At 39.7% G+C, this 126,042-nt stretch overlaps 4 protein-coding genes and 1 long non-coding RNA gene across 5 annotated transcripts in view; 2 read left to right on the top strand and 3 right to left on the bottom strand.

Moving 5' to 3' along the window:
- Positions 1-5,476: 5,476 nt before the first annotated feature.
- Positions 5,477-23,720, top strand: LOC125969358 (uncharacterized). The gene is made up of 3 exons (XR_007481528.2): positions 5,477-5,737; positions 22,930-22,981; positions 23,096-23,720. It is a non-coding gene; the product is annotated as an uncharacterized lncRNA (long non-coding RNA).
- Positions 23,721-36,915: 13,195 nt separating this feature from the next.
- Positions 36,916-98,058, top strand: xylt1 (xylosyltransferase I). Its single transcript, XM_049721276.2, has 11 exons — positions 36,916-37,491; positions 68,790-69,306; positions 73,504-73,676; positions 74,675-74,877; positions 78,183-78,263; positions 79,632-79,848; positions 80,181-80,357; positions 85,266-85,531; positions 89,285-89,483; positions 93,678-94,011; positions 95,827-98,058. The coding sequence occupies exons 1-11, from the start codon at positions 36,922-36,924 to the stop codon at positions 96,147-96,149; spliced, it is 3,060 nt and encodes a 1,019-aa protein (XP_049577233.1). The 5' UTR covers positions 36,916-36,921; the 3' UTR covers positions 96,150-98,058.
- Positions 98,059-112,469: 14,411 nt separating this feature from the next.
- Positions 112,470-115,414, bottom strand: rps15a (ribosomal protein S15a). Its single transcript, XM_049721287.2, has 5 exons — positions 115,277-115,414; positions 114,372-114,509; positions 114,182-114,261; positions 113,973-114,058; positions 112,470-112,600 (listed from the first exon to the last, which is right to left on the bottom strand). The coding sequence occupies exons 2-5, from the start codon at positions 114,502-114,504 to the stop codon at positions 112,507-112,509; spliced, it is 393 nt and encodes a 130-aa protein (XP_049577244.1). The 5' UTR covers positions 114,505-114,509; positions 115,277-115,414; the 3' UTR covers positions 112,470-112,506.
- A 432-nt stretch (positions 115,415-115,846) lies between these two features.
- notum2 (notum pectinacetylesterase 2) lies at positions 115,847-120,807 on the bottom strand. The gene is made up of 12 exons (XM_049721269.2): positions 120,366-120,807; positions 119,957-120,283; positions 119,765-119,817; positions 119,303-119,398; positions 119,142-119,202; positions 118,966-119,072; positions 118,780-118,882; positions 118,169-118,357; positions 117,939-118,039; positions 117,113-117,260; positions 116,975-117,022; positions 115,847-116,811 (listed from the first exon to the last, which is right to left on the bottom strand). The coding sequence occupies exons 2-12, from the start codon at positions 120,265-120,267 to the stop codon at positions 116,508-116,510; spliced, it is 1,521 nt and encodes a 506-aa protein (XP_049577226.1). The 5' UTR covers positions 120,268-120,283; positions 120,366-120,807; the 3' UTR covers positions 115,847-116,507.
- Positions 120,808-125,985: 5,178 nt separating this feature from the next.
- coq7 (coenzyme Q7 homolog, ubiquinone (yeast)) overlaps positions 125,986-126,042 on the bottom strand; it is a 3,844-nt gene continuing 3,787 nt past the window's right edge. The window contains exon 6 of the mRNA XM_049720815.1: positions 125,986-126,042. This exon is cut by the window's right edge and continues 56 nt beyond it. Within this exon, the coding sequence (XP_049576772.1) occupies positions 126,021-126,042 (22 nt within the window). The 3' untranslated portion in view covers positions 125,986-126,020.

Genomic DNA, 126,042 nt, shown 5'->3' with positions numbered 1-126,042 from the left:
AAGGCTATAAAAATACTTTGCGGTGTTACTGTACTTTCATGTGAACGAAATGTGTAAATATGACAAACAAATTATGTGCACTTCATGCTTCAAGGGCTTTCTTTCTTTTTGCTGCGTCTCCACTGCATAGTTTAAAAGTCACAGCCAAGCGTGGGATGAATAATAAGTATGAATATGGTGGACAAGTCTGGAGGACACCAATAGAGAAGATGGCCTCAAAAAAATAAGTCTTAATATTGCAAGGTTAGCTGCCAAAGGAAGTCTATGTAAAGCATATACACACACACAGTCACAGATTTATCAGGTTCATGGATTAATCGGCAAAATAATTGTCAGTCGCAGCCTTAGATGTGTGTAGGTGTGTAGCGCAAGGGTATATAAAATGTAAGGAAACAGACGAGCTTTATTCAGCTATTAATTGCCATCTATACATTTTTGCAAATCTTTAGCAGTCTTCTAATAGTCCATCTATATTTAATACAAGTGTTACAGTTTACTAAAAGCTTTTTGACAGCAGCATGGACGTGGGCTGAGATAGGAATAGAATCAATGACGGCACATCAAGGACATCACTTCCATTAGATCATCTTTAATACAAATAACGTGGCAATGTGTTTTAGGCGCGTGTATCTTTGAATATGTTTTGGTAAAAATGTTCCGGATGAAACCACTTACTGAATTTTTTGGGGATTGCTTTAACAACATGGTTCACTCCACTATTAAGTTGTGTGTGTGAAGGTTCACAGATTGTTTTACAGGAGCTCACTGGTCTTGAGGGTTTTCAAAGAGGTCCCTAGCAAAATGTGGATTACTTTAATCTTTTAAAACCAGATAATGAGTTCAATTAGTCGTCCCATTAGAGAATTCAGTGGTAGAAAAAAAAAATTTTTTTTTATATCCTCCCAAACTCTCTAAATTGTAATTAGCCTATGTATTGTCAGACTTTGCGCTTTCTGTGCATGCTCTAAATTAACCACATCAGAAATGATGACCAAATACTTTTGTTTATGAATCCAGCTATTGCACACGTCGAAACGGTATCGTAAGCTCAAACTAACTAAATGAGAGGAGTGATGGCTTGTCCATTCATGATAGATGCTTTTCTTTTGGCCAATATCACGTCATGTTTTGAGGATGTTACCTCAATGATGACTTGCGGTGTGTGTGTGTTTCAAGTTATATCTTAATACCCTTGTATGATATTGTTTTTCATCATGGATCAATATAAAGCTTTTGCATTATTGCAACGCCGATATTCGCGTCACTCCACACTCTCTTGATGACCACTAAAAAAAACAAAGCTTGTCATATTTGAGCACAGGGAAGCAGCAGTGCATATTGTGCGGCAAATTCTGACCAGCAAATTATGATGAGAAGGCCAGAAAGGGGTTAAAGGATGAAATATTCATGAAGGACGATGACAAAGATGGGTAGCGGTAAGGCCGATGTGTAACATTATCTACTGGCAGCTTTTGTGGGCACTCCAATCTAAGTGTGTGCAGACATGACCCAGGCAGACTCTCACTGCTCATTTATATCAGTACAAGAAGTGTGTCATGTCACCCCTTTGTGAAATCGAATGCCCAACTACTGTATGCCATATGTGATTATAGCTGAGGTGGCTGTGCCCTATCAAATGGAATGAAAGTGAATCTAATAGGGTGGCTTAATGGAACACGTATTCCGATTCTTCAGTAAGGAACATTCGGTACCCACGTAAAACATAATAGGTAGCGGTCAGGAGGTGTATAACTGCCTCATGTTCTAGCTACACTTTGCAACCAAATACAGCTCGAGCATTTGGCTGGCAGACGTCATGGTTACCGGCTGGTCACATGTTTTTGGCTGCACAACAGACTTAACAACAAAATTTAGTGCAAATGTAACATAGCAATATTTTACAGTCACCCCAGGGCTCTTCAGGCTGATTCAAAGCAGTACCATTTTTATAGCATAATAATTCACAGTCATACTGTTGCACTCTTAAAAAGAAAAACTATTGATGTTACACTTTTCCAAAGATACTATATTTAGGCTGCAATGGTATTGAATATTTGTTTCGTTTTATGTCTACGTCATTTGCTTTGTTGGAAAATATTTCAGTTATTGAAAATTTTATTGCTCGCACCTTTATGTTTCGTTTTTTCGAGTAGATGGCATGGAGGTTGTGCTACTTTGTTGAATAGGATGCATAATTCCGAATATGAAACTTCCCATAACAAAAATACACATCAAATTGTATAAAATAAATATTTCAATACTAACATATTTACATGGTCAGAAAGCAGATGGGACAAATGAAACTCAAGTTTCAGTATAAGGCTCTTTTATTTTTCCAAACCAATCAGCCAAGAAAGGTACTAATTGTCAAGACAAAATTAAAATAGACTATTTTATTATTTTTTTTAAACAAAAAGAAGTGTTGCGACGTACTTAATTGATTCGGGCCATAAATATGAATTTCAGCGAGTACCCCAAGATAAATGTTAACACCATCTCAAAGTTCTTGTTTTTGCCTCAATAGTTTTCTCCTTTTTCCAGGAGAGTCACTGATCTCCGCTCCGACTCCCTGCCCCAATTTATCCACCATTCTCCCTCCCCCCACACCACAAAGACTCAACAAGGATACACTAGCTATATCTCCTCAATCCATCTTTCTCAAACCTTAAACTTTGCTATTCTTGTAATACACAGAAGACTAATAGCTGACTTGGTTGATTTGGGGAGCTGACATACTATATCCCAACTCACCATTCAGCAAGTTATCTGCAATCTATGACCCTTTTGACCTAAAAGATTTTGGGTTTTACATCATGGTGATGAAAATGCTGACAGGCTCTAGGACTCACTTTCTACATATCCGTCTTATCTTATAGCCCTTTTCACTATGCTCGCTGTTCAGTGCTCACCTCAGCTCTTAGTTCCGATACACTGGTGCCGGAGTGTACACTATCATCTGTATGGTCAATGGACCTTGACAAAAATGGGAGGAGGAGTGAGATGTGGTGAGTAGACTAAAACAGAACCATGTCAGGGAAAATCTATTTGGAGAAGTCTTCCAGGAAAGTTATTACCATCCGGGACCAACAAGTTACCTTCTTGAGAAAAGTCTTCCAAATAGAACACAATTAAGATGAGCTTTGAAATCATCTTTTGAATAGCTCTTGCTTATTCGAATAAAGGCTAAGGTAAGTAAGTTTGGGCCCTATTATCCCATTCATGCCTAAGGGACAATTTGCATAGCCCCAAAAAGTGCATAGCAGCGTGCCTTTTGACTTAAGCACCCGGGGAAGATATGTTCCTTAATTAATGCTGTAAAATCCTGTGTATAACACGCATTGGTGTATTACATGCCCCCAGCCCAAAATCACCCATAAAAATTTCTCTCTTAAATTTAGGCACTGTCTTTTTTAACTTAGGGACTGTATGTCTTTGTACATCATGTATTAGAAATGGTATATTTTATGTTCCGCAGAACTTGGTTGCTGCAATTTGAGGCAATCAAATATGTCACAGTATTGTTAAAATCAGCAGTCAGCAAGCCTCTAAAATCACATTTATGCTGCATTTTGTTGGAACATAACAGCAGGTGATGTTGCAGATTTCCCTCCTTTCCCCTGACTTGAACTTGTGCTAATCAGTGGTGTCTAACTGTGAGGTGTTTGCTGGCGCTCAGCAAAAAGTTTGCTCAACTTTTCATATTTTCATTTTTCAATCTCTAAGGACATCCCCATTGTATCCTCGGATCTCTGAGCCTGCTCAGCTCACCCCGAGTTGAGTGTATAGCACATAACCCAGTGGGCTTTGGAAGCTTAGAGTGGCCTGAGCTTTTCTTCACCCCTCATGCTCCCAGCTTTTAGCCTTTTGTTTAACACAGGCAAACAATAGACAATAACAGGCACATCCTAATGTAGAACCTGCAAATTCCCTATTTTCTTTTTCGCTATCAGACACTTTTGTCTTTTCATACAAATCCCCACAAAAACAATCAAGGGACTGTTTTCTTGTATGGAAGCAACCTTGAACAGATCTAAGACACGATGAGACAAAACAACTCCATTAGACAACAGCTTGTTCCTACCTTGCTTTGTCACAACATGGGCTCCGTCTCAAACAAATGACATCATTACCGGGATATAGTAAATGAGAGGAAAGTCAGTCGCAAATGGATGATCTCATTACCAATGTCCACTAAGCTATTAACAGCTGCCTACTCGAGAGTGTCCAAGTCACTGGGTCATGACTTGGACTTACATATGAGAGCAGGCACCATTAAATTGCTACAAGCTGGTCGAGGCTGCATGAGCTAGACTGGCTGTCAAAATGGCTCCACTGGAGAGACTTGCATGGCACAGCCAGCTGGCGTTTGTTGATACCAATGAGGGGAGAGATGCAGGCTGATGTTAGGTGACACGATCAAGTCATGGAGGAGTCCAGTGTCTGAGATTATTTCCTCCAAAGTTGATCATGTGCTTTGACTTGTGTACCCACAAAACCTTTTATCGGACCATGAGTACACCCCACTCTTATACGTGTTGATAATTCTCCAAAAGAAAAAGTATGTATTTGTATAAAAATTGTAAATTGAAAGTTTTGTTTACTTAATTTGAATATTTAATTCTTTGGCACCATCTTTTAAACTCAAATGAAACATAAAATGTTGCTTGAAAAATAAAGAATGTGTCTAAATAAATAAATACTGAATACATTAAAATCAATTGTAAAAAAAATAATTCTAAATTGAAAATCATTTTGTTTTCTTAATTCGACTATATAATAATTTGGCATCATCTTTTAAACGCAAATGAAACATAAAATTAAGAGATGTTGCCTGAAAAATTAATGTTTAAATAAAAAAAATGAATCATATAAAAATTAAACTTTGTTATACAGTATGTGCAAAAACTGATAACAATAAATGGAGCTCCTTTGACAAGTCTCTTTTAAACTAGCCATTGAAACTTATAATATTAGGAACAAAACACTGAACAAGAATAATTCAGACCCACAATGGCATTTTTCTTTTGTACTATTTACAGTATCATCAGTCATTTGAGTTTTAATGAGCCATTTGAGTTGACACTTGGCTGTTGTGATTTTGGCCACATGTGACTGATCTGGGAAATAAATGATTAAATATTTCTCCATACCCCCTGCAATGTGCTCATGTACCTCTTGGAGTACGCCTTACTCCAGTTGGGAATCACTGCAGCAATAATGAATGCTGATTTTCATTTGTAACTTTATTTAAGCTTACAGGACACCATGTTTCTAGTAACATGCAAACAGGCATGTGTGAAAGACAAACGCTTGTAAGTTTGAAAAGGTGAGACTCGAGTGTGCACATGGAGCCTTGATGGCGAGCGACTCTTTGCAAATAAGATCAACAGTATGCTTAGCAAGTGTTTCCTGATGGATGTCCATGGGGAGGTTGGCTTGAGTGGCAGCTTGGCAGGCCAGTGTTGGAGAGATCCATCATGCCATGACAGGAGGGAGAGGGCGCTGACGTGTCAGCCTGCCCTGAGAGGCCAACGCCTGTCAGATTAATGAGCCACTCAGTGACAGCTGATGTGGTTGTTATGTTGCCGGTGTGTGCAAGCACATGCAACTTGCAGGTGTGTTGAAACCATTGGAATCAACGCCGTTTTATTTGTTTCGAAGGAGAATCCTGATCGCTTACTTCAGCAAAGAGTCACTCTCTGAAAGGCAAGCAGAGCAGAGAGTTTCTCCACCTTGCGTGAGTGCACATAAAAGTTTCTAACTTTTTGACCTCTCTGTTTTAAACGTACTTTCCCCTTTCTGTACGCCTTCCTACCGCTGAACTTGCCTCACCCCTTCCCCTCAATCCACCCACTCATCTGCCCCCCTGCGAGGGCATTCTCTCCACACAGTAGAATATAGATGAATCCAGAATGGACACTTGTATTGATTTCTCCCACAACATAGACACCAGGGAAATAAATGGGCGCTTCCCTCCAAGCAGCCTTGCATCATATTTCTTTTGAAGGCCTGGAAGTGGAAGACAAATTGATAGGACTCGATTCTGATGCGGTTGACTGTGCTTGTCTGTTTTGTTCACTTAGAATGAGGTGTGTGGCTTGTACTGTAAACATCAACTGTGGCTGAAATGATGAAATCAATTTATGATATCTTCTATCAAGAAATATCATGGGAAGAAACTTTATTTTTGTCGTACTTTTGATGACATCTGTCACTGCTCTGAGAAATAGGTCTGCAGTTTGTTTAGATTTATGAATTTTTTTTCTCTAGGATATAATGGAAATAGATCAAATTTGCTCCTGGGTTAAACTGTCACCTTCTGAAAATAACCTGTAGTTACTTGACAGGTCTTGTGCCAAGTAATATTCATCATTTTTAACAGTCTTGTGACTGCAAGCATATTTACAAAAAAAGTTAACAACCCCTATTAGAAAATAAGGCAAAAATTCAACACTGACTAAGGACAATTTCTCAGGGACATTCAGGGCAGCTCCCAGAGAACTGCAGGATTTTGGTAAACCAAATGTTATTTTCCCCCATTTGCCTCTAAGAAAACCACGAGTGAAAGAAATTTGGGATAAACAGATTTTGGTAAGCCAAATATTTTTTTCCCTAATTGCCTCCAAACATAAGCGAAAGAAGTTTGGGATAAACAGAGCACAAAGGCCGGCGCCAAACGAAGACAGAAAAAAAAGAAACATTTTCTAAAATTTAAATTGTGATTTCATCAGACAATTTCTCTGTGTCTAAAATGATATTTTCTTTCAAACCCATTTAGCCACAACATGGCATTACATAAGGAGGAATGACTGAAATCTTGTGAGTGATTGTTGTTTCTACCTCTGGGCATCCAAGTGTGACCTTTTCCACCATGATTTTGTTGAAAATGCGCAAATAACAATAAGTGTCCAAACTTTGGAGAGGTTAGAAGTTGGAGGCAACCATGAAAGCATATAAAGCCATTTGAAGTAGTTTACTTTTTTTTGTCATGCAGAATATACAGTATCAAAATATTGTAAATGTTTTTATACAAGTCAAGATGTACAGTTTTCCTTTTGTTATATCAAAATAATTAAAATACAGCTTTTTATTAAAAAAAAACACTTTCTATTGCATATCATTTTCATTTGTGCATGAATATTCAATATTGTTTTGTCACCCATTTTTATAAGCATAATGCTGGACAATTTAATTCTTCTTCAATTCAATGGCCGCTTCATACTCACATGACCAGTTTACAATATATATAACTGGCAAATGCAGAATGAGCCTTTCTAAGGTACACAATCCCTATACGATTTCATTTTTCAATTTCCAATAACTGTACTTATGGTGCATATCTGTTCTGCACTGCTGCTCTGAGAACTAAAGGAAGACATTTTTAACAGCATCTTCCCAAAAGGTCAGCCATTCATTGTTTCATGTCTTTGAGACAATGGTTTGAACCTACTAGTATTTATATTTGATAGTAATGATGGTCAGCATGGCTTACATTGGAATTCATTTGGTTTGTGGCATTTTAAAGCTTGGGTACCTGCTGAGCTATGAAATTTACTTAAATGAGAGAGGTCAAGGAATATTTGTTTTACAGCAGTACCGTAATTTCCGGACTATAAGCCGCGACTTTTTTCCACAATTTTGAACCCTGCGGCTTATAGTCAGGTGCGGCTTATATAAGATTTTTTTTGTGATTTTGTGATGACTTGATCACTTTTATACACTCGTAAAAAGGCTGTGGACCACTGTTGTGCGGTATCTTGAAGAAAAAAAAACAACAAAAATACTATTTTGAAACACTACTATGGCTGCTGCTTATTTTGGCTGTGTTGCTTGTGACTATTATGAGCTTTAGTAGGAATGCACGCTAGGTGACCTGCGTCAAAGGGCTCTAAACCCTTTCTCTTAGAGATTACACAAAGCAGTGGACCATCTGCATTGTATTAAAATCCAATCAATCAGCATTTAAATTCAATTCTTCTGACATTTTGCTCACCAAAAACAAGTTGTAATGAATGTGAACTTTTAATGCATTTTATTCAGAAAGTTACTTTGAACCCTGAGCCTTAAATGGCGGCGAGGCGTATTTATGGATTTTTACGGCTTTCTGTGTACTGCCTTTCTTTGTAAAAAACTCATGTGCACGTGCGGCTTATAGTCCGGTGCGGCTTATGTAAGAAAAAAACTAAAATATCCCTGAATTTTAGCTGGTGCGGCTTATAGTCCGGTGCGGCTTATAGTCCGGAAATTACGGTATGTCTTTATATGTCGAGGTCACAGCTCCTTGTGTTTTAGTCTGGTCATACGCCTGAGGTAGAACCATAATCCTTCTGACGACTCGGACTGAAACCTAAATTGCTCCTGTTTGTTTTTACAGTGGGTATGTGTTGTAAAAACAAATTCAGCAATGCAATTGATACTTGGCAAAAGCAGGTACTTCTAGTCAAGTTCAGCCAAGGTTGTAATTTTATCGGAACTACTTGGACCTTCTGGGCGATTTAGAGGACATGAGATCATTAGTTCATGAGGGCCACGACATGACGCAGTGAGGTAGGTAACTAATGGTGGGCAATGAGTTTGTTTGTGCAGTCATGCAAGTCATGTGAAGAAGGCTCACTTTTACGAGCTTGTTTTATATTAATGGCCTAAGACTGTTTTGATAAAACTCTTAACTCTAATTTTGTCTTTACTCATGCGCTGGCATAGGTTAACAATTGTGACTAGCGTAAAAATTCCGATTATGAAGAAACAGATCTGCATCATAATCAGAGGACGCCCTCTAATTTTTTCATAACTGCCACATGGGAAGTTAATGAGATGCACAAATCAATAGTCAACTCTCTCCTGGCCGCCATTAAAACTATAAACACAATGTAAATATGTTTTTTTTCTTCCATCAACATCAAAGTTTTTCTTCTTCAGGCTGCCGTTTTTTTTCCAATGTGAGCTGAGCTATGAAGGTGTCTGACTGGACACACAACAGTGATTTGTGCACACGAGCAGATGCGCTGAGAAGTAATTGGTTTAGACTGAAGAAGCACCGGTGGAACAACAGGAGGACAGGAAGAGAAAAGAGAGAGGGGAGAGGGGGGAGATGCTTTGCTTCAGCTCATTAACCAGCGCCTGTTAGCTCGAAAATAAATTGGGTGAGATTCCACCACTGGAGAGGCTGATTAGTTAATTTTTCTCCTACTCCTGAATGATCAGTCGTTTGTTTGGTGAGGCGTGAATGCTGCTCTCTCTCTTCTTCTCATCCTCCATCTCACACACGTGACATATGAGCACATACTCAAGTCATCGGCTGCGCGTCCTCAAGCAGATGACAATGAGACAGGTGTCACATCCAGCCGGTTATGGCTCAAAGGTCACTTTGACCTCCAGTGGGCTCACTGCCATTGTTTGAGGAATGCAACCAGCAGGCCTTTTCTGTGATTATGGGCTGTGCAATGACTCGACCACAAATGTTCTTCGGGCAACAACAGCAGACAGTGGCTCGATTCTAAATGTCACCCGTATCATGGCAGAAGTGAAAAAAAAGCTACCATTTCGATTCAATGCTATTATGAACGCTAATCAGATTAACATGTAATGCAATGGACCAAAGCACTTTCAGTATGCTCCTCAGTTTTGTAAATGCCGCTTTATAGAATGGAGCATTTTATTCGTTACCATCTTTATTTGGGAAGGAGACTAAGCGACAGCGGTGGAATTAAAATCTTAAATTGTCGGTGATTCTATCCGGGTTGTTAAAATGACCCCAGTCAGAATTTCAAGCATGATGTACCTTTCAATTATTTACCCAAGGGCATAAAATATTTTAAAGTCAGTGCTGCATTTGTATGTTATGTGTTCACTACCATGCATTATAATATGCTATTTTAAACACGGCGTGGAAGCGGGGATGATCAGGGGCGCCAGTGGTGCAAAGGATTTCTTTGAAGAAGTAATGCATGTTAATGGATAGCGCTGCTTTTGAAATGGGCTGTCATCTTTCCACCTCACACTGCTCCTCCCACTCTAATAAGATCATTAATCAAGGAGTGCCAGTGCTGAGATATGGGTCGATAAACAATTTGGTGCAACATGCCTAATGGAAACCGGAGTTGTTTAATATATTCACCTGCTTATAAATGAATCGTATAGGAAAGTTCTGGATATGGATCCCTCTCAATAAAAAAAATATGAGTGTACACTTTACCAAGAAACCATTTGGGTGAATGTTTTGTATCTTAAAAAAATCAAATTATCAGAAATTGCTTGGAATTGCACGCTAGCAAAATTTTGGATTTTTATTTGATTTGTTTTATTTATGTGTGTATGTATGTTATAGTAATCCTTTCAAAAGCGACCTGATCTGTAAGAATGACTCGTAATTCATCTCTAATCCATTTTTTATATAAATTCGTACATTCCTGATGTTTCAGAATTTAGTCTATTCTGAAAAGTACTGTATATGCAAACACAATGGAGCAGTCGTATAACGGCTCTATCATTCGTGATGGTGTTTGTATTCTGTTGATGCTTTGGTTTTGAATGGAATCATTATAAATGTAGCCAACGATGCGTAAACAAATACCCTCAGTCCAATCCCATCAATTAAATAGTACTTTCAAGACTGAAGTTTTCACATACAGTTATTGATGTTATACTATGGCTCAAAGGAAATGCTTTGTCTCCGACTCAATCAACCAAAGACGGACAAGACAAAATCATCCGCCCATTTTGATCACCCAAAGAGGCAGCATAGAAGACATCACATTTCATGTTTGCTGATTTCTTCAAACTGGAACTGGTGTGTTCTCTGACTGCAAATATTCCTCACTATGAAAATAAGTGCTTTGAATATTATTTATTTATTTGTAATGTTTAATGCATAATTAATTGAGTAATATACAATAAAAAACTGTTGCAGCAAGCAGTTATATATTTCTCTATTTATCTATATATTTATTTATAATGTTTAATGAATACTTAATTGAATAATATACAATAAAAAACTGTTGCAGCAAGCAAAGTTTGTTGTAAACCAATTTACTACTCCAGATGTTCTCTTTGAGTTCACAAGGGCAACCTGTTTGATTGTAAACATATCAAATCATTATATTTCTAGTAGTTTCTTCTTGCCACGTAAGAATAGTCTTATCAACCCGTGTTAGTTGTTTAACACTCGGTAGCATAATTCATTAACTGTCAGGCAAGGTAGTTAAGTTTAGAACGCAAAACCAATTCATGAATTTTGTGTCAATGATGTGGTGAGACTGCAAACTCTATCTTTTAACGTATCTCTGTGTTTCCCAGAGTCAGTCATTTTGGGTCACCTCTATGCCCAGCACTACTTGTCTGAGTGATTAGTTGCCCGGTCCTGGCTGCCAGCCTTTGGCACCCCGCGGATTTATGACAGTGATGGTCGGCCGTGGTCTCAGGGGGGGCAAGCGTATGTTGCTATGTGCTGCTGTGTCAATGAGGCCAAGGGAGACACAGCTGTCCTACTAATTAGGGGACATAAGGTTATCTACAGCAGGCCGGACCGATGTCGTGGATATGAAGATGAGGCAAGGTCTGGGTATTAAATCATGTGTGAGGCAGGATGCACACAAAAGGTTTTAAGATCCTGCTCCATCCTCAATCCACACCAGTCTGAGAATACCAATTCGAGGGGCATACTAACTAATTTTAAAAAGCCAGACGTTTTTGTGATGTAAAAGTGAGATCAAGCTGCAACTTCACAAATAATTGTGCATTTAGGTAACTTGTAATAGTTCCCTGACATCTTTCTTGTATCTTCCGAGAGCTTTCAAAGAGCAATCTCATTAGTGATAGATATCAGTCAGAACTTTACCAATTAGTAGATATACAATCATGGTCAACTGAACGGAAAATGGCCAGTGACATTTCTGAAAGCTGCGGGTCATGCCAGAATAGATGAAAAGTGAAACTTTGTGATGGAGGCTGCTATAGCCTTCAACATTAAAAGCACAACAGGAATTCCTGGATTAAATGGTGTTCCTTGTGCGACGTTCATCTCCTGCAGTGGTGGCCGTTTTCTGGCATATGCATTACAGGTTGTAAAAAATATATATATATTTTCGGCGGTGTTGCACTGATTAGCATGTCTGCCTTAGTTCTTAGGGTTCAATTGCGACACCAGCCTTCCAGTGTGCAGTTTGTGTTTCTCCCCCATCCCTGCATTGGTTTTACTCCTGATGCTCCAGCTTTTACTGCATATAATATGAGGTGCTCATACATTTATTTGGGTTGACAATCATAATGGCCCGCCGAAAGAAGGTATGACTACAATGCGGCCCGCAAAAAAAATGAGTTTGACACCCCTGATTTACATGCTCTGTGATTGGCTGCTGACCATTATAGGGTGTATGAATGAATACAATTATTTTGTAGTTCTGCAAAAATGCTACGATAAATATGTACAAATTCAGCATTACTAAATGTATGATAGGATTATAGTGGGGATAATAGGCCTGCATCAAACAGGGTTTTGAAAACATGCAATATTGAAAAGCGAGGGAAGCGAGGGGAGAAGCTCCCAATGATTGGAGAGTAACCAGCATAGAGATTCTCCAACATTACCCTGTTAGTGTTGAATAATTTAGGTTTCTCATTGCAGACATTAATTTCCTATCATCTATGCTAGCTTTAATTCACAGGAGAATTAATGAGGATTGACATAGCTGCTCTTTCTTCTGCCTTTTAAACCAACATGGAAGCGTTTATAAACAGGAGGGAATGGTATGTTATCTGCGCTGCAATGGGGTTTCAGGAAAAGTTGAAGAAGAAAATGAATGAAAATGAAAATGTGTTAATTTACTAAGGCAATAAAGATGAACACATAGTAACACAGAAGAAAGTGGATTCATGAGTATACCCATGTCCATGTTTACATCCAAATAATAGTTACTGAAAGGTCACCTCTGTTTGGTAGGCATGTCAAGGGCAAAACACAGCATGCATCCCGATACAGTAGGCCATCTGCGTCGAAGATTGATAGCTTCCTGCCATTGTCAATGATCTGCCCGCAGAAAAGTGAACATTATGTGGCCTTCTATCGTTTTCCTTCAATGAACAAACATTGGAGAGCACAACATAAAATGATACTTACGAAATACAGCGTACTATTAGGAGAGAAGCAGGATGACGGTGTCAATAATCGCTTTGAAACAGTAATGTAACTTTGGAAAGATGTGGTCATATTAGGCTGCAAATGGAAAAAACATTTCTAGGAATTGTGGGGTGTGGCTTGAGAAATCCATCATGTTCTGGGGCGACTTAAATGGCCGAGCCAGAGAATGGAGCCGCAGTGACATTCACAGATGAAAACCTACTGATCCTAATATCTGGATGTAGAGTGGAAAAGGGCAATGACTTTTATTTTTATTTTTAATAATGATTAATTCTTTAATAATTTTTAACCTTTAATATTTATTTTTATCACTCTATATATATTCGTATGTGAATGGACAATCAGCCAACATATACCTGAAGCTTTTTAGACCTTTTGAAATACCGTAATTTCTAGACTATACGTCGCACCCAAATATAAGCCGCACCAGCTAAAACAAGGGGAAGTCCTGTTTTGCTCATACATACATAAGCCGCACTGGACTATAAGATGGACTGGACTATATACTGGTGTTTAAATGTTTAATTTCCATATATATATAGAATATGCACAAATCATACAATACTATAAGCCGCAGGGTTCAAAGTTTTTGCAAAAAGTACCGGTTTATAGTCTGGAAAATACGGTATTCATATTTAATGGCTGACGTAATTTTGCCACTTCAGCAGTGTTAGAGCTATTTCTCTCACTTTCAAAAGTAACACAAAATCCTCCATAGTGGAAAAAAGACAGTTTGAGATATGAAGTCAACAATGCTTGTGATGACAATTTAATTGAAATGTCAGTCCAAAGACAGACACTCCAAAGATGAGAATTTTGTTATCGTCGTCATGCTTGTCCTCTGTTCCTCCCCTTTTCATCCCTCTTTTGATTCCTTTCCACAGCACTCAGAATTACAACTTCATCTTTTCACTCCAGCTAAGGCCATATATGATTGTGCAATGCATCAGGTGACACACTCATTGCTGCACTCATTTGACCTATCACCCCAACAATGGAATCTGACCTTGAGCTGTTCCTCTAATTAATCACCCAACCTTTGTTTTCACCACCAGCTGCCCTCGTACCCTTTTCCTCCATCCCGACTTTCTTCTCTGTGGTTGCACCAAGTCTTTGGCAACATCCAACCAGCCAATAAGAATCGTCCACCATTCTGCATGAATGCTGGTATAAATGTGAGAGAAGTAATTATCCCTCACTGTCTGCAGGCCACGGTCAAGGGTTCCCGTCCGCTCTTCAACTTCAGTGTTCTTCTACCTTTTTATTCTCAGCTAGGAGGAGGATTGTGGGGCATGAGTCGTATTTAGAGTTAATTGCCTTAGGCAGGTGAGGACATCAGTTCCACCGTGTGACCAGGCAGATGGGTCACTGGAGGCATGTTCGATCAACTAATTGTAAAGCTCTTCATAGTGCTTTGGGGATGTATTGACCCTGAACTGGAGGTGAGGGACGAGACACAAAACTCTGGCGTTTCATTTTTTGTTTCTTTTGCTAAATCATCATCATGAAGAGACACCGGTGCACCTCTGAAACTTCCACGGGGATGTAGTTTAGATGATTTGGAATTCAACTCACACCATTTGTACAAAAGCATGCATAAATACAGGCACGTAAAAGTATGGCTGAGCACGGGCACGTGTCGTTGCAGGTGTTTTGTGCTGTGGCCTTTATTGCTGAGGGAACAAGGGTTGATGGTAATAAAGTTGTTGACAGAGGAAAAAATACTGGACAGGCAAAAAATACAAGCTAAAAAATTAATAATAATGGGAGGTGCCACAAGAACATCTCAATTGTCACAGTTTTTTTTTTTTAAAGAGAACTTAAGACTTGATACAGAAGCCACAGTAAAGCTGATGTGAAGCACATTACTGAGTTGACTGGGCATAACTAACCGATTCTTCTTCTTCTGATACATCTGATACTTTTCTGTATATCACATCCACCTAACCTCACTGTCTCACAGTCTATCTCATATGTGTCAAACTCAAGGCTCGGGGGCCAGATACGGCCCACCACATCATTTTGTGGCCCACAAAGACAAAATGTTCATCAACTTCATGTGTCAATACTAATATTACTAATTGTCCACTTTAAAAAAAAAAAAGAAATATTGCTGGCAATCTTGATTACCATTCATTATTTAAAAATAAACAGTTTTTACCAGTGTCTGATTTCAAAACTAATTAGTCATCAATTTGTTGTGTAGACTATACTGTGTGTAATATAAGGTGTTGACAGTCATAATGGACCTCCGAAGGAAACTCTACCTAGGATGTGGCCCACGACAAAAATGAGTTTGACACTCCTGGCTCTATCTCTATCCATTGGTTTGTAACTCACATTCACTTAGTGTACAAAGCTTTTGTTTTTCACAATAAAAGAAACACAGTTGGCTAACTCAGCAAAAGGACAACATTTAGCATTCATTATGAGAGAGTCTTCACCGAGTAGCAACAAAAATACCAATGCAAATTCTAATCCAAACTGATATTGCCCAACTTTGTCTTTTGGTAGCCTACCGTTTATGCACGGCAGGGTCAAAGAATGTGTTGTGACAGGCACCAAGCTGATCATTTTGTTTTTTTGGTAGACACGATGCTATTCAAGACCAGAGAGGCATCATGTACTGTAGCTGAGGATTCACTATGAATTCCTACAAGATGGCACTTGAATAAAACTTACTGCATTTGTCTGTCTGTTGCTGATACTGTTTATTTCTTGCAGGACAATGAAACCCATTTTGCATTTTCAAATTATACCGCTTCAACATCCCCAGGACACAAGGAATAAAAACAGGATCATTTTGGTCAGGCTTTTTCTCCTCCAAACTCAATAAAACTCAGCTATATTTGACATTAATCTGACATTTCAACAGTTTCCTTGTGCTTCTTAAGATAAGCTCAGGAGAAATGACTTCCTTCTTGTATTGTCCTGGTTATAATTAACTTTTTCTCCTCCCACTGCACTAATCTTTATTTGTCCGGAACATCATCTATTCAGATAATAAAGATTCGTTTGGGAATTAGGAATGGTTTGCAAAAAAGAGGCTTTTTTTTGTCAAGCTGAAGAAGTGTGAGGTAAAAAGGTGAATGTGTCATAAGGTATAATGAGTCAGGCTTAAGGCAATTTATGGTGAACAAATGAAAACCTTTCCACCTAAAAACATTCATGAAGAAAACATTATTTCTGTTTTAAGCTTACCAGCGACTTCATTGGATACGCACTTGAAAAAATGCTGGGTTAGTAATCTGACAAATCCTAAATTGGACCAATTTGGGTTGTTTTGCAAAAAAACCCCACAGTTGTTGTGTTGTTTTGGACAAAAAAATGCTTGTATTGTCCAAATATTAATGACCCAACTTCAAGGTTGATCCAATTTAAACCCAAATTGGATTGTTTTTGACCCAACATTTTTAAGGATGTACACTAACCTATCCCATAATTGGAACTGAACCAGATGTTTTCCTTTACAAAGACAATAATGCTCCCTTTCACAGACATCATTGAAGATATTTAATATGTTTGGGTTTTTTTGGGGGGAGGGGGGGTAGTCACTGCATTTTGATACAGCTCTTGAATTAGATGTGATTAGTTTGTGCTTAGTTGATTTGAATGAAAGGTGACATGACGAGGTGCAGCGTCCACCAGCAGAAATTCCCCACAACAAATGACTTTTGTGAAAACAAAACTAATGAATCTCGCTTTCCAACAAGACATTCTAGCATGAAAACAATATTGGGCTTGGATTAATGAAGCAAGAAGAAATGGCAATTTAGTGTGATTATCAGGCCCCTCCGATGTCTGAATTACTGTATTATGAATATCAGTAAATCAATGCAGCATCTCTTTTGTATCATGTTTCATTACTTCAAACATTACTTGCCAAGCGAAGCTATTATATATCACTGCGCCATCCAAGAGTTAGAAGTGAGAAGCGGTTGGATTATCATATCAAAAAAACAATAATGGCTCATATCTTTAAGTGAGTCTCCTGAAATATATATTCCCATTTGTCATTCGTGTCTTCCCTTGGCAAATGTGAGGATTTTCTGGACTCAACATGTTTTTCTGGCCCCATTCAAATTTGACACAATATGCCAAGCTCGTACGAAACTGCTGCTGGATATCCTCTTTTTGCTTTGGTGATCAGGCATCACTTTAGATGGAGTATTTAATGCATCTCAGCAGCCGGCAGTCAGACCATAACACTGAGAGCGTATCCGTCACATACGTAACAATACTCTCTCATCTCTCACTGAGCGTTAGCTCACCCTACCTCACTCCTCTCACAGATTACACATTCGAATCACTTCAGATCTCTATATTCGTCATGTGTGAGTTGTAGGGTTGTAGAGACCGAGCTGATAAACACTAATGGCTGCTTTGCCTAATCTCACCTTGGTGAAAAGATAAAGAGCAGAAATCAGCCGGTCATGACTGGTATCTCACCTTGACTTTGATAGGTCACAGCGGGGGCAAAGGAGAAATGGAAATGCTAGCTTGATGAGAGAAACTGTAAAAGGAAAACGTTGAAGGATGAGTTAGGAAGATATTGTATTCACTGACAGCTTGGCCCAATTAAGTGTTGTTGTGTTTCAGCAGGTTTTTGAATTGATGTACAAATGAAGGCAGTTCATATCTGAGTGCAATGTGTTAAATGAAGTGTGTTACGCAACCGCGTCAGCCTTGCAGCATCAGCTTGTGTGCGCTTGCATCCATCTTTGGCGCTTTCCATATAAAGTACAGCACATGCATGCAGGTAAGGCACCTGCTGATGTAATATATATTAGCACAGAGATTGACAACCAGGGTGCAGTGGCACCAAATAAATTCCATGAGAGATAATCGGCATGATCCAATTTATCTGTCTTTGCCCGACAATTTATTTCAAGTTTATTTATCAGTTTCAGCGACAGATTGCCTGTTGCAATTAACACAACACAATTAGTTATGGCTTCCTCAAGTATCTCAGCTTTGTGTTCAATTAAGACCAGATTTCAAAACTCAAAGAGGAAATCATTTTGACAATATTTTGGCAATAAATCTTTTTGTGACATTTTTGTTTGGTTGCGTACTGTGCTATTGGTTTAATATAAAATGCGGGCCTTGACTCAATAGAGGTTAAGAAACACTACATCATCGAGGACACAATAAGGGTCCAGCTGCATTCACAGTATTGAATGTAAGGTTGCCATAGCAACCGCTGATGACAACAATATATCATATTAATAGTAGTCTTATTGTGCCTGCATCTTAATCACATTCTCATGGGAGGGAATAATAAGGCTCTGGCCATAGAGCGGTCTCAGTTGTCAGTGAATAAAAATTAAGTGCAAGTTGCAATGACAAGTGCGTAGTTCCATGGGCGTTTGTCAGCAGTGTATTACGCTAAGTGCCGAATTCAGTGAGGCATGTGTCAGGGTCACTTCAAGAGGCGCTTAAATAAAGGGAAAAAATAATATGGCAACTGTTATAGGAAACGCATACAAAAATTACATAGCCTCATTGCTAAAGTAGAAAACATTCATACTCTCTGCTCTCTGTCAGCTTACATGAGTGCCATGTCTTGTGTTTTGTCCTTAGTTTATTTTTACCAGCTTCGCAGAAATCCTAAGTGGTTACTTTGCTGTGAACCTTTGTAGGCACTTTAAAAACCCACTTAAACAACCAATAAATCCACTGTTATTATTGAAACCTATGAACGGTGCATTTTTGGAATCCTTCATACTGTTTTATCAGATTCATAGTTACTCTACATTAACACTTCTCACAAAAAGCATTAGTCACTCCTGATTTATTGTTTTATTTGGTCTCATATAAACATGTCCATCATAGCTCCATCTTAACTCCCAAAATATTCTTGGAGCTATTTGGAAAATCATATCCACACAGTTGACAATATTATCTGCCATTATGTGCAAGGTATTCTAATGCATATTTAGGTAATGAATATATTTTGGAGGAGGTCGGAGAGTTTCATTTTATGGGACGCTGAGCCACCCTTGCAGTCTTAGAGAAATCGCCACTGATGCGGGCCTTTATACTTCAACATGGAGGGGTCAGCTGTACTGAGGCGTGACCAGGGTTGTAAGGGCATAACTCAAGTTCCCAACAAAGAGAATTAAAACGAATAAATACTTAGCCATCATAGATGGAGAGTGATTCATTCCACACTATTACAGAGCTGGCTGAATACCACCAGCAGCATAGAAATCAATATGTAATTACCAACATCCTACCTTGGGCCGTTTGTCTCTCAGCATGCACTTCCCACAAACCTGAACATCACCCTCAAAACAAATGTCACAACAATGCTGGAACAGTGAAGTGAAAAAAGGACTTCACACGTGTTCAAGGATTGTCAATGCTAGCCATTTCATTTTTTACACTATTAAATAATTTTAATGGAAACTGTTGTGCACGACTCATTCGTTAACTCATTCGATTGGCAATGAGTAACACTTGCTTTTGCTTTGAGGTGCTGATCCATCCAGTACCAAGTAGCAACAGTTGCATTCAAGACACTGTCACCTTCATAAATCTAAGATCCCCCCCCCCCCAACCCTTTCAGCCTCTACATTCTACCTTTCTATTTTCAATTAAGTTTAGATGTGTCCAGATCTAACGGCTTTTCTTGCTGTCCCTTCATTTTTTTCAACTATTCCTTGTCAGTCCCTCTTTGCTGATCCTGTCGGCTTTCTCTGTGCTGTATCAGGGGTGTCAAACTTATTTTTTTGGCGGGCCGCATTGTAGTCATAGCTTCTTTCGGAGTCCCATTATGACTGTCAACCCCAATAAATGTATGAGCACCTCATATTGTATACAGTAAAAGCTACAAAACAAACTTGCAAATAACTCGTTTTCAAATCAGATGAGTAAAAACTGGTCAAATATAAAAAGATATTAAAAGTGAAGACAATTTGCAATTCTAGTAGTGACACAAAAATTTGATGCACAATTTTGTGTTCGCGGGCCACATAAAATGATGTGGTGGGCCGTATCTGGCCCCCGGGCCTTGAGTTTGACACCTGCGCTGTAAGTGGTACCACTTGGCTAATGTGGCTAAGAGACAAATTGACGATCACGTATGGGCTCTTTGAAGTGAACGATGAGTTTGCTCTCTGGGTACTCCTCGGTGTGGTCATGTGATGCCAAGCTGAGGCCAAATTGACATACATCATTGCCTATCAATATCTGCCTCAAATGAGGGCTGAAATTGGGAATAGGAGTCGTTTTGATTCACTGCCGCTCTCTGCTGCCTCAGGCCCCAGTTTTGAGTCAAGCTGCAGAGCAACATTTGAATGTATTTCAAGATCCATCACTGCTAGATTGTTGTAGAATCATCTGATGTAGCAAAAGAAGTGTAAGCAGTGTGCAATTTTATCACAGGAGTCAAAGGTGAATGGAGTAAATTACTTTAGCATCGAGTAAACCGTGACAAATTGACTCAAACCTGAGATATTTATTATGTTTATCTATCCACGGATGTCAAGCTTCACATGGTGGAGATTTAAATTGTACTAAATTGATGTTTACTCTTGCCAAACTGTGTGCTATGGTTGCTATTTATATCATGGCATTTGAAGTCATTATGTAATAATATTTTTCCACTTTGTTGCTCTGAATTTTGGATTATCAACACATTACACATTATTTTGGCAAGTGATGTCGCACAATAAGGCCCTCGGGAAAAAATAGGCACTGCAATTTTCTGACGAGTGCAATGAGTCCCTACTCTGCGCAATGTCAAGGACATGGTATAACCCACCATGATGTCCTAGCATTTCAAGTTCAGACTCATCCTGGTCAGTTCTGATCACACCAAAATGATCAGCTGATCCCGGTGCAGTCTGGTAGAAAATATTAGTGTGAGGCCACTTCTCCCGAAAGCACAAAAATAGCAGTGACCTTTTAAAGACTACAGCTAGTTCATTTTCAGAAGCTCATTAGAATAACAAACACATCAAACTCGTGTCTAAGATTCTTAATGTTGATGCCAATGCGTTCTGTGCAGTTATTTTACTTTGAGGCGATTAATTGAAGTGTGAAATTACAAGAAATATTGACAGTGCTTGAAAAGGTTTGAGAATTGTATTTTTGGGTAGATTTTCTAGAGGGAGAGGCTGGTCTGAATAATTGGAAGCACCCCCTTGCTCAAGGGAACTTAAACAACAACCACCGTTAAAAAGTGCTGTATATATGATCAAATTTAAAACATAAACTACGAGAAACACAAATAATGATAATGATGATGTGTGAATGTGGGAATAAGAATAAAGAAGCATAATTTCGAGTGGTTTCAAAGATTTGAACCAGAACCACTTCATTAGGTGGCAGACGTTCTGTACCACAATTTTACTGTGCCACCTTTGTGTTATTTATGAATTTTAAATGAAGATTAATTTCTTGTATGTATGGCATACGTTATGAGATACACTCGTTAGAGGAATTTAGATCATCCACATTACTGTATCAGCATTGTTTGGGCGGATATTTGAGCAGCAACAGTCGTACTTATGGACTCTTCATAAGGGAGCACTCAAAGCAAAGAAGGATGAAAATGCTGGCTTTGGGGGAGCAATCATGTATCTTGAGTTGTTGACACATGGAATTGAAGATTTATTCTTAGAGAGCAAAACAAAATTGAATGTGAGCACAGGTGAACAAGAAATTGGACAAGCAGTGAAGGAACAGTGAGATAAGTAGAAGCACTTGTATCAGATATTTAAGGTTTTAGTATTACGATGTTTTTTTTTCCAACACGTGCCACTCTCCCTCAACCAACCCCAGTCCAAGATTCTAATTCCCCTGTGGATTTATATATAGATTCTACTCAAAGGCCTAGATTTACTCCTGCTTTCCATTTGCAGCTTTGAGTGATTTGTTGATATATTTTGTGAAGTGGTGTATGTTTTGTAGAACAAACCACACAAAGGACTCCAACTTCAAGTCAGCCAACAACAATGAATACGTTTTTTTTTTATTATTTACAAAACATAACCTGTTTATCAGCAAGATAGCAATTACATGACATAATATTAGTAGGCCACAGAATGATGCGCTCAATTAGCATCTGTGACAGTTCAGTCAAAACTTTATCATTGACATAGCCCCTTTATTGGATATAATTGGATTGCGCAATACAACCTAGTGAAGGTTGCATAACAAATTAAAAGCTACAGCAGCCAACCTACAAATGAAATACAATAGCAGTCTATTGTGTTTCTGCAAGGTTTACACAGAGTACAATAGGATTTTGAATGAGACCGACTTTTTCCCCCCACCAGCGAGCCATGCTTCAAGGGGCAGAGCACTTGCACTCTGCCCCCTTTGTAATGGCCCTGCATTCCCCAGGCTGGGAATGATGTGGTCAGCAGTGGGTTAAATAATTGCTGCGGTGGCATCAACACTGCAATGGTTTGATGCTCCAGAGGAAATGTCATGTTGCCAACCAACAATGGAAAAGCAGATTTTTTTTCCGTTTTATTTTTACCATAATATCAAGATAGCAGGCCTGAGTGCAAACATTCTTGTCTGGCTTCCAGGCAACTATGCATGTTGTGATACTGACGTTTATAATCTTTTCTTTCAGTATTCTGGATGACTGCCATGCAGGCTTGGACCGTTTGTTTTGTGATAATCTTAGCCTGAATACAAATTGAAATTATGAATTTATCTTCATACATTCACATGTTTTCACCATGTGTACATGAGTATTAGTTATTTTGATCATATCGCATGAGCACTCCCGACCAAATCTTGACAAGTCTGTTTGCCTGGGTTTTTTTTTCAAGGTGGGTGTCTTGTCATCATCATGTGTCACCTGGAAATTCACATCCAGATCAGGTAAGGTAAAGGGAATGAGTGAAAGGAAACGAAAAGGAGAGAGAGTAGATTAAACTTTCATGAGGTTGGTGTTGGCAACCACAATGAAAATGCAACGATTGAACTTTTCTCCAGGAACGAGGGTGTACTGATGAGTCTGTAACGCCTGGAGGAACTTGTGAGGTGGGGGAGCAAAAATTTATGTGGCCTGGATGTGAGGACGAAGAGAAGACATTTTCCCCACATAATAATAATAATAATAATAATAATAGTTACATTTATTTATTTATTTATTTATTTATTTATTTATTTATTTATTTATTTATTTATTTATTTATTTATTTATTTTTCAATGTCATTTGAAATTGACTCAAGAGACAAATGGAATCTATTATTTTCCACATCCCTCTCAGGTTGCAGGAACTGTGGCTCCAGAACTGGACATGTCAGATACAGGGGTGGCAGTGTCTCCGCAATGTCTTATATAGATTTCTATCTATGAACACACACACACACACACACACACACACACACACACACACACATATACGCAAGTACAGTATTGTGATTGCACTATTCGCCCTCTCTGCATTATCTTTAATTTGACTCCAGGAAATGTAGAGTGCTATATTATTACGATCCATGGGTTACATGCAAAGACAAAGATTGTAATGCTCCACGTTTAGATGGTATTTTATTAAAATTTAAAGTAATTTAAAAAAAAAAGAGAATTCCAAGAATTTTTTGACTGTCAAATTAATTGTGTTTGCTGTCTATCTGTCACATTGAGTCTTTGATGGTCTTTTAAAAATTTCATTAACGCAAGCTGTCATCATGGAACAATTAACTATTGTTAAGTAATTATACTGCGTATTAAGCCAGTATATATCCTGTTGACTATTATGATTACATGATTGATTGCATACCACTAAAGGTCTCATTTTCATAAATTAAGGGCTCACTTCAGTTTACAAATGCTGGACCTATTGTGTTAAAATTAGATGCATGATTCATTGACCCAATTTAAATTGTGCAAAGAATACAGAAATGAAGCAAAACACTTAAAATCATTAATATGGTTGCATTGACTACAATTGTACAATGGATACTGTTGAAGACATATAGCAGAAGACATTTAGGGAGATAAGTCTCAACAGATTTCATACATTTATGAATAAAACATTGATTTATCTTCAGCATTAATACATTTTATATCCAGTGGACTCCCATTATTCACAGTGAATAGGGACCGCCTCGCCCTGCAAATAATGACAATCTGCACATAATTGACCCCTATTGCTCATAATGTAAATGCATAGGAAAAATACATATAATATCGTACAATAAATATTATTAATTCATACAACTCCTCGACTAACCACCCGCTGTATTTAGTGTAATTGTCCGTATCTTTGTGGACTGTAGTCACACAGTCACACGGTTGAATGTATGGCTGGATGGTGAGAGATGGGGGAACTCCTTGGAAAAACATAAACATATGCAGCAACAAAAAGATTGTGAACAAAGATAATTCACCTTTGTATTTATATAAATATATCACCATATCACCCTGTCCCCAAACACACCACCATCTGCACCCCTGCTGATATTTTTCCACATAAATAGTTACACAGGTAGCGGAATTGCCTGGGGTTTTCCTTACACCTTTCCTCTTAACCTTGATGTTCTCTCTAATTCCCAAACATCTGCTTAATACATCTAGCCCTGAGCGTTCACTTCTTCCTCACAAGAAAAAGAAAGAGATGGTAAGAGGAGAGTGAAGGATTGTGGGGATCAGGTGTCTCTAGAGACCATGATTAGTATTCAGAAGCCCAGCTTGCAGCCCTCGCGTCTGATAACCCTGCAGCAGAGCGGCTGAAAGCAACATGTAGTCATTCCACCTTATGGTACAAACTAAGTCTGATTGCAGACTCACTTGTAAGTAAGAGACGAGATCTGTGTCGTGGGTTTGCGCTGATCGGTCTACTTTAGTGTGTTATGCAGCAGGCACATCACTGTCACGTGGACTAAAAGTGGAGTGCTTACCAATTCGTGCATTGTCCTTCATTTGCATCAAAATTTGAGCGCAAATCTGAGTGTTGTTGCAGAACCAAAAGCGTTACCCAACTTGGGCATCGTACCCGTGGGCTAGAATTCATTCTAGAGCAGGGGATTCAAACTTTTTTTTTTCGCAGGCCGCATTGTAGTCATATCTTCTTTCAGAGGGCCATTATGACTGTCAACCTAAATAAATGTATGAGCACCTCATATTATATATCCAGTAAAAGCTACAAAACAAACTGACGAATAACTCGATTTCAAATCAGATGAGTAAAAACTGGTCAAATATTTAAAAAAAAAGATATTATTAAAAGTGAAGACAATTTGAAATTCTAGTAATGACACATTAATTTGATGCACAATTTGTGTTCGCGGGCCACATAAAATGATTTGGCAGGCCGTATCTGGCCCCCGGGCCTTGAGTTTGACACCTGTGTTCTAGAGTCTATGATGATTGTAATTAAAAAAAACAAAACTCTAAAGAACAAGCCAGACCGCAAAGCTAGGGACAAATCCCTTGCAAAAAATACACATTGGAAATGGTTTGGATCTCTACTCACTTTGGAGCAGTTTTAAAATTATAAGTGCAAGACTTCCATAACAAACAACCTTGAAGAGCACTATCGCTGAAATATTGTTTTGACACATTTTGAACTTTAAACTTACCTGTGTTTTCACTCTAGGTGGAAAACCATTATCCATCTATGCATTTTCTATACCGCTTGTCCCCATGGCCGTGATGGAGCCTATCCCAGCTTTATAATCCTATTTATTCATTTGATATGTGTATTATCCGGTTCTTGTTAGTAAAATACATTTTAACGTTCAGTGAAAAGGCAGAAACAACTGGCAAGAAGAAATGGCCCTTTATAAGAAAATGCATTTCTCGATTTTCAAAAAGCACTCAGAAGGTCACCGAAAGTGATTTTTTTTTTTTCATCTTACAGCTAAAAACTAATCGATTTGAGGCCAAATTTGTGATCTCAAAAACAAGGCTTCCCTTTGTCTGTCATCCCCATTAACAGGAAATATATCAAAACTGCCAACTTCTGTTCCCTTTGTTCGGGAAGTCGCCACACACCCAACACAGCAATAGTTCACCATATTTTGATTGAGCTTACTAAATATGACAATAACTAAGAGTGAACACCGCAACAGAGCATGTCTTGCGTTGTGGTCCCATCGTTTCCAAAATGGCAAATAACGCTGCTTATGATGCTCATTGCACGTTTCCCATTAGCATCCGTTTTGGAATTTACTTCAGTGCCACCTACTGGACTGGAGTAGAAATGTATTGCACAATAAGCCATGATTTTACAGTTGAACTGTTCTGCTGCCTTCAGCGCACCAAATTTGTTATGTCACCCTGTATGCATGCATGCAAGTTTGTGGAGTCAGGTGTTAGTGCTGAGGGCAGAAAAATCAAAGAGAAGAGAATACAATACCAGCTATTGTCTCCACTGTTCCCTTGATGCTTCGAGGAGATAATGCTCTTTACTGCCATCTCTTCTTGTAATTGCTTCGATACCCCCACCCCCCCATCATCTCACATAATCTTCAGTTTCCTGTCTAGTGACATATTTCCACTGTTTCTTATCGCTGGGGCTTTTTCTTCGGCCATCAGTCTCAAAGTCTCTTGAAGCTGTCTCTTAAAGGCAATTGAATCCTGTAACAAAATGGTGCTCATGTCGATACTTCTTAAAACAAGTACTAATTAGGCCGATATGTTTCCACACACACACACACATGCACACACGGTAAAATACATTAAAACATCCATAAACGGGTCTTGACCCTGTGTTAGAACACATTGTGGAATAGATGTTTCCTACTCTCTAAGCATTTCTGCATAATAGCCAATCTTCTGTCATCTTGTAAAGATCATTCAGAGGCTCTCTTTTCTGCCGGAGGTCTCACGCTATTGCCATCCCACTCCATCGCATTGTACAGTGGCTACATGGTTTAGTTCTTCGGGCCACCATGTCAGGCAATTATGGATACTTTGTTGTTCATGGATAGCTGGTGTGGATTCATTTTGAAAAGACTTCAAATTGTTCCCAAGACACAGAAAAAAGGGAGCTGTGACCAGAGAGGGATTGCTGTTTTTCAGATTGCAGCGGCAGACACACATATTCCAGTTCAAACCACAGTTTTGGTTTACTCTGTCAAAAGTCAAGAATTGTCTTTTTATGTCCTCTGTTGCCTAGCAGCAGCAGCAGCAGCCGCAGCAGCCGCAGTTGGCATCTAGCAGCTCTCATCCTCCTTGCAGTGTGGTGCTGTGCATATGGCTGTTCATGCATAGGCGAACACGTGTGTATACTCTTACTGTCTGAGCTGTACTTTAAATGTTAATCTGCTCAGACAACAGGGCCAGTCATGTCCAGAGGCTATGGGCAAAGGACGGAAGGACCTTGACAACATTGTGTCCCTGTAAGAACGCCTCCGCCCACACTGGTCAGCCTCTCTTACCTCATGACTGTCAAGATAATTAAGATTGCGTAGAATCTGATTAATAAGGCTCTGGGGAGACAACCTCCACTGACGTAGGCACCCATTTAATACGCTTGCTTGTAAACAAGTTGGGTATTTCCACAGACAGGAAATGAGTTCTATTTCTATACTATGTTTAAAAAAAGACTGATAAAATGAAAGGTGGCATAAGCAATCTGAAATGAGTGACAGGTTTAATGAGAGATGAGAGGAGAACATTTTGAAAGAAGCAAGAACATAGAGGCATTGGCAACTAGCCAGACTCCTCTGCAGGGTGTCTCTACTTTTGGTGCTTGAACAGCTGGTCAGTTCAGAATTTTTGCTACGTTGGCCTTAAAATATTGTAAAATGAATAGTCTCTCCAATACAGAATATAATAGACATACCACACTTCCATAATGCAAGCTTTCCAGCACATGCACCTGCATTTCTGTGCCTGGAGGGCCAATCCAATTATCTTTTAATAGACATGCGCTTGGATTTAAACTTAACGTCTGGCTCCTTTTCTTCACTTGTCTGCCAAAGAATGCTTGAGTCTGTTAAATGTGCATTTATTTCAATCCAATTCATGCCCACATCACCAAATCCAAACACAAGTTACTCCTAGGTACTTTTTTATTTATTTTTTTAATAGATTTAGGACCAAGCTTCTCGTATTACAAAGGTCCACAAGTATTTGGGTTCTTCTGAAGCCATTTTTTACTAGCACAATTGAGTTCATCACACCACAGACAAAACTGCCTTTTGATTTCATTGGGGGTGGGGTGTAATTTCTAAACACCCATGGTCAAAATATTAATATGGTAAAACAAATCAAGGCTTGGATTTTTATATTTTTAAAAATGACATTGATGGTGCTTTAAAAATCAATAAATCAACAAATACAAATGGCTGGGGGGGGGGTTATAGCCCTCTCCAGCAAAAATTCCACTTGCTGCCACTAGTGCTAACCACATGTTTAACCATAATTGTCTCATTTGATTTTTGTCAGAAGACTTGAGCCTCATTCATAATCATTTTCATCCATCACGGTGCCCACACAGTGAGGCCGATGCATTTACAGCACAGTAGTATTTTTTGAATTGAAGTACTTTATTGATATTAATATTTCTGACTCCATCAGGTGCACAGAGCAAGCACATTTGATGAAATAACGCAATGTTTGACAGTTGCCCAGGTACATACTGCTGCGAAGAGATTGTTCAGCATATGCTGGCTTGTATCTAGAGAATCAAATCAAAGAAGTCTGGTCCATTCCATTTTTAGGAGAAAAGGTTAATCCTGGCACTGACAAGTGCGCATCAGCAATGGAGGGTCTTGAGGAGGAGCATCACGATCATATGAAGCCCTGATGCATTTGAGAGCAAATACATGTTAGTGAGTGGAACAACGTTTGTTGATTTGAACTGAATTGAGCAAGGACTTTCTCTCATTCATCACCACTACATCTGCCAAAAATAGCAGGAGTGGTATTAAAGTTTGACCTTCCATTTCATCCTCCCACTGCATATAAAAGTTGGATGTGATATTTAACCAATGTGTTCGAATATGTCGGTGTATAATTATTGTAAATATTCCTGATTCCTGTTAGGCATTACAATCAATATTTAAAGCATCTAAATAGTGAGCAGTTTGCACTTTTTATTTACTTGCATATTTCATGAGCAGAGGTCACTGCTAAATAGACAAATCAGCAACGGCAGATAATACTGTCGGTTTCCTCTACCCAGCTCAAAGTCGGGCTGCTGCAAACTTGTGTATATTTCCCAGGCTACCATTTACCTTTGACTTGATCTCTCCATGCTGCTTTTTTTTTTCTTTGCTCAAATTGTCAGTTGTGTAACTATTCTATTTGACTAATCTTGGTCAATGAGGAGACTGTAGAGCTGTAGAGAAAAAAGAATACGCAAGTGGAGGACAAGCGGCAAAGCTACATAAGTGCCTGTACTCAATTTGATAGAAATAAAAGCTCTTAGTTTTGCAGAGGGATTACATCTCGCAATATTCAACACCCATATTCCATATAGCATGATTTTGCAATATTGTGCACATATATTTATCAATCCAAACATTTTAAATAAATCATATCACACTCACCAGACATGCTGATACTGACACAAGGTCTGTCTCCTGGTCTCAAAAAGTGCCTCCCCAAACATTTCTAGCCTTAAACAAGCCACATATAGGGTGTTGTCTGTGGAATTATACACATTCCAATGCATTTCAATGAGCATCAATTATACACACATTTTTGCTATTCCCAGGCTGGCCAGTCTCACTCCCCAGTAAATAGTAGGGGTCAACTTTAACTGTGATTCAGAAAAAAACATATCAGGTGTTAAAGTGCTGAAACACATTTGTTTTCATACTGTCAGACATGGAGCATCCTCGAAACCTATTTAGCAGAGCTTCAATTTCTATCTAGTCAGCAAAATGTCTGCATGTAGAAAGAATAAATTATTCAGGTCTGTAATGAAGGTGCATGGAAGAAGATTTGCTCTGTAAAATGGTTGTTCCTTTTAGGAGGTTTGCTCAGGGACTTGGGAAGAACTGAATAGCTGAAAGGTCACAGAAAATTAATATGAATATTTTAGTTTTATCCCCCAAAGTCTTATACCACTGACATGTTACACGGCAAATGGAAGGAGCCAGGCAAGTTAAATTCCATCAGCTGCATAAAGTGAACAAATGTTCTTATTCTGTCTAAGTTTCAGACACTGGTAAGGATTTATTGGCTGGTTTTTTTTTTGCAAACAAAATAAAAATCGTCATTCCGTTACGTTGTCAAATGGGACAATGAGCATTGTAAGTTTTTTTACAAAGACTCAAGCACATAAAGGTGCAAGACACAATGGAGCAAATCAACGATTTAATCCTACCTCTAATTGCATGATTGTTGTCAAAACCTTGTAAATGATCCAACCAAAAGTTTGAGAATTGAAGGAAGCTTGAAATTTGTCATTGGTCGTACATTAATTCATTATGGTAATTGTTGACTGGCAAATAATTTTGTTTCATGTTTTCCCTATAGTTTGTGTTACCCAAGATTATGTCAGTTCTATGTTTTGCCTTTTTGTTGTAAATTACCAATAACTGGACTCCTGGCTTGCTTCCTGTCACTTGGATCCTCAATCCCACTTTGAAACCATAATTTTAATTAGTCAATCAATTTCTTTGTACCAGCCAGCAGGTCCTTAGTCATAGAGGTAAGAGCTCCTGGTACTCTAATGAAGGCCCTCAGATTTGACAAAACGTCATGCAATCAGAAAATTCTGAATCGAGGCTTTGTATTTCTGGCAATCCAAAATGTGAAGGAACTGTTGCGCTTGACTAGTAGCATAACAATAACCAGGAATAAAATCTACTTTATTTCCAGAAAATGAATTTAAATATCTTTGACCTTTTGCAGCTTTTTCTACAGGAAGTTTGTATTGATAATACGTTCGTACAGCATTTGTGAAAAAACATGCATGTTCCGAATATTATAAATTGCAGTTGCAAGGGGATATAGTATTGTACCAAACTATCAGGATGTTATTGTTAATTAAGGAGGAGATAAGATAAAGAGCACTAACTCCTTTTTTAATCGATTTCATAACAACAAGAAAAAAATAACTAGAAATATTTGATAGTGTATGCCCCATCTTCCTTTGTTGCTGGGCAACAAACAGTTCTTGGCTTTGTGACGATTATGTGCTGACCTCCTACAACCTAAACTGTTGCTCACAAAGAGAACTCAAAAACCTGTTATTACAGGAGTGGCTTTTTTTTTTTAACATCAGCGAGCCATGCTGTTGTATTGCAAATCAGAAATATTGTAACACAACGTATGTTTTCCCTTCATTACAAGATTTGTCGATTAAATATTCCACCGACAAAGAGTCTTAGGAAGCTGGAAACTAGAGACATCCAGTGTTTGGTGAAAGACTGATTGGTCACCAGTCCTCTATATTGGTTATACTTGTTCCACCAGATGTTCCAACAACTTTACCACCGTGCGTTCATCTTAATTATCCATCCATCCAACCATTTTCCTTCGGGTTAAGAGTGACCTGGACCCTTTCCTAGCTTAGGCCATAGACACCTGAATCTGAGAATCTGGACGTTCAATCAGCAGGATATCATCGACATCTCTAACAACGAGCACTTCCGGCACGTTTCTCTTTCATTTTTAAAAGATCAATAAAACATGTTAAAGGAAAACATTTCATAAAACACACCAGTAGATATGTTTTTAATGTGTTTGTAATATGTTCGAATAGACCTACAAAAATGTGATTACGTTAATAGCTATAATGAATCAAACTTATTCATCTTGTGGTTTGCTGAAAATGTGTCGTAGTCATAATAACTTGATAGCTCTCCTAACTAGGCTTGTTTTCTTTGTGTATTCTGGACTGGTACTGGTCACAAAGTAGCATTCACACCTATGGAGTCTTCAATTACATGCAGAGAGTAATTTTGGAATGTGGGGAGCAAGCACAAGTAGAATGACTCCCCACAGCGTGCACGACAAGATTCAAACCTCAAACGTGAGAACTGGTAACCAACCACTCACAAGCTGCGCTGCCAATTTAAAACATTACGTTGGCTAGCCAAGATTTTAGTCAAGCTACTCTTTAAAAACACGTTGGTAGAAAATACATTCTCTTTCGATGTTTTGTTACAGTCGGCCCAAGCGGGAAAACACACGCTTAACGTCAAAAGAGGACAAAGTCATAGCTGAAGATTGTGAATCTGCAAGTCACAGTGCTCAGTGATATGTTCTGAAATCGCATAAAATATTCAGCTCCAAATATGTTATTGTGAATCAGGAGCATTACAATGTGAGAGGAGGAAAACCCACCTTCAAAAAGCCTAGTGTCTGAGAGACATAAAGTAAATAATCAAAACAGCATGATAACAAACAAAAAGGCGGTTTGGGACTTGTTTGTTCCTCCTCCCCATGACGTCCAAAATTTAGAACATGTGAGAACTCCATTTGCCAGAGGGTACTTAGGAAAAGCCCCTTTCAGTTTTTTTGGGCTTGTTCTAATAAGCATGCACACTTGACTAAACCTACTAAAAAACAACTCCTTGTTCTCATGAGCCACACAATTTTCCAGCAACGTGAGTGTCACTGCAACCCCTGCAGCAACATATTCCAAAACAACTTGGAGCTTTAGCACACTCAAACATGACAAACACGCTGCAGTGAAAGCATTAAGCCTGGAAAATGCTATGGAATAATCTTTCGGGTTAGGTGCTTTTGTTGCTCCATCCATCCATCCATCCATCCATCCATCCATCCATCCATCCATCCATCCATCCATCCATCCATCCATCCATCCATCCATCCATCCATCCATCCATCCATCCATCCATCCATCCATCCATCCATCCATCCATCCATCCATCCATCCATCCATCCATCCATCCATAAAAAGCAAAAAAAGAACAAATATTTGTAACCAACAGTACTGTAAGAAAAACTACAGTCATCACAGCGGTGTCCAAACTTGGTACTTGAGGGAATGTTTTACACGTCCTCCTTGTCCAACACACCTTATTCAAATGATCAGAACTTGCTGATGAGCTGTGAGGTGTGGCTGTCAAGGCCAACAGTCTGCCGCTGTGCCTCTCGGTGTGCTCGTCCACTCTACTCAGCGGGCTGCCCGATAACATGAACCCATCCAATGCATCAGTGGGACGTCTCAGGCTTCAACAGTCATGTTGTGCTTCTGCCTTCTGCCCTTTCTTGTCTCAAGCACACTCCACCAACTGGTTCATTGCATTCCACTTTCTACGTCTACGTTATTGATCGTTCCTCTGCATACATAACATGCAAGTTGTTTGTGAGTCTACATCACATGCTTGGTTGAATTCCAGCAAGTACATCAGTTGGTCTCAGAGTGAGTGACATGGTCAACTCGAATCGTTATCAGCATCAGTTGCCATGCTGTCGTCACTACGAAACTGTCCCTGAGAAAGATTGATGGATGAACTTGCGTCTGCCACTATTTTAGTAGACCCATTAGTGTGCTTCAGCTTATTTTCTGTGTGCTGTTTTTCATCTCACACTTCTTTCATTTTGCTCTCATTTTGTGGTGTGTATCGTTTCCTTCGCTGTCTTCCATCCTGTGTTATCGCTTTCACGTTTGTTGTACTTGTATTCTCTCTGGGCCTCCATCACCAGATTCTCCTTGAAGAACAAAGCCTGAGCATTTTCATCTAAAGGTTTATCAAATATCAATGGAGTGTCAGATATGCAGCCTCTTTGGAGTGTTGTCTGTTTTTTCGTGTAGATATAGCACCAAGTTAATCATTGTTGCTGCAAGTAAAATTCTAAAATTATTTCAAGAATGCGCATAGTGAGTTTTTATTTCAAACATTTGTGACTAAAAACTTGACAAAAAGTGACACTTAAATAGTCAGGGTTTGAGTGGGACTCATTTTCAAGCAGGAGCAATTGTAAGTAAAAAGCGAGGTCTAAAATTCTCAAGAATTGCGATTGTGGTGTCACCCCGCTGAAAAGATTCTGGCTCTGCCTCTGTCAGAAAATGTCAAGAATGTCCTCCTTGTCAGTTTAGCAACACAAGGTTGGCATGTCAAGGAGGATCACTGGGGTGGCTACCGTTTTGGGCTCTTGAAGATATGTTAGTGTGTGTGAGACAGTCAAAGCACTTGCAAAGGACAAACACCACAGCAGTGCAATTCAAACACTCGCTTCTTTTTATGGCTTTCAAATGCAGTATATAATCGACTCGCAATCAAATGCTTGACATGCTCGAGCCGAAACATAGTCTGTTATTAAAATCTGAATCTATCAATTTCCTTGGGTTCCACCCTCAGTTTTCTTTGGACCTTCCACCAACATTCTTTTTCCTCCCTGTTGATTATGTCAAAAGCAAAGTAAGAAAATGCCTGCACCATAAAAAAATGAAGTCCTGAATGTCTGCCCTTAAAATAATATAGGCTACCAAGTCTGTATATTTGGATAAGATTGACTTACCGTATTTTCCGCACTATAGGGCGCACTGGATTATAAGGCGCACCTTCAATGAATGGCCCATTTTAAAACTTTGTCCATATACAAGATATATACATTTGGCCCGCTGGCCGGACTTTGGACACGCCTGCTGTAGTGGCTCAATAATGGCGCACCTGATTAGGCGCACTGTCGGCTTTTGAGAAAATTGAAAGTTTTTAGGTGCGCCATATAGTGCGGAAAATACGGTAATCTAAGTCTCTTCAGTTTGGACGTTATGATTGAAGCAATACCTCCACAGAGTAACCATGAAAAAAAAAAGGACTAGGGACTTCACATTCAGGCAGCACAACTCCGCGCAAGTGTGAAAACCGATGCGACCAACACAAGCCTCAGTTTGCTTGTTTGGAAATTTGGTTTGTCACACTGCGCCATGCAGTGTGTTCCGGCATCTGACGTTTCCTAGCGTTGCAATTTGGTGGCACAAATTTGTCTGAACCTTGCATTGGCTAGCACCATGTCAATGTTTTGACACTGTAATGGAATTTTGGTGAGTTTGATCGGGGCACACGCAGATTTATTCTGTGCCCTGCAGATGTGTCGTGAATGTCATCATATTTAAACCGTCCTTGGAGAAGTCAATTGATTGAATGCATTCGTTTTATTATCTTCATTACGTTTTTAAAATCACCTTTCTGGCCGCAACATTATCTGCCTGTGGAATTTTGCTTGCAGTTCTTTATAAGCACACTTGTCTCATCAGTTTTTCTTCCACCATGTTAAGGACTGCACGCCTCTCACAGGCTGCATTTGAAGGTAATGAGAGCCGCTTTGATTGGCAGTGAGTCATGGTTTTACACCCACATGCCATTTTTAATTGTGCGAAGCTGCGCTCATCTGTGAAAGTAGCCAAACTTAGTCTATGCCGCCCTGATACATAGTTAGACCTCACTTGGCGCAAAATTTGTACAAGGCACAAAAATAGAACCCTAAACGTCACTTTAATTTGCTTTTTGCTCTTTAAATACCGTCTGCCTTTCGAGATGCTCAAATGTGAGATGCAGGAACTGATTCATGATCTTCTCTTATGACACAGCTGACACTTTGAAGAGGATTTTGAATCTATATTGAGCAGCAAAAGCATTAGAAACAGAAGCATGGGTAACGGAAAAGAACAGTTGAGTTATTTCATAGACTTAATCTGTTTATAAAAAGCAGAATCGGACGTGAGCTGAAGACAACATAAGATAAACAAATGGTGAAGAGTCTGACAGTGATATCATAGTTTTCTCACCGTGTGTATGCAAACCAACCACACCTATCAGCAAATGAGCAAAAACAAATGATAAGACAAACTCCAGAAGGCCAGGGCACTTATCTCTGGAGGACATTGACCACTTGAGAAATTTGGACAAAGAATGTGAGTGAGTGCTTCTGCTAGGATCCAATTTATAAAGTACACTTTTTTTTTTTTCCATCTCCATGATCCTTGCCATACACTGTCCAACGGCAGATCCCAGCGGGCTCTTCCAAGTTATTGTTTTGGTCCAATTTTAAATGCATACTCTCGGGTCGTTCTCTTTGCTACTTAGAACAAATCTAATAGGAGTTGGTGTCTTCGCTCGCTCAGGCAGAATCCAAAGAGTGATCAAATTCCCTATGATTGCTGTCGTAACTGCGTGACAGGCTGCTTCTCCTCCTCTGAAACAGGTTTTCGCTGAAACTGGCACTTTCCCCACAAGCTGGTCTGTAAACTGTCAGAGGATGAGTGCTAACAACAAATCACACCATCTCATCTAAGTCCACAAATTAGAACAAATGTGGCAAATGTGTGCACAACACCTATATATATATATATATATATATATATATATATATATATATATATATATATATATATATATATATATATATATATATATATTTATAAGCATAAATGTATGTGTTGTGACTGAAAGAACAAGATCCCGGACACAAGCAGCCGAAATGAGTATCCTCCGCAGGGTGTCCGGGCTCTCCCTTAGAAATAGGATGAGAAGCTCGGTCATCCATAAGGGAGTCTGAGTCAAGCAGCTGCTCCTCCATGTTGAGAGGAGCCAGATGAGGTGGCTCGGGCCTCCTGGACACCTCCCCAGGAGAGGTGTTCCGGGCATGTCTCACCGGCAGGAGACCCCGGGGTCAAGCCAGGACACGCTGGAGAGACTATGTCTCTTAGCTGGCCTGGGAACGCTTTGGGATCCCTCGGATGAGCTGGGCGAAGTGGCTGGGGAGAGGAAACCCCACACTTTCCCTCGTGAAGCTGCTGCCTGCCCCTGCGACCCGACCCCAGACAAGCGGTAGAAGATGTATGTATGGATTTCTTTATTTCTTTTGAAGAAGAAGAAAAAAAGAAGAAACTGAGTACTTTGAACGTCCTCGACAATGCAAGTAAATATTGGTTGTAATGAATGGAATGGAGTATGACTGGCGCAGCAGCATCGAGGAGCATTTCTGTGGTCGGCCTTCGCATCGGGTTCCACCACACGGTGGCCCTGTCCTTCTCCTGTCGATGCTGCTCTTCTTCCAGTCTCCACGGTCGCGCGGCTCTTCCTCCCTCCCGCCTACCCTCCGCCTACTCGCCTTCATCTCCCCCTCCCTCATAGTTGCACAGCTTCCTCCAGTCTCCAAGCTCGCTGCACAGTGCACACACCGCCGCTCCTCCAGCTCTGTGCTGCGCGCTGCGAAGATGGTTGGCGGCGCGTGTGCTCGCAGGCTGGCCCGCCGCTCTCGGTCCGCCCTCATCGTAGCCCTGACGGTGCTGCTGGTGCAGACGCTGATCGTGTGGAACTTCAGCAGCCTCGACTCCGGTGAAGACAGCCGGGGAGACGGAGGCTCCAACGTGCGGGAGAAGAGGGACCGAGAAGCGGGCAACAAAGCCGCTGGCAGCGATTTCCAGCACGGGATGCAGAGGCAGCAGCGGCGGAAGCATCTTCCGCCTCCCGAAAGAGGAACCTCTCGCCACATACAGCAGCCGGTAAGCCACATGTTATATCCCCGCGTTGGAGCAACCGTCTGGCCGTGATAGACGCATCTGGCTTGGTCGCCTTATCCTCCGGTGTAGAAGATGAGCGCACGACCGGGCCTCCCTCACACTGCACGTTTATTATTTGCTGTCTTGAACGAAGGCAGCCCGGGAGGCAAATAACAGCATGCCCGCAGTCACACACACTTGGCCCCTCTGATGCTGAGGACAGCAGGCACATCGCAACGCTCGAACTCCCCACTGCAAATGCAAATGCCAAAGCTGGGCATGTAATGTGAACTCACGACAGTGACGGCATGGCATCACCAATGCCTCACTGTAAGATCAGAAGATGGCAAATAACAGCCTCGCACTCAAATTTAACATCATGTCATATTTGCTTCTGCTCATAAATGTTAGAAGTTGATTTGGGTGGCTATTTATAAATTAAAATGTTCACTGAAATGATTGTTGTCTGTAACTGTTCATTTTCAAAATAGTAATGGTCATGTTTGAGTGCAATTATCAGAGAGGTTGTCAAGTTTGGATGTACGAAATGGACCCAGAAGCAGACAAGACATGAAGTTGAAAAGTACAAGTCTTTATTGAGTAGAAAGCACAGAATAAAGGGTAACGTAATAAAAGTTCAAATTACATAACACACAACAGAGGCATTGATCTTTAAATATTTATTGGTGTAAAAGTGAACGACATATTGACAGATGCAATGTATCTATCCTGTTCATACAGCTAAACCGAATTTTAAGGACACCACATATTAAGAGGAGCTCTAGATCACTGTAATCTGAAACCACAATAGATATTGTTGAGCAGTAAAACTTTAAAATCAGTTTTATTGTCTTTTAGGGCTTGTGATGAAGAGATTTCATTGGTTTATATTTGGTTGTGCAGGAGCCAAATTGTAGAGGCAGAAACTTGTGGAAACTTGATGAACAATACTTGATAAGCAAGGCTGCTTCCACCCGTTCCGTTTTCGGCGAGTACGGAACCAACTCTAAGCTTTGTAAAGAAAGTGTGACTTTGATGATGTCTGTGTACGAGCTGAAATAAACAACAACAAAAAATAGTCAATATGACTGTGAACCAAAGGAACACCTAAAAAGTGCATCACTGAGGAATATCATAAGGAGCTGTTTTGGTGCCTTAGCTTCTGAGATAAATAATACAAATATTTATTTGTACACTGAGCTGACTGGGTCCTTGTGCCCTTGAGGTGGTACGGTGAGCAGCTTTGCATTTGAGCAGCACTTGGGCTCAGCGTGTTCATTTTTACTGCCTGATGGCTGACGTTAAATCCTGGAACTTCTCTTTCACGCGGTCTCACGAGACTTTAGGCTGCCCTGGAGGAATTAGACGCAGTTGTGTCTGGCATTCACGCAGCATTTTCCCTTCATAAAACTGCCAGCCTGCTCTTCAGACTGTGTGCGACCTGTAGACAACTAGGGTGGGTTATGATAAACTGTGGCCTTCGCACACAGTCAGTTCCTCCGAGCCATGCACTGTATCATCTGTCCCCTCCGTACTGAGACAGTCGTTCCTTCTGGTGGGCATGTTCATCCCACCTGCCGGCATCTTGACAATACAGTCATACCAAGGAAGCGTTGCATATCTGTGATGAAATTACGCAATAACATGCTCTGAGGAACTCTAGGCTTTAGTATATTCATGACCTCCACCAAAGAGTTTTTGCCTTCATTTGTGGTTGTTTAAAATAAAATAAATAAATTTGAATAAAATAAAAAATAAAAAAGTACACTTTCTCTGCAAGTTATTTCCTTGAGATACTTAAGACAAGCTTAATGAGCGTCCACCGGTCATTTAAATGGCCTGTCATGATTGTCCAACTGTGGTTCCCGCATTGGACATATTCAATTCATGTCTTCTAGATGCATGCCTCCCTTTGATTGGATAATCACTGCTTTTAACTGGACTTGTTTTTTTAGTTTTGCTTACCCACTATTGTGGGTGGTGTGTGTGAATGGATGTTAGAGAATGTGGTTGGGCAAAGGAGAGTTCTGCCTTAAGGGTGACGTATAAGCGGCAAGTGATGCTTGGTGAGAAACAATTGCTCATTGAAAGGACAGCAACACTTCTCACCCGCAGTAGAAGGAGCCAGAAGCCACAATATGACAATTGCGGGATTTTGATGTGGCAACTTATGCTGGAACAAAATAATATGTTGGATGTTTGATTCCAGATGGTAGGAGAGAAACTTGTCATTAGTGGTTGTTTGGCCTTGTGGGAAGTGATGCAAGTGTCTGGAGATATTTTCTTTTCTTAGTCCTCTTTTACTCTCCATATTTTTTTCTTTATTCTTTATTGGTGAACCTTGGTTACTCTTTCCCGAGTCGGATGAGACCCCGTGTTTTGTTTTCCGTAAATCAATTCAGAACGAAGCATGGCATCACATCATTGTTGAGTCATTTGTCTAGACTTTGACATTAGGAAATGTGAATCTTCCAAATTTTGAACAATCTGCTTTCAGCAGGATGCTGAAAGTTTCTTTGGGTTTCACATCTGGTCGTCAGCTTTTTCTTCCCTTTTGCCGTTACATAGAGTCAGGATATTTCCAGTGGTGTCCACGTTGTTAAGACTTTCCCTGTTAGTCATAGTATAGCATGTAACATTTCCTTACTTGTGCGTCTTTTCCGTCTCCATTAATGTACAAACTATTCACAAATCTTTCCCATGGGAAAAGTGGTTTTCACGTCTTGTTTCCCCGTGCTGTAGAGACATTTGCTGTCCTGAACTCTACCCTATTAATTAGATCAGAGTTAATCAATCAACTGGGACCTGTTTTTCCCTTGATTGTTGCCAATAATGGGAAATGTAGCGAAATAAAATCGGAGTAATTTCAGCAATTACATTTAAGAGCTACATAGAATGCTGTTTAATCTCTAATGTGCAAGGTCACTAATAGTGTCGTAGATGACTGAGTGGCACCCGACATGGGATGGATTCCCATAATGTAGGTAATAATGTCAATGATTGTCTGCCTGGGTATGTGACTGACTGATGTATACCAAACCTCAAGTGTGATAAGACCTTACTTCCCCATGTCTCTGGACAGTGCACACCAATAAAAATGGATCGCTGGATGATATACAGCACAAATACATGCAATTAGTGCAACGATTAATCAACAATTAACTGATTACTAATCAGTAATGCCGTCCGTCCATCCCATCCCATCCCATCCCATCCCATCCCATCCCATCCCATCCCATCCCATCCATCCATCCATCCATCCATCCATCCATCCATCCATCCATCCATCCATCCATCCATCCATCCATCCATCCATCCATCCATCCATCCATCCATCCATCCATCCATCCATCCATCCATCCATCCATCCATCCATCCATCCATCCATCCATCCATCCATCCATCCATCCATCCATCCATCCATCCATCCATCCATCTTCTTCCACTTATCCGGGGCCTGGTTGCGGGTAAAATCAGTAATAATTGTTGATAATCGATTAACCATGTACTTTTTTTTTAAATGTAATATTGTCCGAATGCTCAGAATTTCAGCTTGTCAAATTTAAGTATTTTCTGATTGTTGCCAATCTCCATGAAAGCTGACTGACTATTTTTATGTTGAATCAAAATAAAGCATTTGCTTATCGGGGGTAAAACAGAGATCAGCAGTTTTGCAATATCATTTTAAAATGATTTCCTATTTTTGAATAAGGGGATAAAATGAAAACATGTTTTTATTCGATTCATCGATTAATCAACAACATAATCGACAGATTGATCACTTATAAAAATAATCGTTAGTTGCAGCCCTACATGCAATGCCTGTTGAATTCACACACTGCTCTGAATGTAGCATTCCAACAAGGCAAAAAATTACATTGTGTGCACATACGTACATGCACAGATGCAGTGATACATTTTTATTCTAAGTATGCATCTTCAACAAACAACCCCTCATATGCCTGCTCTGATTTATCTTGGTACAATAAAGAAGACTAATTGGGCTAACTACATACAAAAATATCCTTTTACTTTTGGTAGTCCAAAATTTTCTGCACCTAACATCCTAGCTTGTTTGAAATAACCATCAAACATATTTGAAATCAGTCACATTATCTTGAAGTTTATTTTGAGCCAGTCATTGTGTGATGCTTAATAGCATGTGTTGTCGACATGAAGAAATAGCAAAACCATATGGTTGTGTGTCTCACACAATTGCATTTGTTTCCAGCCCATTTCAAGTGCCAGTCACTGTCAGTGTTGCGTATCATAGCGTGGCCATTTTAGAAGTGGTTATTGACTTTTAAATTGTCACTACCATGGAAGTAAATGTCGTTGCAATTTGAGCTATTCTGCTTTAAGCAGACCTCCAAACGCACACAATTACAAGCCAAAGACACTCTGTGGATGCACTGAGTGGTTGAAAAAAAAGAAATCAAACATCACAATGGTTACATCAATAAAGTGCTTCTCTGTGAAACCTTTAATGAACGAAAAGCAAAGTGCAGCCTGCCGATCTGTCCGTCACTCCATCTTCGGTCTTTGAGCCTCTTTAGCAAATGCCGTTAAGTCTCAAATGGAGGGGGAAGCGTACTCAGATCTGAGCGAAGTGGGATGCACCTCAGACTTGAAAGAGGCACATTGAAAAGCTCAGACACTTTGATGTTGAAGTGTAATTTGTACACATGACACCATCACACTTCAAATCCCACACTGGGAAAAACCTTTTCTTATTATTACGATACATCTTGAGAAAATCGAGTTGGGAGCTGATCTGACATATAGTGATGTCATGGAATTTTAAAACTTTCGACTATTTATAGTGTGCAGACTGAAAGTTTGCATATCCATAGCAGCTCAAACACTAACTTGTGAAACACTCCTTGGAGCATCGGTGCTGAAAGTTGTGTCTTCGGTCATCTTCAGTGCGCTATCCATGTCTAAGGGTCCTCTTCGGCTTCTTTGCTGACTTTGTGCGGAGGACGAATAGCCCTTCAACTGATCATCAGGTGTCAGGATGTTAGAAATACTACACACAAGCTTGAATAGAAAACCTACTGGCATGACTCACCCCTGCCATGTCAGCTCTGTTGACTCTCATTTAGTAGACGAGAGTATGGGTAAAGGTTCATGAGTATCATGTTTGACAGGTTACATGGGTATTGGATCATTAAGTTGAGCAAGTGTCACATTTGTCCAACTAAAATGTGCAATTTTATTTATTTATTTCTTGCTTTTATGCACTTTAACTTGCAAAATCAATGCTGTTGCACACTTGTTGCCACTATAAAATAAGCTTGGGTCTTTGGATTTCATTTGGTTGTCAAATCCCTCAGTGACCTCTTCTCACTGCTGCTGAAGAGTGAAGGAATTATATATATATATTTTTTATTCTTGTACAATCCACTACCACCTTTTGGTCAATTTTATTGTATTTGACATACTGAAGTTATTAAAATCAACACATATTAGACATACATAATAATTATTTGTAGAAATAGCCATCCTCTATTATCTTATATATATATATCTTATCTATAACACTTTTTGCCCATCCCCTCAAACTGATGGTAAATGACAAAACCAAACCACTAGATTGAAGATGCAATCTTGTTACCACCTATGAGATTACAGAGAGTTTTCATTCACTGAGATTGACGAGCATCTCAATGCAAATTAACGACTTTTGTTTTTTTAGACTTCATTTTCATTGGCCCAGATGGTACAAGTGCATGTGTGTGTGTGTGTGTGTTTGTGTGCGTGTGTGCATGTCTGTTTAGGATGATACCCTATAATCTAGAAGCATCAATCGCCACAATTGCGGCCATCTATCCAACTATTGCAAGGTACCACTGTGCCCCCCCTCTCAATCTTCCCCCCTTCCTCCCATCATCCTTTGCAGCTGTTACAGATGGTTTCATTCCCAACACATTAATAACACATCATCCAGATGAATGAAGCTGTATAATGCGTAGTGTTGCCAATAATCCCGTAGGTAAGAGGCTTAGCAGACAACCCCGTGAGAGACAAAGCGAAAGATATGAAGACGAGGAGGGAAGGGTGGGTGGGGGACAGGGGTGTTTGGATAGGGAGGTTAGGTTTCCTCGCTTTCTGAAGTGTGGAAGCAACATTTTCGGATGGGGCATGTTTTAGGCATATTTATTCCAATTGCTTTTCATAATTGCCTTCTAGTATTTATTAGAGTTATTGACATATTCCAAACTAAATTCTAAAGACATAATAACTGGAGTTGAAATGAAACCACATTTTCAGTGGCCAACGAGTCAAGCAGACTTGATAGCAAGCATCCGAACTGAGGCTGTGGTATGATTGATTATAAATCACAGAACAGCAAAATATTAAATTCAACTACACTCAATGAGGGTTTAAGATTAAGCAAGACATTTTTAACAATTTATACCAAGTTCTGCAGTGGTTACTTCTTGCAGTACTGACGTCTTGTTCTAAAAAACATTCCATGTGAAGTTCTTAGAAGAGAGTTGGCACCATATTAACATCATTTTTTTTCGTTTGCTGACTGAAATATTCTTTTGGAACTAGTATTTCATCCTTGATCACCTGAAGTCAGTGTCCCCAGAAGCATTCCTCCCAAACAGCCTTCTGTTAGCGTCAGTAAGGAATATGTTTATCTCTCAGCTGTAATGGCCGCATCACGCTGAAAATGACTTGACAGTCTTTTGTTGAGGAACCGTTTGCGGTAGCCTGCCCACTTTTCTGCAGTGCGACTGCATTGACATGCAACATGCTGATCCACATGTAACACGGAAATTCACAAGGACATGTAATCCCTCCCACACACGCTAATAATGGCACTGAGCATGAGCCACTTTGTTGCTATCTTCTTTTCATACTCTAATCTCCCTGCATTTTTGGACTCCATTAAAACACGGCGTCGGATAGAATAAAAGGACTGATAGTAATGTGAAGACAGTGACAATATGTCATGGTGAGGAGGTAGGGACTGTTTCATTTAATGCCTTATTGTCCTCCTAGTCCAGTGGAGCAAGTAGAGACAGTGACACTTCTATTCTTTCTTCCTCCCTTTTTCATCATCTCCTCACCACTGGAGATGAATACCAACAGGCAAGAAGACTTAAATCTATCTGTGATTAAGAGAAGGAGTGAGAGAGGAAAGAAAGAGAGAACAAGATGGGAAAAGAGAGGCTAGATGGAAAAAAAAAAGATAAATGTCTCATCCCTTCTAAAAATCCAACATTGACTCAAATCCTGAGTAATCCTCACAGAAACCTGGTTTGGTTTGAAGACCTGTTAGTGAAAAGCATTTGAGGCAAAGATTGTGTAATAGGACAGAAAACCTCTGTTGAAATAAACCAAGAACAAATGGATCAGGTTAGGGCTGTTACTAATGCTTATTGTAATCAGCGATTAATCTGTCACTTATGTCGATTAATCAACGAATCAGATAAAAAAAAAAAACCTTCTTCATTTCCATCCTTTTATCCAAAAACAGGACATTATTTAAAATTGGCAAAGCAGAAAATGAACAAAAAATAAATCACAATTCACTTACCAGTTTGCCCAAAACAAGTCAGGAATAAAAGGCAAAAATGATCATTTTTTCTTTAAGTGAATTTTTTTTTTTTTATTGATTCAACAAATAGATAAATTAGTCTGGTTCACAGAGCACTACAGAATTGGTAGAACATTCAGAAATTTTGAACAATGGACAATTTTAAATTTAAAAAAAGTGTTTTTTTTCCACGTTTATCATCTAGAAAGGTTTACTTGCATTTCTGATGAACAAAAATAGAAACAATTCTTCACAATTGCAATGATCAATTAATTTGATAACTGATTAGTTGAGGATCATTGCACATCACAGTCATGTATTTTATTTCACCTCTTGTTGATAATCTTAACATGATGCTCAAGAACCTGGCATGCCTTAATGTATCATGAATAACTCAAAAGGAATATTAATGAATCCATAAACGTAACTTTTGTTTTGTCAACGCAAACCAGTAATTGCTTTACAGTGAAGGAAATCTGACCTTGCAGTGACTGCGGCCAATAGCAACAATTTCATAATAGTCCAATTCCAATTTAGGGCCTGAATCCTGAACAAAGCTGTTTCACCCCTAAACCCTGTAGCTGCTGCAAATGTTCCCACCCTTGCAATTACGTCACAATTATAGGTCAGCATGGTTGACCTTACGTATTTTAACACGGGTTTTAAAAATTCCGGAAACAAAAAGTACTTCCGTTATAATTCCCCTTCCTCTTTTTTTTTTTTTTTTTTTCTGCATTGAGCTGTGACACATGTAACCCCAACTAAGAGTGTCCAGGGGACCAATACATTTTCTACCAAGTAGAATAATTTGGTTCAGGCAAATATTTTTGTGTCACCATTGCCAAATGTGAAAACTTACCACTTGTCTGTGACAATAGAAACAGAATGAGAAGACCACAAAAACACTCTGCTCAAACAAAGCCGGTCTTCTTGTAACAAATGCAAAATGCTGGCTGACCTTCATGTTTATTTTGTTCTCTTTTCGAAACCTCGAACCAAATTGTACCACTCAGTTGAAACTTGCATTAACACTCGGGTATTTTAAGGTCACCGTTAAACGTGACTGACATTGCAAGTTATTCAACATATTCATCGCAACAGCTTTGTAAACTATATGATCTACTGATGTTTTATTCAACACCGACAACGTGCTGAGTTGATTGACAATGCTCTCTGGGTCCGAATCTACGGGTGGCTTTGTTTACATAACACAGACAGATTTCAAGCATCACTAATGAAGCGTTGTGTTAGTTGAGGCAGTGCACTCAAGTGGTGCTTGTTTCCCCTGATTGGTCTCTGTCTTTTCAATATGTCACCTGCATCTGCGTGGCCATTTACATTCAATGACAGACATGTCTGCGGACACAACCAACATTCAAAACCGCCTCAAGTCCGTTCAGCTCGTATATGCAGATTAGGCTCTCGCATGCCTGGACACCACACATTATTTCAACTCAAGCTTACATTTGATCTATTCAGAGGGTCTTTTCTGTTGCCCCAGCCTAATATCACTTACCGTATTTTCCGGACTATAAGGCGCACCTAAAAACCTAAAATTTTCTCAAAAGCCGACAGTGCGCCTTATAGTCCGGTGCGCCTTATATATGGACCAAATTCTTAAATTTAAACTGGCCCGAAGCATTGTGTCATGAAATCAATCATAAGTAGCCCGCTGAAGACTACGAATCATGAATCAAAAAGACTATGGATCATTATTTTGTGATTATAAAGTAATTTGTTGCGTCTGAAGTTGAAATAAAAAAGATAAAATGGAGAATGATTTGATTTGGATTCAAAATCTGACATGATGCATTAATGGTGTACCTTGTATAAGGACAAAGTTTTAAAATGGGCCATTCATTGAAGGTGCGCCTTATAGTCCGGTGCGCCTTATAGTCCGGAAAATACGGTACATCAAGTGTTGGTTTCGCTAACTAAAGAAGAGATCTCAAATATATGAATGTGACCTTGGCCTGGCAATGCAAAGAACATCCACAATATTACCTCATAATTCCCCCTCACAAGCTGACCATACAACGAGAGAATCAAGGTGAAGGTTATTCTGTCTACTCGAACACCATTGAGGTCAGTGAAGCAGTTCAGCCAAGGCTGCCTTTGCCTCAGGGCCAAGGTACACATGATGTTTGAATCTGACCGCTGAAGATACACACACATACAATTACATCCAGTTTCCATACGGCCACTCACAATATCTCCTTGGGTTCCAAAAGATCATTCAAAAACCAACACATTAGACTTTTCCTCTTCACTCGTTCACCATAAACGCACTCAGACACTTTGAGATAAATACAATTGTTGAAAACTCCCCACCACATGAATAGTAGCTCTTCAGTATTCATACCGCATCACCAAGACCAAGCAGCAAGCTCCTGCTCATTACAAAACAGGTGTTTGCACTCTGTCCGCTCCGTACTTGCTTGTCTTCAAGTGCACTCGCATGTATCCACACTGGCGTCCATGGCTTTGTCTCCTTCCTCACCCTCTTCATAACTGCACGCCGCCACTCATCCGTTCACCCGTTTTCCCAAGCCACATCTCCTTTCTCTCCTATCTCAAGTGGGGACGTCTCGCTGCGCCGCAGAGTCGCTCAGTGATGCTCCAGACTCCACAGGCCTCCCAAATCAGCTTCAATGAGGAGCCCTGCAGAGGGTGTCGCTGCCGGGGAGAAATTGCACTGTAATTGAGCGCCCCGTAATCATAATATATTCTTTTTTGTTGAATTCCTCGCAGCGGTGAATCATCAACACCATCGTCGTCATCATCAGCAGCAGCATCATCATCATGCCATCACATCAGCAACGCTCGGCATACACTGTCACACGTCGCCGCTTGAGTTGACCTGCTCGATTCTCTCTCCTCAATTGCTTTCGTTGCACTTATTTTATTCCAATTTCCTTCCCCTTTCCCTTTTCTGTGGCTGCTTGCTCACTAGCAGCTCCTCTCATCTGAATCCTGCCATCCCTCACATTTATGTTCCATTACAATGAACCCCATGCCTTAAAGGGATATCGAAATTAGTGGGGGGAAAATACCGAGGAGAGCCTGGGAAAAGAAGTAAATGGGATCATCATGGAGAAACTATTACTTTATCTTCCACACTAAACATGTAAATTTCTTATGTTTAGTGTTGCTTTCCTTAACGCTGTTGTTGTTGGAGGTGTCTCACAGATTTGAGGACTATTATTACTAAAGCAAAAAACACAATTGCCTTTATCTTCCACGAGATCGCCTCTAAATAACTCCAAACATCCACACTACAATATAACAGCTCAAAATCAATTTAGAGATTTTTGAAGGGGTTGGAGAAAATAATACGTGCATGGCAACACATTGATGCTGGAATATGATTGAAGAAAAAAAAAAAAAAGTAACTCACAGACGACTGCAAGCCGCGAGGCCAAGACTCATGCTATGAAATAAAGACAAAAAGACTGTTGGAAATAAATCATTATCGTTTTATAGGAGTTGAAATGTGTGCTTCTGATAGTGTTTGAGCCTGCAGAGAAGACTTTGAAGGCCATAACAGCACACCACTGCTAAATGGGTTTTATGAAATTGTAAGAACAAAGATCAAGTGAAATACAATCTCTCCAAGATGGAGTCAAACAACATGGAGGTGATGAAATGCGACTGGGATCATTCATAAGTTTGAGACATTGCTAGATGAATGGAACTCACCTCAAAGTTACTTTCCTTTCCTGTCATTTTTCAATGAACGAGGCAGCACGCTCTTCATTCAGTGCCTAGAACACAGGTGTCAAACTCAAGGCCCGGGGGCCAGATACGGCCCGCCACATCATTTTATGTGGCTCGCAAAGACGAATTGTGCATCAAATCCGTGTGTCATTACTAGAATTGCAAATTGTCTTCACTTTTAATAATATCTTTTTTTTTATATATTTGACCAGTTTTTACTCGTCTGATTTGAAAATGAGTCATTTGTCAGTTTGTTTTGTAGCTTTCACTGTATATAATATGAGGTGCTCATACATTTATTTGGGTTGACAGTCATAATGACCCTCCGAAAGAAGCTATGACTACAATGCGGCCTGCGAAAAAAATTAGTTTGACACCCCTGGCCTAGAAGAAAGAAATATGCTATATAAATGTAAGCCATTTTCCACAATGTTCTAAAGTTTACCCACACAGATATAAAAAAAGTCTTTGTGATTGTAGCAGTTTCATTGAGTTCCAGAAGACCAAGAGTAAAAGTGCAGTTATGGACGGAGATTGCCGCCAGAGATTTGGCACCCTGTGAATAAAAAAAATTAAGTAAAAAAAAAAATACTTTGGGGCCCACCACTTCAATGCAGGATCACAATTACTATTTTCTTGGGCAACCGTCAGTCATGAGCCTCTAGAAATTCATTCATTTTTCCCCCCCTCTTATGGCGCCCCTAGTTATGCATGTGAAAGAATGTGAGCCCATTCAAACAACACAGTAGATGTAAGAAAATACAAGAAGAGAAATAGTGGAAGCGGATTCTAATTGAAACCCAGACTGAGATGTAAACAGAGACAGAAGTTAAGGGAAAGCAAATGCATGTCAAACTAGATTTCAAGCCTGCAGACTGGCACGTGTGTGTGACCCGAAACAAAGAACACTACTTTTTTTTTGGGTGGGTAGGCAGAGGCTCTGACTACTCTCTTTGTCCTCAGGTTTCCACTTAACTGCTGGGAGGCAAATCTGTTTAGCTTTTGGCCTACGACAATATTTTGTAGAACGCTTAGTTTACTCAGAGCAGATGAATATGTCTTTGTCAGTCCTTCACGAATCCTTCAAAAACAGAACAGATCTTTGTTGTATACCGTGCGGATGAATTTAACTGTGCTTATGTGGATGGTAATGTTTTGTGCGCTCTTCATACTATGCGGCTGTAATCGTCTTGCTGAAACTGCTGAAGAGATTTGGTGGAAGCAATTATAAATCAGCCAGGACACGTCTGCTTACTTAGCACTCAGTCTATTTGCTTAAAAGACACAAATGAGTGCTGTTTAATGGCAATAGAGAGGCAGTCTAATGACTAAGTAACTATTTTCCTGGTGTGAGTTGCTCCAAGGTGAGTGGAATAATCAAAGGAATAGGACAGTATTTACACTGGTATTATGTCCACTGGCGGCAATGAAGATTAACGAGCATGAGGTTCATTATTGCCTTCAAATGAATTCCCTTTCCGACTTTCATTTTTTTCATTTCCTTTTCTTTCATACCGTACGTTCAGCTAAAAATATTTCATTTGTTACTTGTGACTGCTAGGCAGGTGGCAGTTGTGGTACCCTTGCTCGAAAAATATAATTGTATAATGTATGCTAGTTTGTTTATTTATTGGAACCTCATTTTCGACTCAAGAGTGCCCAATTTACAATTTGTCAATATTTTTTGGGACAGTTTAAAATTCTTAATGCCAAAACGTTGCTTAATGTGGGACAAACTGCCGTCATTTGTCAACAAAGTTTATGTGGAGACTGCTACTCATGCCCAGTTTACTTTCTACAAATATTCTCACTCCAATATTTTTTAGGTTATGGCGAGTACGCATTCTCCGCTCCATATTGATACTCTACTACTTGGGAAAAGGGCTACAATTGTCTTGTGATTTAAAAAATAATAATTGTAGTATTTCTTCATATCCTTTTACTGGGTTCTCAAGATAATTTGGGTTGAAAATGTGCAGGGCACTCTTTTTCCAAGCTAATTTATTTAAATCAAAATCCCAGATGTTTTTGATTCATTTCCAAAAAGATAGATTATGTAAGTATGCTGTACTTTGTTTGGACTTCTGTTCTCCTTAACTTTACATGGAAGACAGCGTTCCTCTAATGGGCTGTTCCTGATATGTCTCTTTTTGACAGAGACCTCAATTTATCATTTATGCACTGTATGTGCATAATTAAATAAATGTTTATAACATAAATACTAATATTTATTTATTTATTTAAATTTAATTAATTAAATGTAATTAATTAATACATTAACACACATATTCCATCACTAACTGGCATTGTTTATCAGCATATTGAAACTTTACATATAATGTGACCACAATGGTAAGAAGAATATTGATTTGTAAGAAGCATACTTTAAATTCATTCTCTTATTTGCTGGCGGCATTCGCATGAAGTCAGATGGGATTAGGATCCGTGGTTGCGTATCAAAAAGTTCAGATTGATTATTTTTCTTTCAAGTATAAAGCAGTCTGAAAGTGCACAAAACTAACATGACGGGAATAAAGTCATACATTTCACCATTTAACAAGAACACCAAAGATGACGAAATCAATTGTGATGATGTTCAATGTTACTCCCCCCCCCCCCGCTGGCAGCATGGGGACACATTGTTCATGACGTGTACGGTCTTTGACCCTCGACAGCAGCTGCTAATGTAGTGTGCAGCTGTGGGTTTGTTTGTGTAACATATGTAGTATGGGTGAAGGGTAAGACATAGGTTTGTTTGGCATCCATTTATTACCGCTACAATGCGCTCATTTTGATGCGGTACATTAATCCACGAGTAACTTTTTGATCGCTGTCCAGCTGTGTGCATACGGCACCTGCTGGGCCACCTCGAGCTTCACTGCTCGTTCCAGCGTCCTGCTCTTGCTCTCACGGGCCTCAAAGGGTTTCTGTTGGCACATCTTGTCAGATTGATGCTGCAGGATGGGCTAACTGCTCCTTTTATGACTGGCAACATCTGCATGTAGCCTGCTCTAACTGCAATATTAGAGCTGAGAGAAGTTTTCTTTTGCTTTGCATACGCATTACCTAATTAATAAGACGGAACTGACAAACTGAGTTGTTCATATTTCTATCTTTAGGACAATTGTAGCCTAAAATTGGGATGAAATCACTAATCCCGACTCAGAGGGATGTGTTCTGATTCATTCTGGCTATTGGCAAGTTTCCCGTGGAATCTCAATGGCAAAATAATGGTTGCTGAATGTCCTTTTTAGAATGCTCCGTTATGGTTTGTGTGAGATGAAATACAGTCAACGTCCTTTGAGTTGTTGCAGAGAACACACACAGCAACAAATAGCCGGTTGGGTTTGTTTAGGTGTGGTTTCCGTGTGTAGTTGTCAATGTATGCTATATGAAATTATTAAATGAAAAATGTAATTCATTTCATTTTTTCAGATTTGTCGAGATTTTGACAATTATTTTCTAAATGAGGTTAATAATATTTTGCAGGATAAAAAATTAAAGCATCATAAAGATTGAATAAGTGTGCAGGGAATTTATTAGAAACGTATTTTTCGTGTACGTCATTTGATGATTGCAAATGTTCTTGTCATTTTCACTTGCCACTTGTTTTTGGGACTATAAATATAGCCCGCAGTTAACTCTTTGATGAGCCTCTCCCCCCCAAAAAAGAAATATATTGTTCATTTACAGATTGCACAACCTTAAGGGATTTAGACTAAAGAGGTTGCCCAACATGTGGCAGAATATTTGAGCTCGGCTACACGCTTTCATAGACTGCACCAAATTGGTATGCATAAAATCCATCATTTTGCCTTCTTTACCGTGCATCACTCCAGGGTTTAATAACACGCAATGACACACCCAGACCCAAGTACACAAGGCACGCTTTACCTTCACAATGTGACCTCAACCGTGGGCAAGGTAGTCCACCTCATTGCATCACACCCTCCAGCTCACAGAAGAGACTCTGTGTGTCTCACTGCCCTCACAGAGGCAGGCTGTTATGCTCCCGAATGATTTTGGTTTGTCACACATTGCACCACTTAGCGGGCCAGTACCAAAAGTATCAGCTGCACCAATAATCAGCGAGTCCTTACCACTCGCTAAGGCTAACCACACATTGGACGGAGTCGTTTCTCAATGCAATTCTGGAGCATGATCTCGGAGTTGCAGAGAGACGCTTAGGCAAACCCTCAAGCACATGAGACTACAAGACTGGAGCTCAGCCTTCAGAGTAAGGAAGCCTGAGCCGACTTTTTCCTACTTATCTTTTGCAGAAGGTCATGGATTAGAAATCATTTGGCCTTGTAGCTATGTTGCCTAAGCCTAACTCATTCTTATGATTCAGAGTCAACAAACTAATGCTGTAATAGTTTGTGGTAGAAAACTCTGATTGATGAAACCATAGAGGAATACATTTGTGTTACGCTGAAGTTGTATGACTTTCTACAAGATGGATAATCTTTTAAATGGGAATGTTTGTCAGCCAGAGGAATGTGTCAGGTGTCTGATTCTGGCTCACAATTTCTATTGTAGTACATCCCAGCTGTGTTTGATGATCTTGAGGTTAAGATTAAATTTTTTGAAATCATCTTCATCCAGCCAAGCTAAGCTTGTCTTTAACAGGCTTTGTTTACTGCCGCACAGTCATGCCACAACAGAAAAATCTGAATCACAATCGATTTTATTGCCATTATCGATAAAAGGGCCATTCGGAACAAGGATTATTATTCCGTCGTTTTTCTTCCAGGTGAGATATGAATGGTAACAATAAAATCAAAATAAAGCTCGACTGACGTATTAAGTGATGCTGTGTAATGGAAAAATAAAGCATGATGGGAAATAATCGTCTAACCCCAACTATGATTGTTTAAGAGATGTGTCACAATCATTTTTGATTGTGGTTGCGTCAATGGCAAAGTCATCGTGTTCATCTCTATTTTGTGTACAGATGTACAATTGTAAGAGAGAGAATATGGGTTTACATCATCCCCTGGATAACAGGAAAGGGACATATAAGCTATTTCAGGCAGGAAGAACATGGGCGCATGTATTTGTGCTCTGATTGATGAAACCGGGGCCTTCCCAAGTGTTTTGTTATTTCCTGTTGGTTTCAGTAACAGAACCACAAAACTAAAAACAAATGAGGTAAATTAGTAAGTTGAGGTAATAAATGCTACTGTTTTCAATTCAATCACATCATTTCCTCCATGAATCTGTTTGATATCACCTTCTGCTCACCTCTGACATCCTAATGTGTCTCAAAAATGCTTGCAATACTTTTTTATTTCTGTCTTTCAAATGTACTCTGTGTTGCTGATTGTGTGAGGGGTGGTTAGTTTTGCAAAGCTCCTTCTCCATTGGGGACCGAGGTGGAGCTCATCCTGCTTGGATTTGATCAAAGGATTCTTCAGCATCCACAGAATTACTATAATTAGATCGCTTTGCGAGTACTGCCCACAGCATCAAAATATTAGGCTCTGTTTTACTGTGAATCCAAATACTTTTGTAAACGTGATTGCAAAATTATCAAGATACCGCATTATGACACCTTAGTTTAAAATGCCCCATTTAAGAGCAGTGTGGTCTATTACCTTGAAAAACCTTGGAGAAAATTGATGATCACTCAATCGGTAAAGTGCTCACCCCGTAGACCAGCAGAATACAAGCAGCCTGCTGGCCGTTTGATAGTTTTTTCTCTTTCCAGCACGGATCCCAAAAGAAAATATACTGCCTTTTTTGGCTACGGACGTTTTGTCATGATCAGGATTTGTATCCTCAAACACACTAGCTTTATTGGGTAGAAAGTAGTAAGCGCTGATACGACTCGCCGTTACTGTTCACCATTTACAAGAACGACGTAAAATCTGCAGATTCACGAGAAAAATCCAAGACCTGCCTCTTTTCATTTGTACATTGGCTAGTCACAGTGGTCACCCCCCTTTTCCCTCACACACGTCTTTGGTGTTTGTTTGCTTTCGTCTTCTTTTTGCCCATTAAAATAACACCAAAATTATGTTGGAATATCTCATTGGTGGACCAATCCTGTAAAGTCACAATACTGATTACATTCATCATGATGACATTCTATTGGGGAATCCAATCAAGATAGACAAATCTCAATGGCTGCAATACACAAACTACACTGTAAAAAACACAACTTCTGGTCCTAAAATGGTAGTAAATTATGTTTGAAAAAAAAAGTATAAATAACTGACTTTAATTATATATATGTACATTTAAAATATAAATAACTGACATTTATTTCAATAGCGTAACAAACAAAGCAAATTTACTTCAGCCATACAATCAGCCATTTTGTAATCTCTTCTTACCTTTGGTGTGAAATTCAGGAAAGCCAATTTTCATAAAAGCAAAATTTAATACATTCAGATTTTAGTTAAACCATTTCTTTTTTGCACGGTGTATACACTTTGCCAAAGATCCTCTTTATGGATGTTAAAGTTAGACTCCAGCAATTGGTGTGTCACACACATCCAAACTACAAAACTTTCAACAATACACGGAACCACTCCTGCCATCAGTGTGTTCGTGTTTTTACACAGATGTATTGTAAAACTAAATTGTAACCTCAAAGGTGCTACCTCAGTTGTCTTGGATCCTTTTCGCAAAGCACTTGGGTCATAATTAAAGCTCCTGCTGTTCCAAAGGAAAGCATAGAAAAGATTTGGCTTTGTCAGACACTTTATAAAAAGTAATTTCCTCATGTTTCCATTGAAGCTGGAGATAAGCAAGGAATACTGAGGGACAGACAGGTTACAGACTAAATCTGTATGAGGCAGACCAAAACACTCAGAAGAGCTAATATGTAAAAATGTACTTTTGAACACCCACACATACACAACAAATGCATACATTAACTGCCTATCTTAAAGGTGACAATGTTTTTCTAATGCCAGTATTTTCGACCACCACAAACCAAAAATTCTTCATTTTTTAAATGTCACAGTTCAATGATTTATTTACCTCTGCACCATATCTACTATCCGTGTAGGCAGGAGTGGTATTTTTTTGCTCTACGTTATTTGGGAGATAACCCGCTGAATGAGAGAAAAAAGGAAAGTCGTGACAATGAAAGACGAAGGAGGCAAATGACAAATACGCAGGATAAAAAAAAAAAAAAATCTGAAAAAAAGCTGTATGGGAGGAGATTTGGAGTGGCCTAATTAAAATGCGAGAATCCTGAGAGGAATGAATTAAGGAAATGTCAGTTAGGCTGAGCCAGAGGAGGCGAGATTAAGAGGCACAAGATCAACTACTGTCTGATTGCTATGTCTCTCTCGTTTTTTATAAATCACTGGTGCTCGGAACATTGGTCTTTAACAAGAACAAGTTTGTTACTTGTAATTGTTAACTATTAGAGTATACACTCACTACTTGGTCACTTATTTGGTACATAGACAGTTTAAAGCCATTGAGGGATGTACTAGTCTATCAGAAACTGTTCTATTAAGGATATTTTCTATGCCTTGCAAAACAGAATGTGGAAAAACACATATGGAACACGAGTATTTGTATTCAGTTGTGTAGACCTGCGCAAGGTACGGCTCTGATGAGACATCCCACCAGCCCATAATCTTTGATAGGCCCTCACAGTGACCATGAAGTCTCAATAAAACATAAATTATGTGATGCTTTTATTTTGAAAGTTGTGCTTTTATTTTATGTGCACGTGAGGTCGCTAGTACAAGCGAGGTCGCGGGCAAGATCTACGACTTATATCTGCAGTGTTGCCAACCTATTTATTTTCGCTATATTGGCTGATGACTTAACTACCCTTTCTAGCAACTATTATTCCCAAAAAAAGAGAGTAGCAAAATACTAACTGTGCTTGTAATGTTAGCAAAATCTCCTGCGTGGAGGCAAGAGGGCGAAGATATTGGCCTGATAATACTATATGCAAAATTTCATAGCAGCTGTTTCAATTCCAGTAGTATTGGAAACAACTGATGCAATGCATTCCTACAACAATGTAAACAGACCCAACAATAAACTACCGTAATTTTCGGACTATAAGCCGCACCGGACTGTGAACCGCACCAGCTAAAATTTGTGATTCAGGGTTCAAAACTTGCAAAAAAAAAAAGTAGCGACTTATAGTCCGAAATTTACGGTATATCCATCCATCCATTTTCTGAGTCGCTTATCCTTATGAGGATAACACCTTGACTTGAACCCCAAAATTGTGAGGCAGACATACATACATAATGTACCTCTTAGGATTTATGTGTATGAATTATTAAACACCGGTGCTCTCTCAAAAAGTAGTACCGCCATTCAATTTAAGCAACTTAGGGTTGTCTCATCCTCCTGTTCTGCAGCACTTTGCGAGCTGCCAGTGTATTAGCAACATGCTTACACACTTTCACCCGCTGTCCCATAGCAATTTGCCCTGTAGGGAAGCTCCATATGGGGCCGACATGTTTCTGCTGTGTTAAGCAATACCACAGCATACGCACACTGTCAGACTGCTTGTAGAGTGTATTAGAACAAATGACATCGACATGTCGATTGTCAACATAGTGGAGGGAAGAGATGGAGGTGAACAGTGAGGGGAGTGGGAAGAAGAAAAAGACGCATACCTGATGTTATTTAAAGATGATGAGATGACATATTGACACAAGACAAACAAGGGGGAAGAAAGACTGAAAGTTGCCAGGTTACTTTAAGTCCATGATCAATATTTGCCCTTCTCTTGAAATGTATGCATGGAAGTACTGCTTAGGTGAAGTATCCTTAATTTAGCATTACTGACTTGCTCATCAGCTTTGACCTGACTATGTCGATGCCGAGACAATAAGCCACTTGGATTGCACCAGTATTAACTATAAAATCTTTCTGCATTGATAAGACTGTGTCTATGTTTACAAACAGTCAATAAACCTTTAAAAAAATAATAATATTGGGAATATTATGGTTGCGCAAGACCATGTAAACACCGTAAAAACAAGATCCCTGGGTGACTCTTTTTCTAACTGCCCATGAGGTCAATGGTCATATAAATGCATATCGTAATACCTTCTTTGAAGCTAACATTGATTTGTGCACGCTCTATCCACAAGGAATCTTGATCTTTTGAGTACCGGAACTACTTGTATGTGCGGACTCTGGTGAGCAACCCACTCTAAATACACAAGTAGAGGTTATTCGAAATGTTTCAGAAACCAGAATTTTGACCTTAACCAATATTGACTGCTTGTACACATAATTTGCTATTTCAAATAACAAAATAACAGCAGTTAAATTCACATTTCACGCAAGATAAATACAAGTACATTAACTCCAAGCATGGACATGCCAATCTTCAGCACTCATGCACACTGCGTGGTCTGGCCCAAGCAATATTTGTTTCTTACATTGCAGAGCCTCACACTGCAAAATGACAACAACAGCAGCAGCAGCAGGTCATTAGTTTCAATCCAACACGAGATGGTCGCAATCCCCCTCCCACTACCCTCTCAATTCCCCACAAAACATTGAGTCAGCCAGGTGAGGTTTGACATAAATGCTGTCATCATTCATTACGACAGCCTTAAATCTCTTTCTGAACTTCAAACAATGTGGCAATGTGCTTTTCAGGGTGTCACTGTGCTACAGGACAGGTTTGTACTGGTTCTGTCGAGTGATAGTACTACAATGACTTGGGGGGGCTGCACGCCATTGAAACTGTCATGCCCTATAATGAACAGTAGGCCTCAGTGTGAAGCAGCATGCACGTTTGTTGTGTGAGTTTGTTAGAAAGAGAAGTAGGTCAGACCAAACGCGGCACATTAAAGGAGACTTGACAGACTGATGTGGTGACAATACGGCACACCGACGTTAAAGCAACAAGCACTAGCAAATAAAACCAACATATTTTTCTTCAGCATCAAATTGTAACCAATGCCCAAGTAGGATATACACATGCAAGATAGGGCTTGGCAGTTTATTGAAATTTAATCGCAATTTCAATTGTATCATTAAGGAAAACACTTTTGGGCTGTGTTTGCAAATTATTGTGTTGTGAAAGCACTTTCTTGAAAACACTTTTTTCTATTTTAAATTCAAGTACATTAAGAAAAACCTTCAGAAACGCACAAATAGCAATTTTAGTTGAACCTCCCAATTCCAAATGTTTATATCCCCATTCGTTGTGAGCATGACAAAATAATATGATGCTTATAGTTTTGCATGACATGAAAGTACGACTCATAATACATTTAGCATAGATGCATGCTCTTTTACATGTCTAGATCTGTAGCTGTTACCTCAGCATTTCTCACAGTGCAGGCAGTGTTTGCATGCGCGACTGTGTTTCTTTTCGTCGTGACATTTCCATGCCAGGTGTGACAAATGGCAGGCTGAGAGGAAACATTTATTCCCTGTGGTGAGCTTAATTAGCCTATCAGCTAAGCCCTGGCACTAGCTTGTTTTGAAGACCGCAGACACACACACACACACACACACACACACACACACACACGCACATTTGTTCATGAGAATGAATCCATCAGCAAGCACAAACACAGACATACTACATACAGCAGACAAATAACATCATGAAGAACGGAGATAAGTGGACCCTGCTTTTAAATGATATGTAAATTATAGCAGTAATTCTTATTTTGCGTCTCTGGCATCACATCCAAACGGACTCGGTGTATTTTCTCCATTAAAGGTTAAATCGTTTACAAATTGGCTCTTTCCTCCAGCAGTTAGCCTTTGGTAGTGTGCAGAGGACATTTAAGGCGAGCAAGCAAGACTGGCAGGAAAGAGATAGTGTTTGTCTTTGTTTCTGCTGTGTGTCTGTTTCTACTCTAAAAGTGCATCATTGCTGTTTTACACCTTTGTACATTGTGTTCATGAGGGGAAGGTCATCGGTCCAATTCAGTCGAGTGCCAAATAGAAAATCTGCATGTGGCGTTTGATAATAAGTCAAGGAATAATCCTGCCAAGTATGTACTGCTACTAATACATGCAAAACTGCAAACATAGAAATGGATGAGTGGCCTTTCAGGGCTAGTCTTTGTCTTGGCGTTCCTTTTCGTGAGGACAAATTACAGACATGATTGGCTGCAAGAAACTCCCTGACTTCTCCTTCAGGTTGGTCCTTGTTAGTCCGTGTGCGCATCTGCTGATACACAGGATATGAAAGCCCAAAATGTTGCTGATGTGTCTCCCTAGTCAGCACAAATCCAGATACTTTGATGCCATCCAGGTAGTTAAGAGTATTAGGATATTAAGGGTAGAAATGTGGGAGGTCAACATTGTAATTTCACCACGTTGTGTTACAAATTGTTGAAAGGTGTGACCGGGTCCAGCGGTCCTGCTGCTAACAAACAGCCTTTCATGTAGGCGCTAAAAGATTTGGTGGGATTTTGGTGGGGCTCCATGCTGTTCTGATGTGGGATTAGCGTAATCAATCAAAAGAGTCTTGCACTTGTTGGTGGATTCCTTTTAGGGTTTGAGCTGATTAGCTGGAAATGTTACCAAACTTGTTGATTCGTACTGATCACCGTGTGAATGTTTTGTATGAGCAAGAGTTACTGTAAGTGTAGTCACCTCTTTTTTACTAATAGCAAATTCTTTCTGCCACCTACTTTTATGTATTCAAGCCATTTGTGAGACTTCTTTGAGTGAACATGAGAATTCTTGGTGATTGAAGCCTGAGGGTTTATTTGTTGGTTGCCAGGAGACCGAGGTTTATACGTCCTGTGCCACTTGATGACAAACAATGAACATGCTATTGTGTATGATGGACTGCAATGTTTTTAGCGTACACTGCATGCAATGATCGTGATGATGGGTAGCGCGTTGTTGCTCGGTGAAGGAAACAAAGTGGTTTGATAAGCCTGCACTCGACTACACTATGCACAATAGAAAACCCATAAAGGCTATGCCGTGCAGTTTTACACCATTGCAACATCTGCCCGCATTGATTTCTTTAAGAAATTAGCCACAGTGTTACTAAAAGTGTTGCAGGAAATTTCAGGTTTGATTGCAGATAGTCCATCCATCCATTCTCATGTGTCAATAAACATTTATTATGCAGCTGACATATTTGCCCTTCCAGTGTTTTCTGCTGACATCAACAATTGTCTCCAAAAGCTACACAAACCTGATACACAGGCTAAAACATTTCTGTATGCCTAACAATGCGTGATTAGAAGACTGTGACCAGATTGATAATATTTGCCCTGGAAATCACTGGAGCCCTCAAGGATCTCTGTTGGACTGTCATGCATCATGCATGAATGCATCCATGACTTCTGGAAGTGAACACCCATATTAATCCTTGGTAATCATCCCCCCACTTAATTATAGTCAACACAATACATTTCGTCAATATAATGAAAATCAGGGCATCGCTGACAAAATTATAGACCTACCCAAATAACACTGAATAGCACAATTTGGAAATTGCTTATTCTACAAAAATTCCTTTCCTAACTAGCAGCTGGGTGTAGTATGTGGGCAAGCCTCAAATGCTTTTCAGTTGGCGTGCTAGTATGGAGCCCTTTTTGATGCCTGCTTTTCATCCATCACCTCTTCCCGTTGGTAATGTACATACAGCAGTAGACACTATATAATTTGTCATTTTATATACTGTGTGTATGCACTATACTTCTGTCACTATATAAATATACGGTCAGCAAACATGTCTATATAGAAAGCATTTACAAAAAAGAGAGCTATTGGCTTAAATGGCTGTGCATTTCACAGTTTAAGGACAATGCAGTGCAAGATTCTATTACCTTTGCTTTCTTAATCTTGGGTGAGAGACAGTAAGTCAGAGGCAGTCAGCAAACCATCGTGACCTAGCATGACAATAAAATGACATCAAATCTACCAAGTATGACGGAGAGTAACCATTGAAAGCCCTGTAAGTGATTTTTCACATTTGTATTAAATCTAAAAAGAACTGGTAGACAGTGCAAGGATGACTGAATGGTGTAAGTTTTGTTAAGATAGCGGAAAAAATGCAATGGTCATGATTCGAGGAGACAAGAGCATAAATGATCATTTCTGTTTGTGTGATAATATGGACCAAAGTAAAAAAGAAAAAAAAACTAATTAAAAGTGAGGTTGAACAAGCCAAAACGTGTTTCAATTTTAATGTCTTCCTGAAATGATGGGCTTGATCGAATATGACTCGAGGGATTCTCAATATGTGCTGCGCAAATTATTTGCATTTATAAAATAATTTATAAACCAAAGGTAAGAGTTGATGCCTCAGTTTTCACCACATTACACTGAAACAAATTATGAGCCATCCAACCCTTCATTGCAGTCAAGTAATTATGAAGTGCAGTCATCTCATCAATACGACCAGCGTTGAAGAAAATACTAAATCTGGTAAACTAATGTTGCACACTGAAGGTGAACCACTTATCTGTGGGTTAGGGCAACACCCGGGTCCCAGTTATGTAACAAGGCACATTCAGTAGGCAGACCAACGTTATTCTCGGAACACTCCCAGTGCAGACCATACATTCACATGTTGTTCCCACTGGCCCATTCATGCAACACAAAAGGACGAAAGGGGGAGGCTTTCCCGTTCCACCCCCAATCTCTCCCATCTCCTCCTCCACTACTCTTGTCTACATCTCTGCTGTTGCTACTGTTTCTCATGGCCCCATATCCACTTATCACGTTCACCCCAATATCTTTTGCTGCTATGCTTCACCTTTGGTCTTTTCAGAGGCCTTTGTAAAAGTTGTTGTGATTTTCTCATCATCTGCAACTACTCACACAAAACTATACACCTCCAACACTTGTGACTGCCCAGATCTACAGAATCCTACCGTGCAGCATGTCCATGCAATGGTGCCACCAAAATGGGGATGTCTGGTTTCACAGGCAAATCGCCTTCATCTCGTCCTCTCATAAACTGCTGGCAAAGAGACACCACCCCCACTCTTTTCTTCTCATCGCCGTGGTGAATGGAATTGCATGGCTGTGCAGTTCAATCACTGTCAAACGCAAAGAAAAGGAGGCTCTTGTGCAAAATTTCATGATTCACAATTGATTAAATAAGGGTGTCATTTCATGGCTGAACAGGGAGATGTAAGATAAGGCTTGCTACGGATTTTTCATGCCTTTGTGAGATATGGCTTCGCCTGATGGGCCCCATTCAAATCTGGAGCTGTAAAGTTTGGGGGGGACTATTCACACCCTATATGAGTGAAGTGGTAAAGGCACCCAGCATGAGGGCTGCTAGTGTCTTTCCATGGTTTCTCTTTCAGCAATATAGACATCATATATTGTATGTAGCTAAGCGATTTTCATTCCTCTTGCAATTTGGAAACTCCCATGGTACGTCCTACAGGAGTATACTAAAAAACGTTTTATGTGTAAAAGCAGAAAACGGAAATTTGACCAGGTAGTTGGATATACGGTATGTGGGTACTGTAAATCTAAAAGTTTACCTTTCGTCATGGCTGACTCGAGTGATGTAAAATGCATCCTGAGCAAGTAGTGCATTAGTTCTTTCTTTATTGAACCATTGTCTCCCTCACAGAGCTTTAGTGTCCTTGCATTATCAGAATGCAAATTTTTAGGTCGTTTTATGTTATGTTTGTGATTATTACACTAAAGCTTGAGTTGAAGAAAGTCGAGAATGGAATTGGAATTGCAATATATAACAGAAAAAATGCATTTTCATAAAATTGTTCATTTATAACGTACAATATGGATGGATGGACGCACAGACAGACAGGCAGGTGTGTGCGGGCGGACGGTTGGACGGACGGACGGACGGAGAGACAGATGATGGATGGATGGATGGATGGATGGATGGATGGATGGATGGATGGATGGATGGATGGATGGATGGATGGATGGATGGATGGATGGATGGATGGATGGATGGATGGATGGATGGATGGATGGATGGATGGATGGATGGATGGATGGATGGATGGAGAAAGTCATAAAACTGTCATGGCTCAACATTTACCTCACGAAGCAATAGTGACAGCAGTCTCCTGTGGAAAAATCTGTTATTTGATATAGTCTGTCATCCATCAACCACAAAGGCCGACTATATCATTATTCGATTTTCTCATGATTATCTCTCCCTCGGAAGTAATATCGAGCCTATTAGCAGGGAAAGTAAGCAATATCAGAATCATTGACAACTGATAATAGCAATTTAGTCTGATAATAACAACCATACTGGCTGATACTGTGTCATTCGAGACACCAATCCTGTCGACCATTTACTACTACAGTATGACAGTATTCTCTCGTCCCCCCCCCCTTTTCTCTCTCTCTTTCTCTTGCACTGTCATGCACACACTCACGCACACACACACACAGACTGCAGGATGAATGAGTCCCATTGGTAAGCAGTATGTGAGTGTGCAAACAGGTTGGTTTGTTCAGTAGAAAGAGAAGAAAAGTGTGACTGTAAATGTGTGGTTTAGTGATCCATCTGTGTAAGCCACCGGGGTGCAAAGCAACATTTTCTTTCTTTTTTTTTTTTTAATGGAAGAGACGCAAACCAAACCTCGTGAGGCTTAGGCAGGCCGGCTTCACTTTTTCCACATGCTCAGGGGATTTGAGCTCATTGTTGAGTGTGGGTCGTTGGTACATATGCTTTCTGGAAACCTTTGAGGTCATTTCAGGTTGTCCCTTAACTCGATTTCACCTCAATCAAGATTAGCGTAAAGTTCTTTAAAAGGGTAATCTTGACATCAACTCATTTACTATTTTTTCCCCAGCATAACATTCACACTGAAACATTCAATTAAATCACGTTCCTTTCCACAGCTGAGCAGAACTTGAATTAAATTAGGTCCATTAAATGGTTCATTTATATTTCAAGCATTATCTGCTGCTCTCATTCAAAGCAACATTGTATTAATTGCAATAGATAAATTAGCTAGATATGCCGTGCTTGCAGCAACTGGTAGTAAGAAATGTAATGGTCAAGGCTAGGTAAGTGCAGCATAAAAATGTGTGAAAAGCAGATGAAGAGCAACATGTATTTCTTTACCAAGATAGAAAAATAAAATTCCCATTGCATCCCCTGACAATAGATAAATTGCCCATTGGCAAGTGTGCGAATGGATGTTTCTTTATCTATATGTGCTCTAATGATGATAAGTAGCATCCAAAATGTTTAACACTTATTTGATAATAAATACTTTGTGCAAAGATGAACATTTGCACACATTAATTTATTTTGTAGAAAAAGACTTTGGAGTGCTATCACAATTGACCGATAACATAAATAAGGAATACATAAATAAACACAAGTGCACATTTATAAGTGGAATTGCTGTGGCAATAATATATGTTCTTTCTAGCTCTTTTCTGCATTTTCACAACCACAAAAGGTCCCTTTGACTTCTTGTTTCAGGGCACCTAAGAGGCTTCTGTGCATACCTAACGTCAATCGTTGATTCAGAGCTGTTGCTAATCATACATCTCCACATGCTTACATGTGACCAGCATTCTTTCACTTTTAGCCTCTATACGGATTTGATTGCGGTGGGGAGAATAAAACAAAGGTAGCTTAAAGACTGGAAATATTCATTGCTTGAAACCGCAATGTAGCATAAACGTTTTCTCTTTCATCATTCTGCAGAATGTCTGTGAGATTCATTTTAGTGTTCTGCAGTTAAACATTTTTGCGCTATTGTTTAAAAAATACACAAAATAATGAGTTTTCATCTCCCAGAGCAGAATCCCCAGCCCTCCAACCCCGCTTTTGCCCATTCGCTTTGCACTTTCTTGTGCTGGAAGAACAGCTGTGAACTGAGGGTGTTTGTGTATCAGGCTCCAGTGTCATACAAGACTCTGCATCTTGCTCAGAGATTAACTCCAGGTAATTAATCTGAGCTCGTTAGCCATATGGCAAGCACGTTCAGGCCAGAACGCAGCTGAGGTGATCCAACTCCCGTGTCCTCACTAATATGCATAGCACGGCCAAATGCGTTTAGTAATGAACTTTGCAATATGTTTGCGGCTGGTGTGGTTGTCTGCACGGCTGCTTGCTTGTGTCGCCATAGCGCTGGCCCACATGATGGCTTGCCTTAGCCCTGTCCCAATGGTGCAGTGGTTAAAAGGAATCTTGGAGGGTGGGCGTGGTTGGACTGATGCGCCGCTACCTTGCTGTCCCTGGAAGTAAAAAAGACATTCAGGAGGAGGGGATTGCAGATTCCTTCCTCCCTTAGAGCAAGGGATGATATGAGGGCCAGGGGAGGAGAATGACAGGTGCGGGAAGAAAGATAAGTTCCTTTCCCTTAGCCACACAGGAGATTGGGTGAACCAAAAAGAAAAGTGCAAAGGGAAAGAAGGAAAGGGGGACAGGTGAAATATTTTCCCCTGTGGCAGAGGAAATGAGGAAAAGTCAGAAGTATCGGCCAGCTCTGTATGTGAGGAATGGACTAAACCATTCCCAGAGGGGAGGCTGGACCACTCTCCCATTCTCTCAGTGTGGCTACCAGTGATGGATAATATTCATGTTTTCCTCTTTTGCTATTTCCTCACTCCTCTGCATTGTTTGTGTGAACGCTGGAACGCATGCCAGGCAATTCTCGGTTGCGGTTCCAATGCTTTCAGCAAATAAAAAAAAAAAAAAAAACATTCCCTGTAGCAATCCATCCTTGCCCCATCTCTAGTCCAACTATTAATTCTTTGCCCCACAGCTTCCATCTTACAGCATGAGATTAAAAAGCAACATTGCCAACCAAGTCCCGAAGAGGAGGAGGAATGGTGGAAGGAGCACAGTATGGAGATAGTTCATCCAGAGAACTGTCTCCTTTTTTCTCCTTCCAATATACTTGAGGCTGGTCTCATCTGATCCATGTCAATTAATTGCAGCGAGTCATGATCCCGTGATGAAATCAGTTAAAGACTTTGGATCAACATTTTTCCACGACTTATCATGTTCTGCATCACGAGTGTGTTGAAGCCTATTCCAGCTAACTTTGGCAAAGTGTTGGGATCCAGCCCGGACCGGTCAGCAGTCAATCACATGACACGCAGACAACCAAGCATTCACATTTGTTTCACAATTTCCAGCAACACGGAAGCAAGAACATGCAGAAAGGACAGAGCAGTGTTGACCACATGCTCCATACACATGGCAGATCATTCAGAATATCATACAGTACTTTCTACATCTGGATGTTTTTGTTCACAATAAAAACAAATCAATCGCCGTGATATGATCTATAATGTGATTTCAATGTTGTAGCATCCTTCCAAGATCCACATTGTGAATGCAACCCAATAAATGTTTGGTTTAGGTTTTTATGAGCTAAACAAACGTTTTGTGACTAAAAATGCTTAGATCAGCCCCTTAAGTATTTTCTTCTCAGGCCTATATTTCTTTTTAGGTGATCATAAGCATAAGCAGCTGCTGTTACACGAGGGATTACCACCTTCTGTCCAACAACCTGATGTTTTGAACTGGAATAGTGAAGAAAACAAAGTCTTACATAGGATGGGGAGGGCTAACGGAGCGGGGAGAGGAGGTGTGAAATAATCCTGGGTATAGAAAAAGAGGTGTGAAGCTAAGCAAAGGGGAAGAAATGTAAAGCAGAGGAGCAGAGGGGCTGGATCTCGATTGTGTGAAGAAATGCGTGAAAAAAAGAACTGGAGCAAGTGAAGGTGAAAAGAAAGGGGGGAGATGACAGGTAGAAGCTCAAAGGTGTATTGGATTGTGACAGGTCTGCTGGAAAAGCAGCTTAAAGGGATCTTCTCTTTTATTCGTTATTACTTCCACAAAAAAGGGGTTTCCATCCCTGTTTATGAAAGAGTAAAATTAATGTGGAAGGAGTGGATCTACGATTAAAAAAAAAAAACCTACAAATTATTTATGTATGATGATGTACAGTGTCGCGCTGTTCCACTTCGAGATTCCTTGCCCTTTTTGTGTTCTGCTCTCTTTCTTTCACTGAGTGGGACAGTGCATCAACTGTGTAATTGTGTTCATGGAAGGTGCTCGCATAAAGGAAAGGTTGATGACAATGTGTCTGGTTTCAGGGTAAAAAGCCTGAGAAAAACAGTGTTCATAGTCCAAAGACATTTCCATCCTCGGCTGCTAGCGTGAATAGCAGCTAATTCAACGCCCTTGTGTTCAGCTCTCCCGCTTCCCTTCTGTTGTACATAGCTCCGTTTTCCCCCCACCTCTTTTGGCGCCTCTTTTCTGTCTTGTAAATGCTGAAGCACATCAGGGAGCCTTGTTGTTGTGGGCTCTATCTTTCCCCAGCTGCTGTTTGCTGTTCCACCTCCCATACTCCCTATTTTCTCCCCCCCCACCCCCACCACCCTCTCCCCAATGCGTCTTACAAGGTGTGCAACAGTGACGTGGCTGCAAGGCAGCTTTCTTTCTTTTGCATCTGATGCATGACCGTACATTTTCCTGCAGCAGGCCAGCGCTACCCTAATATCAGCACTCCTTCGCCTCACGATCCATTCCCCACTTTTGCTCATTGCACTTTTTTAGTGCACTCTCCATTGCCCCCCCCCCCTCATTCAGCTTCTTCTGCTTCAAAGATAAACTGTTGGTTCAGTCCCACACGCACATAATCTCGTATGACGCCTTCCTTGTCACATGCCACACTACAGTTCCTTGTTATTCTGAGTCTCCAAGTGAAAAGAATTGTACACATGCATGCACACACGCTCGAGCATTAACAGCCACACAAACTCACAGTCATACGCTGGCCCTTTATCCCCTTTGGGTAATCTGTTTACGATGAGCTGGGGCCATTTGAGGGAGAATTTAATTGAAACCGGGCTAATCTGATGATGGCACGGAGCAACAGCCCTGTGTCACCTCCAGTCAAGTTGCACCTTGTAGTCCTCCCACTCAATACCTCAATACTTAATTTCATGCCACACAGTTCAGTGCATTTTGTTGCCCACTCAAACATGCCACATTGATTGTTAAAGCAAAGTATGATATGCTCCGCGCTCGCTCGCTTCTCATCTTGTGTTTTTCTTAATCGTGTGGCTCCGCTTTTCGAATCCCTCACCATTTAACAAGCATTCCTCTCTCTACTCTTTGCAGGATGGATACTACTCCCATCGTCCCAAGGAGAAAAGCAAAGTGGACAGTAATAATGAGAACTCCGTACCAAAAGACTTTGATAACATAGACAATAGCAACTTTGGCGCACGCTCGCAGCCGCATCGGCAAACCGGCAGGAGGCAGCAGCGAGAGCATCTGCAGGAGAAGGCTCATGGCCAGCAGCAAGTCTGGCGTGACAACTCCCCCAACTTGGTTCGCAGCTCCAATGAAGTGCTACCTTTAAGCCACCAGCCACTGGCGGTCGCCAACAACTCACGCCCGGGTGGTCAAGGTGCGGCTGCAGGAGGGTTGCGGCATCACGCCGCTCACCAGGCCCACCACAGGCATCAGCACTATGACCAACCACCCGAGTGCGAAATCAGTGGGAAGGAAGCCATCTCAGCTCTGTCCAGGGCCAAAAGCAAGGACTGCAGGCAGCAGATTGGAGAAGTCTACTGCAGACACAAAGAGGGCCAGTTAATGCCAGAAAAGGTCACTCGCTACTGCCCCTTAGAAGGTGAGTTCATGAAACATGTTTCTATTTTGTGTTCATAAATATTGAATTTTTTGATATGTTAGGTGGAATATATGCAGTACAAGCACTGAGAATCACAAAATGATTTTATTCTGACAAGGGTTATAATAGCTTAGTATTTTTAGTGATAATTATTATTTTTTTCTTTCATTTTGACTTGTGAATTGTTGCTTTTATATTTGAGTACTCCCTTAATGAAAATATTTTTTCAATTTTAATTTCAGGAATTTCATTATGTTGTTGACTATAACAACCTTGATTCTGGCCAGTATGGTTCAAATTAATTGGAAAAAACAACAACACTGAATTGCCACTCAATTAAAAGCCAAGAATCATTAATTATTTATTTTACTACGTGTAATTGGTATTGCGGAAAATTAGGATGTTATTTGTTTTCTGCCCATATTGGTTTCCAATTGTCATGTGTTTATTATTCTAAAATTCTAAATTCTTCTTTTCTTTTTCAAACCGCTAAACAGACAAACATATCAAAAATTTTTTCTACCTTACCAAGCCTGCCAACAAAATCAGAGGACGAAAACAAACTGGTGACAAACAGAGAACAACATAAGTAGCATTTTGTAATGTTTTCCAGCAGCAGCAGCTGTCAGAACAGCTTCACTGGACCTTGGCATATATTCTGTTATCTCTAGACGTCTGCTGGAGGCTTGAACATCATTCACTTCCCAAAATGTATTATCTGCTGTTTTGACGTTGGTGGGCTGCCCTGACTTCAATCCAAAATCACTCCAACATGCTCCCTCTGGACCGGACCTGGGCAAAAAAATGACTCGTTGGCCACATCGCAGTCTCTATGAAGTCAAAATAAATTGTAAAATGTGTGGTGCTTGGATTTTGAAAGTGCTACTTTCATTTTGCTGTGCTTGTTTGCGAGCGGTATCACTGAGAAAGAGCAACAACTTGTTTCTTAAGTGTTGCCAAAATAATGCCAATGTTGCAAAAATGGTGATTTTTTTCAACTCTTCCTTCAAACACGTAATTGGCTACAATGCCAAATGTGGTCCTCATCTAGTCAACATTCCTGCATGGTGCAGGGAAGAGAGCCAGGGGGATTAACCCTGATAATCATTTAGGAGTCTCAACTAGCTGACTAATAGGATTTAGCACACTTCAAATTGTAGGAAATTGATGCACGCTGTAGACATGTTTTCCTAATTATAATGGTAGCATCTTATTAAAAGACTCCAGTTTAAGTTCATTTAGGCGCGTTTCGTGTGGAAAATGAACCTTGACCTTAACTTCACAAAACTGTACTTGCGATGAAAAACATTGATTTGATAAATCTCATTGTATTTAAATTGTTTCTTTGTACTCTTGTAACACAAATATAGTATATTATCTCTTTTTAATCTGAAACAATGTTGGTATACTCACAATGGTGGTCTGCCAATTAAAAAACTAGGCAAATGCCTTTCTTGTATAATTGCCCATTCTTAAGTGACGAGGACACACGAGCTGTTGCATGTACCGAGATGGGGTTGGAATGAACATATCGTGTCAGCAGGCTTGTGCTCTCCTTCGAGAACAAAAAGCACGGTGACATTGCAACTTTTGTACAGTCCCCTTCCCAAGAGCAGGGGTGTCATTTATCGGTGCCAAGCTCTGTCTCACCAACCCATTCAAACTGACGGTGCGATCAAAGACATCAAGAAATAGAAAAAGCCTTTCCCCTGGTGGCTGTCCTAATAGCAACGGCACAGCTAAATTAAATCACTTGTCGGTCTTACTGTCCTTCTGCCTGGCTGCTGCCTGCCAATGTGTTATCGCTCCCTCTTTCCTCCTCTATTCCCATCCCAATTCGAGTCCTAACCTTGTTAGCACAAAATTGTCCAATTTGATTTGATCAGTGTAGCGTCCTTGAGGCATTGGCTGGATCAGCAATTGTGTTAGATCTGATATTTGTATCATTGAATGCTGGAGGAACATGGTCAGTCTCTTTGTTTACCATATGCTAACTTGGCTAATAATATGTTTGGCTTGCAATGCATGCTTCGGGCCTTGGCAGGGAGGGCCTTTGTACAGTAGCATTAGTGGGACCTTTTGCCAAAATTACATTTAACCAGGCCAAATAGCATCTGGCCAAGAATGTAAAATTGTGGATAATTTAGTAATTGCCCCCAATCCACAAAAAAAAAAAAAAAGCCTGCCACAGTTTGGCTTCAGCCGCCAGAGCTTCAAATCAGCTGGCCGCCTGGTTGATGAGAAGCTCCGATGGCTACTTTCTCTACCTGAATTTGACACCTCTGTCAATATACCGTATTTTTCGGACTATAAGGCACACCTAAAAACCTAAAATTTTCTCAAAAGCCGACAGTGCGCCTTATAGTCCAATGCACCTTATATATGGACCAAATTCCTAAATTTAAACTGGCCCGGAGCATTGTGTCATGAAATCAATCATAAGTGGGCCGCTGAAGACTATGAATCATGAATCAGAAAGACGATGGATCGTTATTTTGTGATTATAAAGTAATTTGTTGCGTCTGAAGTGAATGGAGAAAAATGAGAATGGAGAATGATTTGATTTGGATTCAAAATCTGACATGATGCATTAATGGTGCGCCTTATAGTCCGGTGTGCCTTATATATGGACAAAGTTTTAAAATGGGCCGTTCATTGAAGGTGCGCCTTATAGTCCGGAAAATACGGTATATGTATTTTTGACTGGCGATCTCATAAACTGATGAACATAGATCTAGAGATTCAGTTCCACTATATTCCAACCTCACGCGAGCATTTTAAACTGATGTTATGCAAGATAATTGAGGACAAGAGAAGGATGAAAGCAGATAAGGAAGCATAGTTTAAAGAATTTATGCTGACAGGAAGAATGATGAAGACTCTCCAGTTCATGAGGAGACATTTATCTATGTCTTTATTTACTGTTTTTTTTTTTTATTTTCCTGCTGTCATGGTTATTTTGTTGTAGGTCAAAATGACTCAATGGCAAAATCACAAATGCTTAACCAGTGTGACAGCATAAAGGAAGTTCTCACACACTTATCAGTGCTCATTAGTTCAGCTATCTCAGATGGCACACATTCAGTGAAATAACTGGCCCAATTATCCATGTGTAAAGCAAACCAGTGAACCTTCTTAGCCGGCCAGTAATTAACATTAAGTCTAAGACAAATAATTCCCTCCTGGGATCTCTGAAGCTGAGTGAAGTGCAAGAAACAAGTACCACCAGGGAATGTCAGAACGTAACGATTGTTGTTATCAGGTTGTTAACCCCAACCGTCTTTAGACAACGTCCTGCTGGACACCTCTCCTAAAATGTGTCTGTTAAATAGCAGGGTTTAAGGCTTCTTACATTTTGATACTTGGTTGTTAAAGCTGAGTAATTACAGGGCCTTAGGGCCAGACACTGTGTTGAGTCGGGATGGACATTTTGGGTACCATGACCTCTTGGGAATAAACAGCTTTTGTATTCCTTTGGTTTCTCTATAGACAGACTCTAGGGAACCAAAGTGCTAAAGAAATTATGGCGCATTTCAAATTGTGACATAGTACTCCTACTATAACCCAAAATGAATCACCAAGGATTGTAATTCCACTGTGGTAATTGTCTCTGCATTTGACCACGTTAATTCTGTGGTTGGGTGATACAATAAATTGTCCCGCGTTACAGCGGAGAGTAACCAACTTTGAATAGCAACACAACAGGCAAATCAATCAGTGTCTGGAGATTAAAATTAGATCAAATAATGCTATGGGACAGGATATGAATTAGTACAGCACCAAATACGTCAGCCAAGAGTACGTGACTATGAGGGTGAAAATAAATTAATATAATCAAAAATTTAAGATAAGATAACCTTTATTAGTCCCATATGGTGGAACTTGGCATCATTTCACCAATTAGACAAATGCATGGCATTTGTACAATAAGAACATTGAACTAAGTAGTAGTTTGTCAAAATGTTGTCCATGCTTACATTTATGTAATCCTATCTATCAACAATGTTATTTGTTTGCAGAATAGATGCACTGCAATAACTGTCCTGCCTTAACATTCTTGACAAAATGTAACAAATATGGAAATTTAGACAATTTGTTATGGAAGGGAATTTCTATAGAATGGCAGCTTAATTTATATTTAGCAATCATAATAAAGCTTTTTGAATACGCTTGTCTTTTTTTTTTTTGCTGGTACAGGCAAAGCTAATGCTAATGTCCAGTGGGATGAGGACTCCGCAGAGAGCTTCCCATCAAATCCAGTGCGGATAGCATTTGTCCTGGTGGTGCATGGACGCGCCTCTCGTCAGTTTCAGCGTCTCCTCAAAACCATCTACCACACGTCCCACTACTACTACATACACGTGGATCAGGTGAGCTCAATTCCAATAGAGGTTAACACCGCAGACTTCCACTCAGTTATTCCATTTTTTTTAATTAATTATCCTTACCTGTTGATGCAACAAGGGACATGTACTGATTATGTAAAACAGTCTGCCATTAGCTTCTACGGACTTGTCATTCTGTACTGCATTCTGTCATATCATTAGCCTAACAGCATAAACGATAGTTGTTTTTTTTTAATTACTGTTACCAAACCTTAAAAAAATTAATTACTCCCTTTATGTTTTTTTTTCTTGTTTGACTTGGGCAACTATGCTGTTTTTCACAGTGTGTATCCTTAAAGCCCAAAAACAACATTGAATGCGTGTCCTTCCCCAGGAAAAATAGTTGGATGACGTACATTAGCTGGACAATCAATCAAAACTTAATCATGATTTTGATTTTGTCTACTCCCGATCTTTAAAACATTATAAAACGATTAATGTAGAATCAAAAACGCGTAATGCGTAGAACCGCGTGATGCGTTTGCAACTTTGCATTTCATCCCCTATTTAAAAATGTAACTGGTCTTTGTTACACAGATGTTGAACATACCCTGAGGGTTATTGCTTTAATTATTGCGGTAATAAAAGCCCGCATTGTGGAATACCCCTTGCTGTTTTAAAACCTTTATACGTATGGACATACTGTAATTTACAAAACACTTTTGCTGAACATGCATCCATTCTGATTTTGAGTCATATGGGGGTTTTTTTTGTATGAAAACCAGGAATAAGTTCAGACCCCGCCACCCAAAAAAATCATCAATCACCGATCATAAATTTAGACCCCAGAGAAACATTCTTTTTGTCAAAGAAGATACTTTTAACAAGATATTTGCTAAAAATGAAAAAGACAAAGGACTGTGTAGTACACAATTGTGGATATTGTTATGAAACTTATTGTTCCGCAACATGTTCATAATCCATCAACTATTTAGTAAAGTGCTGCAAGGAATGTTTGTTGAAATATTTCTTCTTTGCTGCAGCGCTCCAACTACCTCCATCGGCAGGTAAAGGCCTTGGCTGCTCAATACCCCAACGTGAGGGTAACACCATGGCGCATGGCCACCATCTGGGGGGGTGCTAGTCTCCTGACCATGTATCTTCGAAGTATGGCCGACCTATTGTCTATGAGGGACTGGAGCTGGGATTTCTTCATCAACCTCAGCGCTGCTGACTACCCCATCAGGTAAGGGAGGGGCCCCACAATATTGTCTGTAAACCAAAACTGAGTCGAGAAAGGAGATGAGGAAACTATGTGTATGTAATAAGATATTGGAATCTTTTCAAGAATGTAAGAATCTGGAATGCTGGACAATATGAGAGCTCTCAGTCCATATGGCAGAAACCATCTTGTTAACTATGAGCCTTGAATAAAGAGTCTGTCACTCCAAACCAAACAAATCAATGAAGTGCTTCTCCAACACTTTCCCTTCACAACCTTCTTCAAGTCTTTGTTCTCCATTCGAGGGGTTACATGGTGACCTGATTACAATTTAATTGCCCAAGGTCAATATATATTGACTTTTTCTTCCTACAGTGTACTGGATGGTCCAAAAAGCCTGTCTCAATTTTGAACATGTTTCTTTAAAGAGGCTGTAAAAGGCAATTAAAGGCCACAAAGCTCAAGTGAACTGCACACAATGTCATGAAAGTATTTTTTTTTTTTTTTATTTTTTAGGGGGAAAACTACCTTTAATTGAGCTTATTGTTCTTCTGGGAGTTCAGACTCTGCTACTTTTCTGAAGAAGCCAAGCAGCAACTAATTAAAATGCTTCTATAAGGGGAGAGTTATCTCCACCGCACACATGTCCACCAGTTGGATTTAGTAAAGTTGTTATAATGAACAAAGAAATGTAGGATCTGATGTCTTCCAAACTGAAATTGGATTTGTTTGACAAGTTTAATCTTGTCCCTCCCGTCACATTGATGAACGTTGCGGACATGCTGTCTATATGTTTCTGCACCATGTCTAACTTCATGCCTTGCATCACCCTACATATTTGCATATTTATCCTGTCACTTCATGATTAAATGCATTTGTGAGTATGCCAAGGCACTGTTTTGCTCATATTTTGCATTCTCATTTGCATGAGCGTGATGGAGTTGGAAAAATAGCTGACAGTGGAGATTTTAAGACCCATCTGTTGGGAAATGAAACGATTGATGGCGCCAAAGAAGGAAGTGAGATACAGAAATGACAGGGAGAAGGAAGGGAGGGGGCGAGATCAAGCTTGGGGAAATGGATGTTTTGGATCCGTGTAATTCTGAAAGATGTAAATTTTCATCATTGCAGAGTATGTGTATTTGTAACAGCTTGAATTGGACCATGTTCGTTGGTAAATGTGGTCCTTTCAGACTTTTATTTTTGGCATAATAAGGCGTGACAGATTTTTTTATAAGGTGACGAGCATCTCAACGTGTTTATGTGTGCAAAATAATTTGTAATCCAGTGTTTAGCTTTATCCTCTACTCTAGTCATCCAATGTTTAAATCCTGAGTCTGTTTTAGTTCAATCTGAGTCAGCAAACAGTGACCGGCAGTCTTTCCATTGTGACCATACAATATTGGTGAGAGTCCAAATGGACTGAGGAGGTGAGGGTGGTCTCTCTTCCGCTGCCCTGTCCTGACTACTGCCGTTGTTATCAGTGGGACGGGAGACAAGGCATTATTTCCCCTCTAATTCCCTGATAATGTCTGTCCTGCCGCATGGCTGCCCCTCAAAGGCAAGCGCAGAGCCATTCACGCTGTGTGTGTGTGTGTATGTGTGTGTGTCCAGAGAGTCCAAAGGATGAGTTACATGCATGCTTTGCTAAAGAGTGTGACCCTCTTTCCCAGCTTTTATCTACACGGCCTCCTTGTGCTTACCTTTTTCTCTTTTGAGAGCCTTTCATTGACTTTACAGCAGTATTTAAAATGATTGAGCTTTGTCAGACAACTAGCTGCAGCATCCTTATCTTTCGTTTTGTGTCTCACATGCTAATATTATTGCTAGTGGGTTGTTTGCATATAAAAGTGTCATCCTCTGCTATAAAAGGCTTTCATAGATTTGAGACAAAAGTATGAAAATTTCATAAGTTCAAACATATTTGTATCCACTTTTTTTCTGACGGACATGTCATCCTCGTCAAATGTATTTGACAATAACCCATCAAGTGTAACATTCCACTATTCTTCCGCGGTATCATATATGAACAAAAGTCCTAAGTATGTAAAAAAAAGGGCACATTATGAATTTAACAAGACCATGGAAGTGACTCAGTGCCACCATAATAAAGTTTTATTGACTATGATATTGAAAAAAAGTGCACAATTTTGACTTGCCTAGTGTGAAAGCAGAATTTTTTGTGGGTGCATGTGTTATTGTATCCATGTGAATACTGGTGAGAAACAGAGCACCCAAAGACCTGACAGCAAGCAAACCCGCCCGACCCAAAGGACCCAGAGTGACCACTCAGGTGGCAAAGTTGGGATATGACACTTGCTGAGCGTGCGTGTGTGTGTTTATGCATGCATGTATGTGAGTGTGCCTTCAAGCATTTTTATGCCTCTGTGCATGTATATTGTATTGGCAACGTGCAAACTAGCCGTCACCCAGCATGCTTGTGTGGGTGGGAGTAGAGCGTGGAGACAGAAGACTGTGTGTGTCTGCACAGCATATCATCAGTTCGACTTTATGGCTCAGGACGTCCTAAGATAAGCCCCCCAGGCTGTGAAATTGCTCCTTCAAGAGAAAATGACATTAATATGCGTTTGTCCCTCCCCCCACTGATCCTTGCGCTTTTAACCACCCGCCTTGCCGCTCTTTCCGAAAGGCAAAGCAAAGTATCATGAAAGGCTCCAAAGCAGATGAAATGACTGGGGCATAGAGCCTGCAGAGCAAAGCTTTTAGCCTGTCTGGCCTGTGTATGAGACAACGCTGCCCTACCATGTAAAAGCAGCATGGAGTCTTTCATCAAAATAATGGCGACACAATCGTTTCTATGATCCCAAGTAGCCCCCGGGAAAAAACAACCAGAGCTGCTAAGGTCATGCAATAATCTGTCTTCAACTGTTGCGTTTTGTTTTTTTTCTTCATAAAAATGTGTTGAATGGGCCAAATTATGTCCCATCTCCTCAGGTTACGATTATCGGGACTGTCATTCTGACCTATGACAGTCATCGCACAAAAAGAAGAAAGAAACTTGAATTTAATTTTTGAAAACGGGATATTGCAGCAACAACAAATTAAAAGTTTGAAAACAACTTTCAATCTTTTTTTTTTTTGCTTGTTTTGATCACCAGAATTAGACCTTCACATTCTGATTACCGTATTAAATTTTTTCAATGGAACAATATTCAAAACAGAAATTTCTCACAGTGAAAGGCAGATTTTCACATTCATTTCACATTCATTATAGAGTGTATAGCCCCCGTAAACTTTGACATGACATGCACATGTTCTTCAATTAACACCATGACATTTTGCATAAGCCCCCTCTTTTCTCTTTGTAGGACAAACAAGCAGCTGGTGGCCTTCTTGTCCAAATACAGACACATGAACTTCATCAAATCTCACGGCAGGGACAACGCCAGGTGAGTGTGATTTGCCCTAAATAAAAATTCTAATCAACCCTGCAACATTGCTTTTGTGGTGACCCACTGAGGTCGCCATCTTTGCTGCTGCCACCCGTTGCTCTCTTTACTCTTCTCACCCCCAATGCCAGACAGGAGTCGCATTGCGCTCCAAAAAACCCCAACACAAATGCGTGCATGACTCAGCTTGACTCAACAGCACCTCTGTGCCATTGTAGCCACATTGCATCATTTGATCTTTCTTTCAGCATCGCCGGAAGAAATTAGATCACATTTTTTAAACCAGCTGCAATGTGACAAAAAATCAAGTTCTGCTTGTTGTTTAACAAATAAAGGTTTACATTATGCAAAAACAGTCTTTCCATTAAATGAACAAAAAAATTAAATATAAAAATTGCTTCATCAAGATTTTCAAAGCCAGTCACCGATCAGCAAGTTTGAATGAAATAAGAAAAAACATTACCGGTCCAAAGACTACACATGGCTGAATACGTATATATAATTTATACTGTATTTGAATAGCTGACAGATGCAACTACCACTCCCCATGAAACCAATTAGTTCTAAAGAGGCCCAGTTGGCTGAACTGAACTTGACTCCTCACTGCTAATACTTGATATGGTCAGTAGTAAAACCATCTATAATGTATGTTGAACTTGTCACTGTTGATGAAAGTGTATCCGGACAAAGCAACAGCACATTTAGCCCACTACCTTTTTTTTTCTTTTTTTTTTTTTGCTACAAGGCTGCTCTTATGATTTCCAAGTGAAATTTGCTGTATATTAAAAAAAGAAAATGTGGCAATTATGGATTGGCATTAGTAAACATGCATTTATTGACAAGCTGTTAGTTATGGGGTGCTGAACAGATGTTGGATTTCCAATAGTTTAAAAATATATCTTTGGATATTCGTTTTTTGAGCGCTATGCTGCATGTGTGAAGTCTTGCTCTAGAGAAGCTCATATGCCATTTGAATCCTACCATCCTGCCATCCTACAAAACTTGATGGTAGAATTAATTTGACTGATATTACTAGATATTGTAGCAGCGGTTACAAAGATGTTTTAAAACTATGACTTTCAAAACGAATCTCTGGTATCAAAATTTACGGTCAAATAAAATCATTGTGGAAGAAATATTAAAGCGATTAAAAAACACTTGTATGCAACCATTGTTTGATTTCCCTTTTTTTAAGTCTTTTTAACTATTTATTCTTTTCGAATAGTTGTTACAACAAGGAAATATATTTGCCCAAAGAAGATTTACAATTAATTGCTTTTCATTCGTCTTGTTTTAGTCGTCAAAACAATTTTTGCTTGAATAACACGTCAGCTTAGGACTTCATGAGTCATAATTTGTTTTCACCAGGTTTATCCGTAAACAAGGCCTGGATCGTCTCTTCTATGAGTGTGACACCCACATGTGGAGACTGGGTGATCGTAAAATCCCAGAGGGCATCTCAGTGGATGGAGGATCCGACTGGTTCCTTCTGAACCGCATGTTTGTGGAATATGTCATCAACTCCAAGGACGATCTGGTCACCAACATGAAGCGTTTCTACGCCTACACTCTGCTGCCTGCCGAGGTAACACTCAACCAACCCATTTTCATTTTTCTTAACTGTGAGTGACAGGTAAGTGAAACTTTGTGCACTTAGAGAAACTACAAATTTCTTGTCATTGCTAATGGCAGACAGACTTGCAATCAAAACGGGCAAGCAACCTGTGAAGTTCTCTTTATAACTGTATTCATCGCTCTACAGAAATGACACTTTAATTATAAGCTTCAATAAATGTAAATTTTCTACATTTGCTACTCTTTTACCATTGAGCAGTGAAAGGAGTGAAAATTAACATTTTATTTTTGTTCTCATTGCACTTTATCTTGCTGCCATGTATTCATTTTTTTGTTTTCCAGTCATTCTTCCACACTGTGCTGGAGAACAGTGTCTACTGTGAGAGCATGGTGGATAACAACCTGCGCATCACCAACTGGAATCGTAAATTGGGCTGTAAATGCCAGTACAAGCACATTGTTGACTGGTGCGGATGTTCCCCTAATGACTTCAAGCTTGTGGACTTACATCGCTTCCAGGTAATAATAACATACTCCATTAATTTTCCTTTTTGCTTCACGACAATTGATGGAGTAGCGTGAGACACAGCTAGTCGCACGAGACAAATTCAAAAGTTTCTCATTTCACAACATTTCAGCAATAACTTTAAAGTTCGGTAATTATTCACATACTTGCATGTATTCACCAAACACTTGTGTTGGTGTATCTGCACAAAATAACGTAGACTTGGGCAAATATGGCCCAAGGGCCACATCTGGGCTTTTGCGGTCAAAATAATATATAAAAATATTTTATTAAAAAACGTAGTTGATGTAAGTTGTTATTTTTCTAATTTATATTTTTCCCTGTGGATGTTTTATCATAATTGCTCAGTATAATTTAATAACACATAGTGTATGTAATGCATTTTAAACAGTTTACTTTAAAATGATAAATTGTTCATATAATGAATATGTAATTTTGAAACTGCTTTTTTAATATATTCAAGCAAGTAACATCTTATTAAAAACACACATTGAAATGCTTTATATAAATACACTAGTATTGTAAAACTCAGATGAGGCGTAATGTAAGCATGACTCTCAACAACTGCCATTCTGACATCAGCATTTTCTCCTTTGATAATTTCATTTTATCCAATGAGATCCAAAAGTGTCAAGAAACAAATCAGAGAGCTGGAGTCAAAGATTGCAGTTTGGATACTGCATGGTTTTGATTGATACTGTGGCAGTCATTCATCTAATCATAATTGTAGATTGCAGTTGTTTAGAATTGTTCTTCATTATACTAAAATTATAGCGCTAATAGTGCAGCGGGTTATTAAATCCATTAAGAAACAGCTGAAGTGCAGACCTCAGCTGCTGCAAACTCCCTTCTTTATTATTAAAAAGAAATATAGCTTTGGTTTAATTGCATATTGACAAAATGATTGCTAATACAAAAGGGTCAACAGAAGCTCATCTGTAAGGACTTGGGCTATGCGAACAGAGAGAAATTGCAACTACTCATTTAAGATACTATTCTAATGTGCATTCTGACTACAGTTGAGGTGTCCTTGAGCAGGACACAAAATCCTACAAAAATCACCTCAAACAGATTTTGCGCCTCCTTATTCTGGTATGTGTATTGTCTGCGGGGTGACCATCGAAATTTAGCAAAGTGTAAATGAAATTTCTCCTTGAGAAGATCCTCTTTTACCATATTAAAATGTGTTTTATTCCAGTTAGCAACACTTAATTCTTAAGTGAAACATTTGTGACAGCTCATTGATTTGCCCTTTAGCCGTTTGATGAAAAGATGAACATTTTACCACCAAAATTACCCGTAAATGACAAGCGCACACCTTATTAGTTGATTTTCTGCCTCCAAGCTTTCTCGCCTATGTCAGACTGTTCCCGCAGCCATCGTAATCAATAAGTAGAAAATGATATCTTAGTTTCAGTGACCTAGAAAGTGAACATTTAGAAAGTAATTATATCCTCCTTGCCTTGGGTATTCACAGGAGGAATAGGATAGTTAGCTTTTTCAAATGGAAGCAAGTGAGTGGCACTGACCCTGGGAGCCTGTCAAAAAAAAAAATGAAATCCCAGTTGGACTATTAATAAGCTCCTAAAAAGTAACATCTGTGGCACAAAATGAAAATGTTCCGCCATAGTTAAATACTTCTTGAAGTCATATACTTTTTCAACTGTGACTCCTGTCCTTCACATAGCTGTCAAAGCCGCAGCACTCCACTTCATTGCCAGATTGGTCAGCCGCCTGTCTCGCCCGCCTCACACACTTTAATGCCAGCACATTACCGGAGCTCCCTGGCAGTGCTGCTTGGCACCGTGGTATCAGTGAAGGCCATCCCTGGGCATAAAGTAGGGAACAAAAGCAAGCTTTGCAGGTGCATGCCAGGCCCCGCTATAAATAGGACTTGATATCCCACTGAGCACAAAATCAGAATTTGCCTTTGAATCTTAACATTGCAGGAGGTAGAAACCAGGACATTAGCATAAACTCTATAAAATACTGGAATTTGGCCTTTGGCTTCCAAAAAGTCATACAAAGCAAGAGATGTGACATGAGGTGGTTGTGATGAAGCAGACTTGATTGGAATTTAGAAGTTAAAGTTTTTGAATAGCAATTCCCACAGGCATAGATGTTGAATATTAAGAAGATTTTGCAGTTGACTCCTTGCTGTGACAATCTGATAGTAAAGTCTAAATGAATTTTTATGACATCCATGTTGTCTTGGTATTTTTTTTTGTCAAAATCATATTCACCATGCCAATATTATCACCATCAAATAAAGGTGCAGCTATTAGGACTGATGTCTCATCCAGTTACTTTGCAACGATAGATAATTTTACAGTTGTGCATTTTGTGGCACAGTCAATTATTTTTGAATTGACGTCACCCTTAGAAAACTTAAATGTTATGCCTTTAAAATGTGCCATTTTTGTGTAGTAATGTGTTTCAGCATGTGGGAAAGACTGGCTATGACAGCACCGAAGGGCATGTCAAAACCCACTAGTTCTGGGAACATCCAAGCACCAAAATTTCCCACCTACACATTTCCATTTAATTGCTGGAACCCCGCACAATCATCTGGTGCCATGCAACATCAAGCTGGCAGCCCGGAACGACAGTTGCAACATGAGAAAGAGCCGAGATCCTCCAAATGTGCCAAAAGTTCATTTCAACTCTTTTTTTTTTTGTAGGTTGCACCGAGGTGCTTAGTGCTAGCTAACTATTGGTTAATAGTTTTGTGTCTGCGGCTGACAAGAAAAGTCCTTGTGTAAGCGCCAAGGCTGTGGAGGCGGCAGATTTCATGATGCACCTCACCTCCAGCCAAAAAAGCAACAGTGGCAAGGATAGAGAGGGTGAGATTGGCATGGGCGGAAAGAGCAAATAAGGCAAAACAAAAAATACATTCTGTGTGAGAAAAGTTGAACAGCGGAAACTTACTACTGACTGCATGAACTGCTTTTAATGGGAATTAAAAGTATCTGAGCAACCCACTCTGGAAAATATCTGAAATTTTTCTGATAATTTATCAGACATTTTCAATCCTAAATGCTTTTGAGGTCCTTTGACATTTTCTCGCATTACAGCAAAGCCTCAATGTCAGAAGTTACATATAAGCGTTGTCTTTCCTCCATGTCAAACTCTCTATACCGTTTTACATACTTGGTGTTACATCTATGATTAGAATCTCTCAATCTGACTAAGTCCCCAGGCGTAAGACAAGATATACGTAGCATGACTCAAGTTAATCACCAAATTGGAACAGGATCCCAATTTGCAGTTTTGGCTCGACTTCAAGTCTCACATTCCAGAAATAATCTATTCATAGCCCTTCTTTTACATACATTTCAAACTATGAAAAAATGTGGATTTGCGATAGCCTAAAATCACTCATTTGTAAGAAAAATATTGCCACTTTTAAAGAAGGGAACGCGTTTGGATAAACATTTTTTTGTGGCACATTATGGACCAATAAAATCATCAGGTTGCAGCTGGTTTTATTACAGAATAGAAAATGTCCCAATCAGCAGGGGATGGGCATGTACTCATTCTATTTTCTTCAAATAAAAGCTTCCAAATATTTTTTTATTATAAATTAGAAGAATTGTATGTCTTTCATTGCTTTAAAAATACTGTATCACTTAATGCGTTTTTCAAGGCTTGATGTTCCAACGGATACATTTAATTTATGTTTAAAGAGCTTTTACAAAATGAGCTGAAGGCCATATTTTAAAATTGAACTCTCCATGCCAGTTTGACAAATAAATGTGTTCTTTAGCTTCAAATCATGTCTTTGAACAAATTCAATACAATGTGATGTCAGTTTATGATTACACAATTTGGTGCTCCCAACTTAAACTGTCAGATAACAGCAAAATCAGGCCTAAATGATCTACCCACCTTTAGGCAAACTTGAACTCCATGAGGAAATGCATTTAGTTAGATGTGGCGGGCCCCACAACTGAGTTTGTCTCACTAACAACCCCCACCGATTGCAACATCCACCGTCATCACGTAGAGAACTGCCACTGTTTACTAGCTTGCAATTTCAATTTTATGACATCATAACAGTGTCCACAGCTGCCACCTCTATTTCCTCATAGGACATTAATCGGTGCTTTCTTTTTTCTTTTCTTTTTTCCAGACGCCACGGTCGTATTAGTATGATGCTTTCATACATTAACGCCAAGTCTAATTGCCTGGTTAGTTCTAAACCCTGTGTGTAAACCTAAAAGCAGTCAAACTTACAAATTAACATTCAAATTACTCCAAAATGGTTCTCTCCAAATAAATAGATGGTGTGGTTTGATATTTTGTTTCATAACAACGTACACCACCAAACAAAAAAATGTCATAAAGATATGAATACTTGAAATAATGATGATCAATTTATTACAAATTGACATACTGAAGTTTAGTGTACCTTCTGCAGTCTAATGAAAGAGTGTTTAATTGTTCTCCCGCCTACTATATACTGAAGGCTTGGATGAATGACCAAAGATATACAGTTAATTCAAAAATAATTTTCATACAAATAAAGTGAAATAGAATAATTTCCTGATGATGATCAGTCATGGCACACCAATGTGCCACAACACCCGGGTGAGGAATTGCTGCTCGAATAAATTTGTGAATCCTTGAACATATTGTAAACACTTAAAACCTTGCACAAATACTCAATTATCACTTGTGAATAAAAAGAGTAAGACCATATATGAATCATATATACTGATACAAAGTGGTGAGGCTAAAGTCTGCCATCCTTGTTTGTGTTGGAATTTGTTTTTCCTCTGTTTTGTTTTGTTTTCCATATCTGCTCTGCCTCCATACACATCACATCACTTACATTGTCATGCTGGCACAGAACTATTTTTTAATCTCCTTTTTTTTTTATCCCATCTTCCTCTCTGCAGCAAACGGTGCGTCCCACCTTCTTTGCCAGGAAGTTTGAAGCCAGTGTGAACCAGGAGATAGTGAACCATCTGGACGTCTACCTGTTTGGACCATTTCCATCGGGGATGCCAGGCTTAAACTCGTACTGGGAAAATGTGTACGACGAGCCAGATGGTGTGGCCAGTCTGTCGGACACACAGCTCACCTACTACCATTCCTTCTCAAGATTGGGCTTGGCCCGCGCTGCTGCGTCGCTGCAAGGCAACCCAAGGGACCACAGCTGCAGGTTAGATTTTAGAAACACATGCACATGATTAAGAGTTCTATTCAGTTAAATCTATCAATACTATAAAATCTATAAATAAATGATTTTTTTTTCACCAAAATTAGCCAACTTTTTCTCAGCCCTATTATTATGAAATAAATATTAAGTAAATAGAATTAAGACCAAGAAATTCAGTCGCGTTTTTCTAATCAGCATGGGTTTAAGCGTCCACCCCAGTCTGTATTACAATGACATAATGAATGACTGAACCATAACGTAGCCTGCAAGGACAGCCTGTTATGGCTAAATTATGGATGTAGTACCTTTTCTAATGGAGCTATTTAGCATAGTGCAGGTGTACGTTATGAAGCAGCAAGTACAAAGTCAGTGTGCTTGTTTATATCAACTGCATTTAAACTCTCTAACAGTGTCCACTTGTTGCACAAATATATTCAGTATAGTGAACTCGCACTTGAGATACATTCAAGACCCATTTGCAACAGGTCTGTGATGTAGAGAGACCATATAATTGTATTTTTTTGCTATACTCTTTCTGCATTGATGAACCACAATTTAATGGGGTTCAATGTGATCATGAAGTCAGAGCTGTAAAAGCTACGTTTACCAGCGGAAACATTTTGGTTGAAAATGTTGGATTTCTAAAAGTCGGACCCGTGTTAAAAAAAAAGCAATATTGCAATTGGAACATCTTGAATTCATGGACTTTTTTAAGCATTTCATCAGAATAAAGCGCTCACTAACATCTGGTGTAAGAGCATTTTCCGATTAACTCTTTTGTTAGTTTACGCTGAGGTGATGAAATCAACATGCAAAGGGATTACGTACACAGAAACAAATTAAAAACAGAATGCGGAGGTGTGAAATGCCAATTTGTGTAAGCCTGACAGAAAAAAAAAAAGCGCCCATCGTCTAAACAAAAGAGAAGAGAGAGCAATACCTTTGTAGCATTGCAACAACAGCATGACATCTTCTATGCACATTCTAATGATTTCTCACACCAGTGTTCTGGAGTCAAAGAAACTTAATTGGGACAGAACATTTGTTTGAATGATCACAAAAAAGCAATGCTGTCTGATCTACAGTTGATAGTTATTCAGACTGTCAGTATTAGATTCAGCAACATTTATTATTTTCTATCTCCTACTTTGTTTGACTGCAGCACGCTTGCAATGGTTGGCTCACTGAGGGTAAGAATCACTATGACATCATAAGACAAAAAATAGTGTCACTGTGTGGCCATTTTCTTTGTTTCTGACAAAAACATGAATACGGTATGAGACAAAAACTAAAGGTCAGGCTTTATGTCCAGGTATTTCTGTCGTTCAATGAATCGTCCCCCCCACACACACAGACACACTGATCCTTTTTATTTTATTTATTTATTTATTTATTTATTTATTTATTTTTTACAACATCCCATGGAAACAACCCTAGCCAACACTAATAAATAGGCCAGAAGAAAATCCAACAGTACTTTTTGAGTGGTTTTTTTTTCTCTCTCTGAGGGATCTTGTAAATGCACTTGCTGAAGGACTGTGACTAAGATATGACGGCAAGTGTGTGCAGTAGAAATATAACATTTGCATATGCTGCGTGGGTTTCTCCAAGGTGCTTTGGTTTCTTCCTACTTAAATAAAACATAAAGTTAATGTCACCTAGCCAATATGTATTAGTGTGGGTGTTGATGCTGATTAATCATGGTGTGTCAAGGTTAGTTAGACCTCCTCGGATCTCATGTCCGCTCTTTTTGCACCAATAAACTTGCATGAATCTGATCCAAAAATAACTGCTGATAAACATGCCTAGAAATGATTGTTACTTTTGATCCAAAGAGGCTAATCACTTTTTTTTTTTACCCTTGACCTTTATCCAATAATTAGCCTTAGGCATCACATCTGAGTAGAGTGGACATTGGAGTAAAGAAATGTATGCTTTGTTACTGACAATCACAATTGTTCTTTTTGTTAGATTTTTTCAACCAAATTAAGAAAAGTACTAGCCATGTCATTTTCCTGGTATGTGTGGACCACTCATAAGACCTCTGTTTCAATATTTTGTTACATTTTCAAGATAACTTACTAAGGAAGGTGCCACCTTTTCTTACAGATAAAGAGAAAAAGAGACATCTTGCATATAGAGAAAGAGATGAGTAGAATGAGAGTAATGCCACAGATGAATCCAAAATTACTAAACACTCAACAAAAATCAGAAAAACACTCGTTATTTTATTTTTTTTTTGCCATTATCTAAATACTTCTGGACATAAATATATATGATAGCCTTTAATATTGAATGACTATTTATTATAGGCTACGATCAGTATTTGACAGATGCAAAATTTTCCTGAACCAGCACACATAGCACACATTATACAGACATGTAGAATGGAGATGTGCAACCAGCAGATGCATCAATGGAAAAGCACGTCAAGGAGGGGGATTTGGCTCTTTTAGCAGCCCACTGTGACTGCTTTAAAGGCCTGAATGGAGCTTCTGTGCAGACTATACTCTGACCAGTTCCCCCTGTCTTTTGGAAAGGACTGGGCAAAGAGGGGGTAATGAAAGCTGAGGGATGAGACAAAGAAAAGGATGTGAAGGGAGAACAGAGGAGAGCGGCGGGAATGGAAAACAGACATACAAATAGGCTACAGCGGCAAGGAGGTTCTACTTGTGGGTGCAAATATTTGCTGTTCTGCTTGTCAGGGGAGCATTTCCCGTTATGGGTTGACTCCAGCCGGCTCCTTCTGCACAATACTGATGAGGCCTCGGGCACAGGGGAGCAGCGGTGGCCAGTGCGGGTGTGTTAATGTAAGCCTGCACACTTGTTCAAGGAAAAGTCTGCGAATGAACGTTAAGGAGCAGAAGGGAGGAGAACTCGGAGTCAGGATGTGTGCTGAGAGCAGCTGCAGACTGTTGCCCAGCAGTGGCCACCCTGGCTCATTTTTTGTTTTTCCAGAAGTCACTCGTACTACCCCGAGGGCTGGCCACACGTATACGATGAGGCGCACTCACAAAGAGACCAATCAGGAGGGCAAGGCCTCCTTTCAGCTTCAGCTGACTGAATGACCCAGTTCAAATTAATGCGTGTGTATCTGGGCGTGTGTGTGTGTCTGTCCGTGTGTGTGTGTGTGTGCGTGCCCACTTCAATGACTAGTGTGAATGACTATTCTGTATTGCTGTGGTCTCAGCTGTCCCATTTCTTCTGAGCCAGGTCACAAACAGAATCATGATTCAAATAAAAGTTTGCTTCTTTGAAGATCACAGAAGTGCCTTTCCTCCATAATTTCCCTCATATAGTGGAACCTTCTGAAATTAAAAATCCGGATCAATCTTCGTTTACTTCATATTTCAAATATTTTTTTTTCCCAGAGTCAAGGGGTCAAGCTGTTGCCATCATAAATACTCAATAAAAAAATATCATCAAAAGTTTCTTTGTAACATTTTTATATTGTTAACAGTCATACAAGTGTCAAAATATTAATATAAACATTGAAATATTTTTGACACCTTGAATGCTAAACATCGGCAGATTTGGACTGGTCACATTTGATCATCAGTGGCAGTAAATGAATAAGTGAATACCAGGTTTTGACTAATAATAATATATGCACCAGATGTAGATGTAGTGATCAGAATGTTGTTATCCATCACATATTGTTGTCACAAAGCTCACTGACGGTCCACTGCTTGGCATATATAGTTCCAGATTTTTTTTTTTAAAGTTTGCTAACAACGTCTCTAAATTCTCTGCCAGGTATTTCCCCATGGGCCACCCAGTGTCTGTGCATTTCTACTTCCAGTCTGACAAGTTCCAGGGCTACCTTGTTAGGCACCATGCCACAAATCTCGCAACAAGCAAACTCGAGACAATGGAGACCTGGGTGGCACCTAAGAAGATCTTCAAGTTAACCAAGCCTCCTGAAAGCACTTTCAGCAGGTTGCAGTTTGCAGAGGTGAGTCAAATCTTTCCCGTCTTTCATTTGCTAGAGTGCGCTTTAGTTACCAAATCAATCAGCCTTTGCTAATTTCAAGTAAACTGTTCCAGTAAATTGCTTCATCCTAAACAGGACCAGACACCACTTGCTGAAGTGTAATGTTGACCTTCCTCGATTGTGACCTTGCTGCCAAGACAATTTGCATGCCTTCAAAATGACCTAACATGAATGGCCTTGTAAGATGCGCATTTATTGAATTCATTCAAGTTCATCGGATAGTTCCACATGGTGTTAATTTGTTGATCCTGAATAGAATGTCCTCTCACCTTCACAGTGGAATGCTCCCCTTGATTTATTTATTTTTTTCAGTAAAGGACCCGGCAGCAAGGGCTCTGACGTGACGGATACAGAGTGTATTTGCAGCATACACAAAATTAGCTGAGTGAATGCAAACTGACATTTTCCGCGGTTCGTCACGTAGCTTCCAGCAGGGGTCGAATTTGAAATGCCATCAAATGTATGAATGAATTGGTTTGGTCTGTTGTTGCCTGCAGGCGACGCTTGTGTCTACCTGGACACTCCCAGACTCTCTTTGACCTTTTTGCAAACATCTCAAAGGGAGCGTAAAGGAAGTTCAGACACCCAGTCGCCATGCAGCTCCCGCTCTCTGAGCCCCCGCTTGTGTGTTGAGCGTATGAAACCCTGAGTGACAGCGAAGTGATGTGAGCAGAGGCTTTTATCTGGATGCTCAGCCTCACAGAGCGTTCAGTGTCTAGCACTGTGCAGCGGCTGTCAGTCAGTCTGCCTGTCAGTCTGTCTCTCAAAACGAGAACAGAAAGACTTTAAGTAAGACAGCGAGCGTGGCATTGCCATAGTCGCAAAGGATATGACCCCTTGTGCGAAAGCTACATGCTTAACTTGCGAGATAAACCATGCGCTTGGATTAACGTGTTCCCTGATTTCCCTTCAATACCCGTGGAGTTAAAACGAGTGTATTGGCTCAAGTTTTACACGGCATGACATTCATATGGCAAGTATTAACCTTGCACGGAATAAATCTGTCCACTCATTGGACTAACATAACCTCATGGGCCACATCATTAGGTATAGTGTCTTTCAGCCTTAACTGTAGGTTGCGTAAGCACAATGTTTCTACCTTTCAATGATTGCTTCCTTTTTTTTAATGAGCTGCAGACGAGCACAATAGCTTGTGGCCATTAGTTTGTGACACCAAATTCCAAACGCGTTGTGTGTGGAGGGAAGCTGTTTTGCACAGAGAACACATTGCTGTGTGTGATGTACTGTAAAACTAAACTATTCAGATTGTTTTGTCTTTTATTAAAAATTCAGATCTTAATCTGTCGATACCAATCAGTTGAAAATGATGTCATTTCCGATTAGATCGAATGGGGAGAACGCTACTATTTTGTCTGAATTTCTTTATTCGCCTCTCTGCTACAGCATGAGCTACTCGTCTACAGTTTTCCTCCACACTGAAGCAGCCAGCATCAATCCATCCCAGCCTCAGCGCTTCAGTAATGTAACCTGTGCCTCAGGAGAATACTCTGACGCCACAGTGAACACCTGTGTTTGATTACAACCACAAAGCAGGGCCACTAATAAGGGTCCAAATGGGGCCCTGGGGGCATGCGTGCCCTGAGGTTTTAGATAAGGCCAGATGCAACTGTCCAAGATGCTGCCTGATCATATAGACCTAACTTAATTAATGGAGATGTCATGCTGTGGTTACCAGCCAACCAGTGACAAAGACGAAAGGTTTGCAGAGATATGAAGGGAGCTTCATTTTTCCATCATTTAATGAATTGAGAGTCAGGTCTGGTTCTAGATCAGGGGGGTCAAACTCATTTTTTTCGCAGGCCGCATTGTAGTCATAGCTTCTTTCGGAGGGCCATTATGACTGTCAACCCAAATAAATATGATCACCTCATATTATATACAGTAAAGGCTTCAAAACAAATTGACAAATAACTCGTTTTCAAATCAGACGAGTAAAAACTGGTCAAATATTAAAAAACATATAGATTATTAAAAGTGAAGACAATTTACAATTCTAGTAATTTGATGCACAATTTGTCTTCGCAGGCCACATAAAATGATGTGGCGGACCGTATCTGGCCCCCGGGCCTTGAGTTTGACACCTGTGTTCTAGATCATGCCAATGATCATACATACATTAAATACTGCAATGGGAAGAATAGCAAAATGTACTGTATGATGTACAAGCAGCTGTACAATTGAAAAGGAGCTCCTGTGCTGTGGCCACGGCAATCTCGAGCTACGCTGATGTTACAATGAGAGAAAGTGAGACTACCGTTTGGGATCAGGTTACCAGCACAGAATTAGTAGAGCAATGGTATCTTCTTCTAAGTATAGCTATAAGCGCAACAAGGTCATAAGCCTTGGTGAGCAAATGAGTGTTGGTCCTAAGCCCAAGCTTATTGGGTTATAGGCACCAAGGGACAGGTTGTGTGTGGAGGTCAATGTAAGCTAGAAGCTGAATTGGGCCAGGAGTTAATCTGCGTTTGACCCATTTTCAATTTGAAGAAAGAGTTTCTTGGTTCTGGTGGCTTCTCTTACTACTTGTACCTACCTCTATGAGAGTAAAACAGAAAGGCTGTCACATCAGAGAACTTGCCATGGACCACCGGGAACATTCAAACCGAAGTTATATTGTGAATGGTTCTTTGTGTGCCCTGGCGACCAGTTTAGGGTGTACGCCGCCGACTGCCCAAAGACTGTTGAGATACGCTCCGGCACGCTCACGACCCTCGTGAGGATAAGCGGTTCGGAGGATGAATGAATGAATAAAATCACCATCCAGAGCTGCATGCTGATATTATCTCTAAACAAGCACAGTATGTAAATGTGTTTGTCCATGGCGCATTTCATTATCTGTCCAATTTATTCATGTATTCCAGTGAAACACGTGACAATTCTCTGTGGTTCAACCAATGGACAGGCGTACGTCTAGCTCGCACCACCCCACGTGAACAGACCCAGTGCGACGTTAAGTGCAATGTCAAATATCTGTGGGCTTTATGGGAAAATAGCAATGTGTATGTGAAAAAAATGAAACTGTACTTTGCTCAATGACTGTTTCTTAGTCGATTGCAGGGATTATCCCCTGGCAATGTTGCCTTCTTTTCTCCCATGTTCTTTCTGCCAATCAATTGGGGATGTAGAGTGCCAGTGAGTCAGCCTTGGATAAACTAATGAGCTACAGAGGTGCCTGACATGGCCTGATTAGTTAAAAAGCGCAGAACCAAGGTGCAAAGGGCAGGAATGCCAAAGGTCTGTCAAATAATTGAGACAAAAGTGAGCTGTGTTTTGCTCAAATCTCATTCATTGGAGTGGTCTTTATTTATCATGTGCTGTACATCCTATTCTCAACTCTCAAAGGATGTAATACAGAGTCCATTCCAGGCAGACATTGATCGTTCAGTCGGGTGAGGCTGTGTTAATCAGCGACTATTGTAAGGATGAGCACTTCTTAAAACCGCCATCCTTCTCACATTTCTGTTTCTCATCATGTGTTGCGCATGATTGTGGGTGCTACCTCCGGCTCTATCATCCTTTTAACATCCCCTATATCAATAGTGATTTTCCACATCTCATTTTGTGTACAGAAAGGTATTGCAATCCCGCTAGAGATGGTATATTTTCCTCACTCATCAATGAGACAGTATTACTGCAGCATTTATTAAAGGCGGAAAATGTATTCAAACCCGGTCGGTGCAAAAGACACCCTGTCATCACTTTGGCAATATAGATCACATATAGCTTCGATTTCTTTCCTCTGTTGTCACATTGTAAACTCGCTTGTAGTTTCTGTCATTGCTTTCCATTGTGTCTCTCAGTATGCAGTCAAAGACATGGTGTGGAGGTTTAGTCAATTTATATGCATTCCTCCCAGCAAGAGTGGAAAAACAGACTCCAATACAAGACCAAAAAAAAAAAAATCCACTTGTCAGCATCTGTATACGACAGTCTGTATAACTGCTGTGTGCAGACTTGTGCTGTTTGATGAAAAATGCATGCTGAAGATTATTTTCCATGATAATTCAGCCAGTGTGTCGCTTATCTTAATAGTACGGTGAAATGGTGATGCAGTCTGTTACTGCCTTGTGTTCACTGGAGGGAATTCATACATCTCTTACAGTTTTCTCTCCTCTTCCAATTCTTTTTTGTCAGATCGGCACAGAGTGGGATGCCAAGGAACGAATTTTTAGAAATTTCGGCGGCCTGATGGGCCCCATGGATGAGACGGTGGGAATGCAGAAATGGGCGAAAGGGCCGAATGTTACTGTAACGGTCGTGTGGATCGACCCGACCAACGTCATCGCTGCCACCTACGACATTCTTATCGATATGAATGCTGAGTTCACCCACTACCGACCACCACTCAAGCAGCCTCTGCGCCCTGGTGTTTGGAGTGTCCGCATCTTGCACCATTGGAGCCCCGTGGCTGAGATGCGCTTCCTTATCGCCCCTTTGGCTTATAATAGGCACCAGCCTATACGACAAGGTGAGAAAATGGAATTTCTTGTCTTTGCACATGCACAAGAGTACTGAGCAACAAAATTCACTTAGACAGTTCACAGCCCTTCCTTTAAAAGCCAAGTTCTATTAAGCTCTCCCTCGTATACTTTCAAACATTAAACTCTGGCTTGCGCTTTTACTGTGAGGTGTGCAGGTGAAAATTTGACAGCTGCGTTAGCTAGCCTGACATCCTAACAGTATGGTATTTGAATTTGACAGGATTATCACACAGTAAAAAAAAAAAGGTTAACAATAGAGGACAGACGTGCTTTTTTGTTCTTTTATTATGTGCACATTAAGGCTGTGCAGTTGCATTGGGAATTTAACCAAACTACTCCTTTTTTTTCTATGCCTGTGACAAAGCAACCTATCAGCATCCTTTCATGAGATAAGGGTGGGTTACGCTTACACAATGAATTTTTTTGCAGAAAAGTCTGGGCTTGTGCAGACTGTGGTTGTTTGTCATGGAGTCAGTCACCCCAGATAACACAAATGAGACACTCGTACATAGTAAACATGAATGTTTAACGACAGAAATACGCTATATGTCGTGTATAGAATAATCACCCTGAGCTAAGGATCAAGAGGAATAACAAATAGAGTTGGTGTTTATGTATCAGTGGAGGTCTAGTGGCATCAATAGATTCTAATCATTGGAGGACCTTGAATTAAAAATGTTTATATAAAGCCAATGAAACACTAATTAAGACACTAAACACCAATTCCTATTGCTGTTTACTTTCTTAAATGCAACCGGCTTCAAGTCTACGGGCAATGATGTATTACAGCTCAATGGATCACTGTAATTTTTTAAAACGCTCATAAAGTACTAAAAAATGAATTTATAATTATATATATTATGTCTCTACTATAAGTGAGAGCTTAAACCCCATTATCCTCTTGGCAGTTTACATATAGAGATTTATTGACCTGATTTAAGTTATGAAAAAAATTAAATGAAGTTGTGAGGTTGTTGGCATGTTTTTAATTTTGCATTTTGGACTGCTGTGTGTTTTGAAGCAGCTTCGCGGATTGTGCTTCGAAGCGCCTCCTTCCGCACACTGGTTATTTACTGCCACGTCTGGCATCCTCTTACATGCAGTGCCAGTAAAAGTTAACAACGTGACTCTCTACCTGCACTTGCAGCAGCATGCACACACGCAAGGCTGCTCTGTTAGTGATTTGGGCACTTGTGGGGGGGGGCAACACTTTGGGCTCTGCCACGTCAGCACCCGAGTACACGCACAACTACATGCAGTCACTGGTGCATGACTAGGGAACAAACTCTGCTCTTGTTGCGGCGTTGATCATCTCATCAGATGGAGAACCTCCTTGTCTGCTTTTTTTTTTTTGTCACCAACACATGAAATGCGCTGATGTCTGCTCTCATGCGGGTGTTAGGCAGTTTGTGTACCAAAACCAAGCTTAAAAGAGATGGCTAGCACCCCAGTTAGAGAACCAGTGAGGAATTTACAGCTTGACTGGAGCTCAGGGTAGGAAAGGTGAATTAAGGAGAAATTGTCTCTTGACATTTGAAGGAGTCAGTTGTCATGACAATGACTAAGGGGCCAACTCGTCTGTCTTTAGAAAGACAACACAGTGTTGATTTGATGTAACAAACAATAAAAGAGGAACTCTAGAGCCAGGGCAACAAAATAAATCAGAGTTAATTGGGCATTAGAGATTCACGTAAAGCAAATTACGTTCCACGCATTAATATTTCAGCATGTTTTCTTTTGGCCTTTAAAGTCAAATTACTGATCACTGAGTTTATTATATGTTGACCTTTTCTTTTGTTCAGAGGACACTCTGAAGCTGCACGATGGGCCACCCAAGAACAGCTACATGGAGCAAAATTTCCACGGCCTCAACCCAGTGCTCAACATCCCCGTTAGCCTGGGCTACGTGGAACAGGCCAAGAAGAACGCAGCCCTGACCGGCCCAGAGCTGGAGAACTGGGTCGACGACCTTGTGGGAGAGCTGTGGGAGGCAGCGGACATCTGCGCAGTGGGGCCAACCGCCTGCCCTGTCATGCAGGCCTGCCCCAAGAACCCTTGGAGCTCCCTAAGCCCCGACCCCAAATCCCAAATGAGATCGCCGTATGCTGATGGGCGCATCAGGTAGCAGCGCGGCCTCCAGCTGGACAGGAGGCCGCAAGATTCACTGTTGATTTTGTTTTTTTTCTTTTAATTTATTTACGGGCTTGGTTGCAGTTGCCGGTGGGGGTAAATCTTCTCCTTCTGTCTCGGGAGACGAAGGGAACATCAGAAGGTGATCAATGTTAGCGACATCCACCCCGCTTTTATGGAACTGTGTCGTCTTGATTATTTCACTTTCACAGTGTATTTATTTGTCTTCTTGTATGAGTTTATCTGTGACCAATTCTTGCGATTTCAAGCATTAATTTCGCTCCTCACTGAATTCTGAATTTAGATTCTCAAGCGTGGGGCACAGCGGCTAACGTGACATTGTGCTCCACAAACGGCCTTAGCTGCGTGACTCGTAAGCAGGACGCCCGGTACCAGATGAACGTACTATGTGCCTCCTAAGATTTATGTCAGCATGAACAGCATCGAACCCGAAGTTTATTTTGATACGACCCCAAGAAGAACTAATATTCACTGCCTGTAAGAGAGTTAGAAACACGTTATTTCTTGAAGAAGCCAATTAGTGTTAAACGTAATCAGTAGAGTAAATACATGACACAACTTGTTTCAGTTGAGTGCCTGATGAGGGACTGTGGTGGCCAGCCAAACCATCTGCTGCAGTCACAAATATTTAAAGGAGTGCAAAGACAAAGGTGTTCTCAGCGCCGTCTAATCTGTGAGAACAAATATTTATCTGAGACAATTTGGGGTACAGCATTCACTAAATATGTGGTAGCATTTTAGATTTTTCTTTAATAAATGGCTGATGTTTTCAGTGATAGGACAAATAATTTGTTCGCTCGCTTTTCTTACCAGCCTGCCTCAAACTTGAAACACAATAATTCCAAGATGACCTTAAATATCTTTTTTGTTCATTTCAGTGAGACTTTATGTTGCACAGAATTTTACAAAAGAAGTTTCAAGATTGTGTGAATGAGGGTCCATGAGTTGTGATTTATTGTAAGTTTATATTAATACTGATATTTTTAGTCAGTGACTAAATAATTGCAACGCTGCCTTGGCAGCATGAAAAATGTTTTTTTTTGTTTTTGTTTTTTAAACTGCCTTTATTTACAAAGGCCAACAACCGAAACATATTCTGTACCTTTTTATGGCCCACACCTATGTGTCAGTAAGTGTTGTCATGTCAGAATAGATCTTCTTGTCTTGGTTTGCCAAAAGAAAGCAGCTCTTAACCTGAGAGGTTAAAGGTCAGCTACCTAGCAAAACAGAGACGGTGACCTCAAACAATTAGACCATTGGTTGTGAGGAGAAGCTATTCTGTGTCTACTGCTTCCCGTGAGTTTCAGAATGCTCGTGAGTGGTTGTGGTCTTCATGCTGTGACAATTATGTACAGTTCCACGTGAATGTTATACAGTGTACTCATTGCAAAAATGCAATTTTAGATCTCTAGCTTTCCAACTATTTTATCATCGAGACATCACTGAGCTTCTATTCTTGTTTTAAAAATAGATATCAACTGGAGTCAGATTTTCAATCTGTCTGTCAAAAATGACTGGTGAGCAGAGAAGTAAGTGTTTTTTGAAAGTTCAATTACAGATATTACTGTGCATTAATGTCAAGTCAGCTTACCTAACCCAGACCATAAAGCACACATTCCTGCTTCGCACAGAAACATTGGTGGGGTTGATTATAAAGGGCAATTTGTTGCTCTGCATTGATTGATGCATTGCATTGCTCACACTTATGTAAATTTAATGGCAGTTTTGGTGAAAGCAGAATTATAATAAGTGTAACTCACTGTAAGAATCCTATTTTATAAAACAAATGATCAAAAATGAAGCCAATGTATATAAGTATTTTGTACTATTGTGTAAAAGATGCTGTCTGTGTAAATACATATCTGGTTAAATGATATTGATCGTTTTTGACTTGGGCAAAGAGAGTGATTTGTTGGTGTTTATTGATCAAAGTGCATAACCTGCTCCATTGTTGGGGCCTGTTTGCCTCTCAGAGAAAATCTAATGCCGGATTGTTGTTGTTCTTGCTTGAATGTATTGTCGAGCAAATGTTGCACAAATTTCTCTCAAGTCCCCCATCATTTCGTGTTCTTTCTGTTGTTGGTTTTTTTTTTCCTGGGGAGGCTCTGTGTGCCTTAGTCGACTTTTAGAACCTTCTCTGCCCCATATAAAAAAATATATACAGTATATAGTACTTATTTTTCTTTACCTGATGTGGTGGTGAATATCAAGACTGGTACTGCAACACCAAAAAGATGTCTGCTGTTGCTATACAACATCAGGCCTTCACCTTATCTGCTTTTATTTGTCTTCCCTCGGGGAGAGTTGTTTCTTTCACAGTGACTGGCTTGTCTTACTTTCTCTTGACTGCTTTTTTAAAATAAAATTCAATGGACAAACTGCTTACACTGTCTCTGTGTGGTAAAGCACTGATAAAACCAGAGGTGTAGGGTAAGTCACGTGCAAGTCACAATCATGTCTCAAGCTGTAACCTTCAAGTCTCAAGCGAATCACAAATTACTGTGGGGTAAAAAAATCTTGTCACGACCAAATTTCACAAAAGTCTAGACTATTTTTTTATTTTTGTCTAAACAGTCTTTTTGCACCTTAAAATGGTCAATAAAAAAGAACTGAGGATATGATTGATTAAATGCATTGCACTGGATAGTTCAACTTCTGAAAACTTTCGTCTTAATTGAACCATCCATCCATCCATTTTCTGAACCGCTTAGTCCCCACGGGGGTCGCGGGCGTGCTGGAGCCTATCCCAGCCGTCATCGGGCAGTAGGCGGGGGACACCCTGAAGTGGTTGCCAGCCAATCGCAGGGCACACAGAGACAGACAACCAATCGCACTCACACTCACACCTAGGGACAATTTGGAGTCTTCAATCGACCTACCAAGCATGTTTTTGGAATGTGGGAGGAAACCGGAGTGCCCGGAGAAAACCCACGCGGGCCCGGGGAGAACATGCAAACTCCACACAGGGAGGGCCAGAGGTGGAATCGAACCCGCACCCTCCTAACTGTGAGGCGGACGTGCTACCCAGTGCGCCACCGAGCCGCCTTAATTGAACCAACTCAACCTAAAATTAAATTTTGTTTTGGCAAGAATAGAAAATACTGGCTGGCCTCCACTGTCAGCTTTTGCTGCATCGATCAATTGATGAATTCATTTACCGGTCATATTGTGTGATTTTGCACTATTTACTGTAGGTCATCAATGGAGCCCTCCTTTTGGGTTTGCTGGTCCAGTAATTGTACCATTTAAGTTTCTCCAAAAGTACTTTCAGGTTTTTTTTCTTAAATTTCTCCAAAGGTTTTTTTTTCACCAAATCATCGCCCACAAATGTCCCCCCCCCCCCCCACACACACACACACACACTCAAGCTTCTCACCACAGCACCCACAGTGTAACAGCTCAGTAATGTCCTCTACAAGGAACAGTTGAATGAAAAGTTCCAGCAAAGAGAAGAAGACGAAAAGTGACTCACATAGTGGAATGCACTCAAAGTGAAAACAAAACTGAGACCAAGATTGAGCAGTACAATTTTACTCTTCACTGTGAATGTGTTCCTCAGGAGGGGGGAGAGGGGTCCCCTCACACTGGTGGGTGTTTGATGCAGCTTGATCAAAGTACCAGTACAGTGTCAACACATGTCACCGACTGTCCCAAAAGGCGTGTGGTAATTAGTCCTGTGGGCTCCCGTGTAGGCAAGGAAGTGAGTCAAAACATTGCGTGCAGGTTGACATGCATGTGAGCCAATAAAGGCACATTTAAAGAGATCACTGCATGCCTCGCGTGGAGTGTTTGTTTGCTCGACTGCGATGTGAGCCACTAAAAGCTATCTTGCTGACGCTCGGAGCAAGTGACTCGGATTGATGGCAGACAAACACACTGACGATCATTTTCAGCATAAATGCATCCACACACTGTGTGTGAGTAATGCCCCATATATGGTCATCTGCACACAGTGCCATACATGAATAAATATTTTGGTCAAGATAATAATGTAGGCAAAAAAATATTTTTCTTGTGTGTGGTACAAAATAATTACTTTAAAATAAGGATGACTCTGGCCTTGACAAAATCAACTATGAATCTCTTTGTAACTGAATGAGGATGCTTGACAGCTATTTTGAATTGCTCCTTGTGGTGAGAAAGCTTCTTCTGCTTTCTCAGGCTTGAAGTGTGCCATCTTCTGACTGCATGTTTCAGATGTTTAATCAGATTTAGATCAGGCCGCATTGAATGGCATTTCACAATAGTCTGTTAGTCATTGCTGGGTATTTTTAGAGGTGGGCTTTATTCTCTTCGAGGAACCATGAGCTGTGCCTGGGACAGAGGTTTTCTCTAGAATGCCAGTCCTGTGCCTTTGGGCCTTGAGCAGATACAAGAAATACTGCGCCGGATGCAAAGTAGCATCATGGGGGGGAGTTCTTATCTGTGTAGGCTTCAATTTTCTTTACACAAATTAAATTTTGTTAAATTAAGTTTCAGCAGAATTAAGAAAAAGTGTCCATCTGGCCACTGGCAGCAGTTGTCATGCCAGTACAGTACACAGATGGACATTTTGTCCTTGTTTGAAAAGTATCACTATGGCGACAACCTCACTGATTTAAGACACCAAAATAAGCCAAATCTTTTACTCTCCATTTGAAGCTGTTAAAAATTTTATTTCTATCGACATAATAAAACATGTGGTCGAACTGAAGTTGACAGAGTAAGAAAGTGGACAACTTATAGCATTGTGTCTACCACAACATTTTTTTTTTGTCCATTTGTTCATTTGTCACCTGTTTAATGGTTTAAGACGTATGACATTAAATGTGATGAATGCAAAGGTCAAGTTATTTATATATATTGCCCTTAATCACAAAAGAGTCTCAAATGGATATACAAGCCCACAGTACAATATTAATGACATTTCATGGTACATGTACCAAAACATCCACCAAGTGGCACGGAATTTGATTTTAGTGTAATATTGACAACAAACTAACCAACCTTTAAATAAGCAGTGATTAAAAATATTTTTTTTATTAGTAGAGGCTGTTCATACTTGGTTGATACAGTTAGAGGGGTAATAATCCTTCAATGTTTAGTATGATTGTTTGTAGGGTACAGACATGTACACACAGAACTGTTTCTAATAATTTGGTGACCTTATTGAGCTACATGAGAAATGCAAAATATTCCAAATTCCTCTCAGCAATACAGATTGTGTATAAAATAAAGTGTCCGCTGAGTGTATTACCAGCCAGGCAGAAGAAAGGCAGGACACTCTTGTGAGCCAGAGTGCTTGCTAAATATTTCAATAACATCTGACACACTGAGGAAAGAGCAATGGAGGGAAGGAAGCAGGCTCAGTGTCGCACACTGTGGGAGCTTCAGTAAGAGGTGACAGGTTGGTGAGGGTGTTAGACCAGGAAACATCCGAAAACATCAGCTCTCGGACAGATAACAGCAGCACAAGGTTAAGCGCTAGAAGTGAGCCATCGACCAGAGAGGCTGTTGAATGTCCACTTAGGTGTATTGTGTCTTTTTTCCTATCATTCTTTTAAATTAACTTACCTTTGATGTAAGCAATTTGATTGATTCAGACATCCATGTCTTGAATTTGATAAAAATATATATATTTTTTTTCACTTAAGAGGGGCTCAGTGAATGTGCGTATGAAACTGGTGGGGTTCGGTACGTCCAACAAGAACCACTGCTATAGACCTATTGAAAGAGCAACTAGTAAGATAAACAACTCTGGAATTTGAAATAAGTTATACAGTACATCCTGTATGCTAAATGTAATAAATACTTTTTACAGTGTATCTGAAGACAAAACACAAATTCATTTCAAGACCTCTGCACTGCATTGATATATTTGAATTATTTAAAAAAGGTGCATCAATTCTCTCGTCTCAAGACCCTAAATTTATACATAAAATTTCAATCAGCGGTGTGCACGTGTGTGTGTGTGTGTTTGTGTACGAGGCATTAAGAAAGAGACAGAGACACGAAGACAGCTCCCAGCAGAAGTCCAACACAACAACACGTCTTGTTGACGGATGATATGCTGAGGATGGCTGATCAGCCATGCGAGCAGTCCATTCTCTCCTCAACAACCCTGATACCAAGAATTCACATCAGCATAAAACAAAGGAAAGGAGCCACATTTTTTTTCTAGACTTCAGGAGGCAATTAGGCCGGACAAACTATATGTATTTTTGAATATGAGACTGTAACATCTCCTCATTGGCTGTTTTGGGGGAAACATCTTAATTACAACTAATGAATGGATGGATTGGTTTTAAAGCATCATGTGTTCTGCCCCAATGTATATAAAACACACTCCAAAATTGACGTGCTTTTTCAACAGCGAGAAATTCAGACAGCAAGGAAGAAAAGGAGCCTCAAATTCTCATTTTTAAATAAATAAATTTAAAAAAATTAAAAATGAATGAATGAATGAATGAATACATAAATAAATAAATAAATAATTAATTTAAAAAAAAACACAAGTCCAGTCGATAAGCTTATTTTACTGCATGTGTAAAATCCTGCACATATACACATGTGCAATGTATATATGTATCATGTCAAAAAAAAAAAAAAAAAAAAAAAAAAGAAGAAAATTAGTGGGCCGAGAATTCTACCAATAACCATACGGCTAGTTCACAGGGCAGAAAAGGACTTAAAAACAAAGAAAAGGAAAAGACATGGACAGGAGTTCATCAAAGAAGTAGCTAGGGAGACGTGTAAAGGGCAGTTAAGTAGACCTTGCCAATGATTCATTTACAAATCAATTTCACTGCCTATGCAGAAGAGAGAAATGTGAAAGAAATAAGGAGGAGGAGAACGATAGAAGTGAAGGGTCTTTAGGTTTTAATTTGCGATTAAGAGTGTCGCTTTTGAAGCCCTCCTGTGCTTTATCACCCTTCACTTCATGAAATTGGACAGGAAAAAAAAAGAGATTGCAGAGGCCAATGGTGCTCATTAGTGGTTGAAAGTGTGCCCAGAACTTTCATTTACTTCTGAGGAAAAGTCCAGATGAAAATGACTGAAATCCCCTGAGTCAGTAGGTCTGGTGCACCTCATCAGATGTTTCCAGAGGGATGGAGCGATAGATGACATAAAAACTGATGCTGGCTGTATTTAAGTGCGGTGGCATTACTGCTTGGATAATCCCTCTTTTTCTATCTATCGCTTCTGCCTTTCCCACTGACATTTTGCAATGTGTATGCGAGGCGCTCACCGGTCAAAATGTCATTCTAAGATTTAAAGCCTTGAACACTGACTGGTGCAGTGGAAAAGGCGACACATACATCCAGGTAGTAGGGGGGGCATGGACATTTTGTAGTCCATCATCTTTTTGCCGGCATTTTTCTCTCTAATCAATATTGTATTTAACACCTCCTATTCGCATTCTCCTTATCAACTATTTTGTTTTCATTTGGAATGAAAAAAATAAGATAAAATGCATAGCCTAATATTGCTCAGTTTTGAAATACAATCAAGGAAATATACTTTGATTTTGCTGTTTTGATACAGATTATTTTAGTTAATTATTTAAGAATTTGTATCAAATCAAAGGAGTCAGGCCACGTGGGGAATGACTGAAAAAAATACAGCAACTATATGCTCATATGAATATGATTTTTTTTTTCTTCCCAGAGCCGTATTGTTGCAGCCGTACCAAACACTCACTTATACGTAAGCAACAACTAAAACATATGAACCTATAACACCACCGTATTTTCCGCACCTAAAAACCTCCAATTTTCTCAAAAGCCGACAGTGCGCCTTATAATCCGGTGCGCCTTATGTATGGACCAATATTGAGCCACTACAGCAGGCGTGTCCAAATATATGGACTTATATATGGACAAAAGTTTTAAAATGGGCCATTCATTGAAGGTGCGCCTTATAATCCAGTGCACCTTATAGTGCGGAAAATATGGTATATGAATACTTCTTTCAGTTCTCTTTATTCACAGAGCAACGAACAATCATATGACAGATGAGATATTTTTCGCCCCTCCGTGGGAAATAGCTCCCAAACATTCCTTGTTCGCTAAATGAGTTTTAAGGAGAAGTTCAACCTCTCTGATAGGTTAATGTCATGGGTGGTGTACCCCATAACTCTGCGAGGTGATTTCCTATGAGACAAGACGTGATAACTCAAGGGTGCAGTTTTCCCTTCCCGAACGGGTTGCATGAAGAATGTCCTTTGTCTTCCACAACGCCACGCTATACCCTGCCCGTGACCCCCGTCAAACAGTCAAAAGGAACAACGGCCATCCCCTACGTATGTGCTTACCGTTTTTACACTTATCGTATGTCATGTCGCACGGAGTGTCATCATTGCATCGAGGCAACATCAACATCGTCAGTCGGGGAAGCACTGCTGTTTAATGGCAGGGCCGCATCATTCCTCAGACACTGCACCACCTTCCAACATGCACAATCTCTCAGCGTGAGGAAGCGAGCTGTCACACAGGCTAGGCGGCTCCTGAGCCGCTCTAAACATGCACAGTAAATTGTTTTCTTTATGCCGTGAACTGTCTCTCACAGCCACATTTATCAGGCCTCCCTTTTTGCATATTTGGCTTTAACATTAAAATTGGGCAAGAAGCAGGGCACACCCTGCAAAGGTTGCCAGCAAATCTCAGGGTATATAGCGTATATGGATTAATTACAAAATACATGTGTCGAAATAAACTTGAAACTCAAATATCCTAAAAGAGCTGCTATTAAAATTATTGTATTTGTTTGTGTCTGCATGCTCTCATGTCCCTGCTGGCTTTCTCTCGACAGGCGTGTCAGCGTCACAAATATACTCTGTCAGTCATGTTCATAGCAAGCTGGTGTCTTCAAAATGCAGACTTTTTTTTTTTTTTTATCGCAGACAGTGAATAAGTGTGGTATTTGGTTTTCCCTTCTAGACTGACTGTAATTATGTGTGTATGTATATAGAGTGCCATGTAGTGTCCTGAACAAACCTATGTGGTTTGTTAATCATGCAGACTCTGACTTGTCTCTGAATGTGAGAATCATTGTCCTAAAGAGCAAAAACAAAATACTTAGTGAGAGTTATGGGTTGATGGATTAGAGATATTTGACTCATGGTGTGCTTGACCGTCTTTTAAATATAGAAACATGACACATGGTTGCCTGTTTTTCTCACAATAAAGTCCATTAGAAAATATATCTGCTTTCATCAAATAGCTATTTTGTAGAAAATGTTTCGGTCATGTTGAAAAGATGTCTTGAAAAAACAGAGCAAAATGCATGATCACGTCCCTATTTCTTTTTTTTTTTTTTCTTCGCCATACGGCTGCCATGCTCTCCGAGCCTTTCAGACGTGGCGGCTCTCTGGCTCACTGCCGTCACCAGTCATGATGAATGTGGAACAGGGCCCAGTCCAGGCTCTTGCCATTACCTTCTGACAATTTATTACCCTTTATCTGTACTCACAATTAACCCGAGCCCAGGAAATAAAGACTTATCAGTCCTTCATTACCAGGACCTGCCCATGTCCCCATTCTTCTTTGTCACTTGATGTGTGTGCGCACACACATACACCCCCCCCCCCCCTACACACACACACATAAATGCACACATGCATCACATCGTACCTTGCGTGGCTTTTCAGATTCTCAACACACACTTAAGTTTCACATGTAGTTGATTGATCTATTTCCTCTCACATGCCGCTGCGTCCACTGGAATATTTTTGCCGACTGTATTTAAGATGCACACACACACAGCATTCCTGTTTTAATCATGACTTTTAAAATGAACACTCGCAAAGGGATGAAGGCAGTAACAAGTGGAAGGAACGTTACATTTTTAAAATCAAAATTGTATTATTAAATAAATTGACATTTATTATTATCAACACAACCCTGCATATTAGAAAAAAGTACTTTTACATGTATACACAATGGCCGACAAGTTGTACCAGAAAAAGGCTGTTTTGCAGGCTTATATTAAGGGAATTGCCTTAGGCCTTCCAGCAACTCCCACTTGGACCAACTGGAAGGTTGCTGACATTTTAGACTAGCTGTTGTACAACAAAACAGACCGCATAAAAGCCACGGTCGATCAGGTTTGAGCTTTGCCAGCACCCCTGCTGCCAGGGACCGCTCCAATCTTCAGTCTCTGCAGTCCCATTAACTACTACTTGTAAATATTATATAAGAGTGTGAAGTTAACAAATGACTGTGGGGTTTAGCAGAACCAGAAGGTTAGTGCAGTTGTGACAGCCAGTCTTGACACTGAAGACATTTCTGAGAGCTGTTCCATATTTTTGTGAATGTAGGCGTGGGTTTTGGAGACAATGTTCAATTGCAACATCTTCCCACAAAGCAGATATGGTGGGCTCTAAATTCTATCTATCTGACAAGTCTTCTTATAGAAGACATTTTTTCGCCGTAAGTGTTCGTGTGTGTCAAAATAGATTAGAGTCACATACAGTCACTAATCTGTTTTGACAATGCCTTTCCTGTTAAGATGGTGGGGGGCTGATTGAAAAGCTGGGGTTCATGTGTGAACCGACAGGGCTGCTAAAAATAATAATTTATATTGAAAAAAAAAAACTGAAGGAACCTCCTGCTGCTATAAGCCCCGATTTTAAATGACTTTTCCACTTGCCACCTTTTTCCTTTTTCTCAAGATTATAATTAGTACTGTTGGCAGTATCGCCATATTCAACACCAGTGCGTATATATATATATATATATATATATATATATATATATATATATATATATATATATATATATATATATATATATAAACTCATTCGAAACAACTTTGTAAAATACAATATAAGCCTACCGTACATGTGTTTTGAGGGATGTTTTTTAAACAAAAGATCATTTTTAGTTCCTAAGTGATTTGGCAAAAGTACTGAATGAAAAATCAGGTTGACAACAATTGAGAGACACTGCTCGCTCGACACAACCTTTGGCAAGAGAAACACAAATGAAAGTGAAACGTACTCTGCTGGCCAGCTCAGTGGAAATGGGACGAAACTAATAAGAAAGCACTGTTCCCCTCTATTTAGAAAAGAAAACAGCAACAATAAAAGCAATTTCTTGCCAGACACAAAGAGGGAATGATAAAGCTCATAACTGCTGCTGCCGCGAGGCACACCTCTAAAGCTGGAACAGCCCATGTGTTAGTCGGTTGTTCTGCCAGAAGAAGAGAATGGTGCAAGCATCAAGGCGCGCTAGAGGCAATGTGCCCAAACAAACGTCCGCTGCAAGCTGCTGTTTTTCTTCAGAACGTACAAACCACATCTTTAAGCAAAGATTAGTTTAAGGATTACAGGGCTGAATGCTTTCAGCTCCTGGAGAATGTTCTGTGTCCTAGCCTCCCTCCCACTTCTTTCATCTTTTAGACTCATTAAACAGCATGGAGATGTGTGATAGAGCAGGAAGGCGATGAGAGGGGGGAGAAGACGGGCGAGATTAGATTCTCTGACACCCTGCTAATTGAGCGATCTCCTTTGCACCCAACCCAGCCTGCCAAGTTTTAATTAGCAACTAATCAAATCAATATGGTGCCTGCCAAGTGAAGAGGGAGGCACCTACAGGATGGGATAGCTGTCTAGATCGCAGCTTCTTTGACCTTTGCACCTGCAAGCTATAAAGGATGAGGCCAAGTGATGCTGATGGTGGATAGATGACCGAACGGAGCGAAATAATGATTGCCTCCACGGAGGCATAAAAGCTGGGAGGTGAGAGTTTGAATTAAATGTGGTCTTTCATCACAGTCATCGTAGATGTGGAGTCATTGTTGTTCACAGCAGTGTGGTTTGGATGGCACGTTAACATGCTCGGTTCGCGCACATTTGCAAATTCGATTCTGTTTTTACCATGACAGACGGTTCTTTCGTCAAACACCTCTATCCTCCAACAAACCCTTCGAGAGTGTTATTTACGGACAAATACAAAATGTTGTGAGGCACAGCATCTTTTTTTTTTCTCTCATCTGCCTCAGGAAGCTGTCAACACGTTCTGACCTCAGACATCTTCAAGAACCCGCACCGCCCTTACATCTTCTCAATGCCGCGAGCCATATTCCAACAGCTGTGATCTCTCTAGAAAAACAGACACACTTGAATAGAACACAAAAACATTAACATAAGCCTACAAACACTTTGGATTTACTATATTGTATTTGCCCCATATCTGATCAGACTGGCCTTCCCAAACATAAAAGTTGAACTGTTTCAACTTCATTCTGACAAAAATCATCCTCGGTTGTTGTCAATAAAGTGTAAATGTTAAATAATGAGTCAGATCTATTTTTTGATGAAGAGCAATCATGCAATAAATGACCCTTTGCACTTAACAATTGTATCATTAATTGAAAAATGTAGCTTTTTTTTTTAGTACACAATATTTACTGAGCCATGTAGGAATGACCTCCTGTGACGCAGCCACCATGTTGAGCTGAGCATGCAGTGAACAGAATTCTCCCGAGTTGGCAGAAATGTCTCAATAATGTGCAAACAAGCCTGATGAGAGTGGTTTCTCTGCTCAGTTTTATGTTACATTATTTTAACTGTACTCTACACCCTTTCCATGCAATCGTGAAGACTTCCCGTCGATGGCTTAGTTTAATTGTTGGTTTCTGTTTTATTTAAACACTGGAAGCCAACTTTAATCCACACCAGTCTAAATTTGAGAATGAAGTCACGTTAGTTACTTTTACATAATGACTGTTTATAATAAAACCTCCCTACTAACCCCATATCTGTCCCACGGCCAACGAGAGTCAATTTAGGAAATATAGTTAAGATGATAATAAAGCCAGCACAAAAGTCAAGATACATCAGTTCTCAACCAATCAGAGGAGAAAAAGGATTTGGAATGTGATTTACATGGCAGCACAGATGCTGAAATCTGACCAAATATCTACCATGCTTATATTGGATGAGGCGCTGCCATGTTTCCACCAGCAAAGAAAGCCTTGACTGCTTTGCTCACCATTGTATGAGCTACAGCAAGCCAGCATTTCCTATTCAACGTCAATGAACATTCATCATTTAGCATCTCTTAACCTGTGATCGACACTTTAACAGCCGACCTCGTCCACAGAGATGGCCAGACTGCAATTTATGTTTGAGGTGATCTATAGCGAACAAATGAGAAGCCTGATTAATAAACTCTCGCTGGCGCCCGATGGCCTCCCTGCATTATGTGTACATTAACAGCCTGTGCTCATTGCTTGTTAATTGACCGTTACTTGACATGCTGCGGCATCGCATTGCTACCACGACGCCAGCAGAAGCATCAGAAGGTTAGTCACCTAAGATGAGACTCTGGAGGAGGATGACGCCCTTGAGGACAGCTACGGGATGCGCACAACGATGGATGACTGCGTTCACAGCTATAAATTCACTGCTTCCTAACTATCCCATTTATCATATCGCACCGACAGCAGAACCTCCCACAACTCTGGATCAACCTGTTAAATTAGGCAGACAGAGGGAGCACGTGAAGAAGGGATAGGTTTATCAGCATTGTGTGAGGCCTGATTTTACCTTGAAACATCTGATATCTAGGAGATCATATTATTGCTTTTGCGATTTACTCTATATATGGAAAAAAGTATTGAGACGAAACTAGACAACTTCCACCTGCTTAATTTTTGGTCTTTGTACGACATTTTAGACATTCCTATTATTCCAGTTTAGTGAGAACAATTTAGGGAAGGTCTCTATTTTTTCCATCATAAGTGTGAGACTCCTTGCATAAAAACAAGGGCATAAAATGGCTTAGATGAATTTAATGAAAAAGGATTAGTACATATTATAAACTCCTAAATCAAAAGCACTCTGTTCCTTTTTTTCTTCTTGTTTTGATCCCAATTCACAGGTTTAAAAAAAACAAAACATTAAAATTCTTAAATATATCATGGATATTTGTAATTTACACTCCCTGCCTTCTCATGCAATGGACTATTGCTTCTTCTGACTGTGCACATGCAGACATGATTCAGTTTTAAAATTAAAACCATCAAAGGTTTCCACCTTTTTCCAAATTGACACCAAATGTGTATAACCGACACCAGCAAAAGCCGGATGCCCTTCTGCTGACAGTGTCAGCCGAGGAGGATGCAGTAACGTTGAAGTGCAAATAAAAATTGACAATTTTTATCTCGAATTAGTGTTAAATTAGTCAAAAAGCTAAACTACGCAAAATATTTATATTATTCTTAGCAATTACAGTTAAAAGATTGAGATGAGTCACAATTTAAGTAATCCCCAAGACAGAATTTTAAGGACATCACCTGATCACCTGGCTCAGGAAATAAGAAAGTTAGTTTTCTCAAATTCACATTTTTTAAGATGAGAAATATTAATATTCAAAATCGCAATTCACTAACTTTCCAATTTTTAACCCCAAAAAACACAACTATGGTGTGTGTTTTTTTTGTGTCGTTTTTGTTTTTCCCAGCTGTGACCTTATAAACTCATTTAGCTCATTAAGCATAAAATGATATGCTTCATTCAGTTACAGCCTCAAAGAGGAGCATATTCTTTTCTTTCAAAGTTCTTTGGGTTAGATAGAGGGAGAACGCTTTCCCTCCTTGTAACATCTTCTTCTGGTGTTATAAATGAAAAAAAATAAAGCTTGTGTCAACTTCAGAGTCATTGAACAATAATTAAATGCTCTCCATTTACAAACACAAAGCAAGCTTTAAGGCACATTGCAAGAAAAAACTATTGCAAGGATCCTGCCACAGTAAGATAATTTTATGCATTTGTGCACTGCATGTTAAGTAAGCATATTTCAAACACAAACTGAGTTGCCTCAAATCCTTTTTCCGTTTGTCTACGACTTTCCTCCCTTGGTGATTTTTTTTATTTTTATTTTTTATCATTAGACGAGATAGAAAAAAGTTTAAAAAATCGTTTTACCTACATCCACGTTTCAGACCTTCACTGCGATTTTAATTTAGTTATCTCTCTAAATCAATCAGTTCTGCTGCTTGCCGAGCAGCCTGCTGCGGTATCCGTTGTCCGTGTTCGAACGCGTCGCTACTGCCACCGTGTGGCCTTTTGGAGAAAATCCAGTCTAACGTCAACCTCAGTGGAACGCTCAATTTATTCAATCCGATCCGCTGTATCCTTCTTATCTAAATGCCAGGTTTCTAAGAATACTATGCTTTATTACCAAAGGCAATCCTGCAAAACCATGCCTGTGTTTTAAGGACTTTGGGGACATCGATACCCATCGGACATGTGAAGATTCACGGTTAGAAGCTTTCCAGGATGTGTGCAATGTTGTGCACCTTGAGCTGCACGTGTAGACAGTGTGGTGTTCTACATCAATAAATAAAGCAGTCTTTTGGGGCGAATGTTATTAAGCTGTTATCAATGTCTTGCAATATTACAGATCTTAAGACTTGGCTTCCAGAAAATGCTTATTTAGGCAAAGTAAATGAAATGTTAGTTTTGTCTAATTTGCAGGCCAGCACCAAAACAGTAGCAGCATTAATAAGTGTAATGATGTGTTGCAGTGTGTCTGTGTACTTTAAGTCCACAAGGAGCATTTTAGACAGCGATGTTCCATTAGGAGCCCGTTAGCTCACCTCTCCTATGAGGTCAGCTTACAAATAAGGCATTTGGAGACAGGACAAAATACACAGGGGACTCTTGAAATGGTCACTGGAGTACAGGGGAAGGCATTTGTGGCTTTGCACAAGCTGAACAAGATTTCAAGAATTCACACTTAACAGCAACGGAATGTGAACAAGTTCATTCGGGGTACAACTAAATGCACAATTAAGCGGTGGTTCAGAAAACCGAGCTTCCGACACCTCTTTTTGGGCCAACCAAATCTAAATTATCATGGTTCCCCAATTAACAATTTGTTCAAAGCTTTAAAAAAAAAAAAAAAAAAAAACATTGCCTTTCACTCGATTAGTCAAATGTTGCAACTGTATTTAAAATGTGGGCTTTGACCTTCCACCATAATATTGCATTGCATGTGATTTTGACATGAGCAATTGGGAATCTCAATATATTCAACCGCTGTGCAGCTAGCCAACTTAATTTATTCACGTGGCTACCAGAAAATCAGAGATTGCAAAACATGAATAAAGAAAATCAACTTTTAAAGGTCAATTTTCAGGGTGCATATCAAATACTTATTCAAGAAATTGCAGTAGGTCAGCAAACACAGTCCAATTTTTCAATTAAATCTCTAAACTATATAATGAAACCCAATTCTTTCTACATAAAAATCACATCAGATTAAGATTGTTCACAAGTAAAACGAAATAAGTCAAGAGGGTCAAGAACTTTTCCCTGGTTGATTTTATTTCGAGTTAACATTTTAGAAAAAGAATCCAAGGATTTTGCCTCCTGTATGTTTCCGTCTGGCCTCTTCATGGTCCATGATGCCAGCTGAGGTGGTCAGTACAATGTATCTGAAAAGAAAGGCCAAAATTTACAATTTGTCTCTGTAACTAAGGCAGCAAATACAAATGCAGTATAGGCAGCACATTTTGTACTAAGTTGTTTCCATGCTCAGACACCAGTGGAACAGCAGACTCCTCAAATATCAACATAGAACAAGGGCTCAAACTTTTGGACTAATTATTGGCTTCATTTTCAATTTACCGGCAGTGGTAGCTCTACAATTTGTCACATGTACACCGAGTTGCAGCTTTGCGTTCTCAGTTTGTTTGAGGAGCAAAATGCAAACGGCGATGCACGAGTTCTGCAACTGTAAACTTTTTTTTCCCAAACCAAAATGAGTTTTTCCTGGAAAAAAAAAATAAAAAAAGAATTGCTTGGCCTTTCCTGTTCTAGCCCGAGCATTCACGGACAAGTGAATGACGGGGCCCTGTCCATCACACGAGGGGCAAAGGTGAGCATTTTATGCAGTGAGGCTTCTGGAGAGAACCGTCCTTGGCCATACTGTGCAGTTACAGAGACCAGATGTGATTGACCCCTACCCCACGCCACTATAAAGGGACCGTTAATAGCTCCTCAGAAGAGACAAACAAAATATGGGCTTCCCAATACCACTTTCCCTCTCTGGAGCCAAATTGTGGGGTTATTTAAGACCATAAATGTCCATCTATATGCAAAACACGACACATGAGGCTGTTCACAAACTGCACAGACAAGCATGACAGTAGCAGAAAGCAACTTCAAAAAAGAGAACTCACCAGCTAATCCCTATGTTTACAAAAGAAAATGGCGAGAAACCTACTGACAGGACAAAGACTTGCATGTACAAAAATCGTACGACTAACATATCAACATAATAGCCAGAATCACAGCAAACTCTCAACACCACCAAAGCAAAGATTAGCAGGCAACTGATGAACACATTTGCACATCCTTAAGGCTCAGGCCATTACACAGTCCATCTCTGCTGATATTGCTAAACATGAGTAAGCAACTGCTTAGAGGAGATAACACTATAGAGCCAAAAGACACCATTCCAACCCGCGCTTCAGCTTCAGCCAGGTTTTGGTGCCCCTGCTCTGCAATCAAGTCAAATGCTGATGTCCTTAAGGGGCTTGAAAAGGCTGATAGCGTAGCGATTACAACTCATGTGATCACTGTCAGTAAAAGATGGCTTAGCTTTGTCCTACAAACGTGTTCTCATTTTGATACAGCATGCAGTTTGGACATGGTTGAACGCTATCTAGAGCAACAGGGTGCAACCATAAAATGAATGCGCGTAAAATTGACGAACTAGAGAATTCTAACATCTGACACCCAATGATCGGACCGCTGTACCATCCCACATGTAATAAGTAGTCTAATGAGTATATCGATCCTCACCCAAACTGTCTTGAGGGCAAAAGATTGTTCTGCCACTTCTCCAGATCCTTGAGCTGGAGATCAAAACGTGGACTGATCACACCACACTGCAAGAGACACAAACATCAAACCAATTTTTTTCCTGGACCATAATAATTGGACTGCAAATTGACAATAATTGAACCTAATAACTACAGTGAATAGTTAAAAATTTTAAATATAAACTTTACCTTGTTCAACCTTCCTATGAGATTGACGACTATTTTCCCGGCTCTGTGGTCATCAATGATCTCAAACTCGCCAATGTAACCTGGAACAAATTTCAACATGAGAAATCTAGTTAGAGAACATCTGCCTGGAACACTTTCAGCCAATGCACTAAACCATGTATGCAAAACCACAAAGGCCATGAACACCTACCGTGCTTCATCATAACAGTTAGGAAGCGCACGATGACCTTGGAACATGGCCTGATCAGGACCTGTCGCTTCCCACGCTTCTCAGCATTGTTAATGCACTTCAGTGCATCTGCGAGAACGTTCATGCGCACCATGATGCCTATAGAAAAAATAAATAATAATTATGAGACTTTACATTCACTTTCATATGCAGAAGACCTCACTCATTTGGTACTTTACAGTATTCTTACAGCTCACACACCAAGATCGACCAATTACTCCAACAGTTGTAATAAACAATTCAATTGAGGTGAACAGGGTGGGTGGTTATAACAAAGCATCTGTAATAGGCGACAACGCGTTTGACAACACGTCTACGACAAAATACACAGTGATGGAAAAATGATTTCACACGCAAATTTTCTGGACCCTTTAGACTGGGACGGACCCGCGCCTCGTTGCAATTTCACGTCTACGGTATTTACGCACGCTGTTCACTTTTGTCCGGGAAGACCACGATAGCCCGGTACGGCTCAGACCCAATGTCTTGCAGAGGTTGACAAGCTCGCTGTGCTTCGCTATAGGCTAACTCAGAGGCGCCGTATTAACACTGAGAAGCCACTCAATTGAGTGTATTACTTGCTTATGAATCGCCGTCCTGTACAGTAAAAATGTTATCTGCATTGCAAAACAGTTAGCCATCGCTAAGGCGCCTCACAGGCAAGCACTGCTCGGCCGGAGGAGAACGGATGGCATACAGAAAAAGTCGCTAAAATGATGCCGTAAAGTCATAGAATATGACGATAACCACTTTAAATAGTTACCCCATAGATACGCTTCTATGTTATTATCAAATTGGAAATATTAATAATAAGATGAAGTAGATTTAGACTGGATTGTATGTAACAATATTAAAAGACATCTCACCGGTTTTGCAATATGGCGGAAAGAGGAAGTAGAAAGCAGTTGCAGTGCATTATGGGAAATATGCAAACGTCTTTACAATTTCACAAAATCTTCGTTTTAAATGTCCTTGACAACAACTCTGGCACCGTGTGATCAAATACACATAATATTTACTTAATTCACAGGTATTTGTTCTCATTTTGTAATCTTGATTTAATTCGCGAGTGCCAAGAAATACAAATGCCCGATTTGTTAGCGCCTCTTAGTGGTGAGGAGGAATAATGACACAGTCTACCCCCCAATAATAATATTTGTTACTTTCAAACCATTTCAGATCATGATTATTCAAATTATTGACGTTTTTCAAAAAAAAAAAAAGTTTTTATTTTTTAAAATGGCCTGACATCCCAGCGAGTCGTTCTCATCTCTCATATATCAAAAACATGCATTTTAGGGTCAGTGATGGTGTGAATGTGAGAGTGAATGGTTTATTTGCTGGCTACCAAGATGGATGGTTGCATATTACATGCAACACAGAATAAGAATAACAATAATATTATTATTGTTATGTAATCATTGACTGTTTTTTTTTTGGTATAATGGAATCTTTATTTGGCATAAATCTGACTGAATCATAATACACTTGTGATATATATCAAAGTCAACAAATGTAGGACAGAGATTACTTTATCATGCAGTAAAATATACGTATAAATATGATTGCTCAGGTTGCCTCGTGGGCTATAGATAGGTAGGTCACAAAAAAATAGTCAGTGTGTTGAGCTGCATGTGTAGAGTTCAGAGTTAGGTAGAGCAAGTAGCAATTTGATGTCCATACATTAAAAATGCTGATCAAAATGAGTTAAATCCACAACTAAATTGACTAATGACCAGGTAGAAATCATACAAATAAATATATATGGAACTAATAGAAAAAAGTAAAAAAAAAGTTGCTATCCACGATAAAACATGAACTGATGTTTAAGTGAGCCTGACATTTTATATGACTCTCAACTTGTCTATAAAATTAACACTCAGTTCCACTATGCTCAGTTCAAGATTGAATGTGTTGTTTTGTCTACCATTAGCGAGAACTTGAAGCACAAATGCAAACTATAAAGAAAAAAAGACTTGACCATTGGGTTTCAAGCTTGACACATGGAGGATACGGCATGACCGATGTTTCTTTTCTAGTTGATGCTTCCATAAAAAGTCAACACCTGACTGGTCTCTCTTCTGCACTTACAATATGTTAGCCATCATTGCTGCCCACGCTTGCAAGGGAATTTGTGTCTGTTTTAGGATTCAAGCCTAACTTCCGGAGATCCAAACCCATGGCGGCCAGCATCTGAAGCAAGGTGAGCTCTTGTTGAGTTGCCTGGTCTACCAGGGTCGGGCAGGTGGGGTTACACTGAGGCCAATGGCAACCGTCCACCAGGTGGAACGGGCAGCCTTTAGTTGGAGTTCTGTTGTTACGAGTAGCTTCCAAGCTCCTGTCCCAGCAGTGCAGGGCCCGAGGCAGAGAAGTGCCTCGAACTTGGAAAGTCATCCAGTTGCTGAAGTGATACAACAAATATAAATGGATGCAAATAAAGACAAAAGCGAGTAGTGACAACTTGTAAGGTATCAAAAACCATCTCTGGTGCTTAGGAATAAATATTCCTTAGATACAAGCTTTTAAAAATTTATAGTTTCTAATTAACATATATCCAATCGTACCTTTTAGTAATCACTGTATGGGAGAGGCAGGAAGGCGCAAATACTGCTCTGAAGAATCAGACAAAACAAGGGCACGTCATTTGTAGGTTCGTTACTAAATCATATTATACTCCAGTGAATTATTTATTGACAACATACGTGACATCTCTCAAAGAGTTCTTCAACTCTTTGCCAAGGTTCTGGATGTACTGCCACTGTTCATTGCTCATGTGCTGTCCTCCAATGTAGATGTTCTCAACCCTCAACTGTTCCTCGTCAAACAACCACTGCACAACAAACAGAGGGGCTGCAGAGAAAACAAGAGGTACGGTCACTATAACTCGCATTTATGATGATGAGAAATGATATCACTGAGCTGAAAACAATTGAGGAGTCTTGAGCAATCAGGATGGACATCAGTGCTGTATGACAACTATCACCTTTGCTTTCTGTCATGGAACTTCCCATTGGTTTTTCTGTAGAATGTCTTTCAAAGTGTTTGGACTGAGAAACATAATATCTCAAATATCCTGAAAAAAGTTGGTCATTTTATTCTTTGCATGGATTTTGTTTTGTGGTGATACACATGTCAACATGATTCAGCAGTTTTTACCTTTACTACCCATTTTATTGGTTTTACAGCCTCCTGATTGTTTTGGCTCAGTCTTTAAATTTAGTATTTTACTAATGTCCAAATTCTACCAGAAATTCTAAATTCTACTTCTCTAACCAATCAGTGGGATTTTGGTGATAAAGAAAGTCATAAAAAATGGGTCAATATCAGAATTTAACTCTTACAAGCTATATTTTTGTGGTTATACTTTTTTTTTGTTCAAACAATGTATGTCTAATTTGCTACACATAGGTAGCACAGTCTGTGCAATGCATTGACACATTTTGCAAAGCATAAAATCATTAGCAGGGCATATCTGCTATTGAAACTGAGTTATTCAATATATTTAATCTGATTTTGAAGGCCACTTACAGGTCAAGGTGGAATACAGCTTGTAGCCAAAGAAGCACTGCCACTCCTCCCCTTTCTTATAGAGCCGACGACACCTATCTGGCACCACACCATTCCACAACCTGAGAAATCACGCAATAATGAGACTTAATTATCGATGCGATAAATGTCAACAGGTCTGTAAAGTCTGAATGAGAAGCATTACCATTTTGCAGAGAAAAAATCCAGGCTCACAATTTGGATAACTTTACCTTAGGCCAACCTTGATAGCATCTTCAGGTGAACAGGTAACTGTTTCCGGGCAGTTGGGCGATCTCTGGTGTTTACTTTCGAGAAACCAGCCAGAGTCCACCAGACCTCGGACTTGTGCCTCTGCACCAAGTTGCTCCAAATAACTGGCCACTCTCTCGATATTCAGCAAGACTCCTGTACCCCCAGCACTGCAGGAAGATTAGAATTATCGCTAAGTAGCAGAAAAGATCTCATCCACAATAATTGTGTGCTATCAAAGCTAATAAAGATGGACGTACCGACTCCATCCGTTTTTGCACAATTTATTCGATTTATTGTTGGGGTTAGTGGCCGCAACCTATGCTTTAAAACTTGTGACAGGCGAACTACACCTTTTGAACTGATCATGGATGGTTGAGAACGGCGCATGAATGTGAATGACAGCTGCAACTGATCCAATTCAGACTAACAAAGGAAGAATTCTTATTTTAGATGCTAGGGGCATCCTTAAAGCAACATATCGCCACTGTTCATAGTTGGCTGTCAAGATGGCGATAAGTGGCCAGAAAAGGATTTGTTTTCAAAAGATGCAGTACGTTCGCGTTACATCTTTAGCAGTGAATGAGCTTACCTTGTGCCAGACAACAGAACAACCTTGGCCTGCTTGATTCCTTTGGGAATGAGGTCTTTGATGACCTCTCGGATGATGAGCGATCCCATGAAAGCATACTCAGCTGGTAGGAAATACAGACAGTGACGGCAGGAGAGGTACAGGCATGCTAGTAGTAAATCTAGTTTGCTTTCTGAAGAGACACACTTGCATTTCTGTTCCGTTCTTTCTCTCTTGCTTGCCGTTGGCTTGGAGGAGGGGCCGGAGGAGGCCCAGTGCCACTCCAAACGTCACTGGAGCAATATGGGATGACTCTACACAAAAGGACACGTTTGCTGATGAACCCACTGTACCTCATCCCACAGCATTATTGAGGTTCTTACACAATGTTAGTGTTGTGCCAATAAGGATTCTCTGCTACTTGGGATGACAATATGCCACGGCCTGCAAATCAAGGAATCGCTAATAAAACAGAGCTCTTTGTTTAGCATTTAACACACAGATGACAGTGTATGACAAAATACTGTCTGTTAAGCTGACTTACCAGTTTTTGTCAGGGGCCAACCCGCAGAGCTCATTAGTCGAGGGATATTTTGGTACCTGGAATCACAGGTCTCTTTGCTGTAGCAGCACCAGCCACCTAGTATTAAACATTCGGGCAGAGAATGAGAATCATTACAAGAGGTCTGTGCGATGAATGGGACTCGGAGGGCAATGCACCAGCAGCCTTGACTCAAGTGTGTATTCTTTAATTTGATACAGCCAGGAAGTCTGTTTTCCATATTTGGCCTTTGTTAGTTTTGATTGTTGTTGTATCATTTTCTAAATGTATTCAGCGACCACTAACAAAATACTCATCAGGTGGACTACATAGTTGAAGCAATGCATCTGAAATACACAGAAGGCTGACAGCTACCAAAAAAGATGACATACCCATCTAGTAAGTTCCAAAGGGGGCATGACCTTTCGGGGACCAAATTAACCAAAGTGTTTGTAAAATGCTCACCTTCCAGAAATAACAGCCATCTGCGGCTTCCTCTGATCTCTTTGAGGTAAAACCTGTACAACCGCAAGAATGAGCTCCATTTAGCATATTGCAATTTTATGTTTACTATAATTGTAATGCATAATAATATTGAATTTACACGCTACAGTATATATCAAAAGATTGAAATAAAGGTCTGTGTGACCATCTCACCCAGCTGGTGAGCCATCATTACATGTCACATGTGGGTTCTTGAGAAAGTGCAACCTCATTTCATCCGTCTGCTGTTTAGCGACTCGAGCTCCTTCGGCAGCATCCCTTGTCGAGTCACGTGCACTGTTCCCTCTGGTGGTAGCTCGACTGTTTGAAATGTTCCCAGCAGAGAGAATAGCCTCAAGTGAAGGCTGGATGCCCTTGCCTGCTTGGCTCCCATGAGGAGATTTCTTGGTGGATTGAACTTTTGCATTTCTACTCCAGCTCTCCCCCAGCAAAAGCAAGAACGCAATCTGGCCAAGGATCTTCATGTCCGCTGATGATACACTGCAATAAAAGGTCAATTCACTACTTCGTTAATTACAGGGTAGAATCTGCTGTAAACTGTTAAAATAAGAAGTGGACATACCTATTTTAGAAATAAGCAATGGTAGTTGCTGAAGTTGCCCAGACGTTGGCCTGATGATGAAAGCAGTGGTAGCAGGTGTAAAAAGATGAAGCCAGTCTTGAGTGGTAATGAAGATTTGACCATGTTTTGATGAAGCCTGGAGAGCATCACGGAGCTTTATAGTGCCACCATATGGATCAGAGTTCCTCCCATTTTCTCCTGAAGCTCTTAAGTGACGACACACATCGAGGGGAGGTACTGGATGACCAGTGGTGAGGAGAAAAAGATATCCTTAACATATTTCTTTGCACACATTCAGCAGCAAAGCACTTTGCCATCTGAGCACAGCTCAAGAACATGCTTCCCCACCTGCCCCCCATGTCCTTTTTTTCCTTCCCGCTCCCCTCACACTCTTTTGATTGCTCGTCTGGCCAACCTCAATTGACACTGGACATCATTTCTCCTTTTTATCAGATTACCATTGTCAAATCACAAAACTACAGTAACACGCAATCCTCCAAAAATGAAATAGGTACTTTTTTTTATAATTTAAATTTTATTTAGAAAAGAAATATTAATTTAATTTATTGCTTATTTGATTTTGTTATGATTAGCTAAAAGCTGAAATGATGCAAACTAAAATTAAATTTCTCTGTTGCTGAATATACGACCAACAGTTGCAAAATCTGAGGACTCTTACAAGAATAGTTACGGAGAGGACTCTTACAAGAATAGTTACGGAGAAGTCAGCCTTTGTGAAGTTCGTAATTTTGCCTTAGTTCACTTGCAAGTGATGCATTACATCTTCGTAGTTGTTTCTTATATTTTAGTTACTTTGACATATGAAAAGGGCAAACTATTAGAAACAAACAGTAGTATGAAAAAAAAATCTTAAATAATGATATGAAGTCTGCCTCCAAACCTTTTACAAATATTAAATGACTATAATAAAATTATACTTTAATAATGATTATTTGGTCATTTCTGAATTCTGATACAGTCCTTGTTTGGATCCTTTTTAATAAATTGTGGATGGTCAGCACTCAGCAGTTGTACTGAATTCTCTCCATTTAGAATTTGAAATGGAAACTCAAATTTTATCTGAGACTTGTGCACTGTAAAATTAGTCGTCGGTCCTTGCTTTTGATTGAGACATTTTAAGTAGAGTGTCATAAGGGTTTTACCTGCGGCTGTGTTTCGACTCAGGTCAGTCTGGTGCCTGCAGACTTTTGGAGAGTGCGTTTGATGAAGACAGACAGACTGTTTGAAACTGATCCTCTGCTTTACCCATGGGATCACTCAGCGGTGACATAGTGCTGATCACGAGCCTTGGGGTTCTGAAATTCTCATCAATGAAATGCACACCATCCTAACATGCCAATCACACGAAATGATGGATGCGTGAAAGGCCAAGTATACAAAGGCTGTGTGGCTCTTTAGGGCTAAAGGGAACGCAGGATGTTTGGAGCATGAATGAGCGAGACACAAAAATGAATAAACATATTACAAAAAACAAACACTCACACCTACACCCCCTTTAAAGGTTTAGAATCCTCACACATTAAAATTCCATAACATTTTAATGTAATTCAAGCTTGCACAAACAAGAATTATTGGTAAATATTTAAATCGCAATCAGTCATTATGTTTTTAAATAATCAAAATCATTACAATTACCAAGAAATATAGCACAAACAAGACAGAACAGTTGACCAAGTCTTTTACTTTGACGGGGGGGAAAAAATAATTCTTGACTTATTTTCAAGCATTCATGCTATTTTAAACTATGGCCAGAAAGAAAACAGAGCTAGTAAAATATGTGTGTGAGATCATATCACCTAAATGCAGTAAAATGGACCCTAAAGACATCAGTATACTGAATTTGATCCCCTTAGCTGAACAATTCTTCATTCCTTCAGTTGTCTAGACCATCTTCCAATAAATCAGTGCAAAAATCGGTTTACCAGATACCCCAAGTAGCAAAAAAAAAGAGGCTCCTGAAAATCTGTCAGGAGATCAACCGAATATCACAAACCGAGAGATGGCATTGCTGCTATTAAGTTTTTCTTGCTGGACTGCGTAGTGTCATTTTTCTTTCTAACCAGAGGAAAATATAAATTGTTGCCAAGTTTTAAGAAAATGCAGTTTGGCTCCTTGTAAATAACAGTGAGCAGCAAATCACACATTTATCCACTATATTAATGCAAACTTTTATTTATTTAACCTGCATGGCTAGTTCAAGTCATTTAGGGAGAGTGAGATGGTTTCAGGTGAATTGGGGTAAAAGAAAAACAAGATTTCTATAAAAACAGGTGTTGTCACCTTCTGCTATAGATGAGGTATGTACATATTTAGGAGAAGGTTTACAGTGACTAGTCCAGTGGGAAAAAAAAAGAATTTCCAACACTTAGAACTAAATTACTAAAAATAAAAACACACGTATAAATGCTACACTTACAAATAATCGAAAGACAAAATGCTTATATCACGTAAACCACACATGACATCAAGATGGCAAATTTGTCACAGAATGAATGATTAAGTGATGCTGAAAGGAAAATGTGCTTTGGGCTTCTGGAGCTGGACTAAGACAACCTCTGATTTATTTTTGCTATGTCCTCACAAAATCCTTATGTGGAATTTTGTAAATGAGAATGGTACATTAGCCAGTCTTATGTCCCACAAATTGTGAAAAATGGCATGTTGTTCAACTCATTCCACAAATTCCTCAATTTACATGGTGTCTGGAGGGCTATAATCCCAGCCTGCAATCTGATGTAGCTGGAGCCAGCCACTATTCTGAAGTGTTTGAAGGGTGAGTATACCATGTGAAACCCCAAAGTGGCCTGGTAGTCACCATAGTTGACTTTGTCCATCATTAATACATAAATGTAAATAATCAGACAATAGAGCTGCCAAAATTAATCGATTAATTGACAAGTAATCAATTATCAAATTAATCAGCAATCAAGTTTATCATTGAGTAATCGTTTAAGCCATTTTTTTTTTTTTTTGCCTTAGAATTGTCCAAATTCCATATTGTCGGCTTCTCCAGAGTATTCATTAATTTTTGCAATCATTGATGAAAACAAACATTATATTTTCTGTTGGCTCAAAAAAGTTGTTTTTATTTCAGAAATTAACCACAGCAGTAACTGAATCCGTTTCAAAAAGTTTGGTAAGTACAAGATTTATCCCTCTTTTATTGTTCAATTGTTATTTCTTTGTTTTGATTAATAAATAATACAAAATAAACAACAGTAAATAGAGAAATGGTTTTGTAATACACTTTTAGGCAAAATAAAATGCCATCCAGTTTGAATAATCGGTGAAATAATCGATTTTACAAATATTTGACAGGAACAGCCGTACCAGACATTACGCCGTGCTGATCACAACAGGTCTTTCACATTCTTTGAACACTGTATTGCAGACCTGACCTGCAGCAACACTTAAATGCTGCTAAACGCGATGTTCACTTTTTTGTGGGCTAAAAAATGCAATATTAATCATATTCAATAGTTGTCTCAAACTGTGTTCATATGTATTTCAGGTCACAAACAGATAATGCCGTTACATCACTGTTGGAATCCTTCAACTAAAGCATCCAGTGACATCATGCACTAGGTATGTGCGGTCCAGGCATGCCAAATGGGACAGCAGAATGTCTACTGTTTACTATTTATAAAGTTGCCAGATGGATTGTGTGGTTTTCTACGCCCGTGTCTGTCTTAAGTGTCTGCCTATGTAGTTTGACTAATAGCAATATTTGGATATTTGAAAAAAAAAAACCATATATTTTATATATGTGCATGTTTGAAACACAGAAATCTTTAATGCTATAGCCAATACAAGAACTGTATATAGTGTCTTCCCAAAGATACTATTTCTCAGTTTTGATTTCCATTATCAGATAAGCATAATGTGTTTAATACTGTAGTCATAGTTTGCACTGCGACATGCTTTGATTTTTGTTACAGCTACAATTGCGTGTAAATTGTAATAAAAAGTCTCCTTTTACTTGGTAAGGAATTTGTTCTAGTCCCAAATACCCATCAAACAAAGAATATACGGTACAATAAAGTCATAAAATAATCCATCATTTTTAAAGGGCCAGTATGGCCTGTATAAAACTTCATAAAGAATGGAAGTTGTCAGACATGCAAAACAATGCATAACACATAAATCACCGCTTCAGAGAACTAATGTGGAGTATTAGTTACCACAAACAAAATTTACGACTGCTGCGGCAGAAAATTTACAATGACAGTTATTCGGGATGTCCTAAACTGTCCCAGTTTAGTTACATTTTATTGCATTTTCTAATTCCCTGTTGCCAAAATCCAAAGATTCCTTTGAAGGCAAGGTAATACAGGAATGCTGACAATTCACACACAAACTCAGGATGAAGGCAGAATAATGCTGATCTGGATTCATTCACAAATTACTTCTAGTAAGTGATTTTATTTAGCAGTGCAACACATGGAGAGCCATTGCATTTACGTACACGTTCTTGTTTAAGCAGGTGCATCTTGTGTAAAACTGAGCACTATGAATGATGGTCAAAGATAATCATCATAAAGATCATCTCGTTGTACAATTTTACAAGGACATATCAAACAAATCATGGCTTTTAGAATGTAGAAAAATCTCATTATTATTATTATTGCTGCTACACGTGTTTGTATGATGATAAAATTCAGTTCATTCAGGAGTTGACCTTCCTCTCCTTCAGGAAGATGAATTGATTAACTGCCTTCAGATGATCCAAGCTCTGGTATTCCATTTAACCAAATGGAAAATCCTATTCTGTTGCGTATTTCAACCATTCACATTAGTCATTACAACAAGCCTGCCATTGTTTGTGTTGCATAAAAGGCTGGACAGTGAAGAAGTGGTTATTTTTAGGAAATGGGGGTCATGTGACCTGATGACCCTCAAGGTCAGATCTGATGTGCAATCCACCTCTGTTAAAATAACTGCTCTGAACTCATGCACAAGAAAATAGATCAAAGGTTACAAACTGGGACTACAACTCAGCTCTTGAGACCCTTCTGCTGAGAATAAACACATGCTGTAAACAAATCAAGGACCTAAAAGGAGAGGTGAGCATTCATTCATCCTAACTTTGCATGCTATTTGACCTAGTATATAAAAGCTTGCAGCAAATTGTACCATAACCAAGAAAAGTAAAGCCAATGGAATGCAAGACGTTGGGCCTGAAAATGTTCATCTTTGACTGGACATCACAATAGTGTGAGTCGTGACCCCAATCCGATTGGGCTGCTTGTGTTCGACCTCAAAAGAGCAATTCACACCAGACACCCCAAGAATTGCTGAACTGAAAGAGTTTTATCATGAGGAATGTTCTGAAATTCCTTCCGTTTGTTATGCTGGTCTGATCTGCAACTACAGGAAATGTTTAGTTAAGGTTATTCATACCATTGGTTCACATACCTTTTCCATAACGTGTTTTACAAGTTATGTTCAGCAAAAACAATGAAATTGTTAGTGTAGTATCAATTTAAGAAAACTGTCTTTATTTTTGTGATTAATGTGAAGATCAGATCACATTTTATGACCCATTCAGAAATGCAGAAAATCCCAAGATGTACATAACTGCAAAAAAACAGTCCAAGTATTAATTCATTTTATTACTTTTATTTTCATACAAAGTTACACACGTTGAGAAGCATAA

The sequence above is a fragment of the Syngnathus scovelli genome, chromosome 5, assembly GCF_024217435.2.
Source record: "Syngnathus scovelli strain Florida chromosome 5, RoL_Ssco_1.2, whole genome shotgun sequence".
NCBI classification, from domain to species: domain Eukaryota; kingdom Metazoa; phylum Chordata; class Actinopteri; order Syngnathiformes; family Syngnathidae; genus Syngnathus; species Syngnathus scovelli.
The sequence above is the reverse complement of the archived record's forward strand: the minus strand, read 5'-3'. Positions and strand labels throughout refer to the sequence as shown.

Bases quoted from the DNA above. Each gene is read 5' to 3' on its own strand.
- xylt1 (XM_049721276.2), top strand. From the start codon at position 36,922: ATGAATGGAATGGAGTATGACTGGCGCAGCAGCATCGAGGAGCATTTC. The intron at 37,492-68,789 runs GTAAGCCACATG...TACTCTTTGCAG, and splicing joins CTCGCCACATACAGCAGCCG to GATGGATACTACTCCCATCG. The intron at 73,677-74,674 runs GTGAGCTCAATT...TCTTTGCTGCAG, and splicing joins ACTACATACACGTGGATCAG to CGCTCCAACTACCTCCATCG.
- rps15a (XM_049721287.2), bottom strand. From the start codon at position 114,504: ATGGTGCGCATGAACGTTCTCGCAGATGCACTGAAGTGCATTAACAAT. The intron at 114,262-114,371 runs GTAGGTGTTCAT...AATTTGTTCCAG, and splicing joins AACTGTTATGATGAAGCACG to GTTACATTGGCGAGTTTGAG. The intron at 112,601-113,972 runs GTGAGGATCGAT...CTTTCTTTTCAG, and splicing joins TTGCCCTCAAGACAGTTTGG to ATACATTGTACTGACCACCT.
- notum2 (XM_049721269.2), bottom strand. From the start codon at position 120,267: ATGAAGATCCTTGGCCAGATTGCGTTCTTGCTTTTGCTGGGGGAGAGC. The intron at 118,040-118,168 runs GTAAAGTTATCC...GTGATTTCTCAG, and splicing joins GCTATCAAGGTTGGCCTAAG to GTTGTGGAATGGTGTGGTGC. The intron at 117,023-117,112 runs GTATGTTGTCAA...CTGATTCTTCAG, and splicing joins AACTCTTTGAGAGATGTCAC to AGCAGTATTTGCGCCTTCCT.